Here is a 123,258-nt window from a genome sequence, read left to right on the forward strand (position 1 = left end):
GAAAAATAAAACTGATTCTTCATAATACTAATTTATAATAATATTTCTAATAAGCTATTTTGGGTAGCTAGTGTAATTTTCAACAATATATATTTACAGTATTTTATAAACAGTAGTACGGCCTTAAATGCTTTATTACTCTGACAACAGATCCTCCAAAAAAGGGATGTTTTAAGTTGTTGAAGGTGTAACTGACACACAAACACAACCTACAGTTAATTTTCTTTTCATAAAGCATTTTTTTATTTGTATGAATGAATTTTGTGAACATCCTCATTTGCAGTGTAGTCTCTGGGGAGAAATCACTTAAAACAGGATATGCTTATAAGGTCATGTGAGCAGAAGTGACTATTTACAAAAGTGGTCCTGAGGCCAAACTAAATATTTTGACACATACTTTGTTCACTTTGAGTTTCCACCTCTCCAGTTAAGTCTTAAATTCTTAAATAGTGCTGTATAACATTGTTTGAATATACTTACAACAGATATAGTGATTTTATATACTTGTTTTTTGCAATAAAGTGCAAAAAAATGTGAAACAACTTGATAATAAAATTGCAGTAATGCCCAATTTGATTGCATTATATTGTAAGGTGTTTCTATTAAAGTGTCAGTGGGTTCAAAGTTCAAACTAAGCCACCTGTGAAGACAAGCCTACATTGTTAAACCCTTACCCAGAAAATAGTCCCTATGGTGCAAAACTAAGTGTCCATTAATGTGTTGTATTGCCCAGTAACCTGTGTTTGGTAAACATCTTACAAAATAGTACATATCCAACAACAGTGAGCAAGAAGTTGAGTTGAAGTACACTTCCCTCATACCGCCAGTAGAGGGGGTTATTGATCTGTGATTGTTTAAAGTGTCACCACGCAGGATGCTTCTCATAAATTCCCAGTAGCATCCTGCAGCTCCTCTCTGATTGCATTCAGCTCCACTATCCCATCATTAAGCACATTCGCCACCTCCTTGATCTGAGACACCACCTCCTTCTTGCATCCCTTCTTCAGCTCTCTGGAGTCCTTGACGAAGTAATTGTCCATGCCTCCAAAGAGTCCCTGGACCGCATTGATAGCCGCGTCTGTGATCTCCGTCGCTCGCATGATGGGCGAGTCCACTAGGCTTATTACCTGGACGGCTTTGCGGATCTCCCAGTCCTTTGAGTAGTGCTGGGTGCCCGACCTGAGGAAAGGATGGCCGCGGAGTTTGTACACGGCCTGGTTGACGAAGTGGAGGATCCTTCCGATGTCTTGCAGGTGAGTCTCGTACTCCTCCAGCACTGTCTCCACCTAAGGAAGAAGGGGGGAAAGATCAGAGGCTTGGAATAAACTTGGAAAAAGACACTTCTTGTTGCTGGTGTGAAGTCCATAAAAAAACCCTTATGGATACATTTAAAATAAGATTGTAGTGGCTTGCTGTCGCCAGTCGAAACAAAACCAATAAGCCATTAAGGGGCTGCCTTTCCGGGACTTACTGAGTTGACCCGTGTCCTTGTTTAGCGAATCAATCGTTAACGCTCCAGTCCACATTCTGTGCACTCACATCAAAAAGGTTTATTTACAACGCTCGACAATAAAGCTATGCCGACCAATCTGCACTTGCTTCCAATATTAACTTGCACAATAATTAACAGGCTCACAGAAATCGTAAAGACGACGACTACGGTCAAAAACTGTCTGCTTACCCCCAATTTATACAGGGTGCTTCTAGTCAATGCTCATGTTCACACATGGGGCACCAGGGTGCGTCTCAGTTCTGTCTTGGGAGTGTGACCCCACGCCTTCTACCAGAGATATGCGCCGAGTCTATTTTTCGACGGAGCCAAGCCAAGCCAAGCCAAGCCAAGCCAAGCCCGACCTGGACAGGAAGTCAGGCACGAGGATCGCATGCAACATCCGCCAATAAAAAAAAAACACACCATATACGAACTCCTGACCGTTTAAAAGATCGTATAGATCAGAAACATTGCCAGCTCTCGCTACCTCAGCAGGGCTACAAACATTGTTAAGGACTCGTCCCACCCCGGTCACCACATAATCAACCTGTTGCCCTCAGGACGGCGCTACAGGTCACACAAAACCAGGACCAATAGACTCAGAGACAGCTTTTTCCCTAGAGCCATAAACGCTCTGAACACTCACCATAAAACACCCCGACTACACTCTTCCTCCCGTGCAATAAAATCAATGTGCAATATGCACCCCCCTCCCCACCCGACTTGCAATACTCACTGCAACAACAACTGTAAATACTATTTATTTTTTAAAGTCATTTCTTTTTTAAAAAGTTTTATTTATCAGACCACTGTTGCTCTTGCTGCTATTGTTGTTTTTATGTATATTTCCCCAGCAATCACTCTCCTTCTTGCAGACATGTCGTCTCTATTTTGTCTATTACAGTACACATTTCAATTTCCCCCAACAACTTGCTGAGAACTTAATTAGAAAGAACCCAATTTAAACTTTGTGTCCACCCTGGTTCTAGCTAATTGCCAAAGCTAGGATAAGTTCATACGAAGCAACTAGACAAAACTGAGGCAACAAAAAGTTTGTCTCAAAATTTGCCAAAAAGAGGGAACACTGCAATTAAATATTGTCTGTAATGCATATTATAATATTAAGGCTTACTTTCTTGCGGTCGTGCATGTTGTTGACGTTATCCGAGATAGCAGCCGAAGCCGAAGCGATTCCCCCAGCTGTCGCCACTCCAACGCCGACAGCAGTTATCAGAAGAGAGGCCCCCAAAGTTACAGGTGCCAGAGCCAAACCGGCGATGGCTGCTACACCGCCCACAGCCGTCGTGGTGCCGCCGGTGATCCCCGCGATCTTTGCCTTGTGATGGAAAGCGCTGATGTCGTCGGCGATGGCGTGCAGCCTGATGATGGACTGCCAGAGGACCTCGGCTCGCTCTGTGAAGACTTTGTTGTAGACTCGCAGGCCGCGGTTAACTTTTTCTGCCAAGATGCTGAATGACCTGGGAAGAGGGAAAGCGCAGAGTAAGTAAGCAGCATTTCAAATTTTGGACTTTGGCCAAGATAAGTAAGAACATTATTTCAACGACATTCACTAAATGTTCCTTTACCTTTGCTCCTTAAATGTGATCTTTCCTAAAAACACATATTCATATTCTAATGTGACACTTCTGTAACTTTGCTTCTACTATGGTCCTTAAGATAGATGGTAGCTATCATGTTATTTATCCAGCTAGAGAGCCCATAGAGAGATTAGCTACTCAAACTGAAGCCGTTTTTTGTTTGCTGCTTGATCCCTAATCTTTTTTATTTATGTAATTGAACTATTTATATTCTTAGTGTTAATTTTATGCTTTAACTCTTTTGAATTACATATATTTTATTGTTGTTGGTGTACATTAGTCTCTATTTTTAAATCCATTTGGGGTTTTTCTAAACGTTTGTTTAAAATATTTGATTAGTGTGACAAATATAAATCAAGCAAAAAATCAAAGTGCTTATTTATTTAGTCCAGCCAACAGTCTCAATCCAAAATGTAATCATGTCAAAATACTTTCTTAAAAGATGACTAAAATCAAAAACTCATCATCCAAATATTTATATTGTTATTATTGATCCAGATGAGCTTAGTGTTTCGCTTCTATACCAAGCAGCGACGTCCGGCCGCAAGAATTGAAACCATTGTGGAAGTGTTAAAAACTGCAGTTTCTACAGTGTCCACTTGAGGCTGGCTCCAGAAATTGTGGAAACCACATACACACCAATTCAAAAAAGCTGATCTTTACAGCAGAAATAAACATGTTTACAGCCTGGTACAAAAAACGAGTGTAGTCTAGATAGCTAATTTCTCGATCGGCGCACACTGTACGAGGGGTGAATTTTTTTCAGAACGCTGCAATTTTGAAGATATTAAGATTACGAGTTTTCTATTATGAGAGGCACAGCTGACTTGATTGACAGGCGGGAACACTGTAGCTGTTGGCGAGGAGGCTCAAAGCCCACCTCTTTACCTCACACTGGCTCAGTTTGGTCAGATCAGGAGACTCTCCCTTCTATCATATTCATACAAACTGACATACTTGGACTCGTCCTCCATTAAGATTTGGTCCTCTTCATCTGATGGCACCTCATCCCATTCTGAAACACAGCCAAGTGTTAGTATTAGACCAGCTTTAAGAAAACATGACTGTACTGTAGTTTGATTGCTCAGTCTCAGTCATCAGTGTTGCTTAATCGTGACTCACGCTCCACAGTGTTCCACCACTCCATCAAACTGTCGGTGTCCTGTGACAAAACAAAACAAAAAGCATGATGATGCATGACGGGGTGCTTCATTTTTGTGAAATCATGGTGATGAAGTGTTTCAGTTGAACCAGTTTTTTAAGACAGACTGACCCCTTCCTCGTCCTCATCCTCCAGATCTGCTGCAGCCTGCTCGTCCATCTGAGCAGCCAGCCACTCCGCCTGAATGAGGGGAACAAAAACAAACCGGGGCATACGTCAACAGTGCTTTCAGAGAGCCTTCTGTTTTTATGCACTCAAACTATGGAACTCTCTGTGCCTGGACATTAAAACAGCGAGCTCTCTAGGTGGTTTTTTTAAGGTTATATTTTTTAGGCTTTTTGCCTTTATTTGATAGGGCAGCTGAAGAGAGACAGGAAATGTGGGGAGTAGAGAGCAGGGGAAGACATGCAGGAACCGGCAATCCCTGCGACGAGGACTGTAGCCTCTGTATATGGGGCGCTTAGACCGCGAGGCCACATCTCTGGGTGTTTTTAAAAGTAAACTTAAAGCTTACTTTTTTAACCTGGCTTTTAACTTTGAGTAAATTCCTTGTAGCCCTGAACTGAATAATTACTTGTATTATTTTTATGACTATTGTTTTAGCATCATTTTTTATTTATTTTAATTCGATTCTATCTAATTCTATCTTATTCTTTTTTAATTATTTTATTTTATTCTGGCATTTATGTGATTTTATTTAATTGACTGATTTTATTTTAACTGATTTTATTTTTTTACATTTTTAAATAAAAAAATGTATTTAATTGTTTTATTTATTTTTATTTTGCAAAAACAGTGCACAGACAAACATAGTTATTGACAACAAAAGACATTGACATACACTTTTTTTTTGTTTTGGTTATCATTTTTTGGGGGGCTTTTTTTTTAGCCTTAATGATAGGACAGCTGAAGAGAGACAGGAAATGTGGGGAGTAGAGAGAGGGGAAGACATGCAGTATATGGTAGCGGTCGGGAGTCGAACCGGTAACCTCTGCAACGAAGACTATAGCCTCTGTATGTTGGGCGCTTAGACTGCTAGGCCACCAGCGCCCAAACATTTATTTATTTATTTATTTATTTATTTATTTATTTATTTATTTATTTATTTATTTATTTATTTATTTATTCATTCATTCATTCATTCATTCATTTATTTTTAAAGGTGAGACAATTACTATATTATTCTTTTTTAATTATTTTATTTTATTTTTTTCTGGCATTTATTTTATGTTATTTAATTGATTGATTTTATTTTAACTGATTTTCTTTCATTTTAATTTTTCACATTTTTAAATTAAAAAAAGATTTTTGTTTAATTTATTTTTATTTTACTATGCAAACAGTGCACAGACAAACATAGTAATAGACAACAACAGACTTTTTTTTTTAAAGGTGAGACAATTACAAAGACTACAGACCACTTGGATATAATAGTCAAGGAAAGGGGTGCATCTTGTGTTTGCAGGGTTTAACTTTTATTTTTAAAGTATTTCATATCACATTCCTCTATCTTGTTTTAGTCTTGTATCATTTTATCCAGGGCCGGCCCGTGGCATAGGCAGCATAGGCAAATGCTAGGGGCGCCGGCCATCAATTCATTGGGGCGCTGCTAAATGAGTGAGGAAGAAAATGTGAAGATGATAGGAAAAACAATATTGTTTCATCTAATTTAATTTTGGATTAAATTGCAGAATGATGCCAGTAAACATTTAAAAGCTTGTGATTCACTCTTGGTTTTTAAAATAATGGGATGCAAAGCAGTTTTTGAAGTCTTTAAGTGTTCATGATTTACCTGTTTTGTTTTCTTTACACTTTGGAAGCTGTTAGCTTAATTAGATAGAAAAAGTAGGCTAGGCTTAAATAAACATTATGCTTCCGCCTTTTCAGTCATCACTTAAGACATGACTGTTGTTTAAAGTATCTGCACTGTGAAAATTATTTGAATAAATTCTACTACTATTACATTATGCATTTTAAAAGTTGTATAATTATTTTCCTGCTAAATATCAGTGTTATTACCATTTTATTAATGTTCTTTCAGAGCTCATTTTTATTTTAAAACAAAGGAAACCTGTAAAACATAAAGCTGGATGTCAGTTGTCTTTCAGTGTACATGTGATGTGATTGTTGGAGTAAAATCTTGCACCAAGTCGGTTAGGGCCGGCTCTGATTTTATCTGTTGCTGTTGTTTTCTGTCTCTGTTCTTTCGTGAAGCACTCTGGGCTGCATGCTTGAGTGTATGAAAGGTGTTATGTAAATAAAAACGAGTTGAGTTGAGAGAACAGATCTTTACTCATTAGTCATCCAAACCTGGCTTTACTGAGCCAAGACCTTTTTGATATTTTAAGAGTTCTCAGCACTAGCTTGTGCGTTGACTTGTGCTGTCGCAATGTTGCTGAACCGGCTCGTCACATGTGAAAGGAATGTGTTCCATCAAGAACCCAAAAAAAAAACAGAAAACTAAGCCAACAGTGGAAAACAACATTTCATGATGCCACTTTCCAAAAAAGTGAGCTAAATCTGACTCAATGGGAAATCTGAGACCAGAAATGTTTGTCCTATCAAAGTCAAGAATGACACGGACAACTTCACCAATGTGTTGTTTCATTGTGAGATATAGCGCTTCATTAAACGCTGGAATCTGGGTCATTTTTTTAGGACAATCACGCTAACCAGTTCGAGCCGAAGATGACATTTAACAGGTGAATCAAGATGTGGCGTTTCGATACACGACACAACCAAAAGAATCCATGTTTGATGCCAAGTAGGCCACACATTGACACACTTTTACGAAGGTACCAACTCACCTTAGCTGCCTCTGATAGGTAGTCCCCAGAAGTAGCTCCTGGTGGATCCTCATACTCCTGATTCGTAGCTTTGCTCTAGTAAAACAATGAAATCATGAAAAAACACATTATTCACCGGCTTTTTAAACCTCCTTATATCATAAACAGTAAGTTTGACAACATGGATTCACCTTCGTTTTGTTTTTCTTGAAGCCTTTAAATTTGGATGACTTCTTCTGTTAACAAGAATACAATGTTTTAGGTTATTTGATACACGATTCTCAAAGTAAGGCACAAACAGAGTGACATTAGTACCGGTTTGCTGGTGTCTGGTTCGTCTTCGTCGCTGGGGTACATGTCTTCAGGACTAAGGAATTCATGTCCTGCTTGATTAAAGTCATTGTCAGGAAAGACATCCTGTTGAAAAAAGAAAAATCAACAACAATGCCAAACTAACAGAAAGACGTTAAACTGATTAAATGAAACTCAAAGAATGTCTAATTCTTATGTGAGCTTACTTCAGCTTCTTGTTGAGGCAGGTGCTGACTGAATCCAGTCAGTTCAATCTGTCCGTTTGTGGCCTTTGATTTGCGTGGGGCGGGTTTCGGGGCCTTCTGTTTGGACTTTTTCTGACAAAGGAACCAAAAAACATTGTCTTAAGTACAGTTCAGACCAGTTCTCTTGTACGAGATCTTAAATAACTGCAATCAATCACTCAAACATTGTACAGCTTCCATTCTCAGCTTCATTAAGACGGTCTAATGCAGGGGTGTCCAAACTTTTTTCAAAGAGGGCCACATATGATGTTGTCAGAATACCTCAGGGCCAGTTGCTCCTACTGAGACTTAGGAATCATAAAAGTTATAATATGAAATGTCTATTTATTATTTAAAAGGTTTTCTCAATAAAACAGTAACTAGGTAGTCCTCAGTTCTCCACAAGCCATGTAAACATTAGCAAATGTTATCTTCTTCTGGAGGAAAATGTTTTTCATTAGAGTCGGGCAAAGTGGGAAAAATACTGTATCATTATTTTCCTATGGCAGGATCACTATCTGGATTTCACCACACTTCTTTTTCATGTGGTTTTTAAGACTTGTCTGACCAGCAGACAACATTTTAAGAACTAAACAATTATTTTCCTGCACCAAATTTTGCCTTTTCTGTACAATTTTGATCTTGTCTTGTGTCCTCTTTTGTGTCTTCTGAACTTTTAGTGTTCATCAAGAACATTTCCACATCATGATAAAAACATGAATTTGAAAACCTGTCAACTTTAAGAGTTCTTGTGTTTCTTCTTTATTGCCGTCTTGCAGAATTCCCAGAGCTTTGGCTTTTATACAAATAGTCCATATGAAGCTTTTTGTGACGTTTCTGGATTGACTTTGGTTTTGTTTGTGCGCTTGAAAGAAACTGCAAATGTACAGATGATTCAGAAGGTGATTAATTTCTTTGTTATAAATAACACATTTTAAGATGGAAACTTGGGGCCATAAATAAATAGACCTTGGGCCGCCATTGGCCCCCGGGCCGTACTTTGGACATGCCTGGTCTAATGCATCACCCATGCTACATAAAGGGTTTACTCTTCCATTCAGTGTCTATCATCTGCTTTGAAATGAGACATTTAGCTGAGTCATGCATCCAACAGCACAAGCAGCTATCATAACTTTCTCTATTGTTGTGACTCTCCTCTGTCAGGATTGCTCTTCAGTCTTTGCATTGCATAACAGGGTGTTCCTACAACAGAGAAAATACTAGGCTTTGCTAACACCCCTGTTGCTCTAAGTTGTTACTCTTGACATTGTTAAAATTGATTGTTTCACGTTGGAAAAGTACCGGTTTCTCCATCCAGTTCAGCTCTTCATCGTCCAACTCTTCTGCTGAGCAGCTGCTCTTCATTTTCTGAGGAGTGTCTTCATTAAGCATGTCCTCCTTTATATAAAAAAAAAAACACATTTAAAACTTGAATTTAGGAGAATAACTCCTTTTTATCGCCTTGACTATAAACATTTTACAAAACTTACTTTGGAGCTCCGACGGCCCACATGCAGAAGTTTCATCTTCATTGATTTCTTCTGCTAATGAAGGAAAAAGACCATTAAGTGATGACAGGGCACATACTGTAAAAGAAACATTCTGTATTATGAGGAAATAAAAGTTACAGGTTTGGTGTCTTCCATTCCGTATGGGTCTACATCTCCACTGAGCTCTGCAGACAATTGGAGCGCTCTCTGTAATTCTTCATCTTCCATGTAATCAGCCTGAGTAAGAAATGAAAAAACAAACTGTTATTCTTGGAAGTTCTTGTTCCTTCACATCTCACCACCTGTGTTAGCATAAAATCCATCCATCCATCCATCCATCCATCCATCCATCCATCCATCCATCCATCCATCCATCCATCCGGGAGGCAGACACCCTCTCTATTTTTAAGAGTAGGCTTCAAACTTTCCTTTTTGATAAAGCTTATAGTTAGAGCTGGCTCAGGCTTGGACCAGCTCTTAGTTATGCTGCTATAGGCTTAGACTTCCAGGGGAACTAGCACACTGACACATTGAGATCCTATCTCACTGCCCTCCCCCCGACCCCCCATAACTTACTTTAACTCTCCCCTCCCATTGAAGTTACTAACCATAGACCTTTCTGGAGTCCCTGAGCTCCCTTGTCTCCTAGGTTCCTTTGAGTCGCTGTCTTAGACATCCTGCTGCTACTACTATTGGTCTCATCACTATCCTAGCTCTCTTCTCTCTTACTCTTGTCTATCCCTCTTTCCAACCCCAACTCGGTCTCAGCAGATGTGTGTCTAACATGAGTCTGGTCCTGCTGGAGGTTTCTGCCTGTTAAAGGAAGTTTGTCCTTGCCACTGTAACTTGCTAAATGCTGCAAAGTGCTCTGCTCATGGTGGATTAAGATGAGATAACATTGAGTCCAGTCTGTAAGATGGGACTGAGTCTTACCCTGTCTTGATGTTGGGTCTTTGGTAATAATTTAACAGAGGGTACGGTCTAGACCTGCTCTGTTTGGAAAAGCATCTTGAGATAACGTTTGTTGTGATTTGACGCTATACAAATAAAGATTGATTGATTGATATACAGTCAGGGTTTTTTTTTATTCATTGAATTATTATATATATTTTTTTAAGTTGTAGTTTTGGACATTTTTGCCTTTGATGGGACAGGAAATGTTGGGAGGCAAGGTAAGGTCATGGCTGGGAGTCAAACTAGCAACCACTGCGACAAGGACCGTAGCCTCAGTATGTGCTCAGGGATGTGCTCTTAAACCACTAAGCCAACTGGTCAACCCAAGTCAGCAAATGTCTACAGAATATTCTTGGAATGGCATGTGTCATAATTTTACAATGCTCTACTACCCAGATGTAAACAAGCACAGATGACAGATGGCATCCCGTAGTGTGGCAGTATTTCATTTAGAAAATTGAAATATAATTGGACGTAGGCTGGGATATGTATATATATATATATATTTTAACCTTCAAGGACAGAGAGCTAGTTATGCTAGCTCTTGACATTTTTAACCTTCTTACTCTGTGATTCAGTGTTTGGCTAGGTGAAATAAATTAGCTACGTTCTGACTGTTTTTTGAGTGAGTTCTTATCTTTAGACTGGTCGGCTTGTCAAAATTACAATTTATGTTTAAAAAACAAGTAACTTGTTTCAGAACATCCCTGATATTGAGCTGTGTATTTGGTATTGAATTGTATTGTGAGTTACCCTGAGATTCCCAACCATATATATTCTCATATGGAAATCTATAACTGTTAATGTTAAACACATCATACAATGGAATCAATAAAGTGAAAGTCACACCTTGCAAGTCGATTGGAGACTTTGGCTTTTCAGGTCCTCTACATCCTCAAAAGCATCACCCTAAGAAAAAAGGGAACAAAGCAGTATGTCTTACATGTAAAATAAACAGGATTGTTGGAGTCGTGTTATGGGAGAGGATTATCCTCAGAATTGAAGAATGTTTTATATAAATGTAAGACCAGTGGTTCTCAACTGGTCTAGCCTCAGGACCAATTGCCAACACTTTAACACCTGCGACCCAAATGTCTGGAATTTGATATTAAACGGTGGTCGACTGTCAGCTGTAACATGCATGGCACCTCCTGTGTTGGAGGGTGGATTAACTACCCATCTAATACAAGCTGACAGCCCCATGGGCAACCAATGTTCTTCAAAAAAGAGTCTGTCATTTGACCTTTTCCACAACATCTGCCACCCACTGAAAACAGCTCCAGGGTCCACTTTTAGGCCCCAACAGGAAGTTGAAAATCACAGCGCTAAGCTACCTCAGCAAAAGTAAAGTCCTTCAAACAATCAACTAATTTCCAAGAATAATTCACAGAACACAAACACATAATTCACATTGTCACAGAAAGTCTAGTTGAGCTAACTGGACTGAAGGAAGCATTTACCTGGGACTTTTTACGAGGTGTGTATCCGTACGCACCCAGAACCTCATCTTGTGATTTGTCCTGAGGGGAAAATGTTCATAGTATGTTGCATTGCTTGGAAATATGTGCCCAACAAATACTATAACAAGGCGCTAAACCATCACCTCCTAAAGTATTACAGTCCCACCTTTGAGCTTTTGCGAGATGTGTGTCCATGCGCTCCCTTCAGTTCGTCACCCTGGAGAAGTTTTAATACGACAAGTTAGAAGAAATACCCGAAGAGATGTCAGAGTATAAACCAAAACAGACGTTTTGTACCTTTCCGACGGTGATAGCATATCCTCTGTGAGGCACGAACTTGATCTTCATCTTCTTTTTCTTCTTCTGTTAAGAGAAAAGGTTAGATCACTGCAATAAGGGCGTGTCAACATATTCACTTGTCTACTTTTATACGACAAGTTTCAGACTGACAGTCATAAATATTGGAAGATTTGAACTCATGAAGACATCAAGGCATTATTACACACAGTGACATCTGGAGTCACTAAAAAGTGTTCCTACCTCTTCATGCTGGGCTTCCCCTCCGCCCTCCTCTTCCTCACCAGTGCTGCCATTCAAAGCCGTCCCCTTTTGAAAATGAAAGTCTGCATTAAAAACTGTCCAATGTGAACTTGAGTCCTTCAGCAAGGGAACCATTTTTCCAAGGACTTTAGGTTAACACATTTCTGGATTCAGAGCTCATCAAACAAATCAAGATCTTTCATTGCAGTCAATTTTTTTTCCAGTGCTTTGAAATTTAAAAGAGCTTTTCCGGAGAGTCTTCTCATCCTCATTTTGTGGACGTACCATCCGTCTCACTACTATCATCTCTCTCTCTCTCTTTATCTCCTCTATCCCTCTCTCCAACTCGGTCTCAGCAGATGTGTGTCTAACATGAGTCTGGTCCTGCTGGAGGTTTCTGCCTGTTAAAGGAAGTTTGTCCTTGCCACTGTAACTTGCTAAATTCTGCAAAGTGCTCTGCTCATGGTGGATTAAGATGAGATCAGACTGATCCTTATCCTGTCTTGATGTTGGGTTTTGTAGACTAAACTACTGTAACGGTGTCTTTACAGGACTCCCTAAAAAGTCCATCAGACGACTGCAGCTCATACAGAATGCTGCTGCTGCTTGAGTCCTAACAAGGACCAAGAAAGTAGACCACATCACTCCAGTTCTTAGATCTCTACACTGGCTTCCTGTCTGTCAGAGAATAGCCTTTAAAATCCTGCTGATGGTTTATAAAGCACTGAATGGTTTAGGCCCAAAATACATTGCTGATCTGCTGCTACTGTATGAACCATCTGGACCTCTGAGGTCATCAGGTACTGGTCTGCTTTCAGTCCCTAGAGTCAGAACGAAACATGGTGAAGCAGCGTTTAGTCATTATGCACCACATATCTGGAACACACTCCCTGAAAGCTGTAGGTCTGCTCCAACTCTCACCTCTTTATATCGAAGACTAAGACTTTTTTATTTGTCACTGCCTTCCTATCTTAGCTCATTTTAACTCACTTTAACCTAATTTTATTTTTAACATATTTCAAATTTTCCTTTTCTTTTCTGTTTTATTATATTTGTCATTTTAATTGTGCTCTTTTATGCTTGTCTGAATGTTTCCAATGCTTTTAATGTTTTAATGTAAAGCACATTGAGTTGCCCTTGTGTATGAAATGCACTACTTGCCTTGCCTTGCCTTGCCTTGCCTTGCCTTGCCTTGCCTTGCCTTGCCTTGCCTTGCCTTGCCTTGCCTTGCCTTGCCTTGCCTTGCCTTGCCTTGCCTTGCCTTGCCTTGCCTTGCCTTGCCTTGCCTTGCCTTGCCTTGCCTTTGTTAATTATTTAACATAGAGCACGGTCTAGACCTGCTCTGTTTGTAAAAGCGTCTTGAGATAACGTTTGTTATGATTTGGCGCTAATAAATAAAGATTGATTGGTTTTCCTGCTTGCAGTTCACAGCCATACGCGTGTGACCATCAGTTGGAAAACTGTAGCAACTTTACCTCTGACCATCTGCGTATGATGGAGTTTTTCTTGCTGACACCTTTCTTTTCATCCTGCTGTGAAATGAAATTTTAAACAGTCATTAATTCAGCCGAAAGATGACGATTTTGACGAATGACGACGAAACCAATGCCTTGATGTGTACGTACCTTTGATTCCTGGGGTACAAATCCATTCATCTGCTTTACGTTAGGCACAGAGGAATTAGTAGATGCACGTCTAAGCAGATGATTGACTTTGGTCTTCATCTGTTTCTTCTGACACACAAAGCAGTGCTGGTTAAATATAACCGCTCATTGATTTGGAACATAGATTCCCCAATAAAAAAAGATCATACTTTGTAGTCCACCCAATTCTGTTCCTCTTCGTCGTTCTCTCCTTCTGACATGTTGTACTCTGAAAAGTAATCCTGAAACAGCACAAGTAACAACGTATTTAAAAACATGTAGTTCAGTGTCAAGACTAAGCTTACAGACAAGGATTTATATTTGATCTTTGCAACTGTGATTGATACCTTAGATGATTTCCGTGAACTGGGTAGTGTCCTGCTCTTGCCTTCTTTAGTGTCATCAGAATACTTTTCCTACAAAGTGAGAATCAGTACTCGTTCAAAGAGCAACAAGCAAACACATTTAGAGCAGTACAGCTGTGGTTCGTATTGCTTTGTTTACCTTTGACCCTCTCCTGGACAGCAGTGACATTCTGTGTTTTATGTTTTTTTTCTGTAAGAAGAGATTGATGTTAAAGCAGGGACTGAAAATTGCACCAATGAGTGTGACTGTCATGTTTTTACCTTCTCCTGAAAGCTTGTTCCGTTCTGATCGTCGCCACTTCCTCCATCAGATTCCCCCTTCATCTAAGAGAGAAGCAGGCCTTTGTTAGCCTTGTGTGTCCGCATTCACACAAACAGGAATAACGTCATACTTACTTTATATGATTCTCGCCGTAGTCTCAGTGTTCCAGACTTGGGGAGGAAAGAAAACATGGTTTTATTGGCTTAATGGCCTTGGATAGGTCATATATTTTGTTGTGTGAAAGTTGCTGTAGTTGGAGGCGTTCCAAAAGGAATGAATGAGGTGAAATTTGGAAATGTTTCTTCTTACTGGCTTAAAGTCAGGGGCGAGCTCAGGGCTGTCTTCAGGCCAGTCTTCAACACACTTTTCCTGTTTTGGAGGAAAAGTTAAGCAAACTTTTATAAACACAGTTATACTTCTGAAATGGTGTGGTCATCCAACTTATTCGACTTACTAAGCAAATCAATACTTCACTCATGACCATAGACTGTATAAATAATGGACGTAGTTTCTGTGATGTCACCCATCTGTCTCTGAAGCACTATTTTGAAGCCAATCATCGGTGGGAGCCATATTAGAAATGCTGAACTCAACCTAACTGCTGTCGAGCTAGTGAGGTAAAGAGGCAGGGTTTGAGCCTCCTAGACAACAGCTACAGTGTCCTCACCAAGCAGCAACCTCCGGTCTAAAAATATGAGTCCAATGCCGAAGTGCTAAAAATTGCAGTTAATTGCGGATCCGCATGAGACTGGCTCCGGAAGTACCGGAAACCACGTACACACCGATTCAAAAAAGCCGATCTTTACAGCAGAAATAAACATGTTTACAGCCTGGTACAAAAGACGAGTGTAGTCTGGATAGCTCATTTCTCACTGTACGGGGGGGTGAGTTTTTGCATTACGCTGTAATTTCAAAGATATTGAGATTACGAGTCTTCCACTGAGAGGCACAGCTGACTTGATTGACAGGCGGGAACACTGTAGCTGTTGGCTAGGAGGCTCAAAGCCCGCCTCTTTACGTCACAATCGCTCGACAGCAGCAATATGGCTGCCGCCGACGATTGGCCTCAAAACAGCGCTTCAGAAACAAGCGGGTGACGTCACGGATACTACGTTCATTATTTATACAGTCTGTTGTTCTCACCTGTGAATCAAGTCAGCTGTGCCTCTCATAATGGAAAACTGGTAATCGTAATATCTTAAAAATAGCTGAGTTATGAAAAAATTCACCCCCCGTACAGTGTGTGCCGATATAGAAATGAGCTATCCAGACTACACTTGTCTTTTGTACCAGACTGTAAACATGTTTATTTCTGCTGTAAAGATCAGCTTTTTTGAATTGGTATGTGGTCTCTAGTACTTCTGGAGCCAGCCTCAAGTGGACACACAAGAAACTGCAGTTTTTAACACTTCCGCATTGGCTTCAATTCTCGTGGTTGGAGGTTGCTGCTTGTGTCAACAACTTTCTCTGACACTTACCCCACTGCAGTGGTGTCTGACATAAAGAATAACAATACAGAAATGCTCATTGCTCTTGCTAATAGCCTACTTTGCTTTCATAGGTCACAAAGAGGCCTCATTATTAATTTGAGTCTGATTCATCACCAGCGCAAAACTCCTCACAGGAGCTTTAAGTTTCAAACTGTTTAACTATTATCCCATGTTCTTGTTATGTGACATACAAATTCAGTAAACACATGGAAGTGTGTTTACTTAGCTAAACTTGGGATGTCGTGTAACTTTCTCAGCAACTGCATTCAATTATTTAGAATAGCCAGAATTTTGCACCAATGTGGACTTAAAAATGTCATTTCAGATACTCTGATAGAGGTAGAGTCATTTGAAGTGTTTAACTAACTCTATGAATATGCAACAAATACTGGTGATAGATAGCTATGGTGGTAGATGCTGGTACCGCCCTCTAGCTTACTGTTAGACGCCATGTTTGTTGCTATTATAGGTGTATGGTTCAAATCTCCTAATGATGTTTTCCTCTTGTCCTGATATATCTGTCCATAGTTGTTGACTACATTTTGTATTTAACATTTAAAACCATTTAAAGCAAATCCAAACACACCTGTCCAATAAGCAGGACGTCCTCAAAGAAGTTGTCAGGTTCTATCGGTTTACTTTCCTGTAAAAAGAAAAAGAAATCATTACTGTGTAAAAATTCAGTTTTATTATATGTATATCCTACAGCTACACAAACAAACACCAGAGCATCATGTTCCATTGTTCCCCATCTGAGATGATGACTAATAACCAAAGCATATCATTGCCCAAGGTCTAATTAGGTCAGATTTAATCAGCATGCCTACCAGAGTTTTTGGTTTGCGCTGAATAACAGGTTTTGGGAGTCCTCTGAAGGACAGTTTCGGAGACGATTTTGGCACAGGTGGTTCAGGCTCAGTCTAAAAATAGTTCAAAAGAGGAAAAAAGGAGGTAATTGAAAGCACAATAGACGCAATAGCAAGAAAATTTCTGTCACTGAATGGTGCATTTGCATACAAGATTTGTTGGTGTGGGTGGCTTCGTTGGTGTAGGTGGCTTTTCTGGTATTGGCGGCTTTTCTGGCCTGGGTGGCTTTTCGCCCTTGTGTGTTCGGCTTCGAGGAAGCGGTTTTGGTGGACGTTTGAACGTCTGCACCTGAAAGATTGATTGTCACGTAAAACAGAACATGTATTAGAGTAATTAGTAAACTGTGCATCATGCAGAAGAAGGGAAAAGTTCACAGTATTGGCTTTAAATACGGGTTGTTCGAATATCAAATGGTACTAATGACATACATGAGCCATGTTAGCTTGTGATTGGCTGGGTGTCATGGATAGATTCCTGGCCCGACTGAAGGGAGACGGCTGAAGAATATCGTGCTTAGTTCCCCCAGGAGTGATCAAGACGATGTCCTGTGGCCTGTCAGAAGAGCTGGAATCCATGGCTGGATTCGATGGCGAGGCCTTGAAGAGATCTGGTGATGACAGCATCTCCATCTGTGGTTCCATCAAACCATCCCTACTGTTCGTCTTTGAGGGAAGTGGTTTGAAGATGTCTGGAGTACTATTAGATACGTCTTGGAAAGGGTCATATTGTTTTGAGGGAGTTGTGCCAAAAGGGTCATCGAAACCGGACGTGTCTTGGAATAAATTATTCGTAATCGGGCTTGGAAATGGGTCAACTTCAAATGCGGATAAAGGTAAAAACCCATGCCTATCTTTCATGTAGGACCTTTTCAAATTGTTCCCCTGGGGTTCCCCAGTGTTGGTTGGAGCTGGTTGAAACAAATCAACTTGCTGGTTTCCCATCGTGGGCTGGGTCGATTGGATTACGGCATATCCTTTAGCAGCCTGAAGGTTTTCCCCTTCATTTTTAAACCAGTCAGAGCTTTTTGACTGCAAGGCGGATCCAGTTTGAGCAGATGCTGGTTTGAATAAGTCTGGTGAGTTCAGTGTGAAATCATGAAAATGGCCGTTGGTTGATGCAGGTTGGGCCTTTTGAAGTTCCAAAGATTGGGCTCCATTCTCCACGGTTTTACTTTGAGTTTGGTTCTCCAGAGGGGAACTCTGGAATTCAGGTGGAAGGACTAACATGGCATTAAAGTTGAGTTCTTCTGAAGTTCTCCCTGTGTCCTCCTTCAAATGACCTTTGGTGCCTGATTCCTGGTGGGAGGTAACAAGGTAATTAGGAAGATGTTTTGTGAAGATAATGATGTTGTTGGTACTGAGATCAGCTTAGAAGCAGATGAGCTTTATACTAACCAAATAATATGTATAGAAGGGGCTGTCTCTGGCCGAACCTCCTTTTACTCCATTCTGATTCAGTGGAAAAAAAGAAAGAAGACAGTTAGGACGGTTAGATTTCACTTGGACTTTGACACATTTTCAACTAGGATAAACTGTTATATCCTTGTTGTTATAAACCATATTATATTATGTTATATTACATTATTATTGTTTACTCCAACTCATGGTCATATTACATACCCATATTTATTTTTATTTATTGCTTAATCTGTCATTACCAACCATAATCACACCATGTCAACCTGTCACTACTGAATCATTTTTAATACTGCCTGTAATTTACTGCTATTTAATCTAAATTCCATTTGTAACATTGTATATATCTAAATTGTATTCTATCTTTATTTATCTATTTTTATTTTGACTTATTTTATTTTATTTTAACTTATTGAAACTTCTTCTTGATTGTACATGTCTGGGTTGCTGTAACAACTGAATTTCCCCCCCAGGGGATAAATAAAGTAATATCTTATCTTATCTTATCTTATCTTATACTCAAGGGTCTATGTTAATGGGGGACTTAGGGCACTACTGTTACACACTGTAAATTGTACATGTTGAATGACCATTGGGAAGAAGTGGTACTCATGCTCAGTACCATGTAAGCAAAATATCAAATTAACTGTAGCCTCAAGGAAAAAAGTTAATGGTATAATGTTTCAAAACAATACGCCAGAATTTTAAGAGGGTTGAATGTTAACTGTATTTTTGATTTCTTGAAAATAGTGAAAGATTAAAAGACAAAAGTGAACATATAAGGTGGTAGGTGAAGCCTCTGTAGTTGCTAATTGTTAAATTTAGACTTGTGACCAAGTGGCAACCTCCACCCGCGAGAATTGAAGCCAATGCAGAAGTGTTAAAAACTGCAGTTCCTTGAGTGTCCACTTGAGGCTGGCTCAGGAAGTACCAGTAACGACATACACGCCAATTCAAAAAAGCTGATCTTTACAGCAGAAATAAACATGTTTACAGTCTGGTACAAAAGACAAGTGAGTCTGGATAGCTCATTTCTATATCGGCACACACTGTACGGGGGGTGATTTTTTTCATAACACTGCAATTTTGATGCAATTAGGATTACGAGTTTTCCATTATGAGAAGCACAGCTGACTTGATTGACAGGCAGGGACACTAGCCGTTAGCGAGGAGGCTCAAAGCCCGCCTCTTTACCTCATACGAGCTCTACAGCAGTTAGGTTGTGTTGAGCATTTCCAATATGGCTACCGCCAACGATTGGCTTCAAAACAGCTCTTCAGAAACAGATGGGATTATACAGTCTATGTTAATACCATGTTAGCAAGATATCAAATAAACCTTTTGCCTTGAGGACATATAGTTAATGGTTTGATGTTTCAAAACGATACGCCAAAGTTTTGACATGTTTGAATGTTAACTAGATTTTGGATTTCTTTCAAAAAGTGAAAGGTTAAAAAGACAAAAGTTTGGAAAGAGACCACAAAAGTGAACATATAAGGTGGTAGATGTTGCCAATTGTTAAATGTAGACTCCTGACTTATTCCTAGAAGGGTATAGACTGACAAATACACACATGCCTACAGGATGTTATGATCTTATGATAACGTTGTACTTCGAAGAACAAAACAAGAGAGGGGGTGTGGACTGGGCTACAGTGGAAGGAAGATTTATAACCGTTCTGCAGAAGAAGAAAGCAATAAAAGGAGAGTAGTTTCAACCATAGTGTTAAGAATGGATGAAATAACACTCTGTTAAAGATCACCTCTTAAAACTGATCAATTCTGTGTGAATAATTTGAAGCATTTTCATCCAAATCATGACAGAAATGTCTTGTTCATGCATCATTTGTGTTTGCTGTGTCGATGTCGACTTTACCTGTGCAAGGTGCAGCTTTTGATCATTCGTCATGTCTGCAGCAGTTGCTGAAAGATCACTCAGGAATGCACCATCCTGTGGACAACATGGCACGAAATGAACTACAACATACTCATGGAGGGGTGAGCGTGGGATGTCATGCCTCGTGCTTTTCTTTGATTATGAATCACGGCGATAAGGAGATCATGTGTCACTGGTCACATATGTAAACAAAAACAAAGGAATGTTGCACAAGCATGTCTACCGTAGCTGCTCCTTGTCTAACAGCCAAGAGGTTCATTTTAGCTGTTACCTTTGTGAATAGAATAACTGGGAGTGTCTTTGTAGTGCACTTTGAAATACGTGGGTGAAAGTGTTACTTAAGGGTTCTCAGCGTAGACTTTTCTTAAGAGCTGAAAGCTGCAGTGCTTCCTCACCTGTTTGTTGACGGACTCGTTCACAGATGACGCAGGGGAGTCAGAGGATGATGAAATAAGAGTCTTGAGTTTTGAGGGAAATACAGAAAAATACAGAGCGTTATAAAGAAGCTAGTTGAGTCCATGAAAAAAATTCTTAAGGGGATAATAAAGTATATCGTATCATATTTTAAGTGTGGTGTAATTACTCACTTTGTACTGATTCTGGAAAGGGCTGTTGGAGACTTTCTTTAGCATTTGTTGTAGCTTCACGACACTCTAAAAAAAGACAGAAAAACATGGATGTCAGTGACCTTACCAGGCCTGAACACAACTATTTAACTGCCCCAAATTCAACTTACTGAATGGAATATATTTGAATGGCTGTAAACTATGTCAACCTCATGTTTTCTCGCTAAAAACTCAGTCACTTACAAGAAAATACTTGGAAATGTCCAAGATCTTCCAAAATAAGTGATGTTACCAACAATGTTGACAACAGCTTTCATTTCACTAAAAAGGTAGTCTTCTATTATAACATAAAATACCTTAAATAAGACAATAGTCTCACTTTTAACTGAGTTTTATTCTTACAATAGTTTTATTTCACCTTACTTTATTCATTTATTATCTTAAACGAAGTAAAACATCAAATTAACATTAAGAATATATATATATATATATATATATATATATATATATATATATATATATATATATATATATATATATATATATAGTTAAAATAAATAAATAAAGGTAAGAGTAAAAGTTGAAGATAAAATAAGGGTAAAAATATCAATTAAAATTGAGTAGATAAATAAAAAACAGAAAATTAACTAAACTAATTAATAAATAATAAAACAACTGCTGCACACATGTATGTAGTAAAGGGCCTATCATATATCCCCAAATCTGTTAGTGTTGTATTATCTTATTATTTTTTATTGTGGTGAGCTTAATTTCCTGTGTTGAGTTTTAATATCTTATTTTACCTCCAGTGTTTCTCAATTTTTTTTATGATTTGAAATGTATTTGTTTTTTCAAACATTCAAATAAATAATGACATTACAAAAAAAATTAAAATAAATAAAATAAAAATATTGTTTTTCTTCATTAATAATCATGACAGCGTTTCCTCAGTTCGTTCAGAAACTCGTTTTTTATTTTTCATTTATTTATTTGTATTATTCTTATTATCATTATTTTTGCATAAATAGTTTCCTTACCCTTAGGATTGTGGGGTGGGTTTGGAGTCTTTTTATTATTCATTTAATTTATTTTAATTTTTAATATATTATCATTTTATTCTATTTTAATGTATTTGTATGTACAGCACTTTGTGTTGCAATGTCATTGTAGGAAAGCGCTTAACAATTAAAGTCTGATTGATTGATGATTGATTAATTAACTTAATTGGTGTACTCATTGCCCAATCCTGCAGACCAAACAGCTCTCTTTGGTTGTTTCCATTTCTGGACATGATGAATACATTTTACAGAAAATGTTTTAATTTCAGGTTTTGGTTTTTTATTTTTCTTCTTTTTTTAAAAATATTTTATTTATAGTTTTTTTATTTTAAAAAGTAAAATATGTTGAAAACAGATCCATACAATACTAATTGAAACACACTTAATTACAGATATACAGATATGTATTGTTGTTTATTTATTCTAAGGCTGTTACAACAAGCTCTATGGACACTAAAAGCAAAGTTATTTAGTTGTATTTTTCATGCACTGACATATTATTTCCCACGATTAGAAATTCTAAATGTTAAAGACAAAGTGTTGTGTGACTGGAGCAGATTATCTCTGCTCTGCACTGGAACAATAACAGCTGTCAGTCACAGACATCACAGAGCAAAAGACATTCAGATCAGCTGACATCATGATACTAAAGGCTTGGCTTCACAGTCTGCTTTTTGTTGAAAACAGCTCTTCATTTTTAAATTCAAACAACAGCTCCAACAGTGTACCAGCAGTACAAGGAAACACACTGCACCACATGTCCTGACCTGATAAAGTTGTTTACCTGCATGAGGATAAAATGCGACGAACTTTGAACACTTGGAGCAATGGAATTAAATTAAAGGCACCACTTTTAATATATGTGTGAAACAAATACTGAAATATTCCACCTTCAGAATAAGAGCTATATTTCCCATGACACATGTATTTATTTATTTTAAATGAAAGGTACTCACAGGTCGTCTTTCCCCTGATGCATTATCTGCTGCTGCTGATGCATCTTCTCCGGTGTCTGCCCCCTCTTCTTTCTCCTAACATGTTTTTAAATTACAGGAGTTATCTCAGTTAGATTGATGCTGAACAAGCTTGCAGAAATGTAAACTTGTAGTTGAGAATTCTTAAAAAAAACCACCTAAAAATGCATTGACACTATCCCCCTGCTGTTCCTAATTAAACTTGTTTAATAAGTCCACACTTACCGTGGTCGTATCTCCTCTCATTGTCTCAAACACTTGTTTTTTAAAGGATTAAAGTCAGAATATTCCTCCTCTGTAAAGTCTGTGAGAAACTCTGTAGCGGTGTAACGCGTCTGTAGGTCCGCAGAATTGACAGGTCTAACGTCAGTAATTAACCCAAAGTTTGATGCACCTGAGGAACGTCAAACGACGTAAAACCCAAACACCCGGATTGAGAACCTTCAAAATAAAAGCTTATGCGTGCACATTCTCTAAAGATAAAACTTTAAAAAAAAAAGAAGATTGTGAGTAAAGATGTATGAAAGTGTCCCCTTGTTTAAGTATCACAGTGTCTAAAATCATACATCAGAGAACAAAATGTAGTTAAAAAGCTTAAATAAATGCTTTCAGTGCCAAGAAAAAACTTTTGGAGGCTATTGGGCGCCGTTTGTAAAGTTGTGCACACTGAAAATAACAGCTACAATTCTCCACATTTAGCTCCAAAATGTCATAAAAATGTAGAGTGAATTAAGTTTATAATTAAAGTTACTTTTTTAATTACATTTAGAGGAATATTGGTGATCTTCTTCACATTTAATTTTGTTGTGAAAAATATATTAAAGGCACTATGAGGAGTTCTTCACCAGCTGAGAAACCGACTGAAACCAACACTGCTGCCTCTTTATGACCTTCAAAAAGCAAACAAAACCATAAACAAAAACACTGATACCTTCTCTGTTGTCATTTTTAATGCCTTAAACCTCTCAGAGGGGGTAGGTGTCAGATCACATGATTGACATTTGACTTTAGAAACATCCTTTTTCGGCTGTTTTCATGGCAAATAATCACATTGTGTGATACATCTGGTTGTTAAAAGACAGCAGGGTGAGGGTTTTGTTGAAAACACTACTTTTGCATGTACAGAACAAGAGATAAGAGGTATCACTTTGTCCACAATGGGGCGCCAAAATTGATATAAATCAAAAGTTCCTCACAGCAGCTTTAAGTTACAATCACTGTTAAATCCAAATACTGAATATAAATATAAATATTAAATGTTTAATCTAAATGTTAAATATAGATATAAACGTTGAATATAAATATAAATGTTAAATGTTAAATAGAAATGTTAAATAGAAATCTAAATGTGATCCTAAATATTTAGCTGATATGCAAATTCACACTGTCGCCCAGATGAAATACCAAAATAAAAGCTTCATAAAGTGATACAGACTTAGCAATAGCAACTAGCTGTCCGTACCATAGACTGGGTCAGTATTGTCTCTGAGTGAGTCTCTGAAATCTCTTTATAGCATTTAGAGCTAAATGTGGAGAATTGTAGCTTACTTTCAGTGTGCACTACTTTATAAACGTCGCCCTATGGGAGGCTACATTTCTGTCTGTGATTGATTATGGTGATTTATTGTACATGCATGCATCTTCATCCACTTTACAGACCCTTGATTCAGTGTATCATGCATCACTTTGTTTTATTACCAATGCAAAATCCCTCACTCACCACTGCATTCTTTATGATCTGGTGGGCTGGAAATCAATAGCAATTGGAAGACAACGACACTGGTACATTTTTATCTATAAAGGGATACTGGGGAAACTGCCATCTTACCTCTGTACCATTCTCTACACCAGCTCTACTGGATACCAGTTACAATCCTCTATCTTGTTACTCCACTGTACCTCAGGTTTTGACAGATCTGCTTAGGAGAAACAGCTTCTTTTTTTTTATTGCACCTTGAGCATTGAATAATCTTCAAAAATAAGTAGAATTAGTCACATTAATATCACTGAGTAGATTTAAGATGATCATAAAGAATGTGGTAACAGAAGCATGTGATTGTTTTTCTGTGTATCTTAATAGTTGCAGAAATATTGACTGTTGGGATTTGTTGTGCTATTTTTGTTGTTCTTTGTATGTTTGTGACTCTCTGAGGCTTCTACCTTGGCCAGGTATCTCTTGAAAAAGAAATGTTAATCTCAATGGGACTAACTGGTTAAATAAAGGTTCTATAGAAATAGAAAACCCATAGAGCTAAAACAAATATGAAATGTTAAAAAACACTGATTGTAGGATCCTGTTATCACAAGAAAATGTGGTGGTTTAATGTCAAACTTAGTAATCTGTTACAGGGTTTTGTGGATAGAAATCATTTAACATGTTGCACTCTTATTCTGAAGGCTAATTGATGTTACTTCCTGATTATTCCCAGCTGCACAGGCTTCACACTCGGTTGTCATCCTCCCATAAATTGACATCTCAATGCAGACCGACCGGTTGTCCTCGTCCTGCTCCACCGGGTGGTGTGGTGCAGGTGGAGAAGCTCTGTGTTGATGGAGGAGGAAACTCTGCAGACTTCATGGATTAAAGTGGCACAAACATTTTTCCACTGTTTTGTACATTTTACAAAATCTTTATATAATCAACAAAGTACTTCAACAATCCAGCAGAACTCCAGCCCCTCTTGTAAACAAACTTCTGATTTATCAACTTTACTTCATCTTTCATTATTTCTTAGGCATTAAGTAACCTGGTAAAGAGACGTGTTATAAAATGCAGGTTATCATTACAATATGACTTTAATTATAACTCTACTAAATACTCAGTACCTCATATAACCACACAGTGGCAGTACTGACATGATTATGTAGTGTCAGTTCTGAGCATTTCATTCTGGTTTCAATTCAGTATTTTGCTCATGTTAAAACCCACTACATATAAATGTGAAAAGAGTGTTCAAATGACTGGTCCATAGTGATCATTTAAAATTATAACAGGACTTTTATTGCACAGAATCAAAATGCCTTCAAAATGTTCACAAAAATATAGCTTAACAAATCAACAATAATATCTTCAATACATTTTTAAAAAGTTTCAGGTTCTCATTTCAAACATTAAAATATTTCAGTCATTATAAATCAATAGTCTATATAATTTCACCTTTTCATTGTCATTCGAATGAATACACAAAAATGGGTTAATTCAATTATTCTCAAAACAAAAAGTAAGAAAAAAAAGAGGCAAAAACCTTTAAAATTTCAGACACTTCAAAAATCAGTAAAACACAGTGGGAAAAAATGTTTGTATTATCTAAATTGATTATTAACAGTTCATTTTAATTGAAAACAATCAAGTAAAATATATATTGTTTCTACACACTGTCTGTATATATGCTCCATTCTGTTGAACTGTACTATTTATTTTTACGTGTGCTGCTGACTAGTGATGGGAATTCCAGCTCTTTTTAAAGAGCTGGTTCTTTTGGATCGGCTCACTACAAAGAACCGGCTCTTTCGGCTCCTGAGTGGCTCCTCAGATTTTTTTCTTGTTTAAATTAATGTATGAACTAAAATAATGTAAAATGATATGTAAAATGAGTAACTAATGTATAAAACATTCATTATATCAAATGTGTATTATTTATGAGGCTTTATTTATATACTAAACATGGAGCAGAGTGCTACAAAAATGTATTATAAAGTACAAAAACAAGACTCATCTCAACTAGACAAAAAGGTCCAATCTCTGATTGTATGTATATTATTTATAAACTTTTAAACACCTTCATTATCAGCAGGTTCCCTTCACTGTCTTTATTCTTCACTTATTGCACTGATGGATAAACACTTCTAACGTCCATGACCTGGATGACTGAGATCCTTCACAGACACTTCTAATGTGCCTTTGCAGGTTTTTTGTGGAGCCTGATTGATGACACTTTCACTTCAGGGTTTAAAAAAAAACGTCTCCCAGTCAGGAGCCGGCTCCCATTGTTCACTTCAAAGAGACGGTTCTTAGAGCAGGATCGTTCGCGACCGACACATCACTACTGCTGACCTCTTGGCCAGGTCGCCCTTGTAAAAGAGGTCTTGATCTCAATGGGTTCTCATCTGGTTAAATACAGGTTAAATAAAATATCATGGTCCCGTATAACTGAACCGGACATTTGTGCTGATTATCAACTTGTAAAAAAAAAAACGTCTGAAGTTGCCCTGACCGTGACTTTTGGTTTCTCTGAGATCACATGGTCTTACCAAGGATGAGGAATTTCCTCCAAGGGGAACTTCAAAACCAAAAAGCTGAATTTACAAACCCACAGCGAGCTGCAGCTGTGCCGTGTTTCTTAGTTCCTCTTGTGGCACATAAGATATCCTCACACCAACATTGTTTGCTCAACTGGTTGGGACAGTTTTTGCTAAAGGGTTTGCTAATCAAAAACTTTTCTCATTATCTTTGAGGCGAAGCCACCCAGAGTGAACATTGTGTCTAAAGTATAGACATGAGTCAGGCCCAGGGATTCAAGGCACTGAAGTTCACTGAATATGTCAAAGAAAGGATGACTGGCGAGCTGTTGGATCTTCAGAGGGTATCTGGAGCGGATTCCAGACACTGATAGGGTTGAGAGGATTGCCAAAGGGAGAAAATCCACTACTGGAACCACAAAGTAGACTAGACACTCCTCCACTTTTACAGTCCCACCTAAATCATCGGCCCTGTCCACCTTCTTAATGGCTTCAATGATGTTTGTCTTGAAATACTTCCACGCTCTTTTTCTAGCTAGCATGTGAACGTCAAATCTGGTGACTGAACCGCTGCTAAGGTCCTCAGTGTTTTGCCTTGAGTATCTCTCAGTGACCTTGTATTGCTCACAGTAGAGCTCAACTGACTTCAGTGCATTCTGCAAGTCTCCCAGAGCTTGTCTTATGCAGTTTGGATCCTGATGGCGGTTGTGTTCTGATAAAGATGCAAAAGCACGGTTGTAGTACGCAACTGCCGCCCAACAGTGGTCCATCTCGATGGCCTTGGTGTACATCTTTATACTCTCTGCAAGATGCCCCTTCTCACGCAGCTCGTTTCCAGTCGCAGTGCAGTGGTGCAGGTTTGATAACGGTGATTCCCTCTGACTGAGTTTTTGTCTTGCTGTTGTCAGGTCTTCCTTCAGCTTGTCTTTTAAACACGTGATAGATGTACTTGCATTGATGTTCATGAGTAGCCACATACCCCAGAATTCATTCAGTGCAGACAGATACGAATCATCCGGTTTGTTGTCTTTGCTTTTGTACACTTCGTCAAGTACCTCCAGGTACTGGTTGAAGAGCTCTTCCTTCTTTTTTATCAGTGGGATGTCATCCTCTAAGAAGCTAGCTAGTTCTCCAGCTACAGATTTGTCTCTGATCTCTTTAACTCTGTTTAGTTTGGAGCGAGAGTTTGCAGACAAAACATGTATCAGTGATGAACACATAGCTCTGGTTTGTTCACCACCATGGCTTTCTTGATACAGCCTCAGTTGCTTTAAAAAAAGATCTCTAAAAACTGGAGTGACTGTGACTAAATTCTCCAGTGAAAATCGAAGTGTCTCTGTCATAATAAGCAACTGAAGTAGTTCTGACTGATGTTTGGAGCAGATGATTAGCTGAGCCGATCCAGGAGCTCCTTGTCGAGCAGTGCGGCCGAATGCCTGTGCCTCCACTCGAGCATTCTTTGGTAGGAAGGTCTGCACAACAAACAGACCTCCAGCTGCCTTCACTGATTCAGAGACTTGAAGGTCTGCCCCGCGGCCTGCAAGGTCGGTTGCTATGATGACCTCTCCTGCTTCTACCTGTGCAAAGACGGCACTGTTGTCCATGTTGTTGCTGATGTAAAGCTTTTTGCTTTGGCCTTGTTCTCCTAGTGCCTGATGGAGGACCTTTGCGTGACGAATGGTCTCACAGATAGCCAACACAGCCCTTTGACTCCTGAATGACGTAGGACTGATTTGTGCAGTGACAACATCGCAGATTTTCTTTATCCATTCGTTTTCGTTATCCACAATTAGTCCCTCAACCTCAAACAGCTTTCTGCGTTTGAATGTCGGAATCTGGCAGGTCTTGATTCCTTCGTAGATTTTCTGCAGGGTTTCAGTTTCTGTTTTTTGGCCGACAGTCCCAGAGATTCCAAAGATCTGATCTCCGTACTTTTGAAGCATGCCAACATTGGACATATAGTTTGTGATGGTTGTCATGTCACTCAGCTTGGACCCGTGTTTCATTTCAAGGAACTGCTGGAGCCCGTCCGTCCACTTCATGTTGTTTTGAACAACACCTGTGCAGCTGTAGTCGACAGGCACTACCCCATGTCCCTCGATAACATATTCATGATCTTTCGACATGGTTTGTGCAAAGAATGCATTTTCAATCCAAACCTTGAGCTTAGATTCGACCAGATCTGAGAGGAAGCCGGGGACATTGCAGGCACGTTTATCTCGGCTTAGATCACATGGTGTAAAGCGCAGAGCTTGTTTAACTTCTGCTTCTGCAGCTTTCTGTACACTCTCTTGATCAGAGTACATGTACTGACAGAAGCCCCCGTTGATCAGAACCAGTGATACTCTCTGTCTCTCAGCTCTTTCTGTTTGTGATCCTCTGCTCACTTCCTCTATTGAACCATCTCTGTTCATGCAGTACAATGCAAACTGGCATGATGGAAATCTCACCTCTACTGCACTAAAGAACTTAGCCAACTGGCTTGTTGTAATTTGTGCTGTTTTTTTATGTAAAAGGCTCATATTCCCTCTGAGACTCTTTACTGAACCTTGTGCCAGTAAACCTAGATCCTCAGCCATTTGAAGGACGGTGAACTCATTGACATTTTTATCATTTCTAAGGGTGTCAAGCACGACCTGATGGAAGGGGTATTTCTGCCCAACAGTTGTCTCTCTGCCAACCTTACTGTACTTGTTAACAGTGGCCCATATGAATGCCAAGAGTGGACTGAGGTGATGCAAAGCAGGCATGTCACTGCCTATATAGACCACATGAAGACCCTTGTCTAGCATCAAGGAATCTACCTCATCCACGATTGCACATTCAAATTTTCTTTGCCCAAATATGTCCTTTCTTTGAAAGTGGTGCCGAAGCCAGTCTCCAGCAAACTCCTCCACTGTGCCGTAAACGACCTGACTCTCGTAGCACTTTTTTAAGTCGTCGTCTAGTTTGTTACAGTTACAGCTGACACTGATTTTCAACTCCTTATAAAAGTCTTGCCATTCCTCTAAATCTCTTTCTGCAAGAAGTGGTGAGCTGGACATTATATCTACTTTTTTACCTGTCATAGCTTGATAGGCAGCAAACATTGCCACAATACACGACTTTCCCTCTCCAGTGCCAACCTGGATCAACTGCCCTGTTTCAGAAAGAGCCATGATACACCAGCTCACCATCTGTGACAGTCGTGGTCTGAACTTCTTCTTTCTTGTACTTTTAATTTTTTCTACTGCCCGACAGAGCCGAAACAGGACCTTTTTCAAGCCCCTCATCTGTGATTCATCTTCAGGTGAGTCAAGACTCTTATTAACAGATGATACAATGTATTCCACGTCACGTAAAAGCTTCTCATCTATTTGGTTTAACTTTTGTTGGCGGATTTCCTCAAGAATTTCAGACAGTGTCTTTTCCGTGTCATCAGCTAGGAGCTTCTTGAGGCCTTCATTTGTTAAAGTTTGGTCTTGCACACATTCAATCAGTGTCTTTTTCATTTGACATCTCCAAGTGGGAGTGATGTAATTAATCTCAATGCAGTGCAGCATTTCCAACATCCATGAGAAGAGATTTGAGCGGTCGTTTTTCGTTGACTCAAATCTCTTCAGGAGAGCAACAAACAAGTCAGCAGTTTTTTCTGGGTTCCACTCGAGGTTTTTAACCAGTCCTTGCAGCTTCTTCAGAATACTTTTCTCATTGTTTGGCGTCAAGGAAATGTGAGCAAAAAGTAGATTTCTGAACATGCTCTGTAAAAAATCTTCAGTTTCTGTGTCAGTTTCATCCATTTTGTTGGAAAACTGTCAAATCTGGTCAAAAGATAAACAAAAATTAGGGTTTAAGATTGTTTCTTTCAACACATACATCATTAATCCACAGTTTAAAAGTTATAATGGGATCATAATGTGTACACTGGCTGCTACAGAACAATTTACTAATAGTGTGTATTAATGTTGTTCCATTATTGTCTTTAAAGCACATTTTTAGTAAAACATAAACAACAGGTTTTATTCATAATTTATATCCAGCTGTTTTGTTTTCTTCTCACTTAATAGTAACACTGCAAAAATGCAAAACTAACCAAAATAGTTTCCTATTATTTCTTATAAACAATATCACTTTAGATTTAATATAGCCCACATCTAGGGGTGGGCGATAAGGCAAAACTATCTGATCATGGCAGGATCAAGATATTGATTTTATAACAATTATTTTTCATGTCTGTTTTTAAGACTATTTTGCAAGTTCCAAAAAGTCCCTACTAGAAAATGTAGCTCCCAAAGAAAAAAATCAATATAGACTTTTTAAGCGAAAAATAACCTTTTGGAACAGATCTAGTCTGTGTGTGCAACACGGCCAACTTGTTCCAAGAACAATTGACATAAAACCAGAATGTTGATATGAATTAGACGTCAAATACACTCAGATTTAGATCTTTTTTTGACTTCATTAAAAAAGATTTAACAGCAACACTCAGGATAAGTGCATTCTTGTTAAATAAAAGCTAGTTTATCGAGCTAGCATACCAACCAGCAAGATTTAAAGCAACATCCTTCACATGTTAATCTCAAAATATTATCAAAAGGGTAGAAGGTGGTGTAATTCTAACTGAAAAGAGATGAAAACCTCATGAACCAATCAAGCTTGAGCTCAACCTTCTACATAACTGAACAGTATAGAAACATTTTACTCTGCATGATTCATGTCACATAAAAAAGTAAGTATTTAAACACAGTCTTAACCAGATTTACAATTCTTCAAACTTTGTTTGTTTCAAATGATCAACAAGTAAGAGTAAGTAAGCATTTCAGTTTGTAATGATATTTAAATAGAGTGAAACTCTGGCTTTGGGTTTCTCATCTTTGCAGAGCACTGTATGTGTGTTATCTGACACGGACGGATATAATGTCGCTGCTCCGCTACTGAGTGGATACACCACTTATCACATAACACTACCGAACACCCCTAGCCACAGTCACCTGACAAAAGTACTGATAACATCTTACTTTGAGAAACCGAAAGCAAAGAATTAGACCTGAATGGATGTAATGAATAAAAAAACAGAATTCACTTTTAAGTTTCATGAAATAGAAATAATGTCTGAATATCTTAAGATATGACATTTATCTAAAGTCTAATGGGACACTTTTACTAGAAATAAAACAAAATCCCGTGCTTAGTTTCAAGTTATTGCAGTGTAATACAGAACATTTAAATAAAAACATGCTCATTATAAATAGGACAGTAGTCTGGTACTCACCTGTTAAGAAAACAATGGAAAGTGATGAGTATTCAAAGGATACCGGAGACAACCTGAGACAACCTGAGACAACCTGCATCACCTGTATCAATCTTCTTTTATGTACTTTGTTTTCTTTCGTTTTACCAGCCCCGCCTAAATACCGTCCCGAGGGGAATGTCATACTGTGCTTTACATGTCGCACATCTGACTTCTTGTAAACGAAGATACTTACTTGAAATCAAAACAAACAGATGACAACAAACAACATATCTCATTGACTTGTCTGAACCTGAACCAGACATGACAAGCTTTGCACACAGTTCTTGCATGGCCAGCATACTCACAGGACATGTCACCCATTGAGCATGTTTGGGATGCTCTGGATCAGCATATACGACAGCTTGTTCCAGTTCCTGCCAATATCCAGCAACTTGGCACATTAAAGAGGAGTGGACCAACAATCCACAGGCCACAATCAACAACCTGATCAACACTATGCAAAGGTAAATCAGGTAAATTCCCAACTTAAGTTAAAATGGCTTCTACAAGATGTGTTGCACTGCGTGAGGCAAATGGTGGTCACACCAGATACTGACTGGTTTTCTGGACCCCCCAATACAGTAAAACTACACATTTTAGAGTGGCCTTTTATTGTGGCAAGCCTGAGGCACACCTGTGTAATAATCAAGCTGTCTAATCAGCATCATGATATGCCACACCTGTGAGGTGGATGGATTATCTCAGCAAAGGAGAAGTGCTCACTAACACAGATTTAGACACATTATTGAACAATATTTGAGAGACAGAGGCCTTTTGTGTTCATAAAAAAACGTCTGAGATCTTTGAGTTCAGCTCATGAAAAATGGGAGCAAAATCAACAGTGTTGTGTTTATAATTTTGTTCAGTGTACATACTGTACATAAATACTTCTTAACTATTTTCTGGTTTCGTAAGGCGTGGCAGGTGCAACAGCCAAAAATAGACATGTCATGAGAAAGGTTTGGTGAACGTCACACCAAGGTTCACGTCTATTGTATTTTCTCAGCCAGCATATAACCTGTTATTCATCAGCTATTCCAAGATGGTTTTTCTTTCACTCTCTTGATAATCACATGATTTATTGTAAATTATCAGTGTAGTGTGGACCAGTGACTCTTCGATATGTGATGACACTTTTTTCTTTTGTTGACACATGAACAATAGTTTGGTTTCTCCCTTTCAATGGCTTTGGTATAAGTATATGACCCAGTTAACAGGAACAATCTTCTGCCTCATGTATGAACTGTAAGTGTTGTAAAGATGGTTGAATTAGGCAGATATAAAGGGAATTGCAATAATCTACATGGGAGAAAATGAAAGTGTGAATGAATATGTCAAGGTCGGAAAGAGAAAGGTGTTTGGCATATGCAGTTGGCCGCACTGCAAAAACGCAAATCTTACAGAGTGTGTTTTTGTCTAATTACCAGTGAAAATATTAGTCATGAATAATAAGAAGTTGTTTAAGCCATGCTGACCTGACAAGTCCAAATATGAATCTTCAATAAATAACAAGCCAAAAAAAAGGCTTCATTAATTACTGTCTTGACAAATTCCTTGAAAAAGTTGTCTGTATCAAGAATATTTACCTTGCTGCATTTCTATTCATTACAGCCAATGAAATCTGTTTTTTTTGGCCTATGATAACTTGAAATAAGATGTGTATCTAAATGTGTCAGGACAATGTGACTTACTTACCTATTTTGACATTTCTTGACCAGAAATTAGGCAAAGTCTTTAATAAGATTTGAGTTCTTTGCAGTGCAAAATCAGCCTTTATGACTAAGTTTGAGCTTTGACTTACATTGCTGTTAGCTTAATGATGAGTGGTTGTAACTTGCAGCTGTGTGCTACAAAAAGATGAGTCTCATTTGCAGTGTGTTAAGATATTGTACCACCTGCTGGACAAATGTTGCAACTGTGTCTCTTTACTGAGATAATTTGAATCTGGATATGATAGCACTGAATGTATATTATATTAAGATAATATGCATTAGTAGTGCAGTTCATTACCAGAATCAGTTGCTCTGAATATTTTTATTTTTTAATATTATTATTATTGTCATTGTATATTAAATATTATTGTGCTGCTGTAGTTATTTCTTGTTTTAATTATTACAATTGTCATTATTTTTAATTATCCATCTCAATTAGAATGTGTCACTGATCAGTATAATAGTTTATTCATAGTATAATTAGTATAATAATAACTATATATAGTAATAGTTATAACAGTATCCTGTGTGTGTGTGTGTGTGTGTGTGTGTGTGTGTGTGTGTGTGTGTGTGTGTGTGTGTGTGTGTGTGTGTGTGTGTGTGTGTGTGTGTGTGTGTGTGTGTGTGTGTGCTATAGCTGTTGTTGGTCAGTAAAATAATTTAAGTACAATAATAGTTCAAGAATTCCTCAGCTTCCACTTAAACTTATTGAAAATCCTGATATTTCCCTCAGAGGTGGTGCCCTACATTCTTTGTCACATGATGGGTTTAATGTCTGGTGAGTCTCTTTGGCTCACTTTGAACATCTCAATGATTTTTTTTATAGCCTAAAACCAAAACCTACAGAGTTGTTTATTAAACAAATCTTTTCCCAAATCAAAAATACACAACTCATGTTTATTGGAACAGAAATCATATTTTATTTGTTTGCAACACACTGTGATTTTTGCTCCTCGTGACCACCACCAATGAATTCTGCACATTTTAAAATGACTTTTAGAAGAAGTTATACTTTATTATTCCCTGGTGGGACAGCCATTAACCACAAACCTAAGGTTGGAATGAATTGAGAGCAATATTAAAAATGTCCTCCCTGTTTGCAGAGGATATCAGAAAATAAAGTTTTTACCACATTGTCAACAGGAAGAGGTGAAATCATAAACTTTATAAGAGAGCAGGATTCTTTCCCACAGGTTGATTTGGTATGACGTGTGTGATCTGGGCGTCGCTCTTGTTATCCAGAATTAATAGCCATCATTGGTAGGGATGTAACGATACACTCAACTCACGATTCGGTTCGAATCCCAATTTTTGGTTCATGACATGATTCACTCACGATTCTCTAATTCTCTATCAAGAAAACTGGATTGAACCAAAAATTTAAATAACTTTTATTTTATTTCAATTCTCAGATATGGACAGTTGCAATATATATGTATTTATCTCTTATATTTCTTTGTAAACAAAGTTTTTCATTTTTAAGGTGTGTTTTAACTCAAATAAAACCACTGCACACTTTGTTTCAGTACCTTGCAAAAAAACTAAAAATGACAGTACAGAAATACCTTATTGGAAAATTTCAGAACAATTATAGAGAAATGGAAAGTGAACAATTCCCAAATTAAAGTATTAAATATTAAAACAAATATAGTAAATCTCTTTGAATTAGGGATGTAAATTTCAAGTGTTTTCCGTGATTGATCTTTGGAAATGTTAACGATCAATTATCGTTTAATCATTTAAAAAAGGTTTTCCATGTAAAAAATAATGCAAAATGCGTTTTTTCCCCTAAATCAAATTTTCCTTCATGACACAATGTATATAACTGATGGTATTAAACAGCTATGGATCATATTGAGGTGTTCAAAATGTTAAACACGCAGGCTTATAAATAACCTCAGTGGACACATGGTCATAGAGTGAAGACAACAACATGTGGATTTACTGCAACAGGACTGAACAGACTCATATTTTGGACTCGAAGTGTCCAGTTTTCTCATTCTTATGGAAGAAAAATATTTCAGATTTAATTTAAGATTTTAATCCACCCTTATTTGTATCATTTTTTACCATCTTCAATATATCTTTACATCCCTAATCATTGGGGGTTTTGACCAATCAGAATCAAGCACACCAATCCAAAACCTTTTGACAATACAAGACAGGAGACAGAATATTTCTCATAAGCTTTTATTAATATTTAAGGTTGCTTTTTTTTAGGATGTTCATTTTTTTTTACACAGAAATTAGCCACACATGTAAATTTGATTGTATTCTCTTTACCTTTTTTATTTTGTATTTTTTTTTAATTGTTATTAATTATATTATTCTCCCTTATTAGCTCTAATGCTAGAAAAGTTACACAAGAACTATCACACGGTTAACTAACTTGTGAGCACATTGGGACGGTAAAACTAACACTTCACAGAGGTAAAACAATAAAAAAATTAAATTCCAAAAAACAATGAAGGGAAAGAGAAAAATATGGATAAAGTCAAAATAAAGAGACAAACAGAAGACAAATTGGACAAGCATTTACAATCACACAGCCTTGCTTAACTCTCCATGAAGTAGTACCTCTCCTTTTTCCTTATTTGGCAATTTTTATTTTCTAGGCTCCACCCATTATTCCTTATTTGGTAGATGTCGCCATGATCTGTTGTTGGAGTTAAAATGAAGTCTGGTTTATAGCCACATATTTACATTCCTCACTTCAACTCTCCGGGAAAAATGGCAGTATCTTGGTTTTTACATCCCATTTTGTACAGATCACTGTTGTCATCATTAACACTTCCAGAGTACCAGTTTATTCAAAGCTCCAATCTGAGCCTCTCCACCCACAGAGTTTGGGAGAGGAGCACTAGACGGCATATGAAACAAACAGGCAACCCTCAAACTAAAAAAAAAACATGATACTGCTTATCAAAGAATTAAAAAAAAAAGAAGTCAGAAACAGGTGGCACGCTTACAAACACACATGCACTCTGAGGATATCACTTTGGGTCCAAATAAGGGTCCTTTTATTAAAAGAACGGTCATTCAAATGGCTACGTGATGTAGGGCAGTGGTAAGCTTTGTGGTTTTCTGCTTTTTAAAATGTTGGATAAGAAATTAAGATTCAGTGAGACACTTTGAAAAAATGCAAAATTGTGCAATTTCGGGTCACAAAACGACTAACGGCAAGATTTAAATAGAAAACACCCCATATCATATTTTCACCAAGGCTCTGAAATTTGGCAGTAAGAATATTCATTGGCTGCAACTCCAATTTGGTTTGTTTCAAGCTGCAAATATTAGCTTTAGCCTCTCATGGCTGTATCAAGAGGTGCAGCCCTGTAACATTTGTAGACCCTATCCTCTGAATGCTTCGGCAGTGAAGGGGCTGGTACATTGTCATGAATAAGTCACAGGGGGTTTCATTGGTCTCATGACTGATCAGGAAGTTAACTTTTCAATGGGACCCTGGACCTTTTTGCTGCATTAATAATTGTGCTTACAGGATACAAACGCCTCCATACGCCTCAAATTCACCATCCTCAGACACACACATCGCACATACTCAACACTCTCATCGACCCTGGTGCTTGAATTAAAGCCACTTGTTGCTAGAGAGGAGCGAGCATTCATTTTACCTCACTCAAGTATGCTAGCTGGGTTTTTGTTAGGAGGTATCTGCGCGCTGGCGAGGCTGAGAGTTTACAACCCAGATGATAAACACAGTGATCTCTTTTGGCCACGCCTATAACGCTGAAATGTAATATCCATGCTAGCATGCTACTTCGGTGATGTAATGCTCCCTGTGTAGTAGTACGCCTACGTGGATATCAGGTTACGCAGTGCGAGAATGTCGGCAATATTGGAAGCACTATTTTCAGACTGTGACTACTGCTAACCATAGGGTGCTAGCAAACACCCTCAGTCTCACATAGGCTTTCCTTCAGTCCTCCCACGTTAGCTAAACACTTAAAGCTAACAAAGCAGCACACACACACACACCCACATCCAGAATAAAAAAAGAAAGTATCCAGTCGATATTCACATGGGCTGATACAGGCATGCAGTTTTTCCAAACAGTCCAAACATAAACAAACAAACAAACAACTTCCTGCCCGATTCCTCTTACAAATGGGGAAAACGAAAACGGTCACTTGTAGACGGGGGGGCGAATGGAAGACATAAACAACCTGGCAACATCAAGGAGGAAGTAGTCACTATAATGGCTCTCATTGGCTGTTGCCACACAACAGGTCAACCAACCAGTCGCTTCAGCCCCTTTGCGGAGGCAGGTTACAGTTAAGAAAATAAAATCCGATTAAAAGAAAAGCAAAAATTACACAGTAAAAACTAGCTTAAAAAGTAGTAGACACACATTGTTATATCCGCTATAGTATGTTTTTTTTTTATCTATGTCATTGCTTAATAAAGAGAAAAGTGTTACTGTTTTTTTTTCTATTACATTATCATCATCATCATTAGCTTCAATATCAGCATCAAGAACATTATCATCAGCATCAAGAACATTATCATCTTTAGGATTATTACTATCGGTTAACGCAAGGTGTGTGGTCTTCTATAGGCCTCCGTATCTAAATTAAAGGGCGCTATTGGCTGACTGAGGATCCATAAGAGGGAGGGAGACAAGGGTGGTTGCCATTCTTTCCCCACATCCCCCTTTTTAATTAATCTCTTCAAGCTCATACTTCGTTTCTTTGTTATGGAACAGCCCAATCCACTTTAACAGCCGGAAGGGGGGATGTGAGGAAAAGGAGTGGGCTTGTATGTGGTGCAAAATATTTCTCTGAAATACTTCACTTTCTCTTTCTCCCTCCCTCTTCTCGTCTGTTTTCCTATTCTGCTCTTAAGGGGAATGATGGGAGTTGTTTAGTGACAAATAAGTAACCCATTCGTCTTGTTCCTGCATTACTCTCATGCTTCATCTTTCCCTTCCTTCCGCCTTCCGCCCTCTTCTCTATCTCACTCGTACTCGCTCTCTCTCTTTCTCTTTATTATGTTGTTTTTTTGCTTCAGCAGGACACCTCCATTGTTTGGGAGGGGCTAGGCGGCATCTGGCCGCCCTGTGAGCCCTGGGACAGGGTGCGGGAGCGAGAGCGGGAGCCATCCATGGAGTAGGAGGAGGAGAGGGAGGTAGTGCGGGAGCGAGACAGGCGGGTCATGCAAGATGAAGCCACTGTAAGGAGAAAGAAATAGAAGATCAGATAAATTAAGACAAAATCTAAACGAAAGGGCCGATGTTTACTGTATTTGGCCCGCAACTTAAAATCTTTGTGTTCTCAAATCTTTCAAATTCCTCCGTCTGTAGCTCAGCTACATCTAAACAAGCTTTAAAAGTTGCTTTAAAAATTTTTTTTTTTTTTTAATTCACCTGCAAGTTGAAAAGGTGGAAATTTTGTTTCGGACCCAAAAAATTGTAAAAAAAAAAAAGGAAATTTTGATTCTGGCGCTAAAAAAGTGAAAATTTGGATTCTGCCGCAAAAAGTTGAAAAAAGTGAAAATTTTGATTTTTACGCTAAAAAAGTTGAAAAAAGTGAAAATTTGGATTCTGACAATAAAAAGTGAAATTTTGGATTCTGACGCTAAAAAAGCGAAAATTTTGATTGTGACGCAAAAAGTTGAAAAAAATGAAAATTTTGATTCTGACAATAAAAAGTGAAAATTTTGATTCTGACAATAAAAAGTGAAAATTTTGATTCTGACGCTAAAAAAGTACAAATTTTGATTCTGACGCAAAAAGTTGAAAAAAATGAAAATTTTGATTCTGACAATAAAGAGTGAAAATTTTGATTCTGACGCGAAAAAGTTAAAAAAAGTGAAAATTTGGATTCTGACGCAAAAAGTTGAAAAAAGTGAAAATTTTGATTCTGACGCTAAAAAAGTGAAAATTTTGATTCTGACGCATAAAGTTGAAAAAAATGAAAATTTTGATTCTGACAATAAAAAGTGAAAATTTTGATTCTGACGCGAAAAGTTGAAAAAAGTGAAAATTTGGATTTTGACGGGAAAAAGATAAAATTTAGATTTCACATGAAAAAGGTTAAAAAGGTGAACATTTTGATTCTCAAGCAAGAAAATAATGAACAAGTGAAAATTTTGATTTTGACACAAAAAATCTTATGTAATTTATCCACAAAATAGTTTTCTGATGAGTCAACTTACTGTAGCCCATTCCCTGGATGAAGTACTTGAAAGCCTCGGTCAGTTTTGCCGGCTGCAAAAACAAAGAAAACAAATAGTTAAATTATATTCATACCTCATATACATACTAAGTAGTAATGCGACATGGCGCCCCCATGTGGCAGCCATGAGGAGGGTTTTAATTTGAAAGAATTATATTATTTTGACATGTGTTGTAGCACAAGTTCCTGTCTTGAAGGCCTTCTTTTTTTGAAGACATTCATGGAGGTAGTATCATAAAAAAATCATGCAATATCAACATCAGTGTTATAAGTATCAAACTGTTGGTTTGTTGTTACCTGGGTCAGCTGAGGGAGACCACCAGCATCAGCCATCTGTGAAGGAGGGATAGAAGAAGAGTGTTAAAAGAGTGAAACAACACAGACATACTGAAAACAGACTGGGCAGAGTGAAAGAAGAAAGACGAAAGGGTCAGTCACCTTTAGGAATGAGGTTGTTGTTGGGTCCATTTTGCTGTTGCACTCCACCTAGTGGTCACAGAAAGAAAAACAGTAAACCTCAGCTGGAACAACAACTGGGTTTCCCTTCAACATATCAAACCTTTCTCCAACATTTCAGATGACGAAAGAGACACCAAAACTTACAGCAGCATCCTCATACGGAGCCTGATCTCCCACCACCAACATCACGGGACACCTGAGGGTGACAGAGGATTAGATGAGAAGGTTAGTGCTGAGATTCTTACAAGAGAATAAGTCAAAGGTGAACGTTTAGAGGGTATTTACTTGAAGGTGCTGTTGCGCTCGATGTTCAGGTCTCTGCGACTGAAGTGAAAGAAAAGAGAATTGTGTTGTTGGTTGATTGATGTAGTGTGTGTGTGTGTGTGTGTTTATTCAGTGATATCAGGAGGTGTGTTTACCTGTTGTAAGTCTTCCAAAGGAGCTCTATGTTGATCAGGTTAGAGGCTTTGGAGATGCGGTCTCTGTGAGACTGCACTAGATCTGTGTTTGATGACAGCTCCTCCTACAAGACAACACTTATTTAGCCTTTTTCCCGCATGTGTACCCAAAACCACTCATCAAAGAGGAAGGCTTTAAAGTAAATAACCAATTTCTTCTTCTTTCATATTTTGAAGTGTTTTCCTACCTGACTGAAAAGATGGGAGAGGATCTGCTCTGTAAGGGAGGAAGTCACGGAGCTGAGCTGGAGAGAGAGAGAGAGAGAGAACAAAGAGAGAGACGAATCAATAGGAACATTCATCATTTAGTTAAGTGTAATATGATAGGCAGAGACACAGTCAATAGACCATGAACAGTGATATAATCTCATATCTACAACATAATTAAAATTGATGTAGAACTCACTTCAGGACTAAGTAGATTATAACACAACATGCGGTCTTGACTGTGGAAGCATGAGAGGAGGGAAGTAAAAGAAAAGGTACCTTCTGAGCGGCCCAGTCTATCCATCCTCGGGCGTTAGTGTCAATGTTGACCAGAACCAGACCCTCCACTGAATCTGGGTTTGCAAGCTGGGTAGATCAAGAGACAAGAGGAAGTGTTTTTAGACTGTTTCTGTGGTCCAGATGATGGACAGAAATGTACATGTTGAATAAAGTGAAGAAAGATAAGAATGGATAGCAGTAGAGATAATGGAATGCCTTGTTGACATACATAATACAATACGTTGCAAAACGAGTCAATACCATAAGATATGAATCGAAATGGTTACCATGTTGTACTTGTTTTCCCAGAAAGAAGATGACGTCAAAAGATGAGACTCACCGCAAACTTGGAGAGGATGTACGCTCCAGCTCCCACACCGACTCCGATTACAGTACGGAAGCTGTAAGGAGGACAAAACAAGTCAGTGACATCACATAAAAATGTATTCAAGCGCATGTCATCGATGTCGGGTGGAAACCTCATATCTCCATTATTTATTTATTTATTTTTTGCATTAACCATCGCCATTGTATGGCAACATTTCCCCACATTTGATCACATTTAGAGCAATATTTGTGATCTTTGTCACTTTATTTTTGTCATGTCAAATAAATTTAAATTAAAATCACTGTTAAATCTATAAATTTAAATATATAAATATAACTATAAATGTTAAATCTAAATGTTGATTGTTAAAGCTAAATGTTGACTGTTAAATCTAAATGTTAAATGTTGAATCTAAATGTTGGTTGTTAAATCTAAATGTTAAATGTTCAATCTAAATGTTAAATCTAAAGGTTAAATGTTAAATCTAAATGTTAAATGTTCACTCTAAATGTTAAATGTTCAATTTAAATGTTAAATCTAAAGGTTAAATGTTAAATCTAAATGTTAAATGTTCAATCTAAATGTTAAATCTAAATGTTAAATGTTAAATCTAAATGTTGGCGTTAAATCTAAATGTTGACGGTTAAAACTAAATGTTGACTGATAAATCTAAATCTTAAATTTTCAATGTAAATGTTAAATGTTCAATGTAAATGTCAAATCTAAATGCTAAATGTTAAATCTAAATGTTGACGGTTAAATCTAAATGTTAAATCTAAATGTTAAATGTTAAATCTAAATGTTAAATCTAAATGTTAAATGCTAAATCTAAATGTTGACGGTTAAAACTAAATGTTGACTGATAAATCTAAATCTTAAATTTTCAATGTAAATGTCAAATCTAAATGCTAAATGTTAAATCTAAATGTTGACGGTTAAATCTAAATGTTAAATCTAAATGTTAAATGTTAAATCTAAATGTTAAATCTAAATGTTAAATCTGAATGTTAAAGGTTGCTCTGCGATCCTAAATATTTAGCTAATATGCAAATTCACACTGCCACCCAGTTGAAGTACTAAAATAAGACCTTCATAAAGCTATACAGATATCCCAACCATGGTCCGTCATTCAATTACATTTAACATTTAACATTTAGATTTAACATTTTTATAAATACCATACCCATTCCATTGACACATGAAAAGCATGTAAAAAAAAAGCTTGTGGTTGGATCTCATGCAGTGTTTAATTATGTGACAAACTTCTTTTTGAACTTCCTGGGAAGTAGTAGTTTCAGAGATCCCAGGTTTCTGCCTGACAGTGACGATGTGTGAAAGAGGCTTATGACAAGAAGAGCCTGAAGATATCATTCCTGTTAACTCACTTGAAAAACTGCAGGACAGCAGGAATCATCTCTGCTACAGTGTCCATGGAGGGGTACTGGTAACTGCAACAGAAAACACACATTGTTAAAAACCCATACATGCATGTTAACAACCCAAATTTGGAAATGCTTAAGGTACTTTCTTTCCACCAAACCTCTCTGTAATTTACAAGTCTTACTTATTATTCCATCTTAAGAGCGTACAGTGGCGGGCCGTTTTACCCACAGGGATTTAAAAGTGAGATAAAACATAAGCTTTGATTCCTAGAATCACCACCAGGGGCTCAGGGTCACAGTCAAGATGCCGTGACAATACATGAGACTAAAATCCTCCTGAGCCTCGCACGCAGTCACGAAAAGGAAGCAGAGTGATAGAGAAGTGTCAGGGGGAGAAATAATAAGTGTGCAAAGAGGGAGAGAAGGGACGGATTTGCGTTAAATCTGCGACAAGAGAGTATTAGAGAGCGCAGAGGAGGGAGATGTGAGAGATGGGACTGTTGAGTATTTTTTGGAAGAGATTAGGTTTAAGCCTTCCACAGAGGATTGTCTCCATTTCTGAGAAGTTTACTTAGAAAAAGAAAAGGTTACAGCAGGACAATGAGGGAATACCAGCTTGTAAATACAATCAAGCAGAGTGGATGTCGTACCCTACAGGGTAGGCGGCGGCCCCCTCCTCCTGCCCCGGAGCATCCACGTGGATCAGGGTGAAGTTCTTCACGATCTCCTGCATCTCCTCGAACTTAAACAGAGGAGAGAAGCAGCTCTTACCTGGTAGAGAGAGGAGGAAGAGAGGAATCAGATACAGGAGGTGAAGAAACAGTCAGGGGAAAAGGGGCTGAGAGGGAAAGTTACTCACTGTTCAGACCCACGTCATGGAAGGTGAGGATGGCAGGCCTGCGGGTGGTCCGTGTGCCGTGCAGGGTCACGTGCAGGACACCTTGAGGGGTCTCGATAGTGTGCTCCTGGAGACAGCAAGAACAAAACCCACAGATGTCAAACAAGTATTTTTGAATAGAGGTTTCATATATAATCTTATCAAGTGACGCCTGGACCATGAAGCTGGAGAGGCTCTTGAATATGAAACCCTGTCCTTGATCTATTGTGTGACAAATTTCAGGACTCATTAGATGTCTTATGCAAATTTTGGGGGCTTCTGTGGTGTCCAGCGCTTGGTCAGATAACTTATACAGAACTTCTGAGCCAAGATTTTCCTTTCCACACACTTGTTATTGTTACAATCTAACTAGCACCTTGATACCAAGGGACAAAACTGGAGTTGAGATGTCTACAACCTGAGTCTTGCTGAACTTAGAGGCAGATTTTTCTAGATTTTTAATGAATGTGTTGCATCTGGTAAGGCTACTTTTATTTTGAAGGTCATTTTGTCATTGCGGTAACAAGTATGTGTAGGAACTAGTGTTGTGATCATTATTTGGACCTTTTCAGTCAATAAATCTGAAACTAAAATCAATCAGCCTTTATTTATACTGGAGAGATCATTGAGGGGCAACCCTCATTTACAATGATATCGAGTCATTTACAGTGACATTTAAAAAACAGACACAAAAAAGCAACAATGCATCAAGAGTATCAAAGTCGGGGTGCTGGTGGCCTAGCGGTCTAGGCGCCCCACATACAGAGGCTATAGTCCTCATCGCAAGGGTCGCAGGGGTCGCCGGTTCGATTCCCAACTGATCGACCATTTCCTGCATGTCCTCCCCCACTCTCTACTCCCCATACTTCCTGTCTCTCTTCAGCTGTCCTATGTAATAAAGGCAAAAAGCCCCACAAATATAGAACTTTAAAGAGTATCATATAGGATACTTTTTTATTATTATTATTTGGATATAAAAACAATTAAAAGATACAATAAAATAATAAAAGGAGGTGTTGGGGATTGACTATAAAAGCACTAAAATAAGAAGGGCCGATGATACAAATGATACAATAATATACACAGGTTAACCTAGCTAAAACAGTTGCAGAGCGGGGTTGAAAGGTTAAGATTCTGAATTGTCCAAAAGTTAAAAGTGCATTTAATTCAAGACACTGCTGCAACTTGTTCCTGGAGTCAGGTGCAGAGCAGTTTTTCCCAGTTCTGACCAAACTTGAGGAACATGCAAAAGTAGCTGGTTTGAGATGCAAGTCTGATAAAAACAGTCTGGGTATTTAAGAAGTTCAGTGAGGTATAAAAGATGGCGGTCTTACCTGTCCTTGGTCCAGGAGTATCCTGGCGGCCAGTTCGACATCCTGTGAGGAAGAAGAAGAAGAGTTCTTTAGAGGGCTACCAACAAGGCCTGCAACTGTTAATGACTTTCACTATTAATAATTGTAAACTGTTATTTTCGCAATCATTTGGTCTACTAAAGATGTGAAAGTGTGCAAATCATATCTGTTTCACCAAGAATTCAAAACCCAGAGATAATTCTGACAAAAGAAGGACAAATGGAAACATCTCGTGTTCATAAACCAGATGGTTGTATGTTAGATTTCTTGTAAAATGTACTCATATCTGGGGCGCTGGTGGCCTAGCGGTCTAAGCACGCGCCCCATATACAGAGGCTATAGTCCTTATCACAGCTGTTGCAGGTTCGACTCCCGTCCTGACACCATTTGTTGCATGTCTTCCCCCACTCTCTACTCCCCACATTTCCTGTCTCTCTCAAGCTTTCCTATCCAATGAAGGCAAAAATTACAAAGAAAACTTGACTCATATCTGTTTCTTTAAATGTAGAGGATTGAGTCTTCCCATCTGTTTTAAAGGACTAAATTACAAATCCAATCTGAAGTGAAACCTGAGGATGAAAGTTGATCATTTTTCGTCTGTTTCCTGTGTGAACTTTAAGCATATGCACTTATGTTTCTGTTCTTTCATTTCATGTTAATGTTATATCTGCCTTGTTTCTGAATTCAAACCCACTCAGGCATGTTGTGGAGCTTCCCACCCCTGACACAGCAGCAGTGACGCTCTTCAGAGGAGCAGGTGTTTGTGGGCTTCAGAGGATTACAGGGAGGAAGTATATCAGTGGGAGTTTTTTTTTTTAATGGTGACTTCATTTTCAACCTTTGATCCATTTACCCTGCTAATGAATTACTAATATGGCACGCTCTCAGGAAATTAGCAAAGTGGGAAGTTGATGGAGGGGGCCGTGTTCAAAGTTTGTGGACGTATTACAAAAGGTCCAAATCTACATGAGTCATAGTGGTGCCAATATTACCAGTCAGAGTAATTTGTACTTTGTCTCGGTAGAAAGTTATTAAGCTTTTCCATGGACCTTCATTTCTCTCCAGAAATCAAACCAGTCATTAGTTAAAGATTTCTTCCTTACACTGACATTTAGACATTCGATCCCTCACATACACCCTCCCTAAGTACTCCCAAAAAACAAACATATACTCTCCTAGATACCCAGGGACCATTTGGCGTGAACTCTCCTAAATACATACTGATGATTACACATATACTCTCCAAAAAATAACCAATAATCACCTCCTAAAGACCAAATGACCACTTTACACTCTCTCCTTAACATCCACTCTTAACTTGGCAAATACTCCTCTGACTACTCACTCACAGCTTGGCGTAAACAGTCCTTTAGTGGTGTACTCGGGCTGTTTGACAAGCAGGGGCAAATACAAAAAAATGCACCTCTTTTCAAACCCCTGGTACTCACAGTTTAGGGTTAATTTAAATGTATTGAAGCAGAGGTAACAACAGGGATCCCCCTAGAACATTTTTTATTATTTTGGAGGCTTTTTTTTGCCTTTATTGGATAGGATAGCTGAAGAGAGACAGGAAATATGGGGAGTGGAGAGTGGGGGAAGACATGCAGGAAATGGTCGACCGGTCGGGAATCGAGCCGGCGACCCCTGCGACGAGGACTGTAGCCTCTGTATGTGGGGGGCTTAGACCGCTAGGCCACCAGCGCCCCAACTCCCTAGAACATTTTGAGCATTTCCCTGCATCAGGGTGAATATTTTTGTGACCAATTGAGGTAGAAATTCAGTTTTGTAAAAGGAAAACACAAAAAGATTGTATATCATTGATTATATAACATGATTAACATTACATAATTAACTTCAAGGGCATCCAGAGGGCACTTTCTCACTAAATCGGCAACCAGAGCTCCTTTTTTTTTACCAGAGGTTTATTAGAAGGGCATTTAGAGGGCACTTTTTACTGTGAAGTTAAATAAAAGGGCATTTAGAGGGCACTTTTTTCACATTGAAGTCATTGGAGGGGCATCCAATGTAGAGGAACCCAAGGGCACTTTTTTTTAGCATTTTATTGACTGTGAGGGCATCTAGAGGGCATTTCATATGTGTTATCCACTGGAAGGGCACCAGAGGACGCAATTTGTAATGTTTTATCCACTAAACTGGAATCCAAGAGGGCACTTCAGCGCGTAGTCACACACAACTCTGCAAATACTCCTAAGTACTGGCACTTATTCGTCCATATTCTCTTGCCATGTATTGTACACTCCTTGAAGTACTCACGGATCATTTGGCGTATGCTCTCCCTTTTTAATACTCTGTGAAAAATCACATATTCTCTCTTTAATGCTGGTTTATCAACTCCACTAAATGCTCACTCAGAACAGCCTCCTCAACACTGACAAAACACTTCCATAATCCTTCCTTGATATGTTAGAAAACCAACTGTGTATTAATCCGCAGCACAATATAGTTCCAGTGATTTAAATTATTGTTTCAGCTGCAGCAACGTCCTAAAAAGCAGATGTTACACACATCAGGACTCAGTGAGCTCACAGCTGAGTACTGGAGACAGGATGGTGGTTTAAAACAAAGACACAAGCCAGCACTGAAACTGTATTTGTCCCCCGTGTAGTGATCCTCTAGCTCTTTGTTTTTGTTTTTAAGTCTTGTAGTTCCTGGTTTTGCCCAGCAGGAGTCAGCAGTGAGAAACAGACGGCTCTGCTCTGCGGCCCTGCTGCGTCTGCTCGGCATCATTCGGCGCAGCAGAGCAGAGGAGCTGCTCGCGCTCCCCCAGGGCTTTGACGTCAACGCCGCACATCCGAGCCAGCGCTGCAGCTGTGCACTGACACACGCACCGAGACGCACACTACACACATACACACACACGTAAAGTCGTGAACATGTGTTGGCAGCGCATGTTGTCATGTGTAGGCTTTGCTCTGAATCAAAAGCACACAGTCTCACATCCATGCACATAGCAAGGGCACAAATGCAAACACACACAAACCAGGCCTTGTTTTTGTGTCTCCTGGGACACAAACACACACACACACACCCTCTGCCACTTCTCTATAGCTTCATATTAAGCACTTTACCCACTGACTACCATTTAATTACTGTTTTTCTATACTTGGATAACACTGAAGTCACCCTCGTGTGTGTGCTTCTTCATGCAGTCTGCAGCGTCTGTACAACATGTACATTTTACATGCATGTGTGTGTGCATCAGCTCTGACCTTTGCCTCAGCCTGACCCGTGAGTAAAGGCTTCTCCTCCGTGATGGCGATCTCCTGCATTTCTGTCGTCATGGTGTCGCCTCCTGTTCAGGTAAAAAAAGAGAGCAAAGAGTTCAAACGTGTCCAGCAGTGCGTTCTCTGCAGCGTTAACTAAGACCACGTTTGTTTTTTACAGTTATCTTGCCCAAACAGTTGACACCATGAGGTGCGAACAGGTGTGCAAAACACACGTCGCTGGTCGCTCACAACAATAACAAAAAAAAGGCCCACACATGGGGACATGAGCACGCACAAACCGAGTGATTAAATACAGTCTGTAGCTGTTTTCCTCTGGGATTAACACAGAAGTTAATTAGTATTTAGTGCCAGCAGAACTGCGCAGAAAAGGATTGTGTGACGGAGGAAGAAGGAGCTCAATGAGCGGCACTTGACTTATTGTAAGACATGCATCAGACACAGACTAAATGACAGAGAATGAGTTAAAAATAACAAAGAAGATGGATGAAGACAGGTGAGAAGAGAAGCGGAGGAAGATGGTGGCGGGAGAAGCTGAAGACTGAGACAAGGTTGTGTGAAATGACAACCAGAGGGGAGGCTGACTGTGACAAATAAGTGGTTGATAAGGATGAAGAAAAGAAGAGAGTTTTATCAGAGGACGGTTAGTCGAGCATGCAGCTTGTTCTCAGGTGAATGTGTGTTACGGTGTGTGTTAGTGTGAGTCCACAGGAGCAGGTGGAAAATAAGCGCCATGCCCAAAGGCACCAGAAAAGGTGGTCGGTCAGTTTGAGATAAGTTAATCTAATTTTGCCTAATTGGTTTCTGCACACGCTGGACAAAAGGGAGCTGCATCCGGAAAGATCCAATGATACACAGAGATCCAGAGATGTTTGTGTGCACACAAATGAATGTATCATTTTAAATGAGTTGCCGTATTGACTCAACTGGCTCTGATTTAGAGAGGAGAACAGATATTTACATAGTGGGAAAGCATGTTTACTGACTTTCAGAGATGATACCATCCCATAGTTTGTTTGTAGCCGAACGTGTTGATGCAAGAATGCAAAGTTATGTATAGGCTCTGGTTATACTTTGTGGATGCACGTCAAAAAGCACTTAAAACATTAATATTATGACTTGATTTAATGGAAGAGTATTTTTTTCCCCAAGCCCAGTTTTTATGTTTCCAGAGATATCACAAGAAAAAAACCCTCTTTGGAACGAAATTTTGGGGAATTATTGACAAAAAAACCCCACACTTGGTGACAGCTCAGCTTGCAGCCCCTCACCTGACACAACTGAAACCAGAAGTTCTGTTTTAAATCTTCAAGTAAATCCTCTTTGTTGTGAAAATGTCCTTCGAGGATTGTTGACTCCTGTTTAAAAACTTGCAAACTTAAGAAATTCTAAGCCAAACACATGCTAACATCCCGAAAACAAGCTAGGCTTAAGTGGCACCTCAGCCCCTCTGTGTATGCAAAGGAGTGAAGGCAGCAGCTTCATTTCGTAGATTTAGTTGTTGTATTCCTTTTCTTTACTGATTGCGGGTTCCACTTAAAGAAGCTTTAGTTTGGGGTGCTGTTGGCCAAGCGGTCTAATCGCGCGCCCCATATACAGAGGCTATATCCCTCGTTACAGAGGTCGCAGGTTCGATTCCGGCCTCGACCATTGACTGCATGTCCTCTCCCACTCTCTGCTCCCCACATTTCCTGTTTCTCTTCAGCTTCCTATCCATTAAAGGGGCGAAAATGCCCAAAATATAACTTGAGAGCCTTAGTTTGACGCTCTACAAATCCCCTTCTTCTGCTTCACCTCAAAAACTCCACAGGACCACTTGGTTAAAGGTTAAACTGTTTACTTCAGGTACTGAAAGGTGTTCATTTTCCCAGAAAATCCAGAAGATCAAAAAGAGACAAAGAGAGGTAAAAAGGAACTGTCTTTGCTTACCTAACTGCCACCCCGCTAATTCAAAAAGGACTCTTCTATGGAGATTAAAGCACCTTTAAAAGGGGGCGGGGCTACTGAAAGCAACGGTTAAGCCGACCTATCCATAAATCACTTAGCATGTAGAATATATATATCCCTTAATCCTTATAAAATGAACAAACTATGTAGGTAATTATGTTGCACATGAACTTAAATGATCACAAACATCATGAATTAGATTTAGGCTCTTACACTAATCATCCTGAGGATCTCAGGCAAGCTGCATCAGTATCTTCTTTTAAATCACAGCTGAAAACACATTTTTAATCGAAAGGCCTTCTTGTAATATTGTTTTATCCAAAATGCTACATTTATTTTTAATCTATTTTTATTCACTCATCGTTTTATTGTTTTACTGATTTTATTTGTTTTACTGATTTTAATTGTTTTAATTGATTTTAGTAGTTTCTCTTTTAGCTGTTCCTCTTAAATTGTCTTGCCAGCCCATATACCCCCCCCTGCTTTGTTCTCTTTATTGTGGGTTTTTATGATGTTAAGCACTTTGTGACGTCTGTTTTGATAAGTGCTTTATAAGTAAACTTTATTATTATTATTATTATTATTATTATTATTATTATTATTATTATTATTATTATTATTATCTTAACCTTAAAAATCATAATCGCTTGGAACATGTGGATTGTGTCAGTTTTGTGACTTAAGCGTTACCTCTGATCTCTTAGCCGACATTACCTACAATGAAAATTGAATTGTATCAAATGTATCACTCATTGAGAATCTTTGTTGTGAAAATGTTAAAAAAAAAAATTCTGTTTCGGCAGCTTCCTGACACCTACCCCCGACAGGTGTTCCAGGCATTAAGTATAACTGCATAAAAAAAGTCAATCTTTACGCTGATGACCTTCTTCTTGCTTTTGCAGCTCATAGAGAGGCATCGGTAATATTTTCAGTCTGTTTCAAATCTTGCTAAATAATCATCACAGGAGCTTTAAACATGTCATGGATGCCTGCCTTTTAATTATTGATATCCTCAGAGGTCTTCTTCACTATGAAACACAACAACTTAGGGATTAAAACTGGAACAAATACTGCTTTAATTCATTGATTTAAGTTGTTAAAAGTTAGGATTAGTTGGGACTGTGAGGGATTCTTTTTTGATATAGTTTTTTGACCTCCATTATTATCAGAGTACTCGTCACACTGGCCACATAACCAAAGAAAATAAATCCGTGTCCAATCCTGATTTTGATCACCATTGCAGAAACACGGGGACCTTATTTTCTGCCACATCAACCAGCCCTCTCTGCGAACAGTGTTTCGTGTTACGCAACTTGACAACTTAGGAAGCCATTTTTGTTATTTTATCCCGGTTAAGCAGCACAGAGCTCCATCCTACTGTTTTGCATACTCCCCCCTGCTTCTTTAAATTTTCATTCTGTCCTATTTTCTAAATGCTTTGTGCAAAATGAAAAATCCAATCAGATCCAGTGTTCTGTTATGTATTTTTTTTAAGTCTCTTCAGCTCAGAAACCTGATTGTTGCACACCAACAATTTTGAGTTCAGAATGCCTTTAAGCTAAAAGGGCGTATTAATAGTAAGTGAGCAGGCACAGGTTGTTATTGTGTCCGGTTCACAGCGTTACGTCTGATGTGACATTTAAAGATTGGACCTTTTATTATGTGTGTGTGTGTAAGTGTGTGCACATCTCATGCCCTTATAAACCGATGACTGTATTCCATCTGCAGATTTGGGCTTATATCAGAGGGGGGGTTGTTGATGTGTGATTTGTGTGTGCTCGTGTGTGTGTGTGTGTCTGTGTGCACTCATCAGAAAATGAACTGCAGCCCCGGGGGACCTGTGTCTTAGTGGGTCTCAAACGGAAATGATTCATCACCAAAGCAACCTCCAGCCACACCAACACACACATATGCACACACACACAGACATATACACACACTCATCACTTAAATTGTTGGCCATCCATCTCTCCTGCCCTCCTTTTACATACGTCTGTTTATTGGTCCTGGGTATATTATATTTGACAGGCTCTCTTTCCATTTAAATCAGTGTCAGAATAAAATAGCAGTCACTCAATTTGAGTAAGTGTCCCTTATCAATGATTCATCTCCCAGTCTGCAAAGCAGCTGCAGCCTCTGTAATGAACTGCATCTTGGTCAGCGGCCCCAAAGCTTCAAAATATGTAAATCTGGGTATCACAAGCATTAGTTTTACAGATGCAAGACTCTGCGGTCTTAGGCATTCAAAATAAAGACATGAATGCAACACACCAGATGGATAAGCTCTTCCATTTAACTGGTCCTCAAACCTCTCACATGCCTGTCCTGGTGTTAATCCTATATTACTTTACATTATGTCTGTCATACCATAGAAATGCATCGTCCTGATTATAAAGGCTGCCGTGGTAATACTCTGTTTCTGGCATCGTCTCATCATTGCTGTTCCTCTTGTTTCTTTTATTGTTTATTTATTGTTTCTTTTCTTCTTTTTTAGACGGTCAGGTTTCGTTCTACCAATTTTTGTTATATATGGAAAATGGAAACACCTGACTGTCTACTTATCTATGATACACTAGAAAAACAAAAATAAACAAATAAATAAATAAACAAATTAATTAATTAATGAATAATAAAGATGTGACATTTATAATAAAATCAGGGAACCTTGAATAAAACTTAAAAAATAAACTCTCCAGAGAACATTTTCACTTTTTCTGTTATTGGGCTGGTCATGGTTACATTTAGGCAACATAACCACCTGATTAGGGTTTGAGTTTGACTTAGGGTTTGTTAAAAAGCTTATAAATCAGGTTGAAATGGATGCTAACATAGGTGTGATAGTTAATGACTAAAATACATCATAAAAGCATCAAGTTATGTCCAAATTTAGATACGTATGTTTCGTCTTGAATGTGTCTTTCATCACTTTCAAAGTGCCCGTTCGTGGACACATCCATTGGCCATGTTGGCTACATGAACCAGCAGAGGTGGGCACAGTTAAACAAAAATATAACTCCTTCCACTTTTAATCCATTAATCAATATGTTAACTTTGATAACAGTCAATCTGTAAATTCTGTTTGAATTTTATGGAAGTTAATATTATCATTAAGGTTGTAAGTCTGATGGTCCAACGGAAAGGGTCCCCACAAGTCCAGTAAAAGGTTTATTCCAAACACATTACATCCATAAAGATCCATGAGTAGCATGTGTCTGCAGTCCTGGAGGCTGCAGATTCAGGACTGCATATCTGGGACTGCATTCTAAGACCCTTGTCATTTGCGATGGCACCACTTTGTGCATTGGATTACCAAGGACAATACTTGTCTTTAATATAACCGTTTTTAGTGTCCAACTGTAACCCTAACCCTCGGTACTGAGACAGGGTTGGTCACTACTAAATGTGTTCTATTGTTAGTCTCCTCTATGGTTGAGTTGTCAGGGTGGACACATTGTTCTTGGATAATGGACATAACAGAGACAAAAACAGAAATAACTTCAGACATCAGCCATTGTTAACCAGAAGGTCTTTGGGAAAACAGGTATCTGTCCACCAATTGCCATCCCCAAAGCATCCAAAGAATAGAACATAGCTGCAATCAGGGAAGTCCTTTATGGGTCACATACTTTAAATGCCATCTTTATATAACCACTTGCTATATATGACACTAGACAGTGGCAGTCAATACAAACATTAACTCATCATGGCGTCTGCATACCAAGCCCTGCCACTTCACCTCTCCCTCACTGCTTCCTGTTTTAACCTCAACTCCGTTTGACCCTTGATGTTTACCTAAATGTGATTGGTTCTTTAAATACAACACCATGTTCATCAAACGTTGTAAACCCGGGAGAGACTTTGTCAAGCTTCTTCAGCTGTGGTTTCAAGCATCACACGGTGAAAATAAAATGTTGAAATTTGAGAATCCGGGTTAAATTATCCAAACTCCTCATCAAGAAACCAAAATACTTTTGTCTGTTCTCTGTTAAGTCATTTTCAGTCATTTTATTATGACTCACTTCATTATTGGGTTCTTCAAAAACATTTATTGTCATTCAAAACAAGCAGGTTTTCCTACTTTTTACAGTGTCAGTGAATTGAAAACAGCAGTAGTAAATTTGAACACAAATATTACTGCTGCAGGTTTTAATCTCTGTTTTTGGTCTCCACCAACGCTGAAGGGTAATTGCTTGCTCTTTCATTCTAAAATGCTTCACTCTGCTTGCTTGCATATATTTTATCAGAATTAAATGGAAACTGAAAAGTTGCAAGCTGTAAAACCGGAACATTTAAGTGTTAAGACGCTAGTAAAAAAAATGCTTGTAAGGCTTCGATAAATTAATTTTCTAATGATGACATTTACTTTTTGTGGCAGAACTACCATAAGGTTGAAACTTGAGAAGCCTGGTTGAATTATCCAAGTTCCTCATCAAGGAACCAAATATATTTGCCTGTTTCTGCTATTAAGTCATTTCCAGTCATTTTATCATGACTCATTCAGGTATTGAGTTACACGCCAAAATTTGAGCCCTTCAAATTAATTCGTTGTCATTTAAAATAAACAAGGTTTCCACTTTTTAGTGTCAGTAAAATGAATACAGTAATAGTAAATCTGAATACAAATATTACTGCTGCAGGTCTTTAAGCTCTGTTTTTGGTCTCCACCAACTCTGAAGGGTAACATCTTGCTCTTTAGCTCCAGAAATGCTTCATTATGCTTGCGTAGTTTTATCAGAATTACATGGAAACTTGGGCGCTGGTGGCCTAGCGGTCTAAGCGCCCCACGTACAGAGACTACAATCTTTCGTTGCGGGGTCGCCGGTTCGATTCCCAGCCGGTCGACTATTTCCTGCATGTCTTCCCCCGCTCTCTACCTCCAACATTTTCTGTCTCTCTTCAGCTGTCCTATAAAAAAAATAAAGGCAAAAAGGCCCAAAAAATATAACTTTAAAGAAGTACATGGAAACTGATAAGTTGCAAGCTGTAAAACCGGAACACTTTGTCTGAATACAAATATTACTGCTGCCTCTTTAAGCTTTGTTTTTGGTCTCCACCAACTCTGAAGGGTAATATCTTGCTCTTTAGCTCCAAAATGCTTCACTATACATGCTAGCGTAGTTTTATCAGAGTTAAATGAATTCACTGTGATTCAAAACAAGCAGGTTTCCCCACTTTTTACAGTATCAGTGAACTGAATTCAGCAGAAACTTCTTTGGAAAAAAGACAAGCAACTTGAATATGAACTTGACCAAACCATGAATCCATCGATAAAGACAATACATGTCATATTGACAGTGTGACGAAATAATCTGTAGCTGCAGTCCAATATTTACATAAGCCTCTGAAATATATCAGGATCTTTGACAAAGATAATACCCTCAATCCCGACCACACATGGCAACAAAAAAAAAAGCAACAAATCCTAAACCATTTGAGACTTATTGTGTCCTCTTTCTCACCACCCCTCCCTCTCTCCCTCCCCCTCGCTCCTGTCTCCTCCATGACCAGCGGGCTTATCAAGCCTGTTTCTGGACTACGGCTTTGCCAAGGACTTTGGCGGCTCCACTGCAGTTAATATGCCTTCAGCGTCTCGCACATACACAAATACACCAGTGCAAAGGCAGGGTGAAAAAATGAAAGCACCATCACACACAGACGCAGACACTTTCTGTGGATACCGGCACATAACTGAATATTAAATGACATGCATTTTAACAACGCTGGGCATGATTCAATCAGATGACTGGCAGAGGAGATGAAATGTTGTTGGGTCAAATTTAAATAGGCTGCAACCAATCCTTGTGAGAGCAGAGACATTTTCTTAATGCACTTTACATATATGACTTTTATGAAATCAACAAGGTTTGGTAAAGTTTGGAAACAAAAACAAGGCTGATAAATGAGGAACCTGTGCTGTCGAGACACACTCAAGTCACACATTCAATTTGACTAAATTCAAATTAAAATGGTTATTTTTAGAGCTTCAAATTATCTTGCAGGTTGGATGTAGGAAGTGTGACTAGAGCAAGTTTTGTGATTGCTTTAATTGGATTTTGAACAGAAAACCACCTCCCCGTGGTTCCAATGTTGCTTTCCATTATTTGTATAAATGTCTCATAGGTAGATATGCGGTTTCTTTCCTTTATTGTTCTTGAACCTCGACAAAAAAGGCCTTCTGCTAAGCTCCGACGCATTATTCGCACATCAACAGCTGGTAAGACTCGAGTCTCCAGCTCAAACACACCCGAGCAGGTTTGGACAGCTGCTGGCCGTCAAGTAGCCTTAAACCTGACCCCTCTGGCCGACCATGAGTCTCTCTTTAATATTAGTGTCCACGCCCCTTCCCCAGCTTTATTTAGTAGGTCTTGCATGTCCCAACATGACTGCAGAGTTGTTTAAATGAAGCTCTGTGTGTATTAATAGGTCCGGGGTATTTCTCCGTGTTGATGTTTGGGAGGGCAAGATGTGCTGCAACCTGATCTCTTTAGTGTTTCTGTCTTTAGCTAATGATTCACCAAGAACCTGCTCAATTTAACTCTTCAAACAAGATTTAACACGCTTAGAAAAGACATTGTGAAGAAAGGTTGGTGAGCTAATATTTATTTAGGAAGACGTAACCGCAGTACATTACAAAATTGGTATTTTAAAGCTGCTGTGAGGAGTTTTCAACTGGTTATAGAACAGACTGAGGCCTTGTTTACATGAGAACGGCCTCATGATAAAGGGAAAAAAATGCTAAAAGTTTTCATAATCATCATGGGATAACTGTTTTCTTTGAGAATCACAGAGTTAGCAGGTCATCCACATGGAATTAGTTTGCTGAGTGTGGCTAACACTAATAGAGCTAGCCCCACCAGCACTCTGCCCCCTTGCAGGTAAACATCCACATGCATGTGCTGGTTATGCATTGCTCCAGTTGATTGCTAATATACGGGTTTAACCAGACACAGTGTACATACAACTTGATATCAATTTTCTTGATTAAAATACAAACAAACCGCGCCGTGCTACAAGATGCCATCTGTTATCTGTGCTTGTTTACATCCAGGTAGTAGAGCATTACAGCATTATGGCAGCTGTTAACAGGAGCGACAGCCCTGGTTGGGTGTGGGTGGATGCCCTAAAGCTTAGACACAACATATGACCGAAATTTTGGGCCTACAATAATAAAAATACTGGCTAGTAATTCTGATGCCAACTAGTGAGGCCAACTTTAATCATTCAGTCGACTAAATGATCAGATATTTAGTGCCCACTAAATCCTACTAAAACAATAAGCTCGAACATGGTAAAATGTGAATACAAATATTACTGGTGCAGCTCTTTAAGCTCTGTTTTTGGTCTCCACCAACTCAGAAGGGAAATATCTCAATTTAGGGCTCCATAATGCTTCACTGTATTTGCTAGCAACTTAATATCTATTTTCTTGATCAAATTACGAGCAAACCGCTTCATGCAACAAGATACCATATGTTATCTGGGCTTGTTTACATCTGGGTAGTAGAGCATTACAGCATTATTGCAGCTGTTAGCTGGAGCGAGAGCGGTGGTTGGCCGCGCTACAGCTTAGAAACAGCATGTTACCGACATTTTGGGCCAACCTTTATAAAAATACTGACTAGTAATTCTGATACCAACTAGCTAGGCCAACTTTAATCATTCAGTAGACTAAACGATCAAATCTTTAGTGTCGACCAACTCTACTACTAAAACAATGAGCTCAAACCAAGCGGCAGCCTCCAGTCTCAAAATATGAAGCCCATGCAGAAGTGCTATAAACTGCAGTTCATCGGGCATCTGCTTGAGGCTGGCTGCAGAAACACAGGAAACCACATACACACCAATTCAAAAAAGACGATCTTTGCAGCATTAATAAACATGTTTACAGCCTGGTACCAAAAACGGCTTGGGTCTATGTAGCTAATCTCTCTATCGGCACACACTGTACGGGGGGTGATTTTTTTCCTAACGAGACGGTTCAAAAGATATTAAGATTAATAGTTTTTTGCCCAATTAAGGACATGACTGACTTCATTGACAGGCAGGAACACATAGCTGTTGGCTAAGAGGCTCAAACCCCGCCTCTTTACGTCACACTCTTTTGGATGAGTTCAGCATTTCCAATATGGCTCCCACCGACGATTGGCCCAGGAACAAATGGGTGATGTCACGGATACTGCGTCCATTATTTATACAGTCTATGGCTCAAACATGGTAAAATTTGAATACAAATATCACTGCTGCAGCTCTTTAAGCTCTGTTTTTGGTCTCAACCAACTCAGAAGTGAAATATCTTGATTTATGGCTCCAAAATTCTTCCCTATGCTTGCTAGCATACTTTTATCAGAGTTAAACTAATACAGACAGCTGCAAGCTGTAACACCAAAACATTTAAGTGATAAGATGCTAATAAAAAAATGCTAATAAAGCTTAGACATTGATTTTGTAATGATGAAATGCACTCTTTGTGGCAGCACTAGCATCAAAAGCTACATTAAATATTTATTAGTGCCACATGGGATAAGCATTGGGCATACTCTATTTACTAATGGAAGCCATGATACATATTCAGAAGCTTAACAAAATGCTGGAAGTTGACCTTTGGTGATACTTTCATTATTTAAATCTACTCCATCATTTTTACTTCACTTGGTGGAGGCACTTTGTTTTAATTTACGGGCTGAATATTGATGAAACAACACAGTGGTCAATAATATAAGCAGGCATACTTATTGCTGCCGTCCCCTACAGGCAGACAAGGTGGTAACAACACTTAGTCACATGACTACATCACACATTAAACCTCAACAGTTACACTTAATCTTCTCTCTTTCGCTAACATACACATACCCACTGTTTCCTCCACAGGCACTGTTTCCTGATGCTGTAACGTTATAATCGGCCTAACTCCCTCCATCGTCCATCTTTCTTTATCTCATCCTTCTCTCTCTCTCTCTGAGTCAGTGTGTTTCAGAGCGTGTAATAACTGTTAAACTGCACAGTGGGCACCGTCTGTCACCATTGGAAAGAGAAACAGGGAGATGGGGAGAAAAAGACAGATTTGCATGAAGAGCAGGCAGGGAGGGAGCGAGCGAGGAGACCAGGGAGAACGTGTTCTAAGCCGAGGAAAGAGGGAAGAAAAAAAAAAGGGAAAAGCACGCCTTGCTCCCCGGCCACCTCTCCTCTGCTTTCACATTTCAGCTGTCAGACAACAGTTGTTCAGTTCATCTGTTGCACCAAACAGGCTCTTTGTCTCAGATATCAGGCTGTACTGGATATCTGCCCCGGCTGAATTAATCCACACTTGTTCTGTGCACATTCATAATCACGCAGAGCAATGGCATTTCATTTGTCCACCACGAGCAGGCCGTCTCATTCCCGCATGTCACAATCTGTTTTCGTCAATCCATCCTGTCATCCCCTGCCCCCCGCTTTTTTTTTTCTCTACCCATCCTCCCTTCGCCTGCTCTGTCACACTGACTCCATCTCCCCATCCTTTGATGCAATGTCACCACACAGTGACTGTGGATTCAGGCTGCCAACAGCCGCTGTGAACTCTCCAGAAGCTGATTTTAGGGCTGCACAGGGCTGCGAGCTGCTGCCGGCAGGTCTGGCTGTGTTTCACTGGAAAGCCAGCGCTTGATTGGCTGCTGCTGGGTGATGGTGACGCTCAAATGTATGACTCAAGCGAATATTTTTGGGGTGGATAAACATCAAAAGTAGAAGTTGAGGTTGTAAATGTGTAAGTCAGTGCTGTGTGAAGCCCAAAGCCTAAAGAATAATAGAGCTACCTTTGTAAGGAAGAAGAAGATATCAATCTCTAGGAAGTCGTACTTAATGTAGGATTTCTAAAGTGCAGCAAACAGTCTTTTAATGGTTCAAAAACACAGAATGCTTTCCAGGAAGGATGGGCATTTCAAGACAAAACACTATTCAATCTAGCAACTATTCAGTGATTATTCTAACCCCCCCACTCCTGTCGGCGGCGACCTTTAGGCCAGTGCTTCTGTGACCCATAATCGTGGCGTGTATGTTTACATTTTACAGCGATGTTCAGTCGCTGCAATTTTTTCAGTCTCTGAATCTCACGGCCCTGCACCTGTATGTCCAACAACTGTCAGTTATCTTCTTTTTCTATTGCTATTTATTGCGGTAGCTGTTGGTTATGTTCTTCTTCTTCTATGGCTATTTATTGCAGTTAACATTCTTCTTCCTCTGTTATTTAAGGCTTACAGAAAACAGGTTTCAGACGCATTACAGCCCCCGCCTGGTCTGGTATTACAATATGGGACTGGTAAAAGCAATGGAAAGTTGTATTTTTGAGATAAGATAATATTATATAATGCACTAACTCTTCAATTTTTTTAATACTTCTATTTTGATTTGTATTTGGGGCTTTTACAGCTTCATTTTTTTTATAGAGAGGACAGTGGATAGTGTAGGAAACTGGGAGAGAGTGGGGGATTGACATGAAGGCAAGGGGCCGCAGACTGGATTCGAACCCAGGCCACCTGCTATATGGGCGCGCAACTTAACCATTGGGCTAAGTCTGCTATTTTGATATTTATCAACATTGTTTTATTTTAGGTTTTCTGTGCGTGTTTTAATATTCTGCCCCCTTTTGGGTTGGGCATTTTTTATCTTTTCTGTATGTTTTGATACATTTTACATATACCCTGTGAAATGTAAAAGTCAATAAAACATGTTTCCAAAAAACTTCAATTTTCAATAAATCAAAGAATATTTGAGTTTTCCAAAACCATGACCCATCCTTACTTTTCACTTCTCAACAAATGAAGTAAGGACCAACCATAAAATCTATACATATCTTGGAAATTACAACTTAATAGCTACTTAAAGCTCCTGTGAGGAGCTTTCATGTTGCTTTGACTTTGGCGCCCCCTGTGGACAAAACATAAAAAATCCACTCTTTGTAGATTTTGTCTTGTACTTGTGTTTTCTGAACAAATTATATGTATTATCCTTCTATTTGAAATTTTTAATGTCCACCTCTGAATGACTGTTTGGCTTGAAAGGCTGTATTGGCTGCGTCCTGTTAATGACACCTACCCCCCGACAGCAATTTAAGACATTTTTAATAAAGCAATAGAAGTAGTCAGACTTGTTGCTGATGGTCTTGTTTGCTTTTGTAGGTCATAAAGAGACAGCAGTGTTAATTTCAGTCTGTTTCATAAACAGCTGAAAACTCCTCAAAGGAGCTTTAACCTTCCTACCTTACCCTGACTCTTCCCCTATTTGGACAAAACATGGATTTCCAATGCCAAAAAATTGCACAACACGAAAAATGAGCAACAGACTCATCGACTGTGTATTAAAACAGGCATTGTCATTATCAAGGTGAAGCCAAACCAAACCAACCTGACTCCCAGGTGTGATTTGAGTAAGAGCATAAACTCAGAGAGTGTGTGTGAAGTTTACTTTTAGCAACACAGGTGTTGACAGATGTTTTGTGTTTCCTTAATGCGGCCCCTCATATCTGTGATCCAGCGCTGACATAATTCTGTACGGTAAACCTGTATGCTCCAGTCATCTGATGCGTGATATAACTCTGACGCATTCTAGCAGCAGCAGTGGAAACTCCCTGCACATGCCAAACAGCTACCCATAGGACAAGGATACCACTGCTGATGCTTCTGGGAACACGAAGCTGAATGCTCACCATGATGTGTTTGATTCACAGAAAATCTAATACGGGACTGAACAAAAACATGCGCATGCAAATTGAAACTCCTGAAAAGGTTGTTATAGGATCAGCTAACAACAATACATGAGATGATTAAGTCTCGGAAGAGGAACAAAAAGCAGAACTCACAGACTAGACAATGGCAAGAAAACACAAAGAAAGACAATCATTCTGTCTCTTCAGCGCTAAGCTTTCAGAGCTCTGGAGTCACGTTAGCAATAATAGAGAATCTAGACCAATCAGAGTATCAAACAAATCAATAAGAGGAATGACTCTGAGAAGGAAACATTAGATTTGATTTTCTGGTTTCTAACTGTCAAAGAAAGAATTCGCCTCGTCTGAGCTTTCAATGTACAGAAATCCTCAACAAGTGTTTCATGTTGTGGAATGGTCACACTTCTGTTATGTTTAGGCACCAAGACGATCTTTACAATTGAGTCTCAGTAAGTAGTCATGCATGTATGCTATGTATGTAAATAACACCACCACATATAACCTTACAAACATACGTACAAACCTAGGTGCATTTTTGTTGTCACTTAAGTTAATGCCCGGATTATGACATGACTAACACACGTAAGTTTTTCAACTCGAGATCGTTAGGAACTAACGGGGTGTCCTTGTGCCCCAAGTGGACACTTGAGGAACTGCATTTTTTTTCACTTATGCATTGGCTTCATTTTTTAACACTGTAGTTTGCCATTTAGTTTGACTCCTTTGTAAACCCCCCCTTCATGCTGTAGTGGTGCCAACAACTTCATATTTTGATGTGCTGGGCCACTGACCAAGCTGTAGATACTTTGAGACTCAAGCCTGGTTTATGATTCTGCGTTGAATCGATGCCGTAGCCTACACCATAAGCCATACACCATACACCAGGGATTCCCAAACCTTTCAGCCCGTGACCCCCAAAATATAGGTGCCAAAGACCTACTGCTACTGATGCTTTTGATAATTAATTATTCACTAACCCTAAGTCTGGCAACAAAGAAGGGCAGAAAACTCATCACATTTTCTATTTTCAAGGTTTTATTTCAAGTTTAGCTACTATTTTTGTCTATATTTTTTATTTTAATGGGTAAAATGTACTAATTTTAGATAACCTAAAAAAAAAAAACATTCTGGAAGACCCACACTTTGGGAACCCCTGCCATACACCATACACCAAACGTTAGCGTATCCCTGTTCCTACACAGGACCCTACACTCGTAGCCTGACGTGCGACACGGACTCTGTGCTTGATTTACTGTGCAGCATGGTATTGCCTGTGTTTACAACATTTCCAGGATTGCCGTAAAATGACCAGACACTGACTGTATATTCCATCGCCTCCCATGTCTCCTTTCTTTTGTTCTTTGTACTAATTGCTGTGTGATCAACGGCAACATTTATCTGCTCTGACTTAACATAATAAGCTCAGAGACGCCATGGTTCCCCATGCACTATTAAGCAGAAAACGCAGCGGGACCAAACACAGGGACTGACTTGCACAGAAATCACGCTGCCCCCAAGTGTTTAAGCGAAGCATTGCAGAGCGACGCAACACACAAGTACGTAGTGCTCATGACGATGTCAACCATTACAACGAAAAGTTAAAGCAGAAGTAAGAAAAACATGTTAACAAAGGAGTTTGATACTTCATACCACAAGTTCTTTTTCAAAGCTTCGTACATCTGGAATAAAAGCACTTCAACTTCAGACTGTGCTTGTGTTTTTTTTAAATCAACCACTACATTGTTGATGATATAACAAGCTGCTGTCAAACAGGAAAAAAAAAACTTTCTCTCCCTTCGCCTCCATCTGTCCCCTTCCTCTGTATATTTAATCTCTTCCCTCACAGCTCTGCTCTCTTCTCCATCCATCTTTTGTCACGCGGCTGACTTTCCATTTGCGTCTCTCTTGATTTCTGCCAGTCTCACTGTCTCACTGCAGGTCTTTGTCTCATTTCGGTCTCGCTCTCTCTCCCTCTCTGTATTTTTCGCCTCCCGCAAGCAAGTGAAAAGGAATGAAACGGGCGAATAGTTCAGCTGGCAGACTCTTTCTTTCATTTCCTCTCTCTCTCTGCTGCCACCAGTGTTTGCAGACCTGAACAAAGAGGTTTGCCCAGACACTCAGACACATAAACAGTGTGCTAAAGTAGGGCACTGAGCATTAAGGTCACCTATGTTGAGAATGTAGGTTAAAGGCTGAAATGCTGAAAGGTTAAACCTGTGGCATCCAGGGGACAGATGTTTGACTGCTTAAAATGTGAGAGGGGCCGAGGTGTTTAAAGCTGCAAAACGAGACGACAGGGAGCAAAGGAGGACTTGATATTAACACCTGTCAGAAGTCCATGACATCACTTTAAAGGACACTTCTTGAAGTGTGAGGCAGAACTCCTGACCTGGGTTACAATCTGACGGCAAGCAGGAGCAGGACTAAACTGAACTTTGAGGAAGAACTCAGTGCCTACTTTAATTATCTCAAAGTTTTTGGTACTGTAACAGATACAATTCAACAGTACCCTGGAGGTTTCGTACGTAGCCCCTCTCACCTCACTCTCTCCAGAGAAAATAACATCTAAGTCCTATGATGAAAGTCAGGCTTTTCCTATTTAAAGTCACCGGAGATTTATGGTTTTCTATTAACAATAGTGACACCTGCAAGCAAGCAATGGCCTCTGTCATGCATGTTTATCACCCTGCTGACACATAAACACACACACACATACACAGACAGTCACAGAGACCCAGGTGTTAAGGGCATGAACACTCAGGACCAAATCTGTTCTGTGTCCCGAAGCAAATCATGTTAGTCTGCAGAGCTTCGCCGCCGCCGTCACACCTGGGTACCACTTCAGTCAGTTTTATATGCACCGCAAAGTGATGTGCAAATGCACCTGAGGCCTGTCTGCTCAGGGTGAAATTCCTTTTTGGATTTTTTTATTATTCAGCACTGTGATATATGGATGCTATAAACATGGAAATGAAAAGATGGAACAGGAAGTCAGGCTTTTTACTGCATGTTTTATGTCCTGTTCAACCCCTGGTGTCACTCTCAAATGGACAATTGGAGAGTCACAGGAAGTTACAAGAAAGCTCGTATCAAGTTTGAGTCTGAGAAGTTTACGCCCCCAAACTGTTTAAAGCTGGGGTTGGTAGTCAGATTTAGATACACCCTTTTGTTATACTGGTTAAAATTATGTTTCTGTCCCGATGGCAATCAATACATAATGCGTTCCTAAAAAAGAGCGAATAAAAGCTGCTATCTACAGCCGGAGTAAAACACCAACCAAATCCCTGCCATCAGGATCCAATTTATGAAACCAATCAAATCCTGCCCTGCCGTTCTGCCCGCCTCCTGCACGTACATTTCCTGTTTTCAACATTCAAATTCATGCTAGTTTTCCGTGACTACCAACCCTAGCTTTAATAACGTACCAAAGAATGATAATTGAAAGGACCTTTGTGAATTTTTAGGAAATATGGTGTTTTCTTCAATACTACGACCATATCTGTACATTGTTTAATCAACAGATAGGAGACACTTAGCTTAGCTTTGCTTTATTTAAACACCCATCACGACTCTTTTTGTAACCAACTAGCTAGCCACTCTAAAAATGCCTTTTCAACAATATCATCTTCTTTAATCTACCAAAGGTGAATCATAAAGCCAAAAAAAATTGCGTTTGTAAATGGGGACTATTTTTTGGGCCGGGGGATGAAAACGGTCCAAATTTTTGTTGCAAATGCTACATTTGAAACTAAATTTCTCATTTACAGCCCGTATAAAAAGTCCTGCAAGTCTTCACAAGATGCCCATTTGTAGAAAACTCAATAAAAAAATCCTTCACGTATGACCATTAATTGAGAAAAAATCAGGCCCATGGAGGGGTTAGCTTAGCTTAGCATAATGACTGGAAGTCAAAATTAAACCAACCAGCTCCTTCAAAGCAAACCTTCCACACAAAATAGTTAGACAATATGTTTAAGCAACCAGTTGTTGTTTCATGAGTGGGGACTATTTCTTGGCCCTTTATAGCGTTTTGTCATCAGCGTACAGCTTTACATTTCAAGACCCTGGGCTACGTTCTGTTGGTCTTCTGTTGGTGCACATTCCAAAAGACCCAATTGAAAAATGAGCCCCACACCCCAACACCTCCAGCCCCCCAGCTTGATTACAAGCCCCCTGAGAAACCTCATTAATCAGATGTCATGGATGTTATCATGGCAAGCAGCAGGCTAACAATGATTTATAGGCAGTGTGGTGCCCATGAGAGCTCACAGTACTCCCCGCTACTGCCCAGGTGGTAACTCCTCAACACTTATAAACTCTGAACTAAATATAGGTTACTATAACTAACAGCAGGTACGATTCCCTCTTTTTATGCATCCCTAACCTGACACGCCAGATGGACTTTCACATATCCTTGGTATGGGATATATTTCACATCCATCTGGGCAACACTCAATAGGCGGTGTTTGGAAAGGACAGAGCCTTTCACAAAAAAAACTCTGAGGGTGATTGGACAAACGTTCAATCAACGGGCCAATCAGAACAACGAAACATATGACGAAATAGGCGCCACTGTTGAGGAGTAAATTATGCAAGCTGGACAGGCAGCTGTTGTCATGTCAATACACATATTTTGCCGTTTTTGTAAAGAAAATTTGCGAAGGAAAGGCCTTTATGCATCCTACAAATAAAAATTGTTCAGTCCAGTCTAATAAAACTGCAACTCTAGCTGCCTCCATGCTCATCTCTTCACGGGCCACCATTCTTTACAGGCTTGCAGTCGCTTCTTGCTTACGCCACAACTAAACAATGCCCATAGCTACTGCCTCTTTTTTCCTGAAATGATGCTGATTGGTCCGGTCATTCTCGGAGGGGTGCTTGAAGCTTTGCAAGATGGTTCCACCTGATGACAGACATGGAATCTGGCCAATCCATCTCCTGTCCCGGTGATTACGACATCCATTTGTCATTTCGCAACCAACAGTTGCGTAATGAAATGTAAGTTTAAGCTGTTCCATGCCACACATGAGCCCATTACTCACTGGATATTCTTGCTACTGCAAACACAGTTGGTATTTTACTTGCTTCAGTTTCTCACATCATTACATGTACTGCTGTGGTAATCTAGCAGACTTCAGAGCAGAGGTGTATTGTTTCATTGGTTTTATAAGTCTGACAGAACAGAAACAACACAGCAGATAACATCAACACTTCTTCAGCTGTCAGCGTGAACATCAGGGTTTTTTGGGCGGCCCCCATGCCAGGTCTACTGGACAAAACATAGTCCGAGAGGAGAACAAGAAAGAGAAAGATGAGCGACAAATATCTGGTGAAAGAGCATGCTCAATAGCAGCCACCATGGAGACCCAGAGAGGGGCCAAAGCTCCCCTGGACTCCTCTTCAAGCCAAGCTTTAGCTCACTCAGCCCCTTTTTAAATCTCCCCTGCAGATTCCCACGGCGTTGGATGGGCATACGTGGATCACCTTGGCTCTCCAAAGACCCTCAGACAAATGAAAGAGCAGCATAGAAAAGCCTGTTTTCTCTCTCTTTCTCTCAGCAGGTCGTTTTGGCCTCTTGTCTCATCAAATCCTCAATCGTCCATCACTCAGCAGAAAAGCTCAGTTCTTCTTTTCATTTATCAGGCTGCCTATTATTCCCTCTATCATGATCTCACCTCCACTCAGACAGCCAGTCTCTCTGTCTGTTTGAAAGGTGAAAGTACTCTTTGACAAAGGTCAGTTGCTAAAAGAGCAGATGATCTGCTGAGTCATCGAACAGATTCTTACCCGAGCAGGCGATGAATAACGTGAGATTTTATCACTCGAAAGAAAACACTTGACTTTTTACTGGATTGTACAAAGGATTTGATTATTTGTCTGACATTACAGAGTCAGTATGTTACTCCTTGGAGCAGGAATTTTAATGTCTTCACATACAATATGGTTCATGACACAATTTTTAAAAAGCTGGACGAAACCCATGTTGACGTTCAAGCTTTTGAGACAAGGCGGCCTCTTAAAACCTTCAATTGTGATGCTTTCATCATCTTCCTTTTTAATTTCGAAGTCCAAGGTTGCTTTGTGTTCTGTTTTGATTATGACTGTGCTTTTATTCTAAAAGAATGCAAAAGGTGCTTTCCCCAGAGTGTTACGCTACAAGGTCAAATGAAAAAAAGGGGGAAGAAACACAAAAAACAATCAACAGTAAATAAATTGGATGCATTAGCACCTCCCGGAGAGGTATAAGCTCTTACATTATCTTGTGACAGTGTCCCTCTTTCTTTCTGTAACCCACAGAGCAGGTTTGAAGACATAACTCACAAAACATGTGGAGAGGAGTGGAGAGAGTGATAGTCCACTGGTTTATCCTTAGCTGACAGCAATCTTACATGGATAAAAAAATGGGAATGCTCCTTTAAATGGAAATTTTAATTCTGACGTCCAAAGGTAATCATCAATCAATCAAGCTTTATTTATATAGCACCTTTCATACAAATCAAATGCAACCCAAATGCTTTACAGTGATTGAAAAACAAGAAAGAAGCAGAAATAAAATAATGGCAAGACATATTAAAGTTATATATTTTTTGGCCTTTTTGCCTTTATTTTATAGGATAGCTGAAGAGAAACAGGAAATGAGGGAAGTAGAGAGTGGGGGAAGACATGCAGGAAATTGTCGACCGCTGGGAATCGAGCCGGCGACCCCTTGCAACGAGGACTGTAGCCTCTGTATGTGGGGCGCTTAGACTGCTAGGCCACCAATGCCCCATGGCAAGACATATTAGGGGAAAACAATAATAATAATAATAATAATAATAATAATATTTAAAATAATAATAATGATAATGATAGTAATGATAATGATAATGATAATAACAATAATAATAAGAATAATAATAATAATAATAGCAATTAAAATGAAAATAACATCAAATTAAATAAAATAGAGACGAATGCACACCAACAATAAAATATGTGTAATTAAAATAAGTTAAAGCATCAAAAATTAAGAATACAAATAGTTAAAATAAATAGATTTAAAAAGGATAAGAGTTGAAAATAAAACTAGGGCTAAAAATATCAATAAAACTGAGTAGATAAATAAAATAAATAAATGGATGAATAAATAAATAGAATAAGATAACAGTTAAAATTACTAAAATAATAAAGCAACATTTAAATCAATATTACAGTAAAAGGGAAGTAATAAAATTGTTAAACCCTACATAAAAGCCAGACTGAATAAATACGTTTTCAGTTTACGTTTAAAAGTCTCAATATCTCTGTCAGCTGAGAAGGAATTCATAAAAATTGAGAGGGCAATTTATTTCGCACGGCAAAACATAAAATCACAGTGTCTGCAAGTAAACAATGTCGAATCGGTAAAAGCAAAGACTGTGGCTACAGATAGCAGAGCTAGCACCACCAGCCTTTGGTCCTCCCAGCAGGATAACATCCACATGCTTGCTTAAATGTAACTTTCTCTTCCCTCTCTAGATCAAAATACTGCCAAACCATGCCTCGCTACAAGATGTCATCAGTCATCTGGGCTTGTTTACATCCAGTAAATAGAGCTCACGCTAACTAGAGTCTCTTCAGTCGGGAAGACTACAACCCTTGATGTTTTGGGGCTTTTAATGACCCATAAAGTTTCAAAAATAAGAAAGCATTGTCTCTTTGTAGAAATAAGTTCAAACGTTGGCAAGCTACTATTTTCTCAGTGGTTGCCAATTAGTTTAGCTTGTTAGCTCCCATTTTCCTGGGGCATAGGCCACTAACACAAAGACAGTGAACAGCCACAATAATCAAATTAGTGAGCTGGTAATTTCCTGTTATTTTAATAAGGGGGGGCATTCATTTAAGCCTAATTAAAAGGTAACATTGTGCAGAGCTAGCTAGCATGAGGACAGACAAATGTTCTGTAGGATAAAGCACCAGCATGTGTTTCTACTTTTCTGCCCTGTTCGTTGTGTTTATCTCTGAAATTAAATTTCTCTCTCCTTCAGCGACGAACGCCCCTGAACGTCTAATAGCTTCCGACAGATAAGCCTTTAGTTTGTTAGCTCAACGGTATTGAGAATGCACCAAAGCGAAGCATGAAGTGAAACCAGTGGCCTAATTAGCATGACTAATTATGTAAATGCATAAAAGACAGCGGCTCATTGTCCCTTGTTCATGTCAGATGTGTGGGAGTTTATTCAGCGGCATGTTTTCAGAATAAAAACCTGAAGGAGACGCAGACAGTCCAATCGATTGTTTTGATTTAGGTCACAAGCCAATTGTCGAGCACATGATCACAGCAGCCACACACAGATCTGTGCTTCCCCTCACACACACAGAACACTAATTGACCTTCAAGCTAGGGGACATTTATGTTGGGCGCCATTGGCTGAGATCTGACAGAGAAAAGCAGCGTATTGATGGTGAGCTGTTGAAGCTGAAGCCAAACATAAAAGAGATGTTGTAAAAGCAGCAACTTCAAAATATACAGTTTTAAAAATACATCAGTACCTGCATGTGATGGAGTCTTACTCCCAGGGGGGTTTCATATGCATATTTAAAAACTAAATTCACTTTCAGTAATTAACATCTGTACTTTTAAGGATGTATTTACACCCAAGACACGTTTCTGTGACAGATCATTTCAGCAGATTAACTCCCTAATCCTGCACTTTTACCACTGAGCAGGTCTCCTGAAAGAGCTGTGTGTTAAGTACCTGGCTCAAGAGTTCATCCAAGGCTGTTTACTTATCTATGTATAACTGTGTCAGTCTATTGAAAACTAAATCCCAACCCTAAACATTTCCAATATTCTACATGGCTAAAACTATTTGGTCAATCAGAATTTAAGTAATTTGTGATAATGGACACATTCCTCCCATAAAATAGCCATCATCAGTAACTACAGCAGCTTCTGATCTTCTTGAAAAGACTTGACAAGAGTTTTTGGAACTGGGCTTCAGGAATTGAAACCCATTCAGCCATGAGATTGGAGTCTGGTGTCTGGTTACAGGGCCGGTTTTACAGGTCTGGTCCAATCTACAACTGTTATTGGGGCATTGTTGGGGTCAAACTGTTGTAAGAAGCGGCCTCCAATAACACCTTACATGTGATAATGGATGTATGCCAAGTATGCCAACAGGAAATGGTCCAGTGCAGAAAGAGTAACTGTAGTCCAAGTTTGTAAAATGGTAATCAGCATTAATCCAAAACGCTGCCACAAGACTGTTAACCAGGTCCAGTAAAGCATCCCACATCACTCCCATTCTATTCTCCTTACACTGGCTGCCAATGAAATTCAGAATACAGTTTAAGATCCTCATATTAACATACAAAGCAATCCATCATCAAGCACCCTCTTATATCTCAAACCTGCTCCCCCCTTACATCCCCAGTAGACCCCTCAGATCCTCAGATCAGGGTCTGCTTGCTGTGTGTAAGGGTGACCGTGCATTTGAGCATGTGGCTGCATCTCTCTGGAACAGTCTTCTGCCCGAAGTGCGCTGTGCTGATTCGACTGAGACTTTTAAAAAGCAGCTTAAGACACATTTGTTTGTTATGGCTTTCAACCTCCGTTGTAATTTGATGTTATTTTGTCTGCTTTCTTTATTATCTTATTTATTGCTCATTGTATTGTCTTGTCAACATTGATTCTCTGTAAAGCACTTTGTGACTATGTCTGTGAAAGGTGCTGTCCTATACTAAGTAAAGTTTACATTGTACTGGTTTTCCCCCAATTATACTAATACATTTTATTTATTGGTATCAGAGGGATTATTGGTAAAAAGATGAAACCTAAATTTATAGGTAACAGAAAAAGGGAAACCAAGCTCCTCACCAACAAACTGGAAAAACCATTTCTTTATGGATCCTGTCTGGAGTCCCTTTGCTCCCTTGTCTTGTAGGTTCCTCTGAGTTGCTGCCGTAAATGACCTGCTGCTACAGATGTGCTACTATCCATCTCATCACTATCATCTCTCTCTCTCTCTCTCTCTCTCTCTCTCTCTCTCTCTCTCTCTCTCTTCATCTCCTCTATCCCTCTTTCCAACCCCAACTCAGTCTAGGCGGATGTGTGTCTAACATGAGTCTGGTCCTGCAGGAGGTTTCTGCCTGTGAAAGGAAGTTTGTCCTTGCCACTGTAACTTGCTAAATGCTGCAAAGTGCTCTGCTCATGGTGGATTAAGATGAGATCAGACTGAGTTGTGTCTGTAAGATGGGACTGGATCTTATCCTGTCTTGATCTTGGGTCTTTGATAATAATCTAGCATAGAGTGCGGTCTAGACCTGTTCTGTTTGTAAAAGGGTCTTGAGATAACGTTTGTTGTGATTCGGCGCTATACAAATAAAGATTGATTTATTGATTTTCACAGGGCTTTGTCTTACTTACATAGGAAAGTGCTTTTATTAAAACTGCTACCACAAAATTAAAGAAGCTGTATGATCCAACATATCTTTAAAAATTCCAGCATTAGGATTTTCCCTAACTGGGACTAAAGACCTCAGTCCAGGCTATAAAAGATAGGCCTTCAGTTGGAATTCAGTTGTTGCAGCAAACAAGACACAAATATAATCAAGAAAATGTTCAAACTAGTAAAAAAAAAAAAAAAAGATAATAATAAATAAAGATAGAATACAATTTAGATGTTACAAATGGAATTTAGATAAATAAAAATGTTACAAATTGATTAAATAGTAGTAATTCCAGGCAGTATTAAAAATGTTTCAGTAGTAAAAGGTTGACATGGTGTGATTATCAATCAATCAATCAAGCTTTATTTATATAGCACCTTTCATACAAATAAAATGCAACCCAAAGTGCTTTACAGCGATTGAAAACAAGAAAGAAGCAGAAATGAAACAATGCTAAGACATTTTAGTGGAAGATAATAATAATGATAATAATAAAACTAATAAAAATACAAATTAAAAATAAGAACAACATAAAAATAAAATAAAATAGAGACCAATGCACACCAAAATAAAATATGTGTAATTAAAATAAGTTAAAGCATCAAAATTAAGAAATAAAAATAGTTAAAATAAATAGATTTAAAAGGTAAGGATAAGAGTTGAAAAATAAAACTAAGGCTGAAAAATATCAATAAAACTGAGTGGATAAATAAAATTAAATAAATGAATGAATAAATACATAAAAATAGAATAAGATAACAGTTAAAATTACTAAAATAATAAAGCAACATTTAAATCAATATTCTAATAAAAGGTAGGTAATAAAATTGTTAAACCCTACATAAAAGCCAGACTGAATAAATATGTTTTTAGTTTACGTTTAAAAGTCTCAATATCTCCATCAGCTCCTCTCAGATCCTCCGGCAGGCTGTTCCATAGTTTGGGAGCGTAGTGGCTGAAAGCAGCGTCACCAAATGTTTTAGTTCTGCTCTTAGGAACAGCTAAAAGAGAGGAGCCGGAGGATCTGAGAGACCTACCTGGTTTATATACTAAAAGCATCTCTGAGATGTAGTCTGGTGCAAGGCCATGCAGTGCCTTAAAAACTAGTAAAATAATTTTAAAATCAATACGAAAAGCAACAGGCAGCCAATGTAAAGATTTTAAAATAGGCGTAATGTGTGCTCTCCCTCTGGTCCTCGTTAAAACTCTAGCTGCTGCATTTTGTATTAACTGCAGTTTGTTAATTGTGTTCTTTGGAAGACCAGAAAGGAGAGCATTGCAGTAGTCCAGCCTGCTGGTTATAAAAGCGTGCATTAGTCTCTCTGTGTTGCTCAGAGAGAGAAACGGCCTCACCCTAGAAATGTTCTTTAAATGATAAAAGGCTGTTTTGGTGATAAAACGAACATGTGGTTTAAAATTAAAATCAGAATCAAATAAAACACCTAGGTTTCTGGCTTCTTGGCTTGGATTAAGTCCATGAACATTTAGTGTGGAGGCCAGTTTCTCTCTCTGAGCCTTTGAGCCGATGACAAGTACGTCCGTTTTTTCCTGGTTGAGCTGTAAAAAGTTATGTGACATCCAGGTTTTAATATCTAAAATGCAGTTAAAAAGTGAGTCAATCGGCCCAGTGTCATCAGGAGACACGGCCACATAGAGCTGAGTGTCATCAGCGTAGCTGTGGAAATCTATGCCATGTCTCCTGATGACACTGCCCAGGGGAAGCATGTACAAGTTAAAAAGTAACGGTCCTAAAATTGATCCTTGCGGTACCCCACAGGTAACCTCATGATGTTCAGAATTTTGATTGTTGATTGTTACATAAAAATTTCTGTTAGAGAGGTAGGATGCGAACCATTTAAAAACACTACCGGACAGGCCAACATACTCACTTAATCTGTTTAAAAGAATTTGGTGGTCAACAGTATCAAAAGCAGCACTGAGGTCAAGTAGCACCAGGACTGTAGGTTTGCTGTTGTCAAGGTTTTTCCTGATGTCATCTACTACTTTTAGTAAGGCGGTCTCTGTGCTGTGATGTGTTCTAAAACCTGACTGAAACATTTCAAATTTGGTATTTGAGTTTAAAAAGGTATTTAACTGGATAAAAACAAGTTTCTCTAAAATCTTACTTAAAAATGGGAGATTTGAAATTGGTCTAAAATTACTTGGTGATAAAATGTCTAAGTTCCCTTTCTTTAAAAGAGGTTTCACTAAAGCAGTTTTAAAATCATTTGGGAAGACACCCAGCTGTAGAGAATAATTTACTATGGTGAGTATGTCTTCCGATACAGAATTAAAAACAGTTTTAAAAAGGGAGGTAGGGATGGGATCAAGGGAACATGTGGAGGGTTTCAGTTCTGTTACCACCCTCCTCAGTGTGTCAGCATCAACCAGGTCAAAACAGCCGTACTTGTCATCACAGGGTACATTTGGTACAGGTAAAAGTGCAGTGTGCATGTTTTGTTGGCAGATACCAGACCTAATTTTAAGTATTTTCTCCCTGAAGTAGCCAGCAAATTATGGTTGGTAATGATAGATTAAGCACTATAATAAATACACATGGGTATATAACATGTGTTATAGGGACCGGTGTTGCAAATAAGCATTCACTACAAACACTGTGATACTTGCATTGGATGGCTGTTCTCAGTTATGTATACTGAATCTGTCCCTTACAAACAAATCCATAAATAGATAAATAAAATGTTCAAACCAGTAACCTTTCGTAACAAGCTTCCTTCTCGATGTGACATTTGTCCTACAGTATTCCCAGAATTGCTCCAAGCTTCTGCATATCATGAACTACCTACAGGATGAGTCACACTGATCCAACAGATCATGTGCTAAATGAAGCACATGAAAATGGCCACCTGCTGCTGCTGCATCATTCAGCTTAACTCGTCCACCCTGACGTGCAGTACACACATCCTCAGCTGATAAGAGCTAATTACAGTACAAGACGTCATTTTATCTCGCTCCATGAAAACATCCTAAGATCAGGTACTTGGGTTTTCTAAACATGACTTGAATGCCGTCAAATAGCTTTTCCTACTGGCATGAAATAAAGAAGTAATCAAGAGATTACAGTCTTGATTATGCAGATGAATGAATGACAAACAGATTAGATGTACAGGCACTAAAGATCTCCTCCTCTCTGTAACAGTGTCTGGTTGAGAGCTCAGAGCTGATTGAAATGAAGCCATGTCGAGTGAATGATTATGAGCCATTAATGCAGCAGGGGCCTAATTGCTTTGATTGCTGTGTTCACTAAACAGTTATTGATAAAACATCTTTGAGTAGACATAAATGAGTGACCCGCCCACCTGGATTCTTTTTTTTAAACACTTCAGCTTTGTGTGGCGGATGAAATGATGTGGTGAAGCATGTTTTTGGACTGGGGGAGGACGACTGAGAATTCAGAGACCAATCTAGAGTGACCAATTCACCTGGTAAGCATGTTTTTGGACTGTGGGAGGACGCCTGAGAACTCAGAGACCAATCTAGAGTGACCAACTCACCTGGTAAGCATGTTTTTGGGCTGTGGGAGGACGCCTGAGAATTCAGAGACCAATCTAGAGTGACCAATTCACCTGATAAGCATGTTTTTGGACTGTGGGAGGATGCCTGAGAACTCAGAGACCAATCTAGAGTGACCAACTCACCTGGTAAGCATGTTTTTGGGCTGTGGGAGGACGCCTGAGAATTCAGAGACCAATCTAGAGTGACCAATTCACCTGATAAGCATGTTTTTGGACTGTGGGAGGACGCCTGAGAACTCAGAGACCAATCTAGAGTGACCAATTCACCTGGTAAGCATGTTTTTGGACTGGGGGAGGATGACTGAGAACTCAGAGACCAATCTAGAGTGACCAATTCACCTGGTAAGCATGTTTTTGGGCTGTGGGAGGACGCCTGAGAATTCAGAGACCAATCTAGAGTGACCAATTCACCTGATAGGCATGTTTTTGGACTGTGGGAGGATGCCTGAGAACTCAGAGACCAATCTAGAGTGACCAATTCACCTGGTAAGCATGTTTTTGGACTGTGGGAGGAAGCCGGAGAACCCGGAGAACTCTCATTCATCTCATCTGAAAATAGTTATGTGGGTTGTTTTCTGCATTTGCTGCAACTGCACCTGAAGCTCTATCTTTTCAAAAGAGAGCTATGTATCAGGTCGCTGTTTTCCTACACTTACATATTTATCCATGACTAGCCTGCAGCCGTTTCTTTCCCATCAAGGCGGCCGCCTGTGTTGCTAGGAGATCCGTGACACAACCGCAGACAGTCTCCTCTATCTAAAAAAAACACTTAACATGGATATTGTTCATACCAGCAGGGGTTGTACGTTACCCCTGCTAGCATGTTTTTGCTGTTTATTTTCTGCCCCGCTCAGCTCTTCCTGTGCCTGTGGATCTATTGACAAACACTCCTGATTATGTAACTGTGTGTGTGCTGTGGAATGCTGAAACACAGACACACACACACACACACACAGATTTTGAGACGTCACTTCTGACAGCACCAGACTCCAGAGGCACATTCGGGTCATTTGGATTCAAAAATCATAGAATATTAAATTTGCACCACGCAGCTCAGCTCATATGAGACGAAAAAAATGCATTCACACAATCAAGTGTGAACATCCCACCTGAGAAATATGAATGGAGTTTGGTTGGAGTGTTTGTCTATAAATAGGGTGTTGTGAAGGGCTGTTTGGACTTGTGGGAACAGACAGGGCATTGTGCGGCTGGCCTATCTCTGACTGGCCTCTAGCCATAAGGCAACGCACTGAGCTCTGCACCCACAAACACACACACACACAGACTTAAACACACATGCACTGCCCTAGATGCCAGCGTATGACTGCTGTAATCTCATACACCTACACAGTATAAAATCCATACGCACTGACCCAAATGCTGAGAGACTTACGCTTCAGCACACCTACACAGTATTTAAAATAAAAACATGAAAAACACACTTTTATACTTCCAGTCTAAAATGCACCAGACACTACAACCAGCCAAGACTGTCATGATGACAATTATGATAAAACAAAAAAGCACACTTCCATGGGCAGAATTTATAAGACTAGACTGATCTCAATCACCCACACACACTCAGTCATCAGCGCTCTTCTTCCTGAACGGAAAGTAAAAATACATCTGAGCTCACGTTACAGAAACCTGGACTAGTGTACACTGCTGCCTGAGAGATATGGAAGGAGTCGTATCCAAATAACTGCCCGGTACACGGCTGTGTTTGAACACAGAAGTACTTTCATATTTAATAAAGCCATAACCACACAATGAACTGACTCCCATACCACCAACATACCCACCGTCCACATTATCTCCCTCTCTAATTCTCTACGTCTTTGCTAATTCTAATGAACAGTATTGTTGATTGTAAATATACATTTTTTGCCATGCAATAAACATTAGCAGCCATACGGCATACATTATCATCAGTGCAATATACAATTTGTACTGTGCCATACACAGTTTTTAGTTGTGCATTATACAGTACGAACCGTGGGATATACATTATCTACCATAAAATATACATTTTTACTGTGCAGCATGCATTATCATCTGTGCAATGTATATTTGTAGGTGCAATAAACATAATCAACTATGGACTATACATTATCAACCATATAGTTTACATTATCAACCATGCAATTTACATTAATGACTGTGCAATGTATATTTTTAGGTGCATTATACATTATCAACCATGAGGCATGCATTATCAACTGTGCAATATACATTATCACACTATACACTATTAACCATGCAATATACATTATCCACCATATGGTATACATTATCAACTGTACGATATACATGATCAACTATGCAATATACACTATCAACTATGTGGTATACATTATCCACAATGTGGTCTACATGACCAAATATGCAATATACACTATCAACCATGAAGTAAAAATTAACTATGCAATATACATTAATAACTGCGCAACGTATATTTTTTTAGGTGCATTATACATTATCAACCATGAGGTATGCATTATCAGCTATGCACTATACATTAATAATTGCGCAATGTATATATTTAGGCGCAATAAACAATATCAACTATGTACCATACAGTACATTATAAACCATGCAATATACGTTATCAACCATGTAATTTACATTATCAACAATGTAGAATACATTATCAACTATGTGGTTTACATTATCAATAATGTAGAATACTTTGTCAACCATGTGGTATACATGATCACCTGTACGATATACATTATCAACTACGCAATGTATATATTAAGGTGAAAAAACACTATCAACCATACAAAGCACATTATCAGCCATGTAGTATATATTATCAACCATGTGGTATACACTATCAACCATGCAATATACATTAATGACTGCGCAATGTATATTTTTAGGTGCAAAAAAATTACCAACCATGAGGTATACATGATCAACTATGCAATATATAGTAATAACTGTGCAATGTTTATTTTTAGGTACAATAAACATTATCAACCATGTAGTATACATTATCAACTATGATGTTTACACTATTAACCATGCAATGTACATTAATAGCTGCACAATGTGCATTTTTAGGAGCAGTAAATATTATCAACCATGTGATATACACTGATAACCATGCACTATACATTTTTCTCTATGCAATAAACATTTTCAACCATGTAGGAAACGTTATCAACTATGCAATATACACTATCGACCAACCACTATACATTTTTGTCTATGAAACAAACATTATCAACCATCAATATGCATGGTTAACTATGCAATATACATTACCAACCTTGCAATATATATTTTTTAAGAGTGCACTTTGCTTGTCATCACTTAGTGAATGCTTGCTATGTGACTGTGTATGCCCTAAAGTCATGCATTTAAGGCGGAGCACATTAATATTTTGTTGTACATTGAATACTGACAGATAAAGCTGTTTCTTCTTCCCTACATTAAAATTCACTGTGAATATCACAATTTCTAGGAATCAGTAAACTGTTCACTAGTTGTCCATGGATTACTGTCAATAGTGAGATTTGGCAGCCATCTCTTCTTCATAAGCTTTTGCCAAAATTGAATTAACATCCCATAATCACAGCCAGAGATGCAGATCCCACTGTGTGTGAAAAAAAAAAAAAGAAGTCGTTTTGTTTGCTCTGCTTCGGTTTCCATCCAAACGACTCATTTTTAATAGCCCGTGAGCACAAATTTCAATGTTTATCTTGCATTAGTGCTGGTCGCTCCTGTTTGCAGGGTTTTAACACACTGAGCTGAATCTACTGTCAACAGAGAAGAATCAATGTGTCTCTTGGTGCCAACAGGCTGAGGTGCAACATTAGACAGTGTTATTCACAGTAGCTGCACTCAGGTGGGCCGTACAGAATACAACTGGAGCGTGTAAATAAAAGACAGGAAGGGATTCTTCTTCACGGATGAAACTCATCAATGGAACTTTGATAAACAGGAGCTACATTTCTCAATTGAATACATAAGTTAGGAATTTCAAACTGTATTTAAATTCATTATCATATGACAGAGAAAAACAGCACGTGTGAAAAGCTTGAATGTTTGTGTTCTCTGTTTGGACTGACTTTATGTAAAAACAGCAATAAGGCTGAATAAAATAATGACACAGCAGCTGCTACAACAAGATATAAAGCTGTATGTAGATCTTTTTGGATAGTTAGGGTTACCGTTAGGGCTGGGCGATATGGAAAATTATGTTATCACGCTAAAATATTTCATATCAGTCGATATCCATAATTATCACGATAAATATCAAATCATTATTTCATTTAAATTGAAATGCAGATTTTTGGTCCTGAGTGAAAGTTGAAGACAGTTTGTTAGTTTGTATCTGGATTTAGTTTTCTGATGAACTTCTTGAATCCATCATTTCTGACGGTGCTAACAGGAAGCAGGTCTTTTGTGTAAAGTTAGATTTTTGTGAAGTTTTAGTTTGTAGATTCTTATTTTTCTCAGATTGAGGTTATTTCCATAATTTGATTTACATTTACAACAAATATATGTCAAATTGTGTACTGTGTATCAGTTTAGTAGAGTATTGTTTTGAGTTGTGCTCTCCCCTTTAAGATTACTAAGAGTTACAGGCAGAGTGATGTTGTTTCCTACAGTACAGTGAATGCATCACGCTCGTTCGGTGCTCAGTTGTCCTACGGTCGCAGTGGACAGTAAACGTGTCAGAAATGCACAGCAGAAGTTGTCTCTGTGCTCTTCCTTTACCCACATCCTGAAAGTAGATTTAATGAAGTGTATTAAGTTAAAAGTTAAAGCAGAGTCAGCACAGTGTCAGACTAACCACTCGCTGTCCCTCGTCTCAGCTGTGTTTACATTCAGCCCCGCACCCTTCTCACCCCGCGACATGATTGGCTGTTCAATGCCTCTTCGCGATGATTATCGTTATCACCCAGCCCTAGTTACCGTAACAAGCTGAATACACAAAAATACACAAAATGATTTGAAATCTGTCAGCAAACAGTTGACTTTTTACTCTTCAAAGAAACACTTAGTGCAATGGTATTCATTTAGAGCCTGTTTTTGGTTACTTGATGATTGGAGGTGTAATTTTCAATCTTTTTAGGGCTCTGTTTTGGTCTCCACCACCTAAATTAGAAAATTATCCAGCTAAAACCTCCACTGTGTTTACTTGTTAGTGACTTACATTGTCTTTTCTAGTATTTTACTGAAAAATAAATGTACTGGAGAGCTTTTTTGACTGAATCAGCCAGCTGCTGGGTCTGGTAATGGGTTTGTTTTATGGGTCTGTGTTTTGTTTCAGGGCGAGAAAACATTAAGCGACATTTAAACTCCTGGTTGTGTTGAGTTCATGTCCTGTAGATTCTACAAATATTTTCCTGTAGCTTTTAACATTACGCAATGTCCTTTAATCCATTTTCCATATAAAAAATATTGCTGGTTTCTGTTTTTAAAACTGTACTTTTCCAAATATGTGCTTCAGAGTCATTAATGTTCCTGTTTGTTTGGATGACAAACCACTTGAACTGGGTCTTTCCAATGGTTTTGAGTGTAGCTGCTGTAATTGAGCAGCAGTAATCAAACTGAGCAGTGAACAAAACTCTAAACCCTTCGAGGCAATTACGCCCACAGACAAAAAACATCAGCTCAATAACACCACCACGACTGAAATGCCATCAAACACCATCTAACACCATAACACAGTCCATTTACTACAGTAATAATTCACATTTATTCAGTGGCTTGGAGATACAGAGACGCAGTGCTCGTGTCACAACACTGACAGGTCCATTTAAACCCAACAGCTGGTGTGCACTTAGAATGAAGATCACTGCAGCGTCGTCAGCATGTCATTTTAAGGACAAAGACTATTTCAAGATGACAACAGCATTTGATTCCATGTTATTCTGGGACTAGTATCCACCTCTGAAGCTGTACTGCCAATAATAGCTGTTTATTGGCCTAGTTTACTACGTAGCCACTCATAAATCTACCTCTCAACACTTAAATCACTGCCATCTACATTCTAGCAGCTATGAGAATGCCATGCAATATTGATACTTGCTTCATTTATCATTTTTGCACAATCAAAGTCAGATAATTGACTCCATTCTTTTCTTGTCAAAACCAGCATTGTCTAGTAAGTAATGACTCACAACTTAAAAAATAAAACACTAACCTTTTTTTTCATCCCCACATCTCCCCAATGCTAAATGTAAAACTGCAATTTGAACTTTCAACAACTCAGGAAAAAAAAGCTGTTTTGACAGCTCAAGCATATCGTCAAAGCTGCTGGATAAGCAAACACTGCGGGAGTAAATGTTAATATTGGGAGAGACAACAGGTGAGGCGACAGTCTGAATGTGCTTAAGTAAGTTTCCCCTGCTGGGGTAGAGTATTTGCGCTTTAGCAAGTGGTGCAAATATTGCAATGTTTAATATTAAGTACAAAATACTTCTGATACCAGCCCTCTTGCTTTTTAATATGAACAGGTCTGAACACTAACCCTAACCCTAATCCTAATCCAAACCCTAACCCTAACCCTAATTCAAACCCTAATCATAACCCTAACCCTAACCCTAATCCAAACCCTAACCCTAATCATAACCCTAATCCTAATCCAAACCCTAATCATAACACTAACCCTAATCCAAACCCTAACCGTAACCCTAACCCTAACCCAAACCCTAATCCAAACCCTAATCCAAACCCTAACCCTAATTCAAACCCTAATCATAACCCTAACCCTAATCCAAACCCTGACCCTAACCCTAATCCAAACCCTAACCCTAACCCTAATCATAATCCTAACCCTAACCCTAACCCTAATCCTAATCCCAACCCTAACCCTAATCATAACCCTAACCCTAATCCAAACCCTAACCCTAACCCTAATCATAACCCTAACCGTAACCCTAATCATAACCCTAACCCTAATCCAAACCCTAACCCTAACGCTAATTCAAACCCTAATCATAACCCTAACCCTAATCATAACCCTAACCCTAATCATAACCCTAATCATAACCCTAACCCTAATCCAAACCCTAACCCTAATCCAAACCCTAACCCTAATCCAAACCCTAACCCTAATCCAAACCCTAACCCTAATCCAAACCCTAACCCTAATTCAAACCCTAATCATAACCCTAACCCTAATCATAACCCTAACCCTAATCATAACCCTAACCCTAATCCAAACCCTAACCCTAATCCAAACCCTAACCCTAATCCAAACACTAACCCTAACCTCAATCATAACCCTAACCCTAACCCTAATCATAACCCTAACCCTAACCCTAATCCAAACCCTAACCCTAATCCAAACCCTAACCCTAATCCAAACACTAACCCTATCCCTAATCATAACCCTAACCCTAATCCAAACCCTAACCCTAACCCTAATCCAAACCCTAACCCTAATTCAAACCCTGATCATAACCCTAACCCTAATCCAAACCCTAACCCTAACCCTAATCCAAACCCTAACCCTAATTCAAACCCTGATCATAACCCTAACCCTAATCATAACCCTAACCCTAATCATAACCCTAACCCTAATCATAACCCTAATCATAACCCTAACCCTAATCATAACCCTAACCCTAATTCAAACCCTAATCATAACCCTAACCCTAATCATAACCCTAACCCTAATCCAAACCCTAACCCTAATCCAAACCCTAATCCAAACCCTAACCCTAATCCAAACACTAACCCTAACCCCAATCATAACCCTAACCCTAATCCAAACCCTAACCCTAACCCTAATCCAAACCCTAACCCTAATCATTACCCTAACCCTAACCCTAATTCAAACCCTAACCCTAATCATAACCCTAACCCTAATCCAAACCCTAACCCTAATTCAAACCCTAATCATAACCCTAACCCTAATCCAAACCCTAACCCTAATCATAACCCTAACCCTAATCCAAACCCTAACCCTAATCATTACCCTAACCCTAACCCTAATCCAAACCCTAACCCTAATCATAACCCTAACCCTAATCCAAACCCTAACCCTAATTCAAACCCTAATCATAACCCTAACCCTAATCCAAACCCTAACCCTAATCATAACCCTAACCCTAATCCAAACCCTAACCCTAATCATTACCCTAACCCTAACCCTAATCCAAACCCTAACCCTAATCATTACCCTAACCCTAATTCAAACCCTAATCATAACCCTAACCCTAATCATAACCCTAACCCTAATCCAAACCCTAACCCTAATTCAAACCCTAATCATAACCCTAATCATAACCCTAACCCTAATCATAACCCTAACCCTAATCCAAACCCTAACCCTAACCCTAATCATAACCCTAACCCTAATCCAAACCCTAACCCTAATCATTACCCTAACCCTAATCCAAACCCTAACCCTAATCATTACCCTAACCCTAATTCAAACCCTAATCATAACCCTAACCCTAAAATTAACCCTAACCCTAATCCAAACCCTAACCCTAATTCAAACCCTAATCATAACCCTAACCCTAATCATAACCCTAACCCTAATCCAAACCCTAACCCTAATCCAAACCCTAATCCAAACCCTAACCCTAATCCAAACACTAACCCTAACCCTAATCATAACCCTAACCCTAATCCAAACCCTAACCCTAATCCGAACCCTAACCCTAATCCAAACACTAACCCTAACCCTAATCATAACCCTAACCCTAATCCAAACACTAACCCTAACCCTAATCATAACCCTAACCCTAATCCAAACCCTAACCCTAACCCTAATTCAAACCCTAACCCTAATCATAACCCTAACCCTAATCATAAACCTAACCCTAATCCAAACCCTAACCCTAACCCTAATCATAACCCTAACCCTAATCCAAACCCTAACCCTAACCCTAATCATAACCCTAACCCTAATCATAACCCTAACCCTAATTCAAACACTAACCCTAACCCTAATCATAACCCTAACCCTAATTCAAACACTAACCCTAATCATAATTGTTTATTAGCTCATCTTCCCTGTCGCAAGCTAATGGTCATGCTTGATGAAGTGAGGCCATGGCTTCTTGGGGTTAATGAAGGAAAAACAAACAGTTGGTTTAATATTTCCATGACAACATCGAGCTAATGTATGCTAACATTAGCAAACTGTTTCCATCAAAGCTAATGGTCAAGCCAGACTAACTAAAGCTGTAGCAGCAAAATCTTCAGGTGTAGTGAATTGAGCCTAAAGTAAGAACAAAGTAAGAACAAAGACTCACGGTGAGGCAGCTTTTTATTATCACGGCCCACGCCTGTGGAACACCCTACCTGAAGATCTGAGGGCTGCACAGAGCATCAACATTTTTAAAAGCAAACTCAAGACCTACCTTTTTAGTCTCGCTTTTAACTGAGTTTTATTTCACCTTACTTTATTTATTTATTTATGATCTAGTTCAAATTTGAGTCACTTTTATTCTATTTTATTAATTTATGTACTTATTTATTTTATTTATTTTAAGTATAGCATCTTATTTTCTTTTAATGGTTTAATATTTTAGTGTTTTATTATCTTAGAAATGTATTTTATTTTGGTGATTTTAATTTCCTGTGTTGAGTTTTAACAGGACTGCACGGTGGTCCAGCGGGTAGCGCTGTTGCCTGTAAGCTCGAAGGTTCCTGGTTTGAATCCCTGGCCAGGCAGGTGCCTTTCTGTATGGAGTTTGCATGTTCTCCCAGTGCATGCATGGGTTCTGATGCGTGAATGGTTGTCTGTCTCTTTGTGTTAGCCCTGTGATGGTTGGAGACCTGTCCAGCCTTCTGCCCGAAGCCAGCTGGGATAGGCTCCAGCTCCCCCGTGACCCCTAACTGGATAAGCGGTCAAGATGGATGGATGAAGTTTCAACATCTTATTTTACCTCCAGTGTTTCCTGATTGCACGGTGGGTTTGGAGTCAGGGCTGGGGGTTGCATCTTTTTCTTAATTTATTCTATTTAAGGTTGTTTTTATGTACAGCACTTTGTGTTACAATGTCATTGTATGAAAAGCACTTTATAAATAAAATCTGATTGATTGATGATACGTCTCTGTCATTAACTTCTGTCTTAGAAATAATCATTTCATTACCGAGAGTAGCGAGATAGTTAGCAATAGCATCAAAAAAAATTTCCAAGTGTTTGAAGAGTCATGTATTTTTTTAAAACCTAGCAACCCTTTGGCCACATTTCACTCTGCCTGGAGAGCAAAAGGTCAAACTGTCACTGATAATCCAAATGAGCACAGGCGATGTCCAATGGCGGTACATCTAGTAATGAGGCCACATTGGTCAATAGCGCCCATAGCAACAAGGTCAATGGTGCAGAGACAATGAAACATGGACGCTTGGGTTAACAAACAGGGTCGTCCCCATCTGAAGTTTATACAAGGACAAACTACCTCCAGCCCAAACAGGAAACATCACACAGATCATGGATGGAAAACTTCACCGTATAAGCCATGACTTGCAGATGTTTTGAGTTCGTCACTCAAAAGACTCTGGCAACTCTTCCCTGAAACGCTCCCATCCACCACAATTTACTGATGTCAACAAGTTGATCTCTTGGATTATTTGTCTGGCCAGCACACAAACACTTGGGGATGTAGCATCAGACCAAAAGGCGACTGTTTCCGCTGAGGGGTTTATTTTTGGGACCAAACAGAAAAATATCACAACTCCAGAAAAACTTCACAGCAACGGCCTCGCTCATTTAAAGACACAGTGTCCTTTCTAGAACTGAGGTTTTCTGGATTAAACACTGAATTATTGACCCGGCAACTTTGAAGCCTTTTACTAAACCTTACAGTTGACAGTTTTGAGTTGATGGAGAGAAATAAAGTGATAAAATGAAGGTGGATAGCTACTTCAATGCAATTTCTCATTGTGAAAAAAGTACTCTAAGATAAGATAAGAGAGTCCTGTACTCGTCCCACAACGGGGAAATTCAAGTGTCACAGTAACAGAGTAGGCAGTGCAACAAATATAAAGCAAACAAGAGCCAATAAAATATCAAATATTAAAAAGTTATTAGCAATTCAAATTCAAATTCAAATTAAAGAGGTAAAAAATAAGCATATCGTACAACATATATATATATATAAATCATTAGTTATAGAGTCTGACCATGACTATGTTGCCCTTTTGATCGATTTACAGCCTGTTTCTTCTTTTAGATGTATTAGTTACATAAATAAGCTTATTTATTCACAACAAATGATAACAAACTCCTTTACAACTCCTATTTAGCAGTTTTTTTTATCTGCACAGAGCCCAGAAGTATTAAGTTAACAGCAATGATAAACAAAAAGCAAATCCGTGGATATGCTGGAAAGAGAAAATTGGCAGAATTTAGCTTAAAATGATAATTAAAGGGCATGAATTTAAGTCTTTGCTCCCTTGACACCTTAACTAAATAATGGATTTCATCACAAAAGTAGCATGTCTTTTCTTGATCTTTTCCTTGTTTTTTATATAAAGAACTTAAGTCCATAAACAGACTTTTCTTGCGAGTCCGTGTCACACAATATGCTCTCTGCAGTTCCACACCTAATCAAATTATATATAATAAAACACGCACGGCTGAACAATTTGTTCCTGTGACCTCTATAAATACCCGATGATTTGTGATATCTAAATGCTGAAATGGAGTAGAAGGAGAGCCTTTGAAGTCCAGAAGTAGTCCTCCCGCCGACATGATAAGCTTGAGAACATGGAGACAGAGGGTCTATAAAAGTCTACAGTGTTGGTGTTACGGGAGATCTATGATGTCAAATGGGCTATTTAAAGTAAGCAGTTAAATCATACGTTGAGAGATTATGTATGAGTACAACTGTGGACATAAAAACATACTTAAGGGATATCATTAAAAGCATAATTTAGAGAGTTGTATTATTTATTAATTTATGGAAAGGCAGGCCTTTAATGCGGGGGATAGCCTCCTGCATCTTACAGCACTGTACATTTGTACAGCTTAACACAGGATCACCAAGTCCTTAGGTAGACGATGTCAAACTGGTCTGCTGAATGTGGCCAATGTTAGATACCATCTGTCATCTGTGTTTGTTTACATCCGGGTAGTAGAGCATTATGGCATCATGCCAGTAGCCCTGAACCGGAGCTACAGCCCTTGCTAGTGTCTATAGCTTAGACACAATATATGAGTTATAGGCCTAAAATGATAAATATATTGATAAGTTGTTTAACCAACAAGTAGCCTAACCCTGGTGCAAACTAGCATGGGTGCAATGCTCCATTGATTGGTCAACTAAATGCATACATCCCTTGTGTCCAGCCTTGGGATAAGTTTTGGTCTTATTCACTTAAGTCTTAAGATATCTGCATCCAGCCTTTTTGAAAATCTTTTTTTTTGTATTGTGTTTTTGGGCATTTCTGCCTTTATTTGATGGGACAGCTGAAGAGAGACAGGGAACATGGGAAGCAGAGAGTGGGGGAAGATATGCAGCACATGGTCACGGCTGGGAATCGAACCTGTGACCTCTGCGACGAGGACTATAGCCTCTATACGTGGGGTGCTTAGACCGCTAGGCCACAATCGCCTCTGGACTTCACTTTTGAAAAGGCTGACATTAAAAAGGTGGTGAATTAGAATTATAAAGGCCTAAACTTGTGGTTCCTCTTGAAGCTGACCCCAAAAGTCAAAGAATCCTAATTATGTCCCATTGCTGCCTGGTACAGGAAACAATTTCCATCTTGAGAGATAATTTTTCTTTTCAGAAAATCTATTGTGGGGTTGGGGCGCCGTTTGCCTCGCGGTCTAAGTGCGCTCCCCATATAAAGAGGCTATAGTCCTCGTCGTAGAGGTCGCAGAGGTCGCAGGTTAGATTCCTGACCTCTACCATTTACTGCATGTCTTCCCCCACTCTCTGCTCCCCACATGTCCTGCCTCTCTCCAGCAGTCCTATCCTATAAAGGCAAAAAATGCCCCAAAAAACACAACTTCAAAATCTATTGTGGGGTTTGGTTTTTCAGAAATCAGAAATACTTTATTTATCCCGGGGGAAATTCAGTGATTAAAGTTGCTCCTATACACAATAAGTAAGAATATCAAATAATATTAATAGAAGAAAGTAATTAATGAGATATAAATACAAATACAATGAAAAAAATAATGATAATAAAAGTATGTGCAGAAGACAGAATAAGCTATGTAGAAAATACATGGTTGAATTCCCCGGAGATCAGGAAGAGGGCACTCTGGTGGTTTGTCTGGAGTCTGGCTATGGCAGCGTTGAGAACCTTGGATGCCATATAACTTGTTTGTTTTGATTAGGCCTATATCGAGGCTATGAGTTATCATTCAGTAATTAGACTATCTTCTAAGCAAGGCTTATTTGAAGCCGTTAGCCAGGAGGTCAAAGGCTACGTCCTCAACTCCAACTGTTTGCCTGTTCCCCAGTTGACCGCAAGTTAGTCTGAGTCAGCATATTCACTATGGTGGAAGTGAACGCGCCTCCTTGATAACCAATAGGTGTTGTCACTGAGACTGTCCGTGTAATGGTAAATTGACTTGTCCTTTTCAAGTCTTTCTGAGCACTCAAAGCGCTTTTACACTACTCGTCACACTCACCCATTCACACCACATTCACTCACTGATGATAGAGGCTGCTGTAAAGGCAGGGCTTCCCAAACTTTTCAGCCCGCGACCCCCAAAATATAGGTGCCAAAGACTTGTGACCCCCACTGTTCCTCGAAGTGGTTACATGTTACTTCCTACTTCAAAATGAGTTTACCTACATGCACATGCGACTGTGTTTCCTATGCTGATCCTTTTGTTGATTAGCTGTTAGCTAACCCTAACTCTAACTTTAGGAGTCATCTGGCAACAAAGAAAGGCAGAAAAACTAATGAAATGTACTCATTAGCAGGGTTTTATTTCAAATGTAACTACTACTTTGTCTACATTTTACAATTATGGGTAATATAAGCAAATTTAGATTACTTAAAAAAAATAAAATCTGAAAGACATCTCGTGACCCCCCCATTGGTGTCCTGCGACCCCCTAGGGGGTCCCAAGCCACACTTTGGGAACCCCTGCTAAAAGGGACCACCAGTGTTAGCTTATGTAATTCTTGCGCATTCACACACTGCTGAACAACAGCGGGAGCAATTTGGGGTTCAGTGTCTTGCTCAAGGACGCTTCGGCATGTGACTGCTGGAGCTGGGATTGAACCACCAACCTTCTGATTGATGGACAACCGACTCTACCCACTGAACGGCAGCCGCCCATGCACAGTCTACCTCCTCCAAAGAAGTAGTCCCAAAGAAGTCCCAAATGTATCTCCATTTGCTTCTGTTTCATTTTGATTCAGGGAGGCATTTTGGCAGCAAATATCCTGAAAACATGTATAGATATAAAGGTGTATGATGCTTACATTTGGGTGAACTGACCCTTTAATATCCCACCAAGTGTTCTGACTTAGGGTCCTCATTCTTGTATAACTCAAATGCCACTAAAAAGAGAAGAGAGGATTTCTGACACCACACCCAGCAGCTTTTCTGACCAACAAAGACAAACAGTCCTGTGTTTGTGTCCATGTGTGTTATTTCCAGGGCTTAACACACACTATAATTTCGTCCATAGAGCCCTGTGCGCGCGTTCCTCCCTGTGCAGCCTGCATTCAGGACATCTGAACACACAATCCTGGAACAATGTCTTCTCCTTCTTAGCTGTGTGTCTGTGCGCTCGTTCGTGCGCGTGCGTGTTATCAGCAGGGGCTTCACTCCACTCAAAGAGCAGTGAGGCCGCCAGTCTCCAAATGCGGTATGACTCACAGAATATGCGCGCGAGCCTGCTAGAGTGCGTGCGCGTATGAGTGCGTGCGTGTGTGCAGCATAGTGAAAACCTGTCTGTAAAGCAGTGTGTAGACATATGAGAGATGTGTTAGTGTGTGTATGTCTATGTGTGTATGTCTATGTGTGTATGTCTATGTGTGTATGCCTATGTGTGTATGTGTGTCCTTGGTCTGGCACGACACACAGAAGCATAACATTTTGCCTTCCTGCGCCTGGCTATCATATATTCCATATGGGGGACTCTTATGAAACACATCTTTTTTTTAGGGCTTTGCTGCATTTTTCTGGGTTTCCTTCTCAAATGTTATCCGAGCACGCGCAGGGCCAGTGGGGACACACCTCCATTTGACATTGACACACATTAAACCCCCTTGTCTGGCGCGTCAAGAGCCCAAAACACCCCAGTCCTCCCCCCCTGCATGGTGCAACCCCAAACTCACTTCCCCTCTCCACTTAGAGAAAGACATTAATCATTTCAGGAATATTTAACTCTGGAATTGCTGCGTCTCTGTAGGGACCCCCTGTTTTAAACACCACAAAGGGAGAGAGCAGAGATGTGAAACAGCCCACCAGACAAGGGTGCAGAAAGGGGGTTGGGTGAGTGGGTGTTGGGGATCAGGTTCATATATGATTCAAGTTCATGCGACAAGAGGACGTCAATATTGCCCTATATTCAGTCTGCATGAGGTTTGAGTCATGCCATTGAACTGTCATGCCTGGGTCGGATGCTATAGAAAGGGAGAAGGGAGGGGGGAGAAACAAAGAGCCGCTGGCGATGCCACATGTGCGCGTCAATAACACGCACTCTCTCCATAGGACACTTATTCAGGTCATGTGCATGCAAAAACAGGCAAATTGATTCATTTTGTGTGCTTGCAGCTGCTTTTTAAGCATGATAATCCTGCAGAGGTGAATGCTTCTTTTTATTTTCTGACTCTGCAAAGCAGCGTGCTTCTGGATTCAATCAAGGAGGAAAACACAGAGGGGGGCACTGATTACTCTGACATCCATTTGCATAATGCAAAAGAGGCCACCTTGCACACCCCGAAATCTGCACTCCTTCTAGAAAAACACATTTTTCTTCTCTCTCTCTTCTTTTTTTTTTACTGCCTTGTTGCACGACTGTTGAATGAACAATGACAAAATCTGCACAGGCTACTCCCTGACTTTTTTTTTTTTACCAGGAGGACACAAAGACCTCAAACACTTCCAAAAATCAAAGAACAGCCTTATTGTGCAACGAGGAGACAAATAATGGGACTCACCTTTCAGTCTTCAAAGAAGAATCACAAAAATCTGCACACAAAAGCAAGGACTTCTAAAAAAAGATGTATATTGCAAGTCTCGTTCTCCACTTGCGCTGCGTCTTCTTCTTGCTCTTTCTCCAAAACCTGTTCCTCCAATCTTCCGGATATTCTCCTGTTATTTCACTTTTCCCTCCACCTCCTTTATTTCTCCGTTGTGCCTTATTCTTCCTCTCAGTTTCCCCCCAGTCAATGTTGTTTTTATCTCCTTTCTCCAGCAGGAGGAAAATTCAGCACAGAGGAAAAAAATATGGAGCGGTCAATCAAAAGGAGAGATGGAGCGGTGGAGTTTTTAGGGGACGTGAAAAGTTATCCGCGTGTAATCAGTGATAAAAAAAAAACGATTTTAATATGTTACTATAACCTGAAAGAGTAAAATAATGTAGTCTACACATGTTGTTACAATAATGGTTTCGACCAGGCTTATTTTTAACCCAATATCTGGTGAAAATCACATGCTTATATTTCTGTCCACCCCTCCTCTTACAGCTCACAGTGGTTCAGTCCACCCTTGTTCAGCTAGTGGAACTGAGCCGAGCGCGCGAGCTTCCCGCCTGGGCCAAAGCCAGCAGGTAAACAAAAACACCTGGAGATGAAAAATGGTCAAAAAAGGGTGAAAGATGGAGAAAGTGGTGACTTAAAGGAGTTGTTTTGATAAGAGCTACATTCAGGCACACGAAGGTGGTCCAAAAACCCGGATGTGAGTGCTTTTTAGGGGGTCAACCAGTGGGGTTTACCTCCTGTAGTCCCATGGAGGAATATTTGATATACCAGCAGTCACGACCCACGACCAGTGGTGTATAAAAGTGAAAGTCACCCATTAAAAAAACACTTGAGTAAAAGTCATAAAGTAGCTCAAATTAAATGTACTTAAGTATCAAAAGTAAAAGTAGAATAGAAAGAAATAAAACAGCTAGAAATAGTTTTTTCTCTCACAAGCTTTATTAAGTTTAATTCTCCCTCCCTCAACTCCCATCTCCTCTTGCTCCCTCCCTCCTTCACCTCTTGCTCCCTCCCTCCCTCGCTCAACTCCCATCTCCTCTCCCTCCCTCCCTCCTTCTCCTCATGCTCCCTCCTTTTCTCCCCCCTGCTCCCTCCTTTCCTTAAAGCTGGGGTTGGTAATCAGATTTAGATACACTTTTTGTTATACTGGTTAAAATGATCTTTATGTCCTGATGGCAATCATTACATGATGTGTTCTTAAAAATGAGCGAAGAAAAGCTGCTTTCTACAGCCGGAGTAAACCTGGGAAAACACCAACCAATCAGCCTTTTTTGGGTGCCAAAATTTTAAACCATTCAAATCCCGTCCTGTCGTTCTGCTCGCCTCCTGCACGTACATTTCCCGGCGTGCACTCCGAGTCCCCGTCTCCTGCCTCTGCTTCCCCTGACTCTACTGACTGCCCCTCTCGCTCGACCTCGGGCCTGTCCCCTCTGACCCGATGAGGTGCTTTGCTCAGGACTGTATTCCGGATCAGAGTCTAAAAAGCTCTCACCACGGGGGCTCTGACAAGCAAAAGAATTAATGACATTTACTAAGTCCTACAGAAATGTATATGTACTGTAGCGTCCGTCCGGACGCTGTAGTGATGACGAGCCGATTCATGAACACGTTGAGCTTTAATAACCGGTCACTGTCAGCCGTGATCACGACAACCAACAAAGCAACAATCAATGTTTGAATGAATGAAGAACTTCTCCTCTTGTCTCTCCTCTCTCCCGCTCACACACTCTACACCTCTCCTGATGCCTTCACTGACCATCAACACTGTAGGAATTAAGAACATCTACACTGAACATGTTTAACAAACAGTAGAGTTGTTACAGTATTATATATGTGTTATAACTTTTCTCCTGATATCGTGTCACTGGTACAACTGGATAATGCTAGCATGACAGTTGTGAGTACTAACAGCAGCCATGTTTGTTTGTGTTTTTAACTTTCACTATGATAATGTTTTGGTGAGGACCAGTTTTGAATCAATCACCATCATATGGTCGCAAGTCAGCGGCGCTCGTGCATGTGAGCGGTGGGGCGTCGTTTTGGAGGAGCTCTGAGGGAGGAGGGGAGGGGTTAGACGGAGTCCTGAGGAAATGCTACATTCAAATTCATGCTAGTTTTCCGAGACTGCCAACCCCAGCTTTAATTAAAGTCCGCAAATTTGCGGTTCATCTTCGGCAGAAGTTTGTTTTCAAAATTGTGAGAATTAAGTCGTATTCTTCGTGGGCTGAGCTGAAGACAAGTCCTGCAATGCTAGCTAGTCGTTCACAGGCTGCAGAGGCAGGTAGAGGTGTGTTCAGCTTCATAGACAACTTGCAGACAGTAGGGAACGATTCAAGCTGTTTGTTTTTTTAAGTTTGACGGTGAGTTTTTGGAACACCATTATTTCGGTGGTATTCGGCAAACACAGGAGGCACTTCATCCTGTACAATGTGACAGTATAAAAGTAGCAGAGTAAAGATATAATTTTTTTTTTTAAATGTAGCGAAGTAAAAGTAAAAGTGGCAAAAAATATAGAAACTCAAGTAAAGTAAAGATACTCCCAAAACCTACTTAAGTACTGTAACAAAGTACTTTTACTTCGTTCCTTTACACCACTGCCCACGACCATTAGATTGACATGTCAGGTTGAAATATCAGTAAGAAATCACCTTTATGTCCCTCTTAAGCACTCTTGAAAATACAATGAAAACAATGACAATGAAAATAACATAAATGACCTGAAAAGATGAGAATAATGTGCTACATTTATACTTTTTTTTTTCTTTTTTTTTCATTTTAAAGGACAATGCATATTAATTCACACTTCTGTAAATATGCCAGAGTTAGCCAAAAGGCTAGTTTACATCCGGCGTCCCTCGCCAGATGTTAAAAAGGCTCCCTTAAAAGATCAAGATTAAACAAAAAAATAAAGTAAAATAAAATGGCAATAAGAAGGGAGAGGAGAAACCAAAACACACAAAAAAAAAGAAGAAAAGAAAAGTTCAAATTGCACCATCGGATTAAAAAATGACTAAAAGCTACATAAGGAGATAACATGAGAGCCTTTGAGAAAGTGGCCATGGACATCAAATACATGGAGCGAGACAATCAGGAAGCAGCAATAAGGAAATGTTAAGGAAGACTCATGCACACACAACAGGACAACATTTAACAGTGCTGTCCACATGTTGGCTGTATTTTTAGCATTTACAGCAACATTGCTACAGTTGTCCTAATGGTAAGAGTGTTTAACCAGGGTTGTCTGGCTGGAGTGAGATTTTTATGACACATAAACTTGCATTTAATCACATGCACTTAATTTGATCACACATCCCCCAGGAAATGTTGAGCATCTAACACTTACTTCCCTGCATTCTGGTGAATATTTGTGACCATTTGTGCTGGGAAATAAATTGTGTAAAAGGAAAACACAAAATTATTGATACTTAAACAACCAAACAATGGATTCAAATCCCTGAAGGAAGCCTGCATTCTTTTAAAAGTGCATCTGTTATTTAGCATGAGGTCTCTTTAAAACTGAATAGGTATATTCAAATCAGAGGTAATAATAATAAAAGATGACAGGGTTAAATGGAAGTTCCAAAATTTCAAGCATTAGAGTACTGCATTGAGAATTGGTTGAAACATAACTTTGGATTAATGGGTATGATAATATGGTTTATATATATATATATATATATATATATAACTTAGAACTGTTTGTATTTGGACATTTTAATGGCAACTTATCATGTAGTATCTGACATAGAATACATTAAAGGATTAAGGTAGGTGTAAACAAATGTCTGAAACTTTCAGGAAGTCTCCTCAGGCTTCACTGCTATCACTTCTTCCAATTAAACCTTCAACTATTGAACTTGCACAATTCTCCTTCTCATGCTGGGATACATAATGGACTCTCTTATACAGGAACAGAGGGTAAATAAACATGACACACTAAATCCCTGCTGACACTGTGCTGCCCTGTATTCCAGATCCAGAGCAGAGCTGCTGAGAACCAGACCATCACTCATCATCTCTGTGATTACGTAAGTCAGCTCATACTTTCCCCGAGTGACACACATACACTCTTGTTTGTATTGCCTTAGGATGACCACGCTGTTTCCTGTATGAGCTTCCCAGCGGCATTTAGAGCGGAAAATGAAAACAATACAGGTTTGTGTATTGAGTGGTTGAGTCCCAGGAATGATTGTAGTGACTCTGGCATTTAATCCTTAATATTATAATACTATTGGTATCGCTGGATGAGGCTTTTTAAGGAAAGTTGTCTGGATGCAACAAGTAGTGAATGCTTTCCATTAGAAAATATTTTCCATGGATAAGAATCCAATTTTGCCGTGGCTGTATTTGGAGTAATACTCACTCAATATGTTATCTGCATCATAGTCTGCTGTTTACAGTAAAGTCCATTCATAGCCCTAAATTAACCACCTTACATAATGATCCTCTGGCCCTGGCCTTTGTCATGCTAGGGTGAGCCAGATATTCGTTCCACCCAAGCACACTGACGCACATTTAAATAAGTTACTGTGTCACTGTGAAATCACTGATTTCAGATGAATATACAGCAACAGTAGGAAGAAAACAACAACAGCACTACTCTTTGTTCAGCTGCCTCAAGTGAAAGTGACTTTTTTCCATGATTGGGACTTCAAAAATCAAGAATTGACAGTAGACATACACTGCAGCAGCTGCTTACAGTTATATATCACTGGTCATCGCTTATCTTGGCTGACCGGCTGTGAAAGCCCAGATGGGTTAAAGGGCTTTCAGGTGACGTAGCAAAACGCTGTTTTTGAGCCTGATGCTAAGTCCAACATGCACACCAAAATTGCTTGATGTTCAGAAATTGGCTACACACAGCACAGTGATATTAAAGGAGCTGCCTCTAGTACAAACGATGACCGATGCATGTGCAAAAGCATCAGCAACTCTGACATTCATTTGACAAGGTGTGTGAGAGTGTTTACCTCCATCGGTGCTGACCTCTGTGTGACATGAAACAGCCTCAACCTTTACAGCAGTCCCAGGCCAAGGCCACTGTGTGAACAATCACTGTGACCCAGCTGGAAAGGAAAACCTGCCTTCGCCAAATAATGCCAGGTTGAATGGCTGACGATAAGTTTTCCCTTTTATTATATCCACTAAGAATAAAACGTGTACGTGTGGTCTGTGGGGATTTTCAGCACGCCTTGAGTCAGTCAGCACTGGAACAAACAGATAAATACCTTCAAGTGTAAACATGCCATTTAGTGATACTGAGAACTTTGTTTTGTACTGCTGCCAATAAAAAGGTTAGCAAGAGGAACACATTGAGAACAATCAGCCTGGGAATGTTTGTTTTGTGTTTGTTCTGGCTGCTGTGCTACAAAGACGTGCCAAACAGCTAAATGCTGAGCCGGATGTGTTTCTCAGAGGCTGTTTGGGATATTTTATACAGCAAGACATTTAAATTGAAACCATGGTCACTTAAATTCATAGTTTCATACTCGGATTAATTATAGTTCAAATTCAGCTCAAAGCCAAGAATCAGTTTAACTTGTTAACTGTTACTCCTGTGCTGCTCATTTACTACCAAGGGTTTATTTTCCAAAAGCTATCTTTTAATAAAAATGGTGTAGAGTTGCAGTCACTCTTTTCGCCTCTAGGGGGCAGCAAAGCTAGCTATATGCGAAACTTTGACATATTCTCACTTTTTTTTTTTTTTCTAAAGAGAGACAGGAAAATAGGGGGAGTAGAGAGTGGGGGAGAACCATAGACTGTATATAAAATGGACGGCATCTCACTCGGCTTGAAGTGAGGCTTCCACAAAAACTGCTCCCCCTAGTGGTTGGCTGCAGTACAGGTCAAAAACTCTGTCTCCCCCATTCATTTGAATGGGACTGCGGTCAAACTTTAAAAAACAAACACACGTCGTACGAAAGTTTCTCACATCCGTATGCTGTGGTGATATGTGGTTATTATTTGAATGTTTTGTGTTCAAGGCCTCTTTTTTTCGGAAAAGTTTCTTTTTCGTTAGTTATCAGAGGTTAAAAAACTGGGTTTTACATCGGGGTTTACTTTGATTCACAGCTGCCGTAGAGAGAAACTTCATAGAATCTCGGGACGGTTCCTTACTGCGCAGACTCTGCCTGCTGAAAACTTACAAGATGGCAGCTTTCTGGAACGGGATATTTTGGCTTCAAAACCGTACAATGGGAAAAGGCAGAGCAACGCTGTCCATTATATATACAGTCTATGGGGAGGACATTCAGGAAATGGTCAACACTGGAATTGAACTTGCAACCTCTGCGCTCGTTCAGACCGCTAGGCCAATGGCGCCCCACATATTGTCACTTTAAATTGATATGGGGTTCTTATGAGCAAATATTTGCCATTTTAGTGTAACAATCCAATCCAATCCATTTTATTTATATAGCACATTTTAAAAACAACAAGGTTACCAAAGGGCTGCACAACAAATACAAAAGAGTAGAAATAAATAATAGTAAAATGTAAAATACAGTAAATTAAAAAGACAAACAGAGACCAACACAAACTCTCATGCTGTATTAAAAGCCAGGGAGTACAAAATGAGTTTTAAGACGTGATTTAAAAGTATCCAGGGTGGGGGCCATTTTGACTTGGGTGGGTAGCTCATTCCACAGTTTAGTTCAGCTACCACTGAAAAAGCTCGGTCACCCCTCGTCTTTTGTCGGCTTTTTGGCGCGACAAGACGCATCTGATCAGCAGACCTCAGTGCTCTGGAGGGGGCGTAGATGTGTATGAGGTCAGAGATGTACTGAGGTGCCAGACCATTTAGCAACATTAATCACAAAGTGGCGCCCTGTGACTTGTCCGCCTTGCTTTGTAGCCAGCGTGCTTTGTGCAGCGGAGCAGCTACTTGCTTCTTTGAGCGCCATCTTCTGGTTAAAATGCGGTAACACAATTCAACAGCTCTCTCTTTCTACTGGTATAGTGGTTACACCCTTTTAAAGGGTCCAGCTCAATCTTAGATGATGAAAAGGTATTAATATTCTATCTTACATGCTGAAGTTAAAGGGATATTTCAACTTTTTTGAAGTGGGGTTGTATGAGTTTTATGTCAGTGTACTAGTCACAATAAAACAAATGGGCTTTCTGGTGGCCAAGTGAACTGCTGAAAAAAAGAAATCACAAGTAGAGCGTACACCTAAACCAAGATGAGTGTGTGTTTCGGAGTCTCTCAAAATTGGCTAAATTTCGTGGCAGATTTGACCCCATCTGCTGAAAACTGTAGCCTAGCTTGCGGGCTCTTTCTCCCTGCAGTTTCTCATGAAACCGGCCGAGCTGAGCACTATCCGTTGTGGCTAGTACACTAACTAGTGACATAAAACTCATGGAACCCTACTGAATAAAAACTGAAATATCCCTTTAAAGCATGCTGCTGAAATAACCGTAGTTTACATTTGTGACGTCAAAAATCACATTGAGGAATACGATTAAGTGTTTTAAGACAACAGAAGGTCGCTTTTCATCAGAATACACCATTTACACTTGTATCTGCAAAAAGATATGGATGTGAGTTTTTGTCCACAAGGGGGCACCAAAATCAACGCAAACCAGAACTTCCTTCCAAGAGCTTTAAACACAGGGTTTGAAATAGAGAAACTCCTGAAGTCAACAAGGTCAGTATCCATGAAATTCTCTCCAATTAAGCTCTGAATGCTTTCTTTGACATTGTTTAAACCCCCAAAGTGAGAGAATTTTAGGGGGAGGTCTGCTGCAGAAATTCCAACCACAAGACCTCTGGGACTCTGGGAAGTACAGCCATGTTTCTTTTATGTCCTTCTTTCAGGAAGCAGCTGTTACAAAGATGTTTCTCTCTCCATCCTGAGATTGATGTCCGCGCTCTGAGGCTTTTTTCCAAAGATGATATCCAGCAGCCATTTCCAAACACGTTCCTGCAAAAGCTCAGTGTCAACGTATGTAAGCATGATGATCTTCAACATGAACTTATCCGTCCTCTTCTTCACACAAACACTGCCAATTCAAAACCAGAGAACTCTGCGTTCCTGTTCCACACCACAATCAGCAGCACCTTTGGCCTGAGGGTAACGATCACCTTCATTGTCATCATCAGCTTATCTTCATCCTCTTGTCCGGCGTGTCAGATGCCCTATGCTCTTTTCAGGTTACAGACCTCAACATGAAAGACTTCAGACCTGCACCGTGACTTTTATATCTGTGTTATACCTTTTACAGAAACAGGAGAACAATCATCACTGTTGAGGTCTTTGATCCTCTTTTTTCAGCTTTTCACGGTTCAGTCAAATGTCTGTATCATTCCTTGTAAAGTCCCAAAATCCAGCTGTCATCCTCTTCATTTTGGGGACCCAGACTTAAACAACCTTGAGGTTAACTTTCAGCTCCTCTTCTGCATCTTTGTTGTTTTTTGTTGCCCTCCTCCTTCTTTTGTTTTTGCAAAAAAATCTCTTTGTGAATAAAGCTGCTTTGATCTTCCTGCTGGCTCCATGTCTCTTCCTCTTCTCTCCGTGAGTTTCAAGTCAGACTGGATAATGTGCCGCTGCTACACTAGGTCACTGGCGACCCTGATCAGGCTCCTTTTAATCACTGCGTTTGACTTTTGACCCCATGTGCCCTCACACACTTTCTTTAGTCCTCCACAGCCGGCCTCCTGCTGGCTGCAGTCCAAAGGGGTTAATGCTGATGGTGGGGGGGGAGAGAGAAAAAAAACTCAGCACTAATGATCTGAAGCCACTCTGGCTTTCTGTCTGTTCTCCACACAATGAGTTAACCAGAGCTAAATGAACGTAACAGCTTGCACATGGCCATGCTTTGTAATGTTCTGCACATAAAGATCTGAAGAAGCACAGGGAGTGTTTTTTTTCATTTTCATGCATTCTATCTTAACACATTTGTAGTGATTTCTTTCATATCTGGCTCCTTTTTGTGATAAGTCTGTGAGGTACACAAAAAAAAAAAACATTGAACTTGGCCCTGAAAAAACACCTTATTAAACTTTCGCCATCTGCCTCTCACATTTAGAATGATTTTATTCATCTGTAGTCTTTTATGTAAATTGTAATGAATTATTCATGTTTCTTTTCCGCCTCATATCCACCTGATGGCCTTCAAGTTGCACATCGCTGCGCAATCCTCTGATACAGACGCTGTACAACACAACATTTGCTTTTCAGGCACTAAGCTGACACACTTTTCCACAGAGTGATTAACACAGCCACATTTACACTGCCACATTCGAGCAAGGCCACACGCGCACACGCTCACCACTGTGATTACGTCGGCAAGATTATACTCTTAGCCGGAGAGAGTGTAATTGCAGTAACATATTGTTGCTTTTGGGTAAAAAAAAATCACGTAACTCATTTTTTAGTGATGTGAGCTTAAACAGAGGGATTCTAATGTTTATTTGAAGATTAGGAGAAATCCAAAACTCTTTGACGCATGAAAGCTGGCCCACACTCCATCGAGAAACAAATAAATTAAGAGTGGAATCGGATTGTCTGGCTCTCAAATGGCTTGTACTCCGAGCTCTGATTTAACTTCCACATTAGAGAAGTGCCAGTTTAAAGAATAATATACTCAGTCAGTGATAGAACTCAAGACACAGATAATAAGCATATTTTGTAAGGACATGCCCATGGGAAAAGATCTCAAAAGAGATCTCAAAAGTGTTTCATTTATGTCTCCTAGACAGCAATGAGATCTGTTTGAAAGCAAAATGAGACTATAGCTTATGTCTCCTGTTTCTCATTCTTGCCTTCAGAAAAAAAGTTGCAAAAAGTCTCAGCTTAGTCTCCCTTTCAGTTCAAAAGGAGATCTGGTCAAAATCTGAAATGATTCTCAGGTATTTCTCAAGTGTTGTGACTCCTTTTGAGCTCAGGTGGAGAAATCAGGGAGCTCTCTCAATTGTCTCAATCTAACCTCATCCATTTGTTTTTGTCAGACTCAGTTTTTGTGTCTCAAGTTGAGCTCAGATGGAGCAAAGAAAGAGCCTGAGCTCAACTTTTCATGAACATAGTGCCCTGCAAAATTAAGATTTAAATGTTATTGTCCACAAACTTACAATTCTCATTAAAACATTTGAACCACTTCCAAGATCAGCTATTTAGATGTGAAATGATCTCTTCTTTGACGTCACAATATGGTCCTTCCTTTACAAGTCTGTTTGGAACAAAACAACTTCACAAAGATTTAGTGGATTTGAGAGAAATTGCAAAAGATAGAGATTTGATACCAGGTATGACAGACCATTTATTTAAACTATGGGCCGCAAAAGGGCTGACCCGATTTAGGCAGATTATTACAATTAAAGGGGTGGATTCTTTTGGGCACTGGTGGCCTAGCGGTCTAAGCGCCCCACATACAGAGGCTACAGGGGTCGACGGCTCGATTCCCGGCCGATCGACCATTTCCTGCATGTCCTCCCCCGCTCACTACTCCCCACATTTCCTGTCTCTCTTCAGCTGTCCTGTCAAATAAAGGCCAAAGAGGCAAAAAATATAATTTTAAAAAAGAGAAGAAAATTTGCCATTAATGAGATCTCTCATTTAAGTCTCAAATAAGACTCATGTCATGGTCTCAACTATTTCTCCAAGTGAATTCTAGGAGAAACTAATGAGAACAATTTGAAACTTGAATGAGGCTGAAGTGAGAATCTCAATTTTGTCTCCAGAGACTTAGAAGAGAAAGCATTGAGCAGTAACATTTTCCTCTGAGTGTTAACTCTGCACATTTAGCTCTTGTTATTTTCTCTGGTTAATTTTACAATCTGATAATATAGTATTAAATTGAATACAAGAATATGTTTTTTTGTTCTATGAAAAACATCAGAAAACGCAGGATTGACTGATGCTACCAGTCAAAAGTTTGGACACGCCTTCTCATTCAATCTTTTTTATTTATTTTCCTTATTTTCAACATTGTAGATTAATACTGAAGACATCAAAACTATGAAATAATCTGGTTTTGCCATAATCTGGATTACAACAGTAGTCAAATAGGGCTATCCATTGTGTGCTAACCCTACCTCTGAACAACACAACTGATGGTCTCAAACACATTAAGAAGGCAAGTCATTCTACAAATGAACTCTTAACAAGGCTCATGTTAATTAGAAACCATTCCTGGAGACCACTTCATGAAGCAGACTGAGAGAATACCAAGAGTGTGCAAAGCTGTCATGAAGGAAAAAGGGGGCTACTTTACAGAATCTAAAATATAAAACATATTCTGCTTTGTTTAACACTTTTTTGTGAATTAAATAATTCCATGAGGTGTTTCCAAACTTTTGGCTGGTAGTGTATATTCGAGGTCTAGACCTCTGAATCCTAATATTACAACTTATTTTTGATTTGAGTTAACCCCTCATGATTGAGGCCAGCTGTCACTCACAACTAGAGTGCCAGAAGGATGAAAGAAGGAGAGACACAGTGATAATCCAACAAAAGCAGGCTCTACTGAGGTGGAGTTATGATGCTGATTTTAAGAAAATTGTCATCAATGCAGAGGGGACATTAAACAATTCTCAGCCAGCAAATAACTGTGATGTCACAGAGTGTTTTATCTGAAGATACCAATCACAACAACTCTGTCTTATGAAAGTGAAAAGCCAGAGAAAATGGAACTGTGGTCCTCAGCTGCTTCCAAGAGGTTGACAGCAGAGTTTGTGAGTATGTTACTGAGCTGTTATCCAGCTGAAAACCTTGGAGGTTACCATTGAGACAACATATGGTTGCTCTCAACTGAGACGAAAGGCCATATAGCTAATAAACCACAGGTTTCCATTTTCAGTTGCAGGGAAAGCTCAGAATGCTGTGTAACTATGTTCTTGTATAACAGGCCGGATTTGCAGTGCATTACTCATTTGACCTAAATATTATGACTTGTTTTTGTTTTTCTGTGTTTTAGTTTTGCATGCTTTGTTTTTTCAAAATGATGTGCACTTATTTGTAGATTTTTTTTATAAAGTTTGTGTAGACATCAATCTGTAAATTTGGATCATTGGCTGTAGAGAGTAATGACGTTGTCTGGAGGTGTCACTCATTCATTTCAAGAGAGAAGTTACAAAGCCCAACGATGGCGGTCGTCATACTGGATTTGCTGAATCTAGATAATTTTCAATCAATCAAGAAACAGGCAAAGGTGGAGCGGAAGTGAGCCTAAAAACTCCTGGCATACAGCAATAACACATCCACATTTCAGTCAATCCACCACGCTTCTAATTATGTAAATGTATGCATCATTTTATACTTAACATAATGATAGCAGATGAGTTATTAAAACAACAAACTAACCCTAACCCCCCTTACAGTTTGAACAAACTGAAATGAGCCATTGCAAACAGACGGTTTTAATATGTTAATATGACTATTGCTGGAATAGATTCAAGCGGCAACCTCCGGTCTCAAACTATGAAGCCCATGCGGAAGTGTTATAAAATGCAATTCATCGAGAATCCACTTGAGGCTGGCTGCAGAAACACCAGAAACCACATGGACATGAATGGAAAAAAGACGATCTTTGCAGCATTGATAAACATGTTTACAGCCTGGTTCAAAAAACTGCTTGGCTCTACGTAGCTAATCTCTCTATCAGCACACACTGTACGGGTGTGAATTTTTTTCTAATGCGACGGTTCAGAAGATATTAAGATTACGAGTTTTTGCCCAAATAAGGACATGACTGACTTGACTCCCGGTCGGGAACACATAGCTGTTAGCTAGGAGGCTCAAACTCCGCCCCTTTACGTCACACTCTGCCTGGTTGAGTTCCGTATTTCCAATATGGCTGCCGCCGTCGATTTGCTTCAAAACAGCTCTCAGGAACAGATAGGTGACGTCACGGATACTACGTCCATATTTTATACAGTCTATGGTTTGAAGGCCACTTATTAATAACCTTAGACAACTTTTTTTGTATGTATAAGCATTTATCTGGTTATACTGATGATTTTTGGTTATCAGTATACGATTTTCTGTGACTTTTCAAAACTTTGATACTGGAAACCATCATCAGTACCTCTCTAGACTTAGCTTGAGCTATGTGTTCTGTCTCATGTCTTTGTTTTGGTAACTGAATAAAAAGTTAAACATTTTCAAGTAAAATACCTTTTAACAAGACCAAAGAGCAATCTGTACTGCATGGTTCTTGAAACAACAAGGTTAGAAGGAAATGTGGTTTATATCTTTGAGTAATTCATAAACTTATTTATAAAGCTAAGTATTCCAAATAATGGTGTGGGTAATTTGATAATAACACTACAAATATTATTTATTTTAGCCTCCTGTGATAATTCAGTGAAGTGATTGATTTGAATTTGTGGCAAAAATGTTAAAATTTGAACCTAAACTGATCAACAAAGCTTTTCATTTACAAATATCAAAGACAATGTTTTTAGTAATTTGGCCTGACAATGAAACAACTTTTCATTTTTACTTTGTTATACATTTTTTGCTCCTTCCTTTGTACCCTGACAGTCACAAAAAAATTCTATACAAATTTTACTCTGGCAAGTTGACTCATCCTTTTCCATTACCCTCGTATTCAAGCCTTAGCCTTAAGGGCCTTTACATGTGCTGAGACTCCCTCACACACACACACACACACACACACACACACACACACACACACACACACACACACACTCTCCTACACAGGAACTCAGAAATGAATGCATCACTCTCAAGTCATGATGAAGGACAAGAGGATTTGTTTGATGATAAAAAATCAAAAGAACATCAGAAATAGCTCCAGTGCAGTGTGAGGTGCAGACGTCCTCTTTAGAAGCTACTAGTGAGTAAAGAGGCTTTGATGAGAGTTGATGGTTGTGAAAGGAAGAGGGGGGGACGAGGAGGAGGAGGAGAAGGAGGAGGAGGAAGATGAGAGGGGGGAAACAAGTTAAAGTGACTGCATCTCCTCTGGGATTATAGTGGTCTACTGTTACTGTCAATGTCAGCCTTCATAGCAGCAGGAATGTTCATGTGTTCATGACTGTCTGGCTGTTATTTGAGGCAGCTGCAGAGAAAGGGGGGGGGGGGGGGTTGCAGTTTATTTTCCTGTGGCAGTGGAAAAAGGGGGTGTGCCCCTGCATGCGATTGGCCCGATGAGCCGTTTCCAGTGTAAGTGACATCACAATTTCGTACCTGACCTACTTAAAGTGGCCGTGACGTCATTGCTGTCTCTTCCACTCTGTCTCTGTTTTTTCTCTGTCCTCTTCCAACCTTTCTTATACAACTCATTTCTTTGGTCTGTGTTCGTCTTTCCCTCCTCTTATTCCAGTCCCCATTTTTTTTCTCTCTTTTTTTTTTTAACATTCATCTTTTCCTTCTTTTCTTTTTTTCCCTGTTTTTCCCCCCAAACATGCAAGACGAGAGTTAAATAGAGAGACTGAGGGAGGAAAGAGTGCAAAGAGGCAGAATTATCTACTGTTGCCAGTAACCCAATTTCTCCAGATTAAAGCGATATTGATGAATATTAATATGCTGGAAAGCAGCACTGGCCCCGTGTCATGACAAAATGGGAAGGCAAGCTTGCACCATATGGACAGAAAGGCTCTGTGGGATCAATAGGGAGAGGAATTTAAGCTGATCCTGTCATTTTATTTAGTATAAAGAGTATTTTTCATGATTCAACTGAAGTTGGCAAAATAGTCTAAAAACATACTACTTTTACAAAATGTGTCTAGACACAATCCTGGAATGTAAGGTGACTCTAAAATTCAGTGAAGTTGCTTATACGGTATAATCTGGTGCATTGATGACATGCATATTGGAATCATACAGCGAGTATAATCAGACTTTAAATTGATGACTGTTAGTCAGCGGCACATGCAGTCTGTTTGAAGGGCAGGCACAAGAAGATTAACCCTAGAACACTATCGCCGGGTGATTTTCACACGAGCAAACACATTTACATGATTTTCATTATGTTGCTTAGTCTGAGTGTCATTGGTCCCTGGGTAGCTTCAGCATCGTCTTTGACGTCTTTGAAGGCGTGTGTGTAGCCTTAAGGCTGATTTATACTTCTGCGTCTCCCCTACGCAGCAGGGGCTGACGCAGACATGAGCACCACATACTTGTGCATCGGTGTGTCCGTGTCGCGCAGCAATTCTCCGCCGAAACACCTGAGGGCAGTGCGGTCTCTCTGATAGCCGGCTGCCTGCTTCCGGTCCCGTTACGATCTCTGTTTACTTTTCCACGGAGATTCAGAGCGTGTTATGTTAATCTACAGCTGATACATGTTGCTGTTTATCATACAGACATGATTACATGAAGAATAGAGAGGAGGAGATGAAATACACGGCCGATGTGCGGCCGATATCCGGGATCCCGGAAGTGCTGTAAATGCGGGAAAGACAAAGCCGCCGAGCGGACCAATCACAGGGCTTGCGGTCCGCTCGGCTCTACGGGGAGTTACATTTTGGAGGAGGTGCACGTCAGCTACGTGCGTAGGCCTCGGCGTAGGTACGGGAGCTACGCGGACCCCCGGCGTAGGGTACGCCGTTGATTCAACGCAGAAGTATAAATCAGCCTTTATTCCAAACCCCGCTTTTTCCTACAGGCATGTGTTTGGGTGATTTTCACCCAGCAATAGTGTTTTTTTGTTTCTCTCTCTTGCAGCTGTTTGTGTGTCAAGGAGACTGTGCCTTCCCCAGGGAAGTCTCAAATGTCCCAGGAATGGGTGGACCGGACACCAAGTTTCATAACTTTTTCTTTCTGGGGGGAATTTTTGGTCTGGAATTCCAATCTTTTTAGAAATTTTAGAGCATTTTTATAGGGTCCCATGATACATTTTTTTTTCATTTTTTAGACATGGCACAGTTGAAAACAAAAGAAGACTACTCTAATTTGTCATGTATTGTCATATTTTGATATATTTTGATGATTTAGTGTTCTATGGTTAAAAGGCATTATCTGCATACGATGGGATATTAGTATTAGTTTAGTGTTAGCAGAATGTCTTGACCGTTTTCCCAAATCTCTTTGCTAGCATGCAGGGAAGCCTATAAGACACAGCATCATGTTTTCCCCGAAACACACTACATCATTTTTCTCCACCCAAGAGGGCATTGCAACAGTTAGCAACAGTTCAATTTTAAGAGAATTTCAGTACACATTAGCAACAAGTTTTCTCCGCTAGAAGGTTACCCTTGTGTGCCTCACGTTTTCTAGAACAAGGTGGAACCCTGGTAGGGCCCTTGTCCTGTTTTCTCCAATTTAACCCTCCAGGGTCTATTTCCGCACCGGCGCGTCAAAGTGACGTACGCTATTTACGATGACGTAGCAGGAAGAGGCGGACTCACTGAGTCATCATTTCGACTTCAATGTAAAGTCCGAACTTCGAACTATATCATATATTAATATTGTGCTGATTGACCAAATAATCCCAGAGTTATACCTTTCTTTATTTGTCACTTTCGGTGTGAGTTTTGAAGGAGTTTTGAAGGAGTTTTGAGGGAGTTTTGTGCGTGTTTTGTGTGTGTTTGGTGCGAGTTTGGTCCGCGATCGGACCGGGCATAAACTACAGGAAGGCTGAGGAAAGTTAGGGCAAGATGAGGCGCCTAATGAATGTGGAGCAGGCTTTACAGCTCTTCTTTGAGGCTGAAGAAGCTGAGGAAGACACGGAGCCAGAGTCTGAGCCAGAGAGTGAGGAGTTTGATGACGAAGTGAATGATCCGTGTTTTATTTTGAAAGAGGAGAGAAAGGGAGAGGAGCCTCCGACGGGCTCGCAGAGTGATTTGCGGAGGACGGAACAAAAGAGGCGGGAACGGCGCGAAAGCACGCCCCCCAGATCCAGATCTCCGCTTGCTCATGCAGCAGAGCCGCACCTCCCTGAGCGCTGGGAGACAGATGAGGGAGCAGACACTGCGCCAGCAGTGAGTAGGTTCCAGCCACGAAGAACACCAGGTGTTCAGTTAGAGACACTTTCTCACTATAGCCCCAAAGATCTTTTTATTTTGTTTTTTGCCACTGACACAATCAGAACCATCTGCACCAACACCAATAAAAATGCTACAAAAAACAGGGATTTGGGGAAAAAGTATAAATGGACTGATATCGACCAGGAAGATCTCCACAAATTTTTTGGTCTCCTGATATATATGTCGTTAGTGTCTCTGCCAAGTCTCCAAGACTACTGGAAAATGAATCATGCTTTGTCTGTGCCCTTGCCAGCCAAAGTGATGACAAGAGACAGGTTCCGTTCAATATTTTGGAACATCCACCTCAGTAATCCGGAAGAGGATGAACAAAATGACAGAAAGAAGGGAACACAGGGGCATGATAAACTGTTCAGAGTCAGGCCTCTGTATGATGAAATCATCAGTGCCTGCCAGGCATATTATCATCCAAGGAGGGAGCTGGCAGTGGATGAGAGGATGGTGGCCACCAAGGCAAAAACGGGCATGACACAATATATGAAAGACAAGCCCACAAAATGGGGTATAAAACTTTTTGTATTGGCCGAGTCAAGCAGTGGCTACACTGTCAGTTTCCAAATTTACACTGGCAAGACAGTCTCTGCAAGTGAGCATGGGCTGTCATATGATGTGGTCATGAACCTTATTCAGCCGTCCTATCTTGGCACTGGGTACCATATTTACATGGACAACTTTTACACAAGTCCCAAGTTGTTCATGGACCTGTCCAGGATGAAGTTTGGAGCATGTGGCACCTACAGGGAGAACAGAAAGGGATGCCCCAGAGGGAGGGAAAATGCTCTTACAAAAAAATGCAGAAGAGGAACAGTGAGATGGATAAGACAGGGCCCACTCGTCTTCGTAAAGTGGATGGACACGAGGGAAGTCTCTGTGTGCTCCACCATCCATCCTGCATTTTTAGGTGAGACAGTGCAGAGACGGGTGAAGAGTAGAGATGGACGCTGGGCTGTGAGTGACATTCCCTGTCCCACTCCAATCGTGGCCTACAACAAGCACATGGGTGGGGTTGACCTGTCAGACCAGCTGATTCAGTACTATTCCACCCATAGAAAAACTGGTCGCTGGTACAGGACTGTGCTGATGCACCTCCTGGACATTGCAACCACAAATGCCTACATTTTACATTGTGAGATGAGCAGAGCCAGGCAGGTGCAGTCCATGGCACACAAGGACTTCATGGTGGAGCTTATGTGTCAGCTTTGTGGAATTGACAAGGCAGGTGTTCCACAGAGCAGAAGAGCTGATCACGTGCCTGTGCCCATTGCCACAGCCACAGATGCTGGCCAAAAAGCCAGCAAGGGCAGGTTGAGGTGCGCACGCTGCCTCCAGGTGGACAACAAAAGGTGTGACACACCCTGGAAGTGTCAGGCCTGTGATGTGCCCCTCTGTCTTGTGTTGGACAGGAACTGTTTTTTGGAGTGGCACAAGTAATTTGAGTGCTCATTGTGGCACCTGATTGATTTGTAAATAGTTGTACAAAAAGTGCCCAAGGAATTGCCTACATTTAATGTAAATAGTTGTAAATATCTTTGTCGTTAATTACATTTTTACTTTTTATTTTATTTTATTTTAAATTTATATTCATTCTATTTTTAAAAAATGTTTCATAAAACATGTTTGTGGTTTTAACAGTTAAAAATCCAACTTTTTCCAGTTCGGATTTTATGTTTTTTGTGTGGCTTTAGGTCTAGTTTGTTAATACAGTATTTCAAAATGAAAAAATTACTTCAAAGTGTCATTTGTTAGGTTGTGCTTGAAGTGTCAGGCCTGTGATAGTGGACAGGAACTGTTTTTTATAGTGGCTCAAATAATTTGAGAGCTCACTGTGACACCTGATGAATTTGTATATAGTTGTACAAAAAAACGCCTGAGGAATTGCCTGCATTTAATGTCAATAGTTGTAAATATCTTTGTTGTTTGTTAAATTTTTACATATTTTATTGAAGTTTACAAGCTACATTTGGATTCTATGTTTTAAATATGGTTGATTAAACATGTTTTTGGTTGTCACAGTTAAAAATCTAACTTTTTTCTATTCGGATTTTATATTTTTTGTGTGATTGTAGGTCTAGTGTGTCAATACTTTATGTCAAAATGAAAAAAGAACTGCATATTCACACTTGTGGGGTTGTGCTGAAAAAAATGACACCAAACAAGGCCAGGAAAACAGTTTTTAAGGGGAAATGTAAAGGTAAAATCAAAATGAGGCAAAAACGGCCAATTATACCCTGGACCCCATAGGGTTAAGGGTACCCCGAAGAGCATTGCATCATTCTGCTTCTATAAGTGCAAGACTTTAATTTTGCTTTGTTTTTAATCTATGGCATTTTCGGCAACATTAAGGCAATAATTGTGTTTTCTCCCAATAGGGCCCTGCATAGTGTTTCATCTACGTTGAGGGCACCTTCAAGAAGAGTACAACAAGAGTTTTCTGGAACGGCACTCAGCAGGACCAGTATCCTGTATTGCACCTTGAAATGAAGCCGTTGAACACAATCAATTATCTCCACAGAGAGAGAACCTTTAAGGGTTTCCTTGTTTGAAAGTTATCATTTATTTTATTTAAGGCATGCAAGAGTGCTCTATATTTTGTTTTCTCCACGAAAGGGTCCTCTTAAAGGGGGCTACATCATGTGGAGGAAACCCATAAGTTCCAAGATACCACCTTTCGACTGAGGCCGTTTCAGGGCCGGTTCGGAGCCGGTGCTCAATTGAGAACCAGTTTTTCGTGTTTCGACTGCAAGTGAACTGGCTCCTGGCCAGGAAAACTGGTTCCAGAGCGGCTCTGACTCATTGCTGGTCTAGAACAGCGAACTTGCCGTGATCAAAATCACAAACCAAACATGTTTCCGCCATTGTCCTGCAGCGAACAAATAAAAAGGACTAATGGATTCCAAGGCAAAGCAGTAGTCGGCCGAGGAGACAAGCTGCCGTTGTCCGCCATCGTTATTGTTGGGAGGGAAAGTTCGTACAACACTGCTGGGAATAGCGGTCATGTAAATCTGACGTCATGACGTACCTCTTCCACGAGCTTGAGTGGGCGGAGAAACAAACGGGTGCCGTGTTGGTTCGTGAGTTCAACCAGCTCCAAACCAGCGTGAGCACCAGCCCTGAAATACAACCTTTTCTGCTCTGGGAGGACATCTGAGGGAACACTGCATCACTTTTTGCCCATTTTAAGGGCACCAATTAAAACAGCACACCAAGTTGTCTTAGCTCTAAAGGCTCTCAGGAGGGCCAGTATAAAGTTTTAGCAACTTCAGTGGAACCCATAAGTTCACTACCACCATTTTTTCTCCCAGGGAAGCGCACCCTAAAAGGTATCTCTTTGTGTTTTCATCATGTTCTCAGGACTTGTAGGGTGCCCCGGAGAGCAGTCTTGTACATGGGTGTGCAATGTTCTCTTGGAAAATCTCACCCTGTTCCTTTTCATGTTTCTTCACTGCACCTTTGTCAAAGGAGTTGTATTTCCCATTTAGCATTTTTTCACTCTGCTAGTTTTATGTCAGTGTATCTGACATTTTCCGCCACAGTAGTCTCGGCCAGCAGCAGCAGCAACATCGGTGTGTTGTACTTGTACGGTCGGGGAGTATTTGAGGTGGAAAACAGATGTGCCAGCAGATTTTTTTTGTTTGTGTTTCTAAACACAAGCAGATAATCTGTGAGAAGCAGGGATGCTGAGGGCTGATTGCAGCCACAGGGTCGGATCTAATCTGAGGCTGCAGTCGGATCAGACAACAATCGCTCCAAAGCGTGAGGACGGAAGGAGGGAAGGAGAGAGGAGTGATAGTGTTTTAGGGTTAGAAAAGAGATAGGGCAGCAGCAGAAGGAAGATATATATCAAAGCAGTGATGCAGGGTGTGACCAGAGAGATGCAAGAACACAGGGAGCAACAGAGTGATGGAGGGATGTAGAGCAAGAGCATGAAGAGGAACAAGACAGAGGTGGTTAAAGGTCAAACAAAGGAAAACACCAAGAAGGACATAAAAGGAGAGAAAACAGGGTAATCCAAGTCTTCCTCTCTTTGGTGAAAATAGCCAAAGGGAAAAAAGAAACAGGAGGCAAAACAGCCCAAAGCAACAATTCTTCCTCTCATCCTCCTCTTCATCTCTTCTTCCTCCTTTGTGTTCAGTGGAAACCCTCTCACTCTCTTATTTATATTCACACCAGCTATGGGGCTAGTCACAGGGCAACCACTGCACAATGCTATTCTAAACACACACTTACACACACACACGCACACACTGTTACAGTCAGGCTCGTCTTTGTAAAGCGAAAATTAAGTGCAACCAAGTGCAGCCGCAACAGGCCGAACAGAAAGAGGAACCTTCGTCGAAGTCATGCTGGTGTTGAAAAGGCTCGACGGAAGGTGATCTTTTTTGTGTTCCCACGAACAGAATGTGAGGAAAGAGAAGAATAGAAGAAGAAGCAATTTATAATATCTATCTGTACAAAGGGAGGTTGAACGCAGCATAGCAGCTGCCAATATCTGATAATGTTTCTGTTCCAACTCTATCATCGCTGATTTCTAACCAATAGATGACTCCTTTATGGGAAATCCAAAATTAAGAATGGCTTTAACAAAATCCTTACTTCTGAAATGTTGTGTATGCTGGTTTGTTTGTTTTGTATGACTTTAAATTGAGCATCTTTGGAGTTTGGGCCTGTCAAAATCCATTAAGACTTGTGTTTGATAAGTTGTCATATACATTACTAATTTATTTTTTAGCACCTGGCTAGAGTTAATAAAAGATAAAGTAATTAAAGACTGTGATTCAACCCATCTAGCCTACCTGGTTGACTCCAAACTAACACCATTTTCAAGTAAACTCCACCACTTCCTTTAGGGGCGTCCCAAAGCTAGCTAAATCAAACTGAATTACTCAATATACCATCACAAAACCATGCAATGTCTTACAATAAGACAAGAACTAGCTCACATTAGACCCTCTGATGCTCAAAAACCACAAACTGCACAGACATGGTACAACAGTCATTTTCATCTTGCTCCCTGTTCTTTGGAACTCATGTTAGCTAGCTAACTGTCCAAATTAGCTGTGATCAAATGTTAGCGGACAAGGGGTGTGGTTAGCAGGAGGGGTGGGAAATGAGTCTCAGGAGTAGTCGGAACGTGACATCAAAAACATGATTCGATGGGTGCAGCTTTGGCTTAGCGGCAAAATCATACGCCCCATGTAGAGACATTCTAGTCCTTGAAGTAAATAACCTGTGGTTAAAGCTGCTGTTGGTAGTCACGGAGTAAACACCTTTTCAGAGATGGACTTTGAATGTCAGCACTATCCCTCCTAACTAGATTTCCTCTTAGCCCCCCAACACAGATCGGCGTGTGCAGTCATGATAGTGCCGGACTCATAACCAATTGGAGGACGTAGTAGGGGCCACCCCTTAACCAATCAGGACGGAGGATTGGAGATTAGCTATGATTGGTCCGTCATAACGGGAACGAGGGGAATAATAACATTGCTTGATACAAAGGCATTGGAAAACGCAGAGATTTTGCAATAGTCTCAAATCACTTCACTTACCGATGAGTACCGATGGGCATTCTGACCTTTTCTCCAAACCCAGCAGAAAAAAAGCAACGTTTTTTACACCATTCCTACCAACAGCAGCTTTAATTCTCAGTTTCCCACCCTATCAAGTGTCCTATTCAATAAAGGGATAAAAGTTGGAGGGGAAAAAGGAAAAACATGCTTCTGAAGCCACAGTGTAATGTTTACAACATATGAAGGATAAAAATGATGGCCTTCCTCAACAATCAACATTTTACTTTCTTGTTCCTTGCATCCATCTTCCAGTTACACATTAGTCACATGAAATAAATCCCTTCGCTCATGGTGAATTTTCTCACATTAACTCACCCCTGCTTCTTATGTACAATTTTTCCAGTTGAAATTGTAAATAAAATTGGTTTGAAAATTCTGTCTATTTTGCGTTCACACATGCAGCTCACCTGGAGTAATTCTAAAATTTCCAAGGTGAGCTGCATGTGTGAATACAGTTTCAGAAACATGCTAGCTAGAGCCAAAGTTTCAATGATATCAACAACTTAACCCTCCTGTTATGTTCGTTTCTTAGGGACAGCAATAATGTTCCTGGGTCAATTTGACCGGGGGCATATTTAATTATCAAAAAGTGTCAGAATCCGAAAAAATAACTCCATTACTAACCATTTAAATCAATATTTAGTGCAATAGTGTTCTTCTATTCTCACAGATCATGGTTCAATGAGGATAACTCACTCGTTTTTAATGAAAATTCTTGTTAAAACTTTTTTAAAGCTAAAAGCTAACTTTTTTTAGCTTTTAGCTGGTTTGGAAGTCATATATTGCCTGAAATGTGAAAAGAAACATTTTGATTTTATATGTTGATTTCACCTATTAAGCCAAGCAAAGACGTTTCATACCTAAAAAATACTTTTAACATTTTCTTTTACTTTAAAAAGGGTCAATTTGACCCACAACATAACAGGAGGGTTAATCAATCTCTCTTTATTTCAAATGAAGGAAGACAATGTATCATAAATGGTTAAGTGTCCACATTTAAAGTGAAAGCAACATGTAGGTTAAAAACAACAATATAGTCGCTGCATCTTTAAGAATTTTACTAATCCCTACAAACAACTGTCTTCAGTAGCTTATCAATTTTCTTTTCTTTTTTTTGTTATTCAAGTTTTTATTAAATTCGTTCCTGGTGGGGGTTTGACTCCGCCAGGGCTGCCCTTTGTCACTGGTTCTGTTCATAACTTTTATGGACAGAATTTCTAGGCGCAGCCAAGTGGCGGGGGGTTTCCGGTTCGGTGGCCTTGGGATTCCGTCTCTGCTCTTCGCAGATGATGTCGTCCTATTGGCTCCATCGAGCGGTGACCTCCAGCTCACGCTGGGACGGTTTGCAGCTGAGTGTGAAGCAGCGGGGATGGGGATCAGCACCTCCAAGTCTGAGGCCATGGTGCTCAGTCGGAAAAGGGTGGCCTGCCCTCTCCGGGGAAAAGGGAGCGGGATATTGACAGACGGATCGGGGCGGCGTCTGCAGTGATGCGGGCGCTGTACCGGTCTGCCTTGGTGAAGAGAGAGCTGAGCCAGAAGGCAAAGCTCTCAATTTACCGGTCAATCTACGTTTCGACCCTCACCTATGGTCACGAGCTGTGGGTAGTGACCGAAAGAACGAGATCGCGAATACAAGCGGCCGAAATGAGCTTTCTCCGCAGGGTGTCTGGGCTCAGCCTTAGAGATAGGGTCAGGAGCTCAGACATCCGGGAGAGGCTCAAAGTAGAGCCGCTGCTCCTCCGGATCGAGAGGAGCCAGATGAGGTGGTTCGGGCATCTGGTTAGGATGCCTCCCGGGCGTCTCCCTGGGGAGGTGTTTCGGGCATGTCTGACTGGGAGGAGGCCACGGGGAAGGCCCAGGACACGCTGGCGAGACTACTCTCTCAGCTGGCCTGGGAGCGCCTCGGTATCCTCCCAGAAGAGCTGGTGGAAGTGGCCAGGGAGAGGAGTGTCTGGGCTTCCCTGCTGAGACTGCTGCCCCCACGACCCGGACCCGGACCCGGATAAGCGGAAGAAGATGGATGGATGGAAGTTTTTATTGACTTCATCACAAGAAACGCAAACATATAAATTATACATACACATTGAAGGGCATGTACTATCAACAGACAGCACAACCAATCTCTGGTGGAAAGACCCTTTCTGGAAAAAAAAAACAGATGCACCCCCCCCCCCCCCCCCCCCCAAACACTTATCAATTTTCACTCTTTTTGTGTGAAAACTTGAGACAGAGACGCAGAGGTCAACATGTGACCTCTAGATGTTGGTGTTTGAAATACAAGACATCTCCTTCAAGCCAGAGCTACAGTTATTATTAGAGCTGTACATGACTGTGTCAGACTTGAGTGTATCAGCAATTACTCAAACGATGGATGGGGACTTTGGTGCAAATTGGTATCAAAATAAATAAACACACATATGGAAATCATCAGTCACAAACACACTCCTGTAATGTTGGATGCTTTGTTTGAAACCTCGTCCAAATCAATCAACTTCTCATTATTTGTTCTGCTCATATCTGATTCCTTGTTTGTCTTTACACACCACACTTAGATGCTTTTGACACGCTCACCTTTATGGCTCTCTTTAACAGTGTTCTGGTATCACACTTCCCCGTCTCTCTCACACATCCACATTCACACAAAGAGCTCCCAGTGGCACCCATAAATCACCCTTGAGGCTCACAGCTCCATCCTTCCATCTCTCCGTCACCTCTCCTCCCTCCACCCTCTCCTCCCCCCCTGCTTCATGACCCCTGTGCAGCCCTGTAATACTCTCTCTTTTTATCTCCCCTCCTCTCCTCTCCTCTTTCACACCCGCCTCAACCCCTCGCTTTCTTTCTTCCGCTCACCTCGTCTCAGCCGTGACCTCTGTGTGACTCCGATCATTGTGTCGCTTTTTATCTCTCTGAACACAACTCCAACTTCACCGTCCTGAAACGCTGTGTGACCTTTTGAACTGTTCGATGTTATTCTTCTTTTAGATTTACATCTGGTGTTTAAAAATTAACCATAAAACTATCATTACAGTGAAAACAGCAGGAGCTAAAAACAGCTTTGTTTACATAGTTAAATGAAATGCAGATAAAAAAGTGTTGCTGTCTCAAGATGACGGGAAATAAATCTGTCATAAACATAAAACATATGATACATTCCTCTATTTATTACGGTAACCAGTACCATAATTTGGTCTTGACAACTGATTGAAGATGAAAATATCACATAAAGAACTATTTACTATTTAACAGTGATTCAAACTACTTAAATCACTGTTCAGTTATGAATCTTAAAGGCCAAATTTAGGTGTGATTAATCCGCCTAGAGACCAATTTTGCAATGTGATCATCTGAATGCATCAAACCAGAGACAATTAAATGTAATTTTAAATGTGTTGTTATTGGTGATGGACAGTGTTGAGTAGCCTATGTATTGTTTTAAATGCTAGTATGTTTTGTATTATTTGTATTGTACATTTGTTTACATCTTCCTGCCCAGGGACCACAGATGAAAATTAGCTTATAGCTAACTCTGGCTTGACAGTTTTTGTTTTGCATGGCCCCTGTCAAATAAACTAATAAATAAAAAAATAAAAAATATAAAATAAAATAACAATCTTATACATTTTGTGAAAATTAGCAATAAGCAACTTCTTGTAATTGCATTAAAACTCCTGTGATTAATTTTCAGCCGTTTTTTGTAACAGACTAAAATTCATACTTTTAACTCTTTATGAGCTACAAAGTCAAATGAGACCATAACCAATAAGTTATGTTGCTTCTGTTTTGTTGTTTCATATCTGAAACTGCTGCCGCAGGGTAGGTGACAGATGAAGGGCTTAATCACAAAGCAGTGACTAAAGCAGACTGCCAGAGCAAGTCTTTCTTTTAAAGATACTCAGTGAGTGGTACCTCTGACAGCATGGGTAATTTGTATCAAAAAGTAGAGACAACACAAAAGTACAGAGATAAGGAATACCAGTTTGTCCATAGGGGGCGCCAAAATCAATATATATCAAAAGTTCCTCAGTTTTAGAAATGTGGTTGTGTGACATTCTTGGCCTCTGTATCATGTCGCCTCTACACTGAGCACAACGTTTGAAATCCTTGCTGGATAAAGAAGACAATAATACCAAATTTTGAAAGAAAGACTGACGTTTTTCCCAAATTTAATATTATTCAGAATGCTTCACGACTTTTCTGATTTTTTTGGACCTGTTTTAAACTTGAAATCAAATGTTATAAACTTGGAGTGAGAAAGTTAAAAAAATTCAGTTTTAAAAATGACTTTTTGATTTTCTTAAAATTATTTTTTGGCATCTTTATTTCTTCTCTAACTCACCAGAATTCAGCTGGAATTCAGAGAATGACTTTGACTACTTAAATTTCCTGTGAGGAGATTTTAGTGAGTAATGAAACAGAGTGAAACCATCCTCTAAATGATCTACATCAACAAACATGACCGTCAGAGATTCTAAACAAGCAACCCATTCGATTTTTTGTTAAAAATACTACTGATCCATGGATGAATCTCCAAGGAGAAAGGAGGTGCTGCTTTAGTCCACATGGGGGCGCCCAAATCAGCATACACGAGAAGTTCCTCACAGGGGCTTTAATGTCTAATATGGAGCAACGGAAACCATCCAGCTAGCTTAGTGTTGAGACTGCTGACATAGCAAATTTAGGAAAAGGATAGCTTAAAATTTTAAATTTTTTAGTAAATATACATTTTAAAACGAGAAGCTGAAGCCAAAATAATGGAATGACAAAATAAACACTAAAACGGCAACATAGTCACTCTTCTTTGAACCCTGGATATCAAAGACATGTTTCTTTCAGTGTTTCTGTCACATCCTTTTTTAACATTGCATCCATGTCTCAAAGATAACCCAACTCAGAGATAACATGGTCCTAAAGTTAAATGATTTTCTCTGAGACGTATCAATAAATATGTGACCAGTTACAAACTTCCCTCTCTGTGGATGTTTATCACAGCGAGAAATGGAAGCCATAATGAGGCCATTAGTAACGTTATTGGTCACACAGGTATATCTAATGGCTTTACCAATGGCTTGGCCACACTAAGATACTGCCAGCTGAGGCCTCCGTGTGAACGCCGGCTCAGCTGGGAAAACTAAATGGGCTGCGGATATTATGAGGGCCGTTAAAGCGTTTCCTGTTGAGACCGGTCAAAATGGCCACCATGAGAAAGGTTAAAATTTTGAGAGACATTTGTACCCATACAGATGTGTTAATTAATTATAGAGACATAAGAAAATCTTCTATGTTAGTCAGAAACAATGTTCTATTGTCAAAAGAAATAATGTTTCTTAACGTCAACTTTTTATGAGTAAACAAACACTGATCTGCTTTAAGACGTTGCAGAAACTGCACTTTTACTCTTTAATCTTGCCTAAGAAGCAAAAGAAATACACAAACATGATAAATTACCAGGCTGATATGGTAAAGGACTTAATATTGCATGTTTCCTTTCAGATAGGAAGTCAAAGAACGATTCTATGCAAAGAAAGTGCATTAATAAATGCTGCAAAGAACCATTATTTATCTGTGACTGTACTTAACTGCTAAGTACAACTGGTCCATTGATTTTGCTGCTCTGTGCAATGATCCAGTGATTACCTCCCTGTGGCAGGCTAACCTCAAAGTGCACTGTACTCACTGTAATTACACTCATGTTCACTAAGCTACAGTCATGCATGCAATAAATCTAATGGCACAGGTCACGACGTGAGATTGAACGTTTCCGGATTTAAAGTGTCACCTGATTAAGGTCAGACGCATTTTGTTTTAAACTCCCTCCTGAGTAGTTAGAAGAGGAGTGGCTTCATTATTTTTATTCATTATAGCTCAGTTTAATGACGCCCCATGAAGTCTTGATTAAATCTCACAAATTAAAAACTAATTTAACGTTTTTCAGGCTGGGATTGGAAGGTGATTCAGTGTTATAATCTGCGTTTGTGATGGTGATGTTTTATAATCTCACTGTAGATTTTTCTGAAGTGATTTGTTTGTTGGACACTTTTAAATCCATCATAAGCATTACTAGGATGCTAGGTAAGAAAATGGAAACAGCTGAAGTCCCTTCAAAATGTGCGTTTGCAGTGTTTTCTTTGCAAAGAAACATCAATACCTAATATCAGATTATCACCCGGTGGTGTTAAATACAGGAATCTGATTGGTCTAAACCAAGCGGCTCGAAACAGCGCTCAGGAACAGATGGGTGACGTCACAGATACTGGGATTGGAGGGACTGTTTTTAACAGTGTAAATATGCATTAACTTATTCTTCAAGCATAATGTAATTATCTTAAATTAATAAAAATCATCCTCACATTTATATTTAGTATCATTTTGGGGTCCTGCTCACCCTGTCGGGATTCTAAATTGCATATAACCACCCGCTCTCTCTACATTACCCCTCACTCTGACTCTCCAATAAAGCTTGATGGATAACAGCACCAGTGCTCAGGGGATGTTTCAACAAAAGATTCAGCTCTGCAAACACTCACTTAAACTGTTACACACCATTTCCACTTCCGTAAACCCCCCTCTGGCGGACACCACAAAATCTTTTTCCGCTCTTCCTGTCATCTCTCCATCTGTCAGCTTCTCCTCCATCTGTCTCCAGTCTTCTGCTGCCTGTTCATCCATCCATCTACTCTCCATCACCCATCCTCTCATTAGCCATCCCCCTCTGTCTGTTGGTTGTCCTCTCTTTAATCACAGGTCACCCTGAAGACGGCTCCATATTGATTAGTTTTTCCCTCTATCCTCTTTGCATTCCGCCTCATTCATTCCAGCTCTCTGCTCCGGCCTTCATTACGGAGCTCCGAGGCCTCTGCAGACTCCTGGCAGAATAATGTATATTAATAAGGAAGCTGTGTATTGATGCATTTAGCTCTCCGGTAATGAAGTCGTGGACAAACAAGCTGGATATACTTTAACTCTTTCATGCAACGCTGAGCTAGTAGAGTGGATTCCTCCAATTTATAGAGGTTGGGAAAAAAGCTTTTGAGAGGTTTTAATTCACTTAGAGACAAATCAGCAAACTGTAAAAAGGGCTGATTTTACGGTTATGATCCTGTTATTTGCGCCAAAAATTGCGCTCCTTCTCAGAGTCCTAACTCATAGACAGGATACACACATTTCAAAATTCAGTGTGACTTCAACTTTGCACTGGTTATCAGAACCACTGTCCTGAAAAAGAAAAATACAGCTTTAAAATTGCAGAAAAATGCGCCTTGAAATTCTGAGCCAGAACTCGGCTAAGAATCTTCGCATTTTTCCAAAACAACAACAAAGTAATCCAGGGATGGTTTTGTGTTTGTTAACAGGGTAAACTGCCAACAGTGGTAGCTACGTAGTAACTCATTTGGTGTGCTTTAAAGTGATGCCCAAATTTTAACAAACATGGCTCCAGTTTTAGCCAATCACAAGGTGTTATATAAGCCCACAATGCTTGAGCAGAAATGCACTTCCAAAATCAGAGCTTGATTATCCCTCAAATCCAAATAAGACAAAAAATTGTAATAGTAATGACAAAAGAAACCAATGAAGATTTTTTTTTCGTGTCACTTGACTGTCAAACTATTTGTAAGAGCCATATTCATGTTTTGAGTCAAGCTGTGAAACACATTGTTTATTGTGCCACTGGGTGTCATCGTTTTGCTGATTAAGGGCACAGGTATAAAGGTATCAGATGTGTGTCTTGACCCAGAAGGGCAGTTGGTTTTTGACCGTTGTCGTGTTGTCACGTTGTTACGTTGTTACGTTGTCACGTCGTCACGTCGTCACGTTGGATGCTGTGACGCTGCGTCGGCAGGCGGCATGGAGAACCGCGTCTCAAAATGTTTGTTCATTCAATGAATGGGAAACTTGTGGACGCTGTCTAACACTTCGTACGGTGATGCAAATAAATGGATTGTATTGTGCTGCAAACCAGAGTTACGCCTCAAACCTGTTATTTCAACAACTACAGCAAACGGTATTGTATGGACAAACATATAACAGTGCAACGCGTCAGCCAAGTCATTCCCGGGAGATATCAAAACACACCGGCAGCTTTAGTACGAGACTAAGCTTCTATACTATTATAAAAAACCCTGTTTTGAGGTATTCATCTTTACCATTACCTTCTCCCCAATAGACTCCAAAAATACTTTAAATTACACTGAAATCTGAAATATAAAGCTGCTCTGGTATACAAGATGCTGTCTGTTTTGGCGGGGAACATGGAAAAGGGAGGGGAAAGGTTTAAACTGCTCCTGCATGAAGTTGTGGTGTTGCCACCTCTCTGTTTTGGTTTCATATTACAGACAAGTTGCTACTCTCTGAGACCGCATTTGTTGTTATGTTCCAACTGAGAGAGCTTTCCGATGCAACCTCGCTATCTTGAGTCGACCGCTAACTACTAAGACAGCTAGCTCTCTCCTGCTACATCAGCCGTGTTACAAAGTCGTCCGTTGTGTTCAGAAACGTACAGCT

The 123,258-nt window shown here is 39.6% G+C and overlaps 2 protein-coding genes across 3 annotated transcripts; both read right to left on the reverse strand.

Moving 5' to 3' along the window:
- Positions 1–219: 219 nt before the first annotated feature.
- si:cabz01007807.1 (protein piccolo) lies at positions 220–22,949 on the reverse strand. 2 transcript variants are annotated; one of them, XM_034676941.1, is made up of 35 exons: positions 22,780–22,949; positions 22,537–22,611; positions 20,544–20,609; positions 20,352–20,414; positions 19,936–20,010; positions 18,040–18,093; positions 17,074–17,940; positions 16,796–16,933; positions 16,606–16,698; positions 16,365–16,421; positions 14,598–14,657; positions 14,423–14,458; positions 14,288–14,350; positions 14,166–14,216; positions 14,009–14,077; positions 13,832–13,903; positions 13,644–13,751; positions 13,494–13,550; positions 12,019–12,084; positions 11,776–11,841; positions 11,645–11,695; positions 11,479–11,538; positions 10,868–10,927; positions 9,203–9,301; positions 9,065–9,115; positions 8,877–8,972; positions 7,557–7,667; positions 7,354–7,455; positions 7,230–7,274; positions 7,060–7,134; positions 4,364–4,432; positions 4,213–4,252; positions 4,048–4,105; positions 2,625–2,970; positions 220–1,286 (listed from the first exon to the last, which is right to left on the reverse strand). In XM_034676941.1, exons 1-35 carry the CDS (start codon positions 22,798–22,800, stop codon positions 882–884), a joined length of 3,825 nt encoding a protein of 1,274 aa, XP_034532832.1. In that variant the 5' UTR covers positions 22,801–22,949; the 3' UTR covers positions 220–881. The 2 variants fall into 2 exon arrangements, with proteins under 2 accessions (XP_034532832.1, XP_034532831.1); XM_034676940.1 differs by having other exon boundaries at positions 9,065–9,118.
- A 13,002-nt stretch (positions 22,950–35,951) lies between these two features.
- ndrg2 (NDRG family member 2) lies at positions 35,952–92,511 on the reverse strand. The gene is made up of 16 exons (XM_034677208.1): positions 92,209–92,511; positions 48,544–48,626; positions 45,296–45,337; positions 43,944–44,049; positions 43,735–43,855; positions 43,088–43,150; positions 41,715–41,775; positions 41,375–41,461; positions 41,077–41,133; positions 40,850–40,953; positions 40,716–40,754; positions 40,575–40,626; positions 40,410–40,457; positions 40,269–40,304; positions 39,952–40,003; positions 35,952–38,965 (listed from the first exon to the last, which is right to left on the reverse strand). The coding sequence occupies exons 2-16, from the start codon at positions 48,613–48,615 to the stop codon at positions 38,802–38,804; spliced, it is 1,104 nt and encodes a 367-aa protein (XP_034533099.1). The 5' UTR covers positions 48,616–48,626; positions 92,209–92,511; the 3' UTR covers positions 35,952–38,801.
- Between the last annotated feature and the right edge of the window lie 30,747 nt (positions 92,512–123,258).

Source organism: Notolabrus celidotus, chromosome 23 (genome assembly GCF_009762535.1).
Source record: "Notolabrus celidotus isolate fNotCel1 chromosome 23, fNotCel1.pri, whole genome shotgun sequence".
NCBI classification, from domain to species: domain Eukaryota; kingdom Metazoa; phylum Chordata; class Actinopteri; order Labriformes; family Labridae; genus Notolabrus; species Notolabrus celidotus.

Excerpts from the sequence above, each read along its gene's own strand:
- ndrg2 (XM_034677208.1), bottom strand. The coding sequence starts at position 48,615 with ATGACGACAGAAATGCAGGAGATCGCCATCACGGAGGAGAAGCCTTTA. Across the intron at positions 40,755-40,849 it reads CTTTGGAAGACTTACAACAG|TCGCAGAGACCTGAACATCG; the intron begins GTAAACACACCT and ends CTTTCACTTCAG. Across the intron at positions 40,627-40,715 it reads GAGCGCAACAGCACCTTCAA|GTGTCCCGTGATGTTGGTGG; the intron begins GTAAATACCCTC and ends TGTCACCCTCAG.
- si:cabz01007807.1 (XM_034676940.1), bottom strand. The coding sequence starts at position 22,800 with ATGAGAGGAGATACGACCACG. Across the intron at positions 20,415-20,543 it reads CTTTCCAGAATCAGTACAAA|ACTCTTATTTCATCATCCTC; the intron begins GTGAGTAATTAC and ends TCAAAACTCAAG. Across the intron at positions 18,094-19,935 it reads AAAAGCTGCACCTTGCACAG|AATGGAGTAAAAGGAGGTTC; the intron begins GTAAAGTCGACA and ends CCACTGAATCAG.